General features: G+C 36.1%; 1 protein-coding gene and 2 long non-coding RNA genes across 6 annotated transcripts in view; 2 read left to right on the forward strand and 1 right to left on the reverse strand.

The window, feature by feature from the left end:
- LOC129926184 (uncharacterized) overlaps window positions 1–1,032 on the reverse strand; it is a 4,049-nt gene extending 3,017 nt beyond the window's left edge. The window contains exon 1 of the long non-coding RNA XR_008777835.1: window positions 151–1,032. This is a non-coding gene — a long non-coding RNA (uncharacterized LOC129926184). The remainder of the gene's footprint in view (window positions 1–150) is intronic.
- A 46,135-nt stretch (window positions 1,033–47,167) lies between these two features.
- On the forward strand, window positions 47,168–107,960 carry LOC106077948 (platelet endothelial aggregation receptor 1-like). Of its 4 annotated transcripts, none has more exons than XM_056028547.1 (13): window positions 47,168–47,220; window positions 49,686–49,751; window positions 51,983–52,123; window positions 56,196–56,348; window positions 56,834–57,019; window positions 58,776–58,994; window positions 59,226–59,450; window positions 62,968–63,102; window positions 67,551–67,688; window positions 68,551–68,688; window positions 69,371–69,508; window positions 71,670–71,909; window positions 72,416–73,221. In XM_056028547.1, the coding sequence occupies exons 7-13, from the start codon at window positions 59,306–59,308 to the stop codon at window positions 72,499–72,501; spliced, it is 1,020 nt and encodes a 339-aa protein (XP_055884522.1). In that variant the 5' UTR covers window positions 47,168–47,220; window positions 49,686–49,751; window positions 51,983–52,123; window positions 56,196–56,348; window positions 56,834–57,019; window positions 58,776–58,994; window positions 59,226–59,305; the 3' UTR covers window positions 72,502–73,221. The 4 variants fall into 4 exon arrangements, with proteins under 4 accessions (XP_055884522.1, XP_055884523.1, XP_055884521.1 ...); XM_056028548.1 differs by lacking the exon at window positions 72,416–73,221 and adding an exon at window positions 107,331–107,960 and having other exon boundaries at window positions 47,183–47,238; XM_056028546.1 differs by having other exon boundaries at window positions 47,187–47,238.
- On the forward strand, window positions 82,802–90,537 carry LOC106050837 (uncharacterized). The gene is made up of 3 exons (XR_008777838.1): window positions 82,802–83,002; window positions 85,528–85,656; window positions 90,391–90,537. It is a non-coding gene; the product is annotated as an uncharacterized LOC106050837 (long non-coding RNA).
- Window positions 107,961–134,367: the final 26,407 nt, after the last annotated feature.

Genomic DNA, 134,367 nt, shown 5'->3' on the forward strand with positions numbered 1-134,367 from the left:
TTTGACTAGATCTCATCTAGATCTATAAATATTCATATTGACAATTATTGATCTCATGTATGGTCTAGATCTAGATAAAATAGAGTGGATCTCATGACTGTCTATATTAGATCTATTGATTTTTTTTTAAAACGTTAAATAAATCTAGACCTTAGTCTTTAACTTTAGTCTAGGCCTAGGTGTTGTAGATCTATATTATTCTAGATATTATACAAGAGATCTAGATCAATATAAGTTCGGTTTTTTAAAAATTCGCATTCGAAATTTTAAATACCCAGATTTAAGTATTTATATACCCATATTGGTAGGTCCGAGTTAATCATTTATTAGATCTATTAAAGCATGTCTATATAAAAGATTATTATTTTAAAAATATATTATTATATAAAAGATATAGTTATGAATATTTACTTTAAAAAATTAAAGAAAATGAATTTTTCACTTTTGCCAATTAACACTCTGGCTAGCAAAAAGGATGACTCCTCAATACTGTGAAAAGACGATAACTGCATGAGTTGGTTTGGAATTGTATTTTGTAAGACTAATTTTCAAAACATATCCTTCATGAGAGAGAACGAAAAAAGGTTGTAAAAAAAAAAAGCTGGCTGGACTACGCAAATAATGGACCAGCCTCTCTCTCTTGATATCTTGTTAAGAACATTGGTGACCGGGAAAAGTGGATGGTTTGGTTGCGCGGGACAGATGATAAAAATGACATGTACATAAAAAAATCCAGATTTTGTGTAAAATACCCAAATGAGGAAGTACTGGAAACACCTATTTTAATGAAGTGGCCTTAAAAAAAAATCTTTTGTGACGATCCATTATTCAGGGAAATTGTATCTATTTTATCAGATAGTCAGAAAATGGATAAAGTTTTTACAGATCTAATAAAATATAGTGTGGGGAAGTTTTACTCTCAATGAAGGTCAATCCAAGTGGCTCTCGGAGTAAATTTCTTCTTTGGCATCCTCATCGATTTTTCAAATTGGTATGGTGCGCGAAAAAAGATGCGCGACGGCACTCTGATCATAAAATATCGAAGCTTGTGTTCCATTAGTATAGTTCCATGGGTCAACTAGCTGCTAAAATTAAAAGAAAACATTTTTGTTTGTTTATAAAGGCTAATAATGCATTTTGTATGTAAATATCACGCACATTTTTTTTAATGGACTTTTTATGCAGTGATTTCCGTGCAGTAGCGTAACGTCGCTACATGACCAGGTGCTAAACCAATTCCTTAAACTTTTTTAAAAAATCAGATTTTATTTATTTTTTCTTTAGTGCCCCCATCCGAATAAAAGAAGATTATTTTTGTGCGTTTTGTCTGTTGGTCGGTCTGTCCATCACGATTTGATTAAAAAAAACTAGAACTCTAAAAGCTATTTAAAATCTGATTTACACTTTAATGTTCCTCCCGTAACATCTCAATAGTTTTAAGTATCTAAAAATTGATTGTTCCGGATTTTATTGTGCAAAACTAATCAACCCCAACAAATGTTTGTTTGCTCTTCTAATTTATATTACATTCAATTTCCATGCTTAAACGTTGCAAAAACACATTATCAATAATATGTTGTTCCGTTTTTTATGTAAATAGCATATTAATGCTAAATCAAAATCTCTATACTGACTTATATTTCATTAAGTGTATAAATGTTACGGATATTGTTTTATAAAACATGAATTATGCCTAATGATTGTTTGAAATCGCATGATTTACTAATATTATACTTATATTATTTGACAATGCGTCACTATAATTTGGTTATCAATATCAAATTGTTCCGTATTTTCATCTTTAAACAAATTTTAAAAATATCGACAATAGGTTGTTCAGGGCTTTAAAAAAAAAGTAATTTACTAGAATTGATTACTGAAAATTACTTTTTAGACATTTAATTTTTTTGCTAAAACATAACATAGAAGTTTTGTAATCGATTAAGAAAGTTCCGGATTTTGTTTCTTATAAATCATCGCCAGAAATTTCCGAATTTATTTAAAAATCTACTAACGCCAAATAATTGTTTGAACTCCCTCTTCTAATTAATAAACAAATAATCTTCTCATTTACGAAATAATGTTTTTACGGATTTTTATGAAAAATATTTTAACTCACTACTCTCTTACAGTACATTTAACTTTCGACCTAAAAGATTAAAAAATCTAATTATCGTTAATATTATGTTCCGATTTTAAGGAAAACAGAATCCAAACACCAAAGTAAGGTATGAAAATCTCTCCACATGGCTGTAGTACATCTAATTTTTATACGAGACCATCCAAAAAATTTAATTAACGGTATTTCATTTATCTGAAATTCTCTTTTTCTTTTACTATTTATACAAACATCCGGAACAATCTATTATATAAACTTTTCAATTGTGTTCATACCTAAAAATTATTGCGATGTTTTGAAACGTAGAATAAAGGTTAATCAATTTTTAATAACTTTTAGTTGTTTTTTTTATATTAAGATGACGGACAGACCGACTGACAGACAAAACGCAAAAACAATGCGGCTTTGATCCTTTTTAAATAAATTCTATTAGAACTCAGTGCACCAATGTCTATAAACCCTCGTTAAATATCTCGTGTAAATAAAGACATTTTTTTTATGGTACCGGTACTAGCCTATTGTGAGGTAATGGAATTTTTTTTCTTTGACGTCATATGAATGGACTCTTTAAATGTAATGTTAAAAGAACGCACTCGGTGCACCAATGTCTATTAACCCTCGAAAAATTGCTTGTATTAATAAAAACATATTTTAGTCTAACTAAGCCGTGTGACGTAGTGTTTTTTTTTCCTTTAACGTCATATGGAATGAATTCTTTAAAAGAAATGCTAAAAGAACGCACTCGGTGCACCAATGTCTATGAACACTCGATAAATGGCTCGTAATGATGAAGGCGATTTTTATTCTAGCTAGGCCATGTGACGTAGTGGTTTTTTTTTCCTTTGACGTCATATGGAATGAATTCTTTAAATGAAATGCTTAAAGAACGCACTCGGTGCACCAAAGTCAATGAACACTCGGATAAATGGCTCGTATCGATGAAGACGATTTTTAGTCTAGCTAGGCCGTGTGACGTAGTGTTTTTTTTTCCTCTGACGTTATATGGAATTAATTCTTCAAATGAAATGAAAAAAGAACTCGGTATAGTAATGTTTATTAAGCCTCGTTATGTGACTCGCGTTTAAAAAAGGAATGATATCTTGATTTAGATCTAATCTAGATTTTTTAAACTAGATCTAGATTTTTATTACAGTATTTCTAGATCTGGATTTATATTCTAATTAAAATTATTTTAGAGTCTATATCTAGAATTTGTAGATCTAGTTTAGACTAAAATAGACTAGATTAAGATGTAGAATTTCAATTTCTAAACTTAAAGTGTAAAAAAAAGTGTAGATTTTCATTTCCAAACGTTTTGATCAATATTGTAATGTTTTAATATACTAAAACTAATCTACTATTTTTTTATTTAATTTAAATTTAAATTTACGGCAAATGAATCTTTGAAACATTATTACTTTTGACCATCGGATGGCTGCCTGGTCGTGCGGTTTTCGCGCTAGACTGTCGTTCAGATTTATGGATGGTCCAGGGTTCAAACCCTGCCCGCTCCCATCCCCCGTCGTCCTGCGGGAGGTTTGGACTAGGAAGTAATTATCTTCAACTCTGAAGGAACATCCGAAACATGTAAAACATTTTACATCAAAATTAAATCACTTCTTGAATATTATTTGCGAATATGCAGATCCGACAGGGATCCGACTTCGACGGGGGCCGCCTCTGAGTTTGTGTAACACAAACTCTCTTTGTAATCTTGTTTTTTTTTTTTTGGCTTGCATCTACTTTTCTCGGCAAGTCATTGAATATCTTCTATGACATGAGTAAACTTGCTTGGGTTAAAGGGTGCTTAATAGATAATGAACCTTACCCACACATATACACACAGGAAGAGACGTTCCGGCGCATTAATTAAGCTGAGTTTTGTTGATACAGTATGTGCCAAGGCGATGAATTCTGGGAAATAATTCCAATTAAGGCAGTTTCTGTTCGTAAGTTTAATATTTTTAATCGAATTAAAACTATAAAATTTTTAAATGTTAGAATTAGGTAGAAATGCATTATGTTGTCCAACTTAGATTGGCGTCACTAGGGAATGAGGTCTGCATCGGATGAAACCCATCAGAGTAGTGACACCCGAATGGAAAAACTGATTATTGACAAAAACTAGAAAAGTCCGAATGGAAAAAAAAGGAATATCGTAATGCCCCGAACAGAACGAACTACACCGCTGAACCACACTGAACTTTGCTGTAGTCTACCGAACTGTATTGAACCGTGCTGTAGTGGACCGTCTTGAACTTTGCTGTAGTCGACCGAACTGTATTGAACCGTGCTGTAGTGGACCGTCTTGACTATTACACCTTCGCTCTTTATATAGGGTCCCTAATAGCTTATAGAACCATTCATCATGACGCTCCTGCGCTCTACTCACAACACAGATCCTTTCCGAACTGTTTTGGCTGACCGTCATAACTCGTCACAGTTGACCGCTCGTCTAGCGCTGGCCTCGGGCGATTTGTGTCGGCTGTCTACACACACCACTACTACCACCTGTGTCACCACCAGGTTTATAACAAAAATAAATATCAAGATATATACCCAAATATATCTGGGCATATCTACTGTATTATTTTATTTTAGGCCTTACTTTATTTTCTTTGAAAAAAATTGTCCAAAAAGTTATGTGACTACAGGGACGACGCAATGGTTTTTTTTTTTTTTAAAGAAAAAAAAATGTTTGTATTTGCATTGTAGTTATTTTATATTTTAGTATTGATTAGGCGAAAGAAACTTTATTACTAAATTTTAAGAAAAAATAAATTTTCAATTATGTGACGTCGTTTTATTGTCGAAGTCTAAATTTTCTACGTTAGCAGCAAGATCGATTCAACAGGTTCTTCATGATTACAGAGTCTTCCCTGTTTTTACTGCAGTATCTTATCTTATATTATATAGACGTTACTTCAAAAATGAAGATGATTACGTCCTACGCGTCATGCATTTGGTCATGCATATTAACCAATTAACCAAAATTAACCTCTTCTGCCAGTCACTGGTTTTCCTGGCTAGCTCAGGCAACCCATTCCATGCTCTAATAGCACTAGGGAAGAAGGAGTATTTGTACAAATTTGTCCTAGCATATGGGATGAGGAATGTGTCTTTATTTTTGTGTCTTTCAGAGTATTTTATTAAATTTTGTTTTTGTATTTGAATATTATGTTTCAGTGTTTTATGTATAATTGGTGCTTTACTTTTGCGTCTTCTGTCATGAAGGCGTTTTAAATTTAGTGATTTAACTAAAGGTGTTACTCTAGTCAAATGTGAATATTCATTTATTAATATAATAAATCTCACTGCTATATTTTGTGTCTGTTCCAGTTTCTTAATGTTTTCTTGAGTTGAGGGGTCCCAAACAGAGAATGCATATTCTATTATTGGCCTAACCAAGGTTAAATAACATTTTTGTTTTATGTTCTTATTTGATTTATAGCAATTTCTTTAATGAACCCCAATTCTTTGTTTGATTGTTTGATAGTTTCATCAATATGTGGATTCCATGACAGTTTTTCATTTATTACAACACCTTGTCACCTAGGTATTTTGCGTTTTTAGTTTGTGTTGCTGGTTTACCATGAATAAGATTATTATTATTATTATTATTATAGCTTTTATATAGCGCTACTTTCATGCTTATAGCATGCTCAGAGCGCTTTTGGTCCAATCTGATTTGTGGATCTAGGTGTTGGTTTTCCGTGCTGCCTTCAGGCGCACAGTAAACGCAACTCTGCCCGAGTCGGGTGTCGAACCTCGAGCCCCCTTCTAGGTAGCCAAGCCAAGCCAAGCGCACTTGGCCTCTCGACCACGCTTCCCACTTTCATTTAATTTCTAGAGCGTTATTAAAAAACAAAAGTCTCAAGGCGCTGTGATAACATTACAAACATAAACATGAGAGCTAAAGTGACAAACTCTAGAAAATATTTAAAAAGATAGGTCTTAATGTTTTTCTAAAAATTAGTGTAGCATGTTGTCTGTCTAGATCAATGTGGATTGAGTTCCAAACCTTTGGTCCGTGCACTGAAAATGCCCGCAGACCGTAGCTTTTGAGGGAGAAACGTGGCACCACTAGAAGCGCTGAGTCCATTGAGCGCAGGGCTCTCTGAGGGACATATGGAGTGATCAGTTCGGTAAGGTACAAGGGCATTTCTTTATTGTAGATACACTGATGACAAAGTTTGGCCACATTATAGTTGATTCTCGCTTTCACAGGAAGCCAATGGAACGTTGGCAAGAGAGTAGAAAAAACTATTCTTGCAGCGTTGTTCTGAATACGTTGCAGTTTGGCTATTTTGTCATCGGGTATACCTGCTGGCATAGCGTTGCAGTAGTCAAGGCGGGGGAGTATGAATGCTACAAAAAGCCTTTGTTTTTAAATCTGTTGTTAATTATGGTCGGATCTGGCTAATCTGCGCAGCTGAGTTAAAGACCCTTGCAGAATTTACACTGCTGAGTGGGTATGTATACATAGTAAACAATACAGGGATCGATGGCGTAAAAAGTTCTTTATCTGCTCCCCTAATATTTCAGCGGTGATCTTAAATAGCTCCTTTGAAGAATCAGAAGTTTCTATTTTGTCAAAATGTAAGTAGCTTTTGCGTCTTTAATCATGCGGTTCACCTTGTTTTTTTACTAGGATATATATTTGTCGATGTATCGTCAGACCTGTCTTTTGGAATGTACGTTCGGAACGTCAGCGAATAAGTTTGGCAGTCTTTATGTCTTCCGTCATCCAGGGTGCAGATGGCCTGAGACAAGACAAGAGGTGCATGGCTGTCCAGCAACTTTTTCAAGCAAGAATTGTAATTGCTGAGAACGTCTGTGTTGCTCTGTTGCAACAGCAAAGAGGTCATGTCCATTTTGAAGGAGGCAATATCTATGGCTTTAAGTTTACAACGGGAAGTCACAATTTTCTTGGGCCCTTTTGCTTTTGATAGGCGCATTTCAAAGTTAACAAGAAAATGATCTGACAAGCCACGGTCTAAGACATTGAGTTTGGCTATAAGCTCACTTGCATTTGTAACAATCCAGTCAAGAGTATAGCCTTTGACATGTGTCGGAACATTTATCAGTAGGTCTAAGTTTCGATCCTTTAGTGTATTTTTCAGAGACACCGCAAATGTCTCATTTTCACTGTCAAAATGCAAGTTCACTTCGCATATGACAAATAGATCTTTTGTTGCTATTTGACTGTCAAGGAAGTCTTGAAATTCTTGGCTGAAAACTTTTGTTGTCAATTTATTTCTCTTGCTTGGCGTTGGGCGGTACAAGAAGATAAAAGTCAGTGTTCTACTGTGGTGGGAGAGGCGAAAGTCGCACATATCAAAGGTTGAGCTGCCAGGTCTTATTGTTACATACTTGGTTACACTATATTTGTACAGTATTGCTAAACCTCCTCCGCTGCCTGTTTTTCGAGGTGGACTCTTTAAAATAAAGCCTGGTGGCGTTGGCTCAATGGTTCTTGACTCATCACCGACTTCTTTAAACCATGTCTCACTAAGGAAAGCGATGTCATAGCTATCGTCAGTGATGGTGTCTGCAAGCTCAAGAGCTTTATTACTGCATGACTAGGCGTTTAGGTGCAATATTTGAAGCAAACTGGAGGATGTAGTCACCAGAGGCGTAGCGCATTTTGAAGACACCGGAGGAGTAATATCTATGTCTGTCATACCATGAATTGTAGGCTTCTGATAGGGACATCTGACCTCTGACCGTGTGAGGAGTACTAGAGGTAGGGTTGTTAACAATACAGTTTTGTAGTGAACTTCTGAACTCTGTCTTAGAACAAATGACACGGGTGGAGTTGTTAACAACACATATAAAAGTTCCTGAAACTGTGTGACATGTATACGTTGAGTTGAATTGCAGTAGGTTATACCATAGTGAGAGGCAAATAAGACGCCCAGCCGTAGACACACGCACTGTGGGCAGTTAACGGCCAGTTCCAAATCGACGAATATTTCGGGAAAAAACTCGCTATCTAGACTTCAGATAAGTAACACACATGTGCGTCCTATGCGACGTAGTAGCAATGATGAAACACAGGTTTCCGTTGCAACTGCTATGTAGTGCCCCAGGTACACGGTTTTACCAAGCACATCAATCCCTCGGGCTATGAGTATCACTTTGTCACTGTTTATCTAGATACTTGTAAAACAAAAGGATAGTAAATTAATACAAAAATTAATTAAATTTAATAAACGTGACTTACACTTATCAAACTAAATACACCGATCTCTAAAAGGATTCTACACAAAACTAATAGTATAAGAATGATCACTTAGCTTTAGAAAATAGCAACACAAAATCCTCCAAAACAAAAGACAAAAAAATCACGTATGCTTCCTGCTGTTGATTACCGAGTTCTTCATAGTTGATAAATATATATATATATATATATAACACGTTTTGTAAATACATATGAAAGATAATGTTATAAATAAAAAAAAATTTTACATTAAAGACTAAAAGAAAAATTACTTTAAAAAATTATCAAATCCTCTTTCTAGAAGAGAATATTCATGTTTCATTACATAAATAATTAAAAAACGACTTCTGTACGGGAGCTGTGTGCAGGAAATTGCTCCCAGGGGGTACAATTCAAGCGCTATAAAGACACCCTTAAGAGCTCCTTCAAGGAGTCTGATATTGACATTCAAGGCTGGGAAGCACTAGCTTTCGATCGCTCCTGATGGCGTGAAGCTGTGAGTCTCGGAGTCTCAAGATTTGAAGCAAGAAGGGTGAAAGAGCGCCGAACCAACAAAAAGTCGAGAGAAGAAGCAGGTCTATTTGCAACTGACCAAACCCACCCATGCCACATATGCGGCCGGCTTTTTAAAACGAGAATTGGACTTTACAGCCATCTTCAATTCTATAGGAAATGAGAAATGTGCTAATCTTCGACCACGAAGAAGAAGCTATATATATATATAGTAGAAATTGTACATGATAGACTTAATAAAAATGAGATTTTGAAGCTCAGAAATCCTGAAAAATGCATGGTTCCCGGGCCTCGCTCCGGACCTTGACAGGTGATTCTTAAGCTCTCCCCGAGAACAATAGATGACTAAGGTAGCGGCAAACTTACATTTTCCCCTTTATATGATAGTAAAAGTTTGAATGAATAAGAAGCTTAATGTTATAAATAATGGTATTTTCAGAAAGAATTGACCAATTTTATATTTGTGCAAAAATCGATGAAAATATGTGATCAGCTTAATGTATTGATTCAACAAAATGAATTTCTATTGGGAAAACTGGATAAAAGTGGATACGGAGGGTGGTGACACCCTGAGATAACCGCACCGGTGACACCGACCCCAGTGACGCCACTGCCAACTTATATAGACTTTCCCCGATATCTCAAAAAGTATTTTATTTATTGTTGAGAACGATTCTGTGTTTCGTCAGTCTTTCATTTACACGACTCTTATTCCATATGCTAGGACAAATTCTTACAATAGCTCCCGCCTATTAGAGCACGGAAAGCTGTTTTAATCCGCCAGGAAAACTACTAACATAAGAGTTGCAATCTGTAATTAACAATCACTTGATTTTTACATGGATACGATTGAGACGTAATTATCTTCTCTTTAGAAGGAGCGTTTGTAATGTATAAGAAAAGAAGATAAGATATCTGCATTAATTGTATTGCGTAATATCACTTTGTTGGGTTGGACACTTATCCCGCAAAGGAGGACGGCGAAAGAGGTGCACCATTATGCATTTAATGGGATAGAGGAACGTATGCTGGCAGCAGATGGACCCTGTCCAGGCTCGGCCCTACCAATTGCCGGGCCCTATGCGAAACAGATTACGCAGGTCCCAGTCTGGGTATTTTTAAATTTAAATAAATGGAATAGCATCCTAAGTTCTCTTAGCTGCTTTATATGTAAATCGGTAAGGGTCTATGCTGTTATTGACTTTTGTTCAAGTTTTTTATGTACATATTTTTTTTTAAATATCTCATGGCTATAGGTGTTAGTGCTACAAGACGGAATCATTTAAGCTTTTTCTTTTTGGTTTCTTGGATACTGGTACGATTTCTGAAGTTTTTCCAGATAAGTGGATTTAGGTTCGTTTTAAGCGAGTAGTTAAAGATCTGTTCCCCCACTGACCACCTTTCTGTCACGGCCTGGTGGTGTTGTTAAAGGCGTGATGACGCGAATGTCGTGTACGTTGTAGGTACCTCTTCTGGTACGGCTGTAATGCTCTTCTTAACTAGACACATTATTAGACGCACTAGATTTTGCAAGTGCGTAACAGCACAGTTGTATACTAAAGTCTCCAACGACAACATTTAGAATTACTAATAAACACACTGGTAGCAGACGTGAATTTATTACATATCAAATGAATCACAAAAGATATTGGCATCATAAGCCATCACAAATGTAATCAATAATAATCCAATGAGAAGAACAGCATACTACATAATAATTACTCAGTGCTCATACAAGATACCTAAGGAGATAATAACGCTCCTCCATCTACAAGAGACATAAAACAACTGAGGTGTCCACCTCATGGTCAGTTACTTGACCAAGCAATATCTCGTGCTGAAACCGCAAGGAATCGTTAAGTGACTACTAGTCACCAGATATTACAGGGGTTCTAAAACTGATACATGACACTTTCCACTTATTTTATCCGATCCAGAATCTTTCACTACATTTATTCTTCTAAATAGTTAGGTCACCTCAGCATCGATTTAGGGTTCCTTGGTTAGAATGTCACAATTTTTTTCTAAGTCAGCATAATCTTCTTTGTCGAAAAGGAAATAAAGGTTATTTAGTTCGATGGCGAATTTCTTCTCATCGTTCACTGATAGTTTTTCTCGTTTTGAGGCAGATGATTTTTGTTCTTTTTTATCGCCTTATATCAACTCAATCGGTCCATCTCTCTGTCTGTCAGGTAAAAAGTTTGAACACGTTATTTCTCCCACACTCATTCTTGTATCGAGTTGAAACTTTTACATACTTAATCAATGGCGTACATAATACAGAGTTTAATAATAAAAATCCACAATTTGTCAATTAATTACTGGTTATTATTTATTTTGTTAGGTACTAACATGAAAACGTAATGTTTCAGTATTCACATATATGATTAAATATGTTGTTTTTGTTTTTTTTTCCGCTTAAATAATTGTACTCGTTATTTCTCCCGCAACCATTCTGGGATTAAGTAGAAATATTTAAAAATTAAGTCTTGTTCCTAACAAAAAAATGAAACAATTAAAATTATTAACCAATTTGGCAATTATTTAATGGTAATTAATCATTTTGTTTGATATGAAAAAGGGGTAATAACTTCTACAGTCTTGAATATTATTGCTTGCTATTTTAATCCTAGGCAGGGTGCAATGGGCTTGCGACAAGTGATAAAACATGAATGTCTTTCGATCTGTCTGTCTGGTAAAATTTTTGTACACGTTATTTCCACTAGCGGATCCAGAACTTTGGTGTGGTGGGGGGGGGGACGATTTTTTCCAAACCCTTACCCTTACGCCCAGTAAACCATAACCCTATGCATAAACGTGCGTACAGCCTAAATATATATAGGAAGTGGGGTCGGCCGAGTGGAGGGGGGGGGGGGGCGATCGCCCCTTTCGCCCCCCGCCCCCCGGATCCGCCAGTGGTTATTTCTCCCACTCCCAATCTCGGATCAAATTGTTATTTCTCTAAATTGTTATCTCTCTAAATTGTTATTTCTCTAAATTGTTATTTCTCTAAATTGTTATTTCTCTAAATTGTTATTTCTCTAAATTGTTATTTCTCTAAATTGTTATTTCTCTAAATTGTTATTTCTCTAAATTATTTCTTCTACCTGACAAGAATGAATAAAAATAATTAACCAATTAGTTATTTAATTATAGGCAGTTAATTGTTTTGTTTGGTATCGAACAAGGGCATTAAATTGTACTTGACAGATGCGGCGGTATAAGTTAAATTAGTCCCTTTTATTGAAGACAGGCGAAGAAGACAAGAAGAAAACTTATATAGACCGCCAGTGGACAACGGCATTGTCTGCGCAAAATGTGGAAAATTATTAAGTCGCAACTGGGCTCGCAACCACACTGATTTATTGTTGTTAGTCTTGATCACTTACACATTTATTTACATGTTTGATCTTAACTAGTTTACACACTTACAAATTAATATAAACTTTGTCTTTTTTTTTTAAATTTTCTTTTTCCTTTTTTTAAATATTTAAATTCTAAACAAATGTTCCCTTATTTTGGGAAAAATCTAATGCGCAAAAGTTAAAACTAAGTGCTAAGAGTACTTAGAGGTAGGCGCAGACAAATACAGTGAATTAAAAAAAAAAAAAAAAAAAAAAAAAAAAAGGGAGAATGATTTTTAATTTTTTGGGTGGGTTTAGGAGTGAATCCGGAATATGGGGGGTGGTGAATCCGTGGATGGAGTCGGGTGCATACCTGTTCATGGGATAGACTGTATGAAAGATTGCGAATGAGGAACAATTAGCATAGGGATAGTGACAAAAGTGTATGAATGAGGGAGAATGATTTTTATTTTTTTGGGTGGGTTTAGGAGTGAATCCGGAATATGGGGATGGGGGGTGGTGAATCCGTGGATGGAGTCGGGTGCATACCTGTTCATGGGATAGACTGTATGAAAGATTGCGAATGAGGAACAATTAGCATAGGCATAGTGACAAAAGTGTATGAATGAGGGAGAATGATTTTTATTTTTTTTGGGTGGGTTTAGGAGTGAATCCGGAATATGGGGGGTGGTGAATCCGTGGATGGAGTCGGGTGCATACCTGTTCATGGGATAGACTGTATGAAAGATTGCGAATGAGGAACAATTAGCATAGGGATAGTGACAAAAGTGTATGAATGAGGGAGAATGATTTTTATTTTTTTTGGGTGGGTTTAGGAGTGAATCCGGAATATGGGGGGTGGTGAATCCGTGGATGGAGTCGGGTGCATACCTGTTCATGGGATAGACTGTATGAAAGATTGCGAATGAGGAACAATTAGCATAGGCATAGTGAGAAAAGTGTATGAATGAGGGAGAATGATTTTTATTTTTTTTGGGTGGGTTTAGGAGTGAATCCGGAATATGGGGGGTGGTGAATCCGTGGATGGAGTCGGGTGCATACCTGTTCATGGGATAGACTGTATGAAAGATTGCGAATGAGGAACAATTAGCATAGGCATAGTGAGAAAAGTGTATGAATGAGGGAGAATGATTTTTATTTTTTTTTGGGTGGGTTTAGGAGTGAATCCGGAATATGGGGATGGGGGGTGGTGAATCCGTGGATGGAGTTGGGTGCATACCTGTTCATGGGATAGACTGTATGAAAGATTGCGAATGAGGAACAATTAGCATAGGGATAGTGAGAAAAGTGTATGAATGAGGGAGAATGATTTTTTTTTTGGGTGGGCTTAGGAGTGAATCCGGAATATGGGGGGTGGTGAATCCGTGGATGGAGTCGGGTGCATACCTGTTCATGGGATAGACTTTATGAAAGATTGCGAATGAGGAACAATTAGCATAGGGATAGTGAGAAAAGTGTATGAATGAGGGAGAATGATTTTTATTTTTTTGGGTGGGTTTAGGAGTGAATCCGGAATATGGGGATGGGGGGTGGTGAATCCGTGGATGGAGTTGGGTGCATACCTGTTCATGGGATAGACTGTATGAAAGATTGCGAATGAGGAACAATTAGCATAGGGATAGTGAGAAAAGTGTATGAATGAGGGAGAATGATTTTTATTTTTTTTGGGTGGGTTTAGGAGTGAATCCGGAATATGGGGGGTGGTGAATCCGTGGATGGAGTTGGGTGCATACCTGTTCATGGGATAGACTTTATGAAAGATTGCGAATGAGGAACAATTAGCATAGGGATAGTGAGAAAAGTGTATGAATGAGGGAGAATGATTTTTATTTTTTTTGGGTGGGTTTAGGAGTGAATCCGGAATGTGGGGATGGGGGTTGGTGAATCCGTGGATGGAGTTGGGTGCATACCTGTTCATGGGATAGACTGTATGAAAGATTGCGAATGAGGAACAATTAGCATAGGGATAGTGAGAAAAGTGTATGAATGAGGGAGAATGATTTTTATTTTTTTTGGGTGGGTTTAGGAGTGAATCCGGAATATGGGGGTTGGTGAATCCGTGGATGGAGTCGGGTGCATACCTGTTCATGGGATAGACTGTATGAAAGATTGCGAATGAGGAACAATTAGCATAGGCATAGTGACAAAATGGTATGAATGAGGGAGAATGATTTTTATTTTTTTTGGGTGGGTTTAGGAGTGAATCCGGAATATGGGGGGTGGTGAATCCGTGGATGGAGTCGGGTGCATACCTGTTCATGGGATAGACTGTATGAAAGATTGCGAATGAGGAACAATTAGCATAGGCATAGTGAGAAAAGTGTATGAATGAGGGAGAATGATTTTTATTTTTTTTTGGGTGGGTTTAGGAGTGAATCCGGAATATGGGGATGGGGGGTGGTGAATCCGTGGATGGAGTTGGGTGCATACCTGTTCATGGGATAGACTGTATGAAAGATTGCGAATGAGGAACAATTAGCATAGGGATAGTGAGAAAAGTGTATGAATGAGGGAGAATGATTTTTTTTTTGGGTGGGCTTAGGAGTGAATCCGGAATATGGGGGGTGGTGAATCCGTGGATGGAGTCGGGTGCATACCTGTTCATGGGATAGACTGTATGAAAGATTGCGAATGAGGAACAATTAGCATAGGGATAGTGAGAAAAGTGTATGAATGAGGGAGAATGATTTTTATTTTTTTGGGTGGGTTTAGGAGTGAATCCGGAATATGGGGATGGGGGGTGGTGAATCCGTGGATGGAGTTGGGTGCATACCTGTTCATGGGATAGACTGTATGAAAGATTGCGAATGAGGAACAATTAGCATAGGGATAGTGAGAAAAGTGTATGAATGAGGGAGAATGATTTTTATTTTTTTTGGGTGGGTTTAGGAGTGAATCCGGAATATGGGGGGTGGTGAATCCGTGGATGGAGTTGGGTGCATACCTGTTCATGGGATAGACTTTATGAAAGATTGCGAATGAGGAACAATTAGCATAGGGATAGTGAGAAAAGTGTATGAATGAGGGAGAATGATTTTTATTTTTTTTGGGTGGGTTTAGGAGTGAATCCGGAATATGGGGATGGGGGGTGGTGAATCCGTGGATGGAGTTGGGTGCATACCTGTTCATGGGATAGACTGTATGAAAGATTGCGAATGAGGAACAATTAGCATAGGGATAGTGAGAAAAGTGTATGAATGAGGGAGAATGATTTTTATTTTTTTTGGGTGGGTTTAGGAGTGAATCCGGAATATGGGGGTTGGTGAATCCGTGAATGGAGTCGGGTGCATACCTGTTCATGGGATAGACTGTATGAAAGATTGCGAATGAGGAACAATTAGCATAGGCATAGTGACAAAAGTGTATGAATGAGGGAGAATGATTTTTATTTTTTTTGGGTGGGTTTAGGAGTGAATCCGGAATATGGGGGGTGGTGAATCCGTGGATGGAGTCGGGTGCATACCTGTTCATGGGATAGACTGTATGAAAGATTGCGAATGAGGAACAATTAGCATAGGCATAGTGAGAAAAGTGTATGAATGAGGGAGAATGATTTTTATTTTTTTTTGGGTGGGTTTAGGAGTGAATCCGGAATACGGGGATGGGGGGTGGTGAATCCGTGGATGGAGTTGGGTGCATACCTGTTCATGGGATAGACTGTATGAAAGATTGCGAATGAGGAACAATTAGCATAGGGATAGTGAGAAAAGTGTATGAATGAGGGAGAATGATTTTTTTTTTGGGTGGGCTTAGGAGTGAATCCGGAATATGGGGGGTGGTGAATCCGTGGATGGAGTCGGGTGCATACCTGTTCATGGGATAGACTGTATGAAAGATTGCGAATGAGGAACAATTAGCATAGGCATAGTGACAAAAGTGTATGAATGAGGGAGAATGATTTTTATTTTTTTTGGGTGGGTTTAGGAGTGAATCCGGAATATGGGGATGGAGGGTGGTGAATCCGTGGATGGAGTTGGGTGCATACCTGTTCATGGGATAGACTGTATGAAAGATTGCGAATGAGGAACAATTAGCATAGGGATAGTGACAAAAGTGTATGAATGAGGGAGAATGATTTTTATTTTTTTGGGGTGGGTTTAGGAGTGAATCCGGAATATGGGGGGTGGTGAATCCGTGGATGGAGTCGGGTGCATACCTGTTCATGGGATAGACTGTATGAAAGATTGCGAATGAGGAACAATTAGCATAGGCATAGTGAGAAAAGTGTATGAATGAGGGAGAATGATTTTTATTTTTTTTGGGTGGGTTTAGGAGTGAATCCGGAATATGGGGATGGAGGGTGGTGAATCCGTGGATGGAGTTGGGTGCATACCTGTTCATGGGATAGACTGTATGAAAGATTGCGAATGAGGAACAATTAGCATAGGGATAGTGAGAAAAGTGTATGAATGAGGGAGAATGATTTTTTTTTTTGGGTGGGCTTAGGAGTGAATCCGGAATATGGGGGGTGGTGAATCCGTGGATGGAGTCGGGTGCATACCTGTTCATGGGATAGACTGTATGAAAGATTGCGAATGAGGAACAATTAGCATAGGCATAGTGACAAAAGTGTATGAATGAGGGAGAATGATTTTTATTTTTTTTGGGTGGGTTTAGGAGTGAATCCGGAATATGGGGGGTGGTGAATCCGTGGATGGAGTCGGGTGCATACCTGTTCATGGGATAGACTGTATGAAAGATTGCGAATGAGGAAAAAATAGCATAGGGATAGTGACAAAAGTGTATGAATGAGGGAGAATGATTTTTATTTTTTTGGGTGGGTTTAGGAGTGAATCCTGAATATGGGGATGGGGGGTGGTGAATCCGTGGATGGAGTCGGGTGCATACCTGTTCATGGGATAGACTGTATGAAAGATTGCGAATGAGGAACAATAAGATTAGCATAGGGATAGTGACAAAAGTGTATGAATGAGGGAGAATGATTTTTATTTTTGGGTGGGCTTAGGAGTGAATCCGGAATATGGGGGGTGGTGAATCCGTGGATGGAGTCGGGTGCATACCTGTTCATGGGATAGACTGTATGAAAGATTGCGAATGAGGAACAATTAGCATAGGCATAGTGACAAAAGTGTATGAATGAGGGAGAATGATTTTTATTTTTTTTGGGTGGGTTTAGGAGTGAATCCGGAATATGGGGGGTGGTGAATCCGTGGATGGAGTCGGGTGCATACCTGTTCATGGGATAGACTGTATGAAAGATTGCGAATGAGGAACAATTAGCATAGGGATAGTGACAAAAGTGTATGAATGAGGGAGAATGATTTTTATTTTTTTGGGTGGGTTTAGGAGTGAATCCGGAATATGGGGATGGGGGGTGGTGAATCCGTGGATGGAGTCGGGTGCATACCTGTTCATGGGATAGACTGTATGAAAGATTGCGAATGAGGAACAATAAGATTAGCATAGGGATAGTGACAAAAGTGTATGAATGAGGGAGAATGATTTTTATTTTTTTTGGGGTGGGTTTAGGAGTGAATCCGGAATATGGGGGGTGGTGAATCCGTGAATGGAGTCGGGTGCATACCTGTTCATGGGATAGACTGTATGAAAGATTGCGAATGAGGAACAAATAGCATAGGGATAATGAGAAAAGTGGTGAATCCGTGGATGGTGGGTTTAGGAGTAAATCTGGAATATACGGGTTGGTGAATCGGTGTGGGGACTTGGGATTTCTTTCCCTTGTTAGAGATACCAAAAAAAAAACAACTAACAATAGTTTATAGACGTATTGGTTACATTTTATTGATTCTTGTTTTCTCGTGTAAAAGAAATAATTGAGCAAAATTTCAGATTGATCTCTAGATATGTCGGAGAAATAACGTGTATACACCATTTACCAGACAGACAGATTGAATGAGTGAAATGAACTTTGTAAAAAAAAGTGTCATTTATAGCTACCATCTATCCATTATAAAAATCTAGACTTCGCCCCAATAGGTTTAAATGTATTTAAATATCTATCTAGATATGATTGATAGCATGACTACAAAACTTGCCCATCTTTCTATACGACTTAAACTCTTCTTCCTCTGCTGTTGAGCCTATTTTTAATGTCGTCTGCCACAGTCTTAGTCAAAGTTGCACCAATAAAATCAGGCACGCAGATCACATAACAAAAATACATAAGAAATGAAAATTGATCAGTTAACTATAAGTTACTACTTGCGCCTATCAGTCAACACGATAATGCTGTCCAACTACTTGTGCCTATCAGTCAAGATGAACGACACTATAGTCCAAATTCTACAGTCCTACTACTTTCGCGTATCAGATAAGATATACGTTACTGTAGTCTTTGGTTACTGTAGTCCAAAGACTACAGTCTTATTACTTGCCATGTCATGATACACTAGACTTTAGTTAAACTACTTTCGCCTATCAGTAAAGATACACGATACTGTAGTCCAACTTCATGCGCCTATCAGTCATGATACACGATACTGTAGTTCAACTATTTACGCCTATCAGTCAAGATACACGATACTGTAGTCTGACTACCTGCGCCTATCAGTCAAGATGAACGACACTATAGTCAAAATCCTACAGTTCTACTACTTGCGCTTATCAGACAACATATACAATACTGTAGTCCAAAGACTACAGTCATACTACTTGCGCCTGTCATGATACATGAGACTAGTAAAACTACTTGTACCTATCAGTCAAGATACACGAGACGGTAGTCCAAATACTTCCGCCTATCTGTCAAGATACACGATACTGTAGTCCAACTACTTGCAATATCAGTCCATTTACACGATATTGTAGTCCAAATATTTGCACCTATCAGTCACGATACAGGATACTGAAGTCGAACTTCTTGCGTCTATCAGTCAAGATAAACGATACTGTACTCCAAAAACTACAATCATACTAATTGCGCCTGTCATGATACACGATCCTGTAGTCCAAGTACTTGCGCCTATCAGTCAAGATACACGATACTGTAGTCCAACTACTTGCGCTTATCAGTCAAGATACACGATACTGTAGTCCAACTACTTGCGCCTATCAGTCGAGATACATGATACTGTAGTCCAAAGACTACAGTTCTACTACTGGTAACTATCAGTCATTGTATCAGATACTATAGCTTTGTAAAAATATCATCGGTTTAAATCAATTTTAAATCGCGATAAAGTCTAAAAATGACTTCCAAATTATAATTTCCACCATTCATTATAATAATGCCATTATTTTTAGCGGCCCCCGAAGGGGGAAAAGATACTATTAGTTTTGTGTGGCCTGTCTGTCCATCTGTCCGTCCGTCCGTCCCGTTTAGATCTCAGAAACTAGAAAAGAAAAAAAAGGGACATCATGATAATTTAGATCATTTAGAGTTCTGATGCAACGCCTACTTTTTTCTTTTCCAAAAGTGAACCATCTAATTGTTTAAATTAGATATGCACAATGGTAAAAATGTCAATGGATCATTATAAAATATATTTTCCATTAATTAACTCACTGAATAGAATACTGATTTAAATATTATTTATTTAAAAAAGAATATTGAAACGAACTTCGTTTCAATTGTAAGTTTAAAAAAACGACAAAAAAAAAAAACAAGGTTACTAAGACAGTTTGTGTGGAAACACAAACTTAAAATCGGCCCCCGAAGTGGTCCACCCAGGCAGGCTTCAATATTTTCAGAAAGAACATCCAAATGAAATTATATAAAAGACAAATGAGCGATAAGAATGGAGAAAGAAGGTTGACAGATCTTGTGTAGTGCCCCAATGGTGCTGCAGATCAAAGGATAGGTGCAAGTGAATGCAAGGTTAGATGTGAACCTGGCCTAATTAGTTGCCGCTTCAGACCTTGTGGTCTATAGGGCAGATGATGTAAAGTTCATCTGTTTTTGTGGCCTACGATTAACGAGGATGTCATGTAGCCAGCACAACGACCAACGGTCTTTACTTTTCCCTAACTAATGTCAGGTACCCATTAGAGCTGGGTAGACTCAGGGGCGCCCAAGGATTCCGAAGTTGAAAATCCCAGTCTTCGAACCCGGGACTCTCGGTTCGGAAGCTAAGCGCATTGCCGAGCCTCTCCTGGTCTTTACTTGATGTAATTGTTTTGAACATGCTCAATCATTTCTTGCGATTATGACCATAAAATTAAAAACCAAGAAAATTAAGCTTATAAGATTACTATTCGTTTTAAATTAGGTCTAACTTAAAATGCATACTAATTAGCTTTTTCTCTTTAAAAAACTGCTTGCATAACTGATTTTAAAAATTAGATTTTTCGCTTTTAGGAATAAAAAAAAGTAGCCGTTGCATCAGAACTTTGAATGGTCTAAAATATTGTGATGCCGGATTTTCAATATCTTTTCAAGTTTACGAGATCTAAACGGGACGGACGGAGCGTCTTTTCCCCTTTCGGGGGCCGCTATTACGCTTAACGAGGGTGTCATGTAGCCAGCACAACGACCTAGGTAGACTCAGAGGCGCCCAAGGATTCCGAAGTTGAAAATCCCAGTCTTCACCAGGATTTGAACCCGGGACCCTCGGTTCGGAAGCTTTACCGAGCCTCTCCTGGTCTTTACATAATGTTAGGTCTAACTTAAAATGCATACTAATTAGCTTTTTCTCTTTTAAAAAAATTGCTTGGATAACTGATTTTAAAAATTAGATTTTTCACTTTCAGGAAAAAAAAAGTAGCCGTTGCATCAGAACTTTGAATGGTCTAAAATATTGTGATGTCGGATTTTCAATATCTTTTCTAGTTTACGAGATCTAAACGGGACGGACGGACAGACGGACAGAAATTTCGCACAAAACTAATAGCGTCTTTTCCCCTTTCGGGGGCCGCTAAAAAACAACTAATTTTTACCGCGCATGTTTCACACATCCTCACTTGACAACATCTGAATCTAAAATACAATATATACGAGTTCTAGTCTAGATGTAGTAGATTATATATCAGGATGCTAGATCTAGACTTAGATATAGATTAGGCTTAGTCTTAGATCTATCTCTATACTTAGACTTAGATGTAAAATGACTTAGACTTATATCTAGACTTTAATCTTAGATCTTGAATCTTGTCTAGTTTGTATAAAACTGAAAGCATAAGGAAAGATTTCAAACATATTGTAGGCCACATTTAAATATGTGATTCCGTAGTGTAGTGGTTATCACATCTGCCCAACACGCAGAAGGTTCTGGGCTCAAAACCCAGTTGAAATTTTTTTCTTTAGTTAATAAATATTTATACATTTTTTTTTTGTGAGTCACATCCTGTAAAATAGATATGCATTTTTTGCGGCCCCAGAAAGGGAAAAAGACGCTATTAGTTTTGTGTGGCCTGTTCGTCCGCATGTCCCGTTTAGATCTCAGAAACTAGAAGAGAAAATGAAAATCGGACATCATGATATTTTAAATTTTAAGATCATTCAAAGTTCTGATGCAACGGCTACGTCTTTCTTTTCCAAAAGTGAACCATCTAATTTTTAAAATGATATATGCAAGCAGTTGTTTCAAAACATTACACCTTTTTTCAATGGAAAACAACAAGGCAAGTAAGTCTTTTTGAAGAGTTCACAATCTTCTTCATTATTAAGGATTAAATAAATCAAGCTTCATTCATAGATTTGCTTATTGGTAAAAAAAAACAATTCATCTAAGGTCACGATGGAAAAAGTATCAATGGATCGTTATCAAAAAAAGAGCTTCCATTTATTAACTAACTCATGGAATAGAATACTGATTTGAATGTTGTTTTTAAAAAAGAATTTTAATACGAATTTTGTTTTAATTGTAAATTTAAAAAAAAAACACAAAATGACTACTTTCTACCGGGCAGTTTTCACACATCCTCATTATGCTATGCACTTGACAACAATCTGAATCTAAATTACAATAAATACTGTTATGACTTTGCCATGCGCACCACCGTCCAGGCTGGTGCAGAGATGCGCACTTCTAGTAACCAGACTAGAACAGGATGTTGACATGCAGAGACTAACGATTTCCGCCCAAGTAGAGAGCCAATATGGAGATGCTGTACTCAAGGCAGATGCCCTTTGTGTTTGTCATGTCTCCATGTAAATAAACGTCTATGTCCACGTTGAGTTGCCTCACTTAAGTTATAACAATTGGTCTCAGAAGTGGGATTATAGGCAACTCAACGAGAGGAGGTAGGCTTTGATTACAATGACATATTTGAAGCTATTACATCAGCTCTCAATTAAAGAGCTACGACAAGAGCTTCGGGACCGAGGTTTAAAACCCGTCGGTAGCAGGGAAACGCTCACGGATCGTCTGCGGCAAGCCCTGATCGATGAAGAAGAAGATCCTGAGACCTACACATTTGAAATTGAACTTGGGATTGTTGAGTTCTTTAGCAGGATACAGGAAGAAATTGATGCAATGCGTGCACAAATCAATAGGATGGGGAGTAAAGTAGATGAAAGTGTATTGCAAGTAGAAGGCCGAATAGACCAAAGTGATAAAATTGTGTCGCAGGCAAAAGGAGGAATAAATTCGTTAGGGAAGGAGCAGTTGCCTGGTCAGGACTGTGGCTGCACAAACAGTGGTGATGGAGGCGCTGGAGATTGGAGCACTGTCTGTGACTGTGTTGTGGGCAAGTCTGGCGGGGATGACTTTCATGGCGAGAAACGTGACAACGATTGCTGCGGCGATAGCAATGGGATATACAGAATTGAAAGAAAAGAAACAAATGAAGAAACTAGAGAAGTCTGCTATGTGCCTGAAACTGTTGTTCCTGGTATACCTGCAACTAGCCGGACAGATCAAGACAACGTTGGGTCTGCGTCAAAGCTGGCTGCTGTGGACCTTAAAGACCTCTGCTTATCTGTCAGTACCTTTGATAAGAACTCAAATCATGAAAGCCTCAAGACCGTTTCTGATTCCTTGCTTTGGATGTCGTCGAGTAAAATTGCGAATACGGGCCCCAACAATGGCCGAGGCAGAAACAACGAATTTGACTTTGACAGCGGCATAAGGGAGAACTCCATGCTTGGCAATTGCATCCAGGCGAATGACATGAACTGTATATGCTAATAAAGAGGCAAAACAACTCGCTAGAAAATGTGCTAACAACTTTTGGAGGGATACCTGCAACAGAATCCAAGACAGTCTCCACTCAGGAAATAGCAAAGCTCTATTTGATGTCATTAAAGCGGCCCTGGGTCCAGCAGTGTCTAAGCTTGCCCTCCTTCTATCCAAATCAGGAGAAAAAATTACAGATCAAACCAAACAGCTAGAACGATGGACAGAACACTACCTCGAAGTCTATGTCACACAGAATACAGTAGACGATGTCGCCCTGGCTTCTCTACCAGATCTTCCAGTACTGGAATGCCTAGATGAGCTTCCGAGCCTTAGTGACCTCAAAAAAGCAATTAACTGCTTAAAAAATAGAAAATCTCCTGGGTGTGATGGTATCCCAGTGGAAGTAGTGAAAGTCAACGAATCACTCCTGCTCCCTGAACTCTATATTCTCCTCTGCCGCTGTTGGGAAACAGGTCATGTCCCACAGGACATGCGTGACGCAACTATAGTCACAATATACAAGAACAAAGGGGATCGGAGTGATTGCAACAACTATAGGGGTATCTCTCTCCTAAGTATAGTGGACAAAATCTTTGCTAGAGTGGCACTATCCAGGCTGCAAGTGATAGCTTCTAGAGTCTACCCAGAGTCTCAATGTGGATTCAGGAGTGGTAGGTCCACTATAGATATGATATCTTCTCTACGACTACTGCAGGAGAAATTTAGAGAGAGAGACAGACCCCTTTACATTGTTTTTGCCGATCTGACTAAAGCTTTTGACATGGTCAGCAGAAGTGGCCTTTTCAAACTCCTGAGGAAAATAGGTTGCCCTCCCAAACTACTGAAGTTAATTGAGTGTTTTCACGAGGAAACTAAATGTACTGTCAAATTCAATGGAGCCCAATCAGCACCTTTTGGGGTTTGCAGTGGTGTCAAGCAGGGATGTGTGCTCGCACCTACTCTGTTTGGCATATTCTTCTCCTGTCTACTGCATTATGCGTACAGCGACATAAACGAAGGTGTGTTTCTCCATACAAGATCCTCTGGAAAACTATTTAATGTATCAAGGCTGCGGGCAAAAACCAAGGTTAGGAAACTACTCGTCAGGGAAATCCTGTATGCTGATGATGCAGCTATTGTGGCTGATTCTGATATTCAGCTACAGTCCATGGTTGACAAACTATCTGCTGCTTGCCAGAAGTTCGGCTTAAACATCAGTCAAAGGAAGACTAAGATACTTGTCCAAAACACAAACACTGCACCTCAAGTAAGCATTAATGGCCAACCACTAGAAATTGTTGATCACTTTTGCTACCTTGGCTCCATCATATCCAACAACACTCTACTGGATAAAGACATAAACAACAGGATAGCCAAGGCAATGGCCACCATGTCACGGTTGCAGAAAAGAGTCTGGGACAACATATTGCTGACTAGCAGTACTAAAGCCCTAGTCTACCGGACCTGTGTGTTGAGCACCTTGCTGTACGGAAGTGAAACATGGTCAACCTACTCATGGCAGGAAAAAAAGCTAAATGTCTTCTACCTCCGATGCCTAAGGCGGATCTTTAAAATAAGGTGGCAAGATAAGATAACAAATGAGGAAGTGCTACATAGAGCAGGATGCCAGGACATCCGCTCTGTTATCAGCAGCAGACGCCTTGGCTGGCTTGGCCATGTTCGTAGAATGCCAGTAGGTCGACTTCCACAGGACATCCTGTATGGCGATCTAATTGAAGGCAGGAGAGCCGCTGGTCGCCCACTTTTACGTTATACGGATGTATGCAAACGCGACATGAAGCTCTTCAAAATCGACACTGGCAACTGGGAAGAGGTGGCACTGGACAGATCCACATGGAGAGAGAGCAGAAAGGAAGGGTCACAGATTGCAGATGTCATACACAACAGAAGCAGAAAGAAGGGTGAAAATGCAATGGCGCCTGGTGATTTTATATGCCCAACCTGTGATCGCAGCTGTGTATCAAGGATTGGCCTCTTTAGTCACACAAGAAGTTACAAAGGGAAAAGATAGTCTCACGAGACGTAAAATGCCACAGGGTATATGCTGCGTCCTGTGGGGAAAGTGCCCATGCCAAGAAACCCAGCTTCAAGACATGAACTTGACAGAAATGTGTTTTTCTGCCCACATCAGTGAAAGTGACTTGAACGGTGGTGAATTAATCCCAGCGAAACCTGATGTAGTGGTGGATGAACATTACAAGGATGCTTCATGGGCATACCTTACAGATGAAGCTGAGAAAGACTATGTGCTTGAAACCATGGCTAGCTCTGGGCCTACAACTGTGTCACAACACGTCCATGGAAAAGGTCCGGTGACTTAGAACAACAAACCTGGAATCTACGGTGATCACCACAACATCAATTTGTGTTACGTGGCTGTCAACCCTGACCTCCACTAACTCTCCATGTGTCAACTGGCTGGCATCAGCGACTATCGTCATGAGGTCGCAGCAGCGACCACGATATCGCCTCAAGCGTAGACTTGCCATCTGGAAGAAGAGGAAGCGACGACCACGGGAAACTGTGCAGATGGCTTTGTGGGCAACAGACACCCTAACGTCTGTGGTTCCCACCGATCGACCTCCACCTGAACTGTCAAAGCTTCACTGCAGTGTTTTTTTTCGGGACGAAAAGTGCTAAGACAGGGGCAATGTTATGACTTTGCCATGCGCACCACTGTCCAGGCTAGTGCAGAGATGCGCACTTCTAGTAACCAGACTAGAACAGGATGTTGACATGCAGAGACCAACGATTTCCGCCCAAGTAGAGAGCCAATATGGAGATGCTGTACTCAAGGCAGATGCCCTTTGTGTTTGTCATGTCTCTATGTAAATAAACGTATATGTCCTCGTTGAGTTGCCTCACTTAAGTTATTACAATACTATAGAGGCCAGATCTATATAGATTTATATACGAGTTCTAGTCTAGATAGAGTAAATTATATATCAACATTCTATCTAGATCTAGCTCTAGATATAGATCTAGACTTAGACACATAAACTATAAAGTATAATAGACTTAGACTTGATAAACTATAAGGTATAATAGACAGACTTAGACTAAGAATGACTTAGAATTAGTCTTAGACGACTTAGATCTAACTGTAGATCTAGACGTACAGACTTAGATCTAGATCTGGGCTTAGACTTGGGTCTTGAATCTAGATTTAGATCTAAAACTAGGTCTAGATCTAGCTAGATCGATGCCTAGTTTGTATCAAACTAAAAGTATTAGGAAAGATTTTAAATATATTGTTTATTACATATGTGTTTCCGTAGTGTAGTTGTTATCACCTTTGCCCATCATGCAGAAGGTTCTGGGTTCAAAACCCAGTTGAAATTTTAAATTGAAATTATAGAATGAATTGAAATTATTTTTTAGTTAATACATTTTTCTACATTTTTTGTTAGTCACATCCTGTAAAATAGATAAGCATTTTTAGCGGCCCCCGAAAGGGGAAAAGACGCTATTAGTTTTGTGCGAAATATCTGTCCGTCTTTCCGTCCGTCCCGTTTAGATCTCGTAAACTAGAAAAGATATTGAAAATCCGACATCACAATATTTTAGACCATTCAAAGTTCTGATGCAACGGCAACTTTTTTTTTCTGAAAGTGAAAAATCTAATTTTTAAAATCAGTTATGCCAGCAGTTTTTTAAAGAGAAAAAGCTAATTAGTATGCATTATAAGTTAGACCTAAATTTAAACGAATACTAATACTAAACTTTATTTTCTTTAAAAAAAATTTAAATGCAGACACTCATTCCTTTCTTTTTTGAGCATTCGAATAAGAGATTGAGCCTTTTCAAAACAATTACATCAATTATAAGACTTCAGTTAGGCCAGGAGAGGCGCGGTAGTTGAGCGGTAACACCCTTGGCTTCCAAACCAGGGGTCCCGGGTTCGAATCCTGGTGAAGACTGTAATTTTCAATATTGGAATCTTTGGGTGCATCTGAGTCCACCCAGCTCTAATGGGTACAAAACATTGGTTGGGGAAAAGTAAAGGCGGTTGGTAGTTGTGCTGGCTACATGACACCCTCGTTAACCGTAGGCCAAAAAAATAAACAGATGAACTTTACATCATCTGCCCTATAGACCACAAGTTCTGAAAGGGAAACTAGTTAGGCCAGGTTCACATCTAACTTTGCATTCACTTGCACCTATCCTTTCATCTACCGGACCGTTGGGGCACTACACAAGATCTGTCAACCTTCATTCTCCATTCTTATCTCTCAATTGTCTTTGATATAATTTCATTTTTATGTTCTTTCTGAAAATACTGAAGCCTGCCTGGGTGGACCACTTTGGGGGCCGATTTAGAGTTTTTGTTTCCACACAAACTGTCTTTATAACCTTGTTTGATTATTTTTTAAGTAAATGTTTTACAGCCTAATATGTTCTATCCTCTACCAATGTCTAGATCTGTCCGTCTGTATCTAGGTGGACCACTTCGGGGGCCGATTTTAAGTTTTTGGTGTTCACACAAACTGTCTTTGTAACCTTGTTGTTTATTATTAATCTACTATATATTTTAAAATTACAACCACTGAGTGACTGGACTGACTGACTGATCAAGATATCTCACCAACTGTCGTACGGATTTGTATACCATTTCTTAAAAAAGTTTCCTTTTACCTTCTAGGAGCTTATAAGAACCGGTTTTGACAGAATCGCTATCATTTGTAAGTCTCCGTGCACTAAGGCTCCGAACTGGGATTAATCCCTTACAGCACGGTCCAGGTATCTAGCAGTGTTCTGTAGGGTCTGCCTGTCTCCGTACAGATCAAGACCCTCGCGTCACCAGTTCTGTTTCAATACTATCTTTATAAGTGTTTCTGAGCACCATGCATTCATAGAGGTTGTGCTACACGGTCTCGTCTTCAGCGTGGCAGTGTCGACATCTCGGATCCTGATTCTCCTGGATCCTAGCAAAGTAGGCTCTTATCGGACAAAGTCCAGTGCGGAATCGTGCCAAGATTTGCTTGCTCCTTTCTGTCTAGTTGCCGCCATTTGTCTTTTCTCTTTGGGCGTTTGAGAACTTTCCAGACTTCTCCTCCCGTGCTACAAAGATCCCAGCTGTTGTACCATTTGAACTTGATCCATTCACAAATCCTTGCTTTTGCACTCTAGTATGTTTGCGGCTCCTCCGGTGGGTCTAAAAGCGTTCATAGCTTCGTCAAACTGTCTGCTCTCTCGTTTCCTCTGATTCCACAGGGTGATGGTTCGTCCACCGTAGTTCGATGATGACCTATTTGTCATTCAGGGGGCTGAGGGCTTTGCACTGGGGTTTTATGCCTCCTTATGTGGCTGGTGAGAACTATGTGAGCCCAGAATGTTAGGCGGCACACTGGACAGGTTATTCCTGCTGGAGTTAGTGTCGTGGGCCTTGCTTTTCTTCTCTGGCGTTTTTTTTCTGCCAGCGTGGTTCTCTTTTCCTCAGCAACTTGTGCGCCAGTTTTCACAGCTCGACGCCAAGATGCTCTGTCATGTGCATCTGTCTCCCATGTGGCTGGGTCTACGCTGATCGCCTTCAGAGAAGCTTTGAAGGTGTCCCTGAAGCGCTTTCTTTGACCACCTTGCGAGCGCTTTCCTTCGCTTAGTTGGCCATGCAAGAGTTGTTGAGAGATGAGGTGGAAACCGCCCAATCTCCGACAACCACAGAGGAATATCTCTTCTCTCTATTGTTGGGAAAATCCTTTCACGCATCCTACTAAATCGGGTCAAGAAACACATAGAACATGGTCTACTACCAGAAAGCCAGTGCGGCTTCAGAAAAGAGTGTGGTACCATTGACATGATCTTTGCATCACCATACGTACCTGATGTTTTCTTTCGAGGCGCTCCACGCACGCCATTGGTTTTGGCCAGTTGTGTAGGCCATGTCTCTGGGCTCTCGAGAACTTGCAGGCAGGAAAGTGAGTCTGTAAAGAGAGTTACATTGGCCGGTGCCGCAGTTCCTTCCTCAATACGTCTTTCAATATGCTCCAGGACATTTTTTATTCCTTCCATTTCCGCAATGTAATTACCTTCTCCTGCATATGGGCCTAATTGTTCGTCATTTTCTGTTGCACGGGTAAAACTGACTACCGCTCCATAGCTCGAGTTTGTTCTGCCTTGGACTTCTTTCGTTGATCCATCCGTATAAACCCTAATGGTATCTTTCTGGAATTGGGCTATGCTCTCTCTCGCATTGACATTTAATATTTTTTTGTGTACATTTCTTGTTTACGTTTGGGTCAATAAATGTTTTTCGCACCTCCGGCTGCTCAGAAACAGTTACCGGGTGGAAAGCTCCCGTAAAAGAGAGCGTAGCTTATTCCAGGGAAGGGGGCAAGCTCTTAGGACAGCCCTAGTGCTGTCTGCATAAAGTATGTTCTTTGGAGTCGACCCCTACCCACCCAGTCATCGACTAGGCGTCTGAGTGGGCTGCTGTCCTCCAGCCGTTTGTATTTTTTGTATGCCAAAAAAACAACTCTTTCACTTCGCAGAGCCAATTGGTGTTGTCCGAAATGTACCACAGATTAGCCGCATTGCTTGATTCTGCACTGAGTCTTAGCCCGCTAGAGGCGTTTGCGTGGTGTAAACTTGTGCTAGGAAACAGTATTTAATTTGTGACCTTACCGCACCGATGTAGAGTGTTCGCAGCACGCTTGCCTTGGCGCCCCACTTTGTCGTAGCCATTCGCTTTATGACGTTCAATGTTGTTGAGGCTTTTTGTCGTACTTCTTGCACATGGTCAGACATAACCAGCTTAAGGTCCAGGGTAACTCCCAAATACATGGGTTGTGGGTCCAATTCAAGCGTAGTCCCATCAATTTTTAGATTTATGGCTGCTTGGTGGATGTCTTTTCCCAATGTGAATAGGGTCTGAACCGTTTTTGTTTTTTTTGTACAATTTATTTCCATTTTCCACATACGGGTGTAGAATGAAATCGTGACGAGGTCACGTTGGATTTCCGCCGTGAGAGCTGCAGCGGATCTCCCGGTCTGCCAGAATAGCAGGTCGTCAGCGAAGAGATCGACACTTCAATCGTTCTGTTAGATCGTTTATATAGACTAAGAAAAGCGTACATGATAATGATGAGCCCTGCGGTAAACCTTGCTCAAGTATTCTTTTGCGAGACACGCTAGATCCGTAGCGCGACTGGACTGTCCTGTCTGTTAGGAAGTTTTTTAGTCACTGATACATATTTGAGCATACTCCGAGGGGAAAGGGGAACTTGGTGCGTTCTTTAATGAGACAACATCATAGACCAAACCCACATAACAGGTAATTAGTGTTATTTAACATTAAGTCAGGTTTTAGATAGCCAGTTTTATGAAAGTACTGTAGCATAAAGTTGTTGTTTCCCAACGCAGATCCGTGTTTCTATTTTATACTTGAGTTGTTACTTCGGTTTTTTCTTATTTAACTAAAAAAAAACTTGATACTAACACAGCAGCTATCATGCTGTAGCTTGCTTTACAAATATGTGTGATATTATGTGAAGGAAGTTAAGACAAATGGTATTCTTTATAAAATCATCACATAATTTACAATAAATTACGTTTGCAAAACGCTGCTCTATCTGTTTTTCTAACACACATGTTCAGTATTGATTCTTGTTTCTATTCTTGTTACATCAATTCGCTGACTATTTCTAACTATTCCCATATTCTCTGTGGCATTTTACGTCTCGAGAGACGATCTTTTCCCTTTGCAACTTCTTGTGTGACTAAAGAGGCCAATCCTTGATACACAGCCGCCATCGCAGATTGGGCATATGTAATCACCGGGCGCCGTTGCATTTTCACCCTTCTTTCTGCTTCTGTTGTGTATGACATCTGCAATCCGTGACCCTTCCTTTATGCTCTCTCTCCATGAAGATCTATCCAGTTCCACCTCTTCCCAGCTGCTAGTGTCGATTTTCGCCAGGGCGAAATCATTTACTGCAGTGATGCCCAAAATACGGCCCGCGGGCCACATCCGGCCCGCGACGTGGTTCCATCCGGCCCGCCGAAACGTTGGCACAAAGTGTAGAAAAACCATTGTCCAAATAATAAATTTAAAGAATATATTTCCCTACGTAGAGTAAATCGATTGGTATCGATAGTAAGCCAATATATTTGTTTTATAAAGAAAGAGTGGCTCTTTTTAAAGAACGTAACATTAAACAGTTTTAGAAAATCAAACAATTAAGGCAACATTCTTGGTTTGAGACGCGATAGTTCGATTACACCTAGAGTGGAGGATGGATGAGAATATTGACCTAAAATAGAAGAAAATAAGTAGGATGAATGTCTATTTTCTGTTGCCGCTGACGAGTCTACCGACATATCTGATACCGCTCAAAATTTTGGTATTTATTTGCAATAAAAACAAGTTTGAAAAAAAAAATGTAGCTATTTGAAGCATGCATGAATCGCCTGTGGCGAAGTACTGACAAAAAGGTTTCAACCATCACAGAGAATCTTTTTTCTTTGGAGAAATTAGTGGGAGTGACTACTGATGGCGCCATAACTATGGCTGACAGCAATAGTTTTTAGAAGTCAAATGGAACCGAGCCTCTGTGGTCTCGTTAAATTATTCACCAACAAAATCTTCGGACCATGTGATGATGATCGTGTTTAGATTGAACAATATTCGCTGTTTCTAAAATCCATTAGCGGCCAATGTGTCTATTGCCCAGACAGAACTACATTGGAACTGATAGACTTACAAACTAGACATCCTTGCTTGATAAAGTTCAAGTGATGCAGACTATTGATTTCTACTCTGTTTCTTGCATAAACTTTTCGAAATCTCCGAAAACAAGTGTTATGGATGATCACAATAATTGACTTACTGACTTAATCCTGTGCACTCCCAGCGGAGCATAGGGCCGCAACCTCTCCACCGAACTCGGTTCTGCTCCCAATAATTACAAGGACTTATTACTGAGACAAACTTGTTCAGTGATGAATCGTGCGACACCAATACTACGTAATCGTATCGTCTCTTAGACAAACATCTAGGAAGCATGGTCGAGAGGCCACGTGCGCTTGAACTTGAAGGGGGCCCGAGGTTCGACGCCCGACTCGGGCAGAGTTGTGTTTAAAGAGCGCCTAAAGGCAGCACGGACAACCAACTCTTAGATACCCCCTCCCCCCAACTGGTCCACAAATGAAATTGGACCAAAAGCATGCTGCAAGCATGAAAGTAGCGCTATATAAAAGCTATAATAAAAATTCTATGATTTAGGATAAACTTCTCATCAATGTAAATACTAGATTCACGGGTTTCTAATAAAAATTGGTTTATTGTATAATTCCCTTTTTTTCCCTTTTTCTTCATATGGCCCGCGAGTCGAGTGTCGGATATTAAAGTGAGGTGGAGCATCACTGATTTACTGTATTCTGCGTGGCAAAGCCATCGAGGTATTGTTCTCTCCATCGTTTTATAATTTCCATATTACAGTTCAGTCAAATGGCAGATAAAGTTCAACCATAGCCAATGGACCTCATTCACCAATTGTAAACAAACAAAATTTAGTCACGAGATCTTATTGATAAAACAATTTTAAAAAAAACTGTCACGTGACAACCATCATGAATTAAACATGAGATCGTAAATTATATAGAAGAGATAAAGCACCACGTGGCTAAATGTTGTTTGTTTACGATTGGTGAATGAAGTCCATTCCAGGAAGTCTCTAAGACTACTTTAGTGATCCTTACTGGAAAATGGTTTATGATTACAAGGACTTTTTCTCAACTAAAAATAAAATAACAAAAACATTCACATACATAGCAGAACGTCATGGGTTCGTTGTGTGACTACATTCAGTCACTTTGATTCTTTTCACTTTCCCTAGTCAACGAATAGCACTGATACCAGTGGCGTAGTTAGGCTGGGGGTAGTGGGTCATAATTCGAAAGTCCATCCGGATCCCCACGTGAGGGTGAGGGGCCCAAATGAATGTTCTTATTTTTAGCGGCCCCCGAAAAGGGAAAAGACGCTATTAGTTTTGTGTGGCCTGTCCGTATGTCCCGTTTAGATCTCAGAAACTAGAAGAGAAAATCAAAATCGGACATCATACTATTTTAGATCATTCAAAGTTCTGATGCAACGGCTACTTTTTAGCGGCCCCCGAAAGGGGAAAAGACGCTATTAGTTTTGTGCGAAATGCCTGTCCGTCTGTCCGTCTGTCCGTCTGACCGTCTGTCCGTCTGTCCGTCGGTCCCGTTTAGATCTCATAAACTAGAAAAGATATTGAAAATCCGACATCACAATATTTTAGACCATTCAAAGTTCTGATGCAACGGCTACTTTTTTTTTTTTCTGAAAGCGAAAAATCTAATTTTTAAAATCAGCTATGCAAGCAGTTTTTTAAAGAGAAAAAGCTAATTAGTATGCATTATAAGTTAGACCTAATTTAAAATGAATAATAATCTTAAAAACTTCATTTTTATGAACATTTTTTTTATTGCGGAATTTTTTTTTTTTTTTTTTTTTTTTTTTTAGGATTCGAATAAGAGATTGAGCCTTTTCAAAACAATTGGATCAATTATAAGACATCAGTTAGGCCAAGGGAGGTGCGGTGGCTGAACGGTAAAGCGCTTGGCTTCCGAACTGGGGGTCCGGGTTCAAATCCTCGTGAAGACTGGGATTTTCAACTTTGGAATCTTTGGGCGCCTCTGAGTCCACTCAGCTCTAATGGGTACCTGTCATTAGTTGGGGAAAAGTATAGGCGGTTGGTCGTTGTGCTGGCTACATGACACCCTCGCTAATCGTAGGCCACAAAAACAGATGAACTTTACATCATCTGTCCTATAGACCACAAGGTCTAAAAGGGGAACTAGTTAGGCCAGGTTCACATCTAACTTTACATTCACTTTCACCTATCCTTTGATCTGCGGGACCGTTGGGGCACTACACAAGATCTGTTAACCTTCTTTCTCCATTTTTATCTCTCATTTGTCTTTGATATAATTTCATTTGCATGTTCTTTCTGAAAATATTGAAGCCTGCCTGGATGGACCTTTTCGGGGGCCGACTTTGAGTTTGTGTTTCCACACAAACTGTTTTTTGTAACCTTGTTTCTTTTACGAAAGTGAACCATCTAATTTGTAAAATTATCTATGCAAGCAGATTTAAAAAAAAATACACCACTTTTCAATGAAGAACTTCAGGGAAAGTAAGTTTTTTTTTTAAAAAGGTCACAGACTTTTTCATAAATAAATCAACCTTAATTCATAGATTCGCTCTTTGGAACAAAAAAATTGCATCTATAGTCACAATAGAAAAAGTATCAATGAATCATTATAAGATATATTTTCCATTTAATAATAATAATAATAATAATAATAATAATAATCTTTATTATCCGTAAGGAAATTTGTCTTACAATTTGTGCATTACACCAAACAAAAAACATTATAACTATAAGAAACCAAAGTGTACATTCACACCAGACGCACTCATAATTTACATGTGACAAAGTTTATACCAGATTGTTCTTATTTAATGATTTGATTTATTTACCAACTCATGGGAAAAAATACTGACTTAAATGTTGTTTTAAAAAAATAATATTAATACGAACATCGTTTTAGTTGAAAGTTTAAAAAGACGGCCTACTTTTATAGCGCGTAGTTTTGACATATCCTCATTATATGCTTACGCTTGACAACAATCTAATTAGACTAAATAGAGGCCAAATGTATTAAATGTATTAAACAATTTGAACAAAATTTACATCTATAAATTATGAAGGAAAAAGTTTATCTTCTTACAGCTTACGGGTGCATATTTGTTCATTATGTAAACAGTAGTATCACATTAAGAAGTGAATGAGATGCGAACAGCGTAGTGCATAATTATCCAGTAGAAGGCCTACTAATCCTAATCATAATATTGGCTTAATTTTAAGATTAGGCCTAAATGTGTAAAGTCATACGAATTCTATTCTAGGTCTAGAGTATATATTTAGATTCTAGGTCTTGTCATTGTCTAGATTCTAGATCTAATCTGGATTTAGTTCTAGATCTTGATTTAAACCAAGTCCAGTTTCATTATCAAGACCAGGAACAATAAGTCTTACAAAAGTACACAGTACATGAATATATTAGTAACGCAATCACTCAAGTAGAAATTTCTTCTCCTAAAGGTACTGAAGTGGCTCTAAATCTTTGCGAAGTAGAGATATATGGAGGTATGTATTTTCGGTTTATTTATAGAGCAGAATAAATTGCCCAAATTTATATAAAACTAAAGTACCTGCATCACACCTGACACTCACTTGCCTTGTATACACGGTTCAAGGTTGGTCTTAAATTTAGGACAATTAGGTTATAAGAATGTGTAGCTATTGTTACTAAATGGAACGATTGATAAACTATGTACTTTATAAAAACTTGAAAATTAAAGTGGCTCTAATATGTCTTTACATGCTGATAACGCGAATGTTCTCTTCTGGTCTTGTTAGAATATTCTTTCTGCAATTAATAAATATCCTTATTCTAGTCAATTTTGTTGTTGCTTAGTTTTACTATGGTTACTGAGTAATAAGACCACAACATGTCTATTTAGAAACAAACTCTTTACCAGCAGACGAAATATTTATTCTTCATAATATGATACACAACGATTGGCAACTTCAGCCATCACAAAATAGCACAAATTATTTCACATAGAATAAACTTATAATCCTTGGAAAATTATCACATACATATGTCTCAATACTTTTATCTTAAAATACAAGACACGTCCGTCTTCTTACAAATCATGGCGTGGACTCTTGCCCATGTGGTCTGTCAATCATGTGACCATTACCCCTTGAATGCCACTGTGAAGACCCCTATTTCAGGTGGAATAACTTATTCTTTGTAAACTCACATATTTCGTGGTTCTCAACCAAACTATGTCATAGTCAACAAACAATGGTGTGACATACCCCCTTTCCATAGAAAAAGATTTTGAAAAAAATCTTTGACAAGATAACATATGTCAATGTTATCAATATACATGTGCATATAGTAGTACAATAGTTTATGGTATCAGATATTTCAGTTCTTTCTATTTGCTCTTATCATCTTATATCTCTTATATGTGTTAAACAATACTAATAAATTAGTCATTACTGAGTACTAATAACATGTGATTTCAAAATTCATTTCAAACATCTATTTATAATTGTACCAGAGACATAATATTAACATCAGTATGTTCGATTACTGTGTACTAATTCTTTATAATATACTGATATGTTAATCAAAAGAGAAAAAAATGTAAGTTAAAATTACACCCACTGATTCCATTAATAGCATAACATAGCATTTAAATGCTTTAATATGTAGTGTAAGGAAAATCATCTTTACAAGTAACCACATAAATATTGTGCATATTGATACACTAGTTTACAATGTAATCTGAAATAGAAGTTAACTCCTTATAATATTGGATATATAAAAAATCTAAGTCAATAGCTGAATAAAATTTTGCTATTTTGTTTACATAAGTTTAATACACTAATGTTCAATATGTATGTATCTATATTAAAATCAAATAGAAAATACATTGTGATCACATTAGTTAATGTGAAAATGATCCTAAGAAAATGATAATACAAAAATTCTCATTACATTTGTTTACAAGTCAATATTACAGAAAAAAATGTCATGCTGACCCATTTAAATAATACAAAGAAAAAATGTCATGATGACACAGTTGAATAATAAAAAGTATATACTTAAGTCCATTTTTTTACTTATTTATTCAGTTAAAATATCTTGGCTAATGTGTTTTTTATCATTATTCTCATATGTTTCTCATGTATGTACGACATATCTTGATAGAAAATCAGGTAAAACATAAAAGAAACAAAATAAGTGGCCATCTGTTTATTCTATCGTTTTTTCATTCCTTCTTTTTCAATGCTAATAGTGGCTTGTGGTCACATTTAATTGTGAAACATCTTCCTAATAAATAGTTCTTCAATTTGACTACTGACCAAACAATAGCTAAAACGTTTCTTCTCAATCACTGAATATTTTCTTTCTGTATCTGATAATGTCCTACTAATATATACTATAGGCTTAAAGTATGATTCTTTTTGTTGTAAAAGACATGCACCAATACCATTGTTGGATGCATCTGTATATAATGAAACAGCTGAAGTAGGATCAATACTAGATAATTCTAGTTTCTCATTGAAATTGTCTTTTAAATTATTTAATGTTTCCCTACTTTTTTTCATCCATACTGATTACATTTGCAAGTTTCTTTTTAGTAAACTCAACCAAGGGTTGAATCATCTGAGCATAATTTGGAATAAAATTCCTGTAAAAATTACATGGTCCTAATAATGATCTAAAATCTTTCTTTGTTCTAGGTTCTTTAATGTTCTTGATTTTGGTAATGTTTGCTTTAGTAGGTGTTATTGTATCATGTTATACAGTATCCTAGAAATTGAATTTCATTCTTTGCCAAGTTTAGATTCTTAGGAGCTAATGTCATGTTGTGATTTCTTAATCTAGAAAATATCTGTTTAGTGTATGAAGGTGTTCCTCTTCTGAAGAAGTAAAAATGCAAATATCATCTACATAGGAAATTACAATGTTAAGACCTTTTAATAATTTGGACAAATATTTTTGAAAAGTGGCAGTACTATTAATTAAGCCAAATGGCATTTCATTCCACACATATATTCCCTCTAAGCCTGGCAAGGTACAGTATATTCTTTAGATGCATTTTCCATTTTAATCTGCCCAAACCCTCTATTCAAGTACATTGTGGTAGATATAGAAACTTTGCTTAGAGTAGTGAGTATACTATCTGTATCAGGAAGTGGCTCAGGGTCAATAATAGTGCATTTCTTTAATTCCCTGTAGTCACAAATTCTGATTCCTCTATCTTTTTTCTTTACTATCACCATAGGTGAAGCATATGTGCAAGTTTCTGATTTTTATATTTTACCTTCTCTAATTAAATTACTCATTTCTTCTTTTATTAGTTCTTCATATGCTTTTGGAATACTGTAAGCTTTTGTCTTAGCTGGGTAAGGTTTTATTTAATTTTATTGTGTTCAATTAAATCAGTACATCCTAATTTCTGAGTGATGACATCACTATATTTTGTTATTAATTTCATTGTTTGAGTTATTACTGGTAGTGGTAGTTATAATGTTTACAAGGTGTTCTTGTATATTATCTTTACTTTCTGAATCTACCTTAATTACTTGTGTGTCAGTTACTTTCCTATTTTCAAATTTAATTATGTTAACAAAATGTTTTTTTTTCTTGAGGATTCGAATAAGAGATTGAGCCTTTTCAAAAAATTAGATCAATTATAAGACATCAGTTAGACCAGGGGCGGCGAGGTGGCTGAGCGGTAAAGCGCTTGGCTTCCGGACCAGGGTCTCGGGTTCGAATCCTGGTGAAGACTGGGATTTTCAACTTCGCAATCATTTTGCACCTCTGAATCCACCCAGCTCTAATGGGTACCTGACATTAGTAGGGGAAAACTAAAGGTGGTTGGTCGTTGTGCTGGCTACAAGATACCCTCGTTAACCGTAGGCCACAAAAACAGATGAACTTTACATCATCTGCCCTATAGACCACAAAGTCTTAAAGGGCAACTAGTTAGGCCAGGTTCACACCTAACTTTACATTCACTTTTACCTATCCTAGAACTGCTGTACCGTTGGGGCACTACACCAGATTTGTTAACCTTCTTTCTCCATTCTTATCTGTAATTTGTCTTTGATATAATTTCATTCGGATGTTCTATCTGAAAATATTGAAGCCTGCCTGGGTGAACCACTTCGGGGGCCAATTTTGAGTTTGTGTTTCCACACAAACTGTCTTTGTAATCTTGTTATTTTTTAAATTTCTGTGTCTTTGTAAGTTTTTATCCATGTTGATTTCTGCTGTCTTCATCCCATGCGTTAGTTGCTGTTTAATATGGGTTATCCAGGGATGACAATCCTCAAAGTTTTCTAAGTTTAACATGTTATCTGCCCACAGTTCTAAAGGTCCTTTGGGTTTTCTGATAAAAATTAGTTCATATGGGCTAAATTTGGTAGTCTCATGCATGCTAGTTTTGTATGCAAAAATAGCATAGCTTAAAGTTTGATCCCAGTTACTCATTGATTCTTTTTCTAATTTATAGATAATTTGTTTAATAGTTTTGTTCCATCTTTCAATGACCCTCTTAGATTGTGGCGAGTAAACCTTGCTGTGAACTAGATGTATATTGATCATTCAAACTCAAACAACTACCAGAACAGAAATAGAAATAATAGAGTCAATAATAATAATGGCAACATCGCCAATGTCAACAGAGAAGAAAATGTGGCATACATTCATTCAGACAAGTCCAAATTTAATGTATTCCTGTAATGAAATGATAACGACTAGAATACCAATAACATGGCTTTATTCGACATAATTAGACTACAGTAAACAGTGAATGAAACCAGCACGTCTAGCATACCACTGATGCAGTCTATACACACACACACACTGGACATGAAACACAACAATGGCCATGACCTTCAGACACGCTGGACGCACGCAGAAAATCAACTCAGTTACACTACAATTCCCTTCCTATGTAAATTCAAAAGAGGTCAAATTAGTTAATATCAGAGATAAAAAAAAAGAAATTCAATGTCTTTTAAAAATTGAAATACAACATCCCATCAGTCCATATTCATTATTATTGTATTAAATGTTAAACTCTATCCAAGTATCTACAGAAAAAATATAACACTGTCAAACTTGATCAATATTTACACTATAAGTATTCCATTTATTAGGGCCTCGCTGGGGCAACACTCCTTTCGTTTACTAGATCTAGATTTATCTAAATATAGATCTATTTCACTATCAGACTCGCTTAAATCTAAAGACAGAAAATCACTTTCAGAACTTTCAGGAAAATCTTCACTCATATCACCATTATTCCTATCTAAAAAATATTTATATCAGCAGTAAAACAACTAGAAGGCCTAGAGCCTGACGAAGAACAAGAAGTCTTTTCTCAGCCACGATGAAAACAAACAAAAAAAGTTACTAGTCACTTACGCTAAAAAAGTATTTAGAATAATAAAAACAACTTAGATCCGCATTGTTACAGAATTAAAAAAATTCAAAATGGCCGCTCTAGAATTCCCATAAACCATTAAAGGGATTAAGAACGTGGATTAAAAAAGAAAAACGAGTAAACAGGAAAAAGATGATCCGACGGTGGTAGCCTCATTTTGGCATCGCGGCTTGAGGGACTGGACGCTGACAGCGTCGTTGCGGCCTCGAAGAGTTTCTATTATTTTAACTGAAGACTATAGACTAAACATAACACTATATTGTATAGTCTAGAGAAAAGTTGGCAATTACTGCAAAAATAAAATGAAGAAAACTGTTTAGTGCTTGTCCCTAAGAAATAAAATGGCATATTTTCAATAACAATATATGGTATCGCTGTATTAAATTAAAAAAAAAATTGAACATTATTGTCTCCAGATAAAACAAATTACATATTTGTGATCTGTATTTTAATAAGTATTCTTAAAATTATATATACATTTAATTTCAGGTTTTAATTCTTTTTTACCAATACAAATTATTCAAAGCTGAAACGGGAGTATGTTAATGAAATTATAATTGTGTAACCGTAGATACCAATAACCCTATTTCTACCCTTCCATTCCCCCTCTACCCCCAATAATATTTACTGATCATATTTAAAATATATTAGATGTGAACTTTGTGTTGTAATTATAGCATATTTTATACGTTTCTAAAATGTACAATGATACAGTTTTATCAGTGCCGTTAATCAGATAGTTTCTTAACGGAGCAAAGTTGTTATTCGTTTTTTTTTTTTAAATCAATGTACCACTATCATAACCACGGAAAAAATTGACGATGCAATTCATAACTAAAAATGACACAAGACACTCTTAGGATCCAAGTAGTCAGTGATAACATGTTAGATATTTATTGTACTGTAAAATACAAAATATTTAAATCACAGGAGACTGTATGGTATGTTCGTGCTCAGTCTATTTCAGTTGAGGTATATACACTTAAATATGTTACATACATTGAGTTTGAAGCTTTATTTATAAAAATAAAAAGAGGAAAAATTTTGAATAAAAAGAAAATTAAAATATGGATAACATAACATTAATATTATAATATAGATAGATAGATAGATAATAATAATAATAATAATAATAATAATCTTTATTATCCGTAAGGAAATTTGTCTTACACTTTGTGCATTACAACAAACAAAAAACATTATAACTATAAGAAACCAAAGTGTACATTCACACCAGACTCACTCATAATTTACATGTGACAAAGTTTATACCAGATTGTTCTTATTTAATGATTTGATTGCCAGGGGAACAAAAGAGTGTTTGTGTCTGTTTGTCTTTGCTATCGGTGTCTTGTATCTCTTTTGTGATGGTAAAATCACGAAATCCTGACACAAAGGGTGATTTTTTATTTCGAGGATCTTGTTAGCTTTTTTATAGATGTTTGTCTCAAACAACTGCCCAAATGGGGTTTGTTTTTTGCCAATGATTTTGCCAGCAGCATTGAGGATTCTATTAAGTTTATTCCTATTTTTAATGCTCAGATTGCTATACCAGGCAGTGATATTGAAACTGAAAATATTGCAGATGTGAGAATGATAAAACATAGCCAAGGCCTTTTCGCTAACATTAAACGAGGACAGTTTTCTTAGTAGTCGTAATCTTTGCTGCCCTTTTTTGCTGATATAATCAGTATTTGCTTGTTGCTCCTTCACAAAATTCGCTGATGATGCGGCTCTTCTTGCCCTGCTCTCAAAGAGCTCAGGCGTAAATGAGTATTTCAAAGAATTAGAACACATTGAGGAATACTGTAAAGATAATTTTTTATTATTAAATGTAAAAAAAACCAAAGAAATGATAATCGATTTTCGCCGGGACAAGAAGGACAATGATATTGTGTCTGTAGCTGGAGAGACTATTGAAATTGTGCAAACCTTTAAATACCTTCATCTTTTCAATGAGTAAATGAAGTTGTATAGTGTTAAAAGCTGATGAGAAATCAATAAAGAACAATCTTACATAAGTGTTCGGTAAGTCCAGATGTTTGTAGACACAGTTTAAAATATTTAGGATGGCATCGTCTACCCCTTTACCCTTTTGGTAAGCAAATTGTAAAGGGTCTAACTTATTACAAAGATCATTCAGAAGAAACATTTTAACCAATTTTTCTAAACATTTAGACACAATGGAAGTAAGTGAAACAGGTCTATAGTCATTCATTTCCTTCGGTTTGGAAACCTTTGGCACAGGTACAATTATAGATGACTTCCACACAGGTGGTATCTCATGGTTTAGTAAAGAAGTAGATAGATAGATAGATAGATAGATAGATAGATAGATAGATAGATAGATAGATAGATAGATAGATAGATAGATAGATAGATAGATAGATAGATAGATAAAAGATAGATAAATAGATAGAACCATCAGCACAACATCAATTTAAAAAAAACAACTTCCCATTAATTCTATTGCTTGGTATCTCGAACAAGGCAAATAAGCTTTACTTGACTGAGGTAGTAGTATAAGCTAAGTAACCCCTCTCTACAGGACGCCGCTCTAACTTGTAATGAGCAATATATCTAAACAATCTTCTATAGTCATAAGAATCTCACTAGCAGAGTGGTTAGCTCGTTTGCCCGATGCGTGAGCGAGGAGTTCAAATTCAGTTTTTTTTTTGTTTGTTTGTTTGTTTTTATAAAACGCTTTTAAAAACCAATTATGGTTAAATTCACCCAGATATCTCTTTCTTTCTCACCCACCCCTCTACTTTTTCCCAACTGTTCCAGGTAAGTGATAGGATCATAGTGTAATGTAAAAGCTAAAAGCATGAAATAGCGCTAAACAAAAACAATAAGTAAAAGTATTTCTAATCGCAGATTTATTGTTGTTGGTCTAGATCAGGAGTGGGCAACCTTTTTCTACCGAGGGCCGCATTAAAAAAATTTGGGGACTGGCGGGCAGCATACATTTTTTTTTACTCCCAATTGAGGAATTATAACAACAGTTAGCAATTTCTTGAACTAATTTTACGATTAACTTTTTTAAATTTTGTTATAGTCTTTTTACATCACAACATTTCACCACAAATGTACAATTGTACTTAATGTGAAACATTTAACTGTTTACACCCGTGCATAATGTTCTATAACTGTAGAACTAGCTTAATAGTTGTTTTGCTATCAAATTACATTCAGTGAGCATCGACCTGTTCTAAGACTTGATAATTTTTAATCAAACGAAATAAAGCGTGTTCACAGATGCATCAGGTTCCGAATAATGTGAAAGCTTCGGAGCAAAGTTTTCTTAAGTATAGGAATACAGCTTCAGGCAGTCATGAAATTTCTGTGGAAGAGCTCACTGAAATTTCTCTTTCAGGTCATATTTTGCTTGGAGGTATGTCATCTGGAGCTGAATCAGCTTCTGCATTAAATGGTGAGCTGAATGTATTGAAAACTAGTTCCAAGATCTTGACGCCTTAAAATTTGCTTTCAAATTCCACAATCAAGGAATTCAAATAGGTCTTCTAAGCTCATCCATTTCACTAGAAATAGTTTTACCTTTCAGCTAAGGAAAATGATAAGACCTAATTTCACTCGCTGGCTCGAGAAGTGGAATAACTTTGTTTGAAAAGATTTAAGATGCACATACATTTCATTTGCAAACAAAACATTTCAATGTCTCTAACTCTTCATTAGAAATATTAGTAGCAAGGTCACAACCAATGTCTTTCAATGAACCTAACTATTTCTTCCTTGAGATTCCATATTCTGCTAGGCCAGCGGATACTACTGGTAACCGAACATCGGAATGTTTTGTTCCAAATCTTCAAGTACTTCTCGGAAGTGCCAGTCATGGCCGGTAGATAATTGGAGGCCCCTTGGCAAAGTGAATTTGGTGGCCTTAAATGAAAAAAAAAAAGCGACAACAGTAAAACTATTCAATAACCTATTGTACTTCAACAATAACATTGAGGACAAGTTTCGATATTTCTTCTCTAAAATAATACAACATGAGTTAGTGCAAGGCTGGCCCTCTGCCAATAATAAGATCATTGATAAACCAATTCCAACAATATATTTGATATTCAATGCATAATTTTTTTAAAATGGTAACTTATATATTATGAGAGCTGGTTCCAATAGATATACCTTATACAACATGCTTTTTGTGGGCAGGTTCTTATGGCAATGCCAGGGTCAACTTTCGATAACCCCTAGGCTACTAGCAGTATACAAATCTACACCTCAGCCTAATCTTATCTTATCTTATCTTATATAATACAGACGTTACTTCAAAAAAGAAGATGATTACGTCCTACGCGTCATGCATTTAGTCATGCATATTAACCAATGACTTAAATTCTGCCAAGTCACTGGTTTTCCTGGCTAGCTCAGGCAACCCATTCCATGCTCTAATAGCACTAGGGAAGAAGGAGTATTTGTACAAATTTGTCCTAGCATATGGGACGAGGAATGTGCCTTTATCTTTGTGTCTTTCAGAGTATTTTATTAAATTTTGTTTTTGTATTTGAAGATTATGGTTCAGTGTTTTATGTATTATTGCTACTTTACTTTTGAACCTTCTGTCCTGAAGGCTTTCTAAATTTAGTGATTTTACTAAAGGTGTTACTCTAGTCAAATGTGAATATTCGTTGTACTTAATGTGAAACATTTAACTTCAATCTTCTACCTTACTGATCCCAAACTGTATCGGCACCCTTGGACACACCAGCTGCGTGAAAGAAACAAAAAAGGTTTCTGTGTGGAAGGTATCTTCGGAAACGTAGCTAATGACCAGACCTTCATCTCATTATTTCTATAGAAGATTGAGCTTCACACGTAAAAAAAAAACAAGACGTCCTCTTTGTATCGGTACACTTAAACAAGCCATAGAAAAAAAGAATACTTTAAAAAAAAAAAAAAGCTATCTAAGGGAAGGAACCTGCAAGTACTGCCATTTATCTGAAAATACAAGATTTTTTCTCCCGTTCTATAAATTAAATTATAAATAGTGAATTATAAACTGGGAGTGGCCGAGCGGTAAAGCTCTTGGCTTCCGAAATGGGGTCCGGGGTTAGAATCCTGGTGAGGACTGGGATTTTAAATTCGGAATTATTGGGCGCCTCTGAGTCCACCCAGCTCTAATGGGTACCTGACATTAGTTGGGGAAAAGTAAAGGCGGTTGGTCGTTGTGCTGGCCACGTGACACCCTCGTTAACCGTTGGCCACAGAAACAGATGACCCTTACATCATTTGCCCTATAGGGGAATTTATATATATATATATCCATATCTCTCATTTATTTGCATTTATTCCCCTTATTTCGAAAACAAAGTAATTAATTATCAACAGTTAATTAATTGTTTACATTTTGATTGATTCATGTCTTGTCAGGTTTAATGAATAATTGTGCAAAGTTTTGATTCCAGTATGGAAAATGGGAGAAAAAGCATGTTCAAACTTTTTACTAGATAGACACACAGACAGACAGAGTGAATTGATATAAGCTTGTAAAAAGGGGTTTTTTAAAAATGTGTTCCATTTTCTAGAAGTACATGTCTAGACTCTCAATATGTCAATTAAGTATTTATTGTTAGAAACATCAATCACAAGGGGATTTATTTTTGCTTAATTAAATTCCTAGTCTACATACATGTATAAAAGAATGGGTACAGTTTTAGAAGAACGTATGGGCGTTTTAATTAATCTTATTATAATTATTACTTTATCTTATTTTCAAAGATGCATTTAAAGATGCATTTTAAAAAAAGTGATAATAGCAAAAAAATAAGATAACATGAAAAGAATAATAAAATAAATTACAGCTAAATATGCTGCATAAGTATAGAAAAAAAGTTTATTTTATATTTCTAATTCACATGGCATAAATTAATGAAAGGTCATATGTTTTTATCGATGACAATAATTGAAATTACCAAGTGACAGCTCAATAATCAAATATTTTCAATTATCCTATTCTCAGATGCAGCCAACTACAAATGTGGGATAGGAAGACCTACCAACGTTTTGTAATGTTCAGAAGTTTAAGACTCAATTCTTTAAGGCAGTGATGCTCAACATTACTCATCCTGCGGGCCATTTTAACTTCCAACATTCGTGTCGCGGGCCACACCAACAAAAAGATACAGCAAGATACAGAAATCAAATGTAATTCACCTGAAACTATTAGAAAGTAGAAACGTGCGTAGCTAGTTGCCGTAGTTTAACACTAGTTTAGTCGCTGCTCAAATCATGAATGCCGTTTAAATGCTGTTCAGCCACACTTTTAAGGAACAATTACTTGTTGGCTTTGTATAATGTTTCGCAAACAAGTAAAAGACGGTAGGACCTCTCACTTTTCCTTGTAGATTCTACATTCAGAGTCCCATCTCATACACGCACAAATGTTAAAGGTCAAGGTACAAACCCATTAGATAAAACATTAGAGCATTAACGTAGGTAAAAATACATTTTTCAACCACTTAATTTTATACACCGACGTTTTGGCGGGCCGGATAAAACCATCCCGCGGGCCGTATTTTGGGCATCACTGCTCTAAGGTATTTCAACTTGTTATGCCACAGTCTATGTTTAAAACAAGTGATATTCTGTTGTTTTTTTTCATAAATTTTATTAAAGTCAAATAATAAAATTTTTCGTAACTAAAAGAACATATTTAATCATTTCATTCATATACACATTATCTGATTATCATACTATCTATCCGCTTTGATAAGTACTAATAATTCTATTTTTAGAACGTTAGGAAACGTAACTTTGGGAAAATTTGTGTTGTTAAAACCCTCCAACAAGGAAGTAATTCTAGTCAGTCTTCACCTCAACGCTTGAAAAAATTAATTTCAAATGGATAAAAGGTAAGCGCTGTTCAACAGGTAAGTTTAATGTCTGAGATAAAAGATAGAAAAAATATATGGTGGATATACTGTCAACAAAAGTTTTAACTAATAATCTTTTTATAAAACTTTTTGTTAGAATGACTTAAATAAACAGGCACAAACGTTATACAGTACTACTTCTGTTAAAGTGATTATTGTACTTCACATGGCTATATTATATTAAATGCTAGTCAGAGCATATTTCATAAGAAATACAAATACTTTATAATACATTAATTTCTAGCTGGTTAGGGCAATATAAGGTGGGGTGACGGCTTAGTTATTAAAGCGCTTCTCTTCCAAACTGGAGGTTTTCCTGCTCAAATCCTGTCGATTTTAAATTTCGGGATCTTCAAGGCGCCTCTGAGTCCAACCAGCTTTAATGGGTACTGTAATTATTTGGGGAAAAGTAACAGCGGTTGGTAGTTGTGCTGGCCATATAACACCCTTGTTAACTGAGGGCCACAGAAACAGATGACCCATCTTCTGCCCTATAGATTGCTAGGTCTGAAGAGGGATTTTTTTTATAACGATATAATATAAATAATGTTTAATTTTTATATCTAAGTAAATTTATTTTTACATCACACTCAACAAAGTATTAGAACGCGAATATCTCAAACATGAAGCAATGTTGAGTTTACATCGGAAAGTTGGATTAGATTCACACATTAAAATCTGATGTTTCAAACATCTTCCTATATCCTACATTTAGTTTAACATGTTTACCTAATGTCAATACGGAACTATATTATGATATTGATTTGTACAAGTGACGAGATACTTTTTTGTGTGTGTATGCAATACTCTCCCTCCCTCTCTCTCAGAGCATATCTTTTTTAGCGGTTCCCTTAAGGGGAAAAGCCGCTATTAGGTTTGTGCGAAATGTCCGTCTGTCCGTCTGTCACATTCATATCTCTTTCTTTCCCTTTCAGTCTTTGTTCTTCGTTTTTTTATATTTTCTCCCTCTTGAGTCTTTGTCTTCTATACAATGTTTCTTTTGCTCTGCTTTTTTTTTCTTTTCTTTTTTTTCATTCTCTTTTTATAACCAAGAGCTGCGGTGGCTGGAAAAGGGGGGGGGGAATAAGCGCTTGAGGTTTTTATTTCGGGATCTTTAGGGTCCAGACAGCTGTAATGGATACCTTTACCAGAAATTAGTAGGAGAAAAGTAAAGGCTGTTGGTCGTTGTGCTGGCCACATGACACTCGTTCACCGTGAAAGAAACAGATGACCTTTACTTCATCTGCTCTGTAGACAGCACGGTCTGAAAGGAGAACTTACTTTTTATAACATATAATTGTATAAAGAAATAATGGTTAAGTTACAGAGTATGTCTTGTTTTAAGATTAACTTAAATAATCAGAATACGTCAGAGTAATTGATACTAAGAAATGGCCACCTGGTCGTGCGCATTGCGCGCTGGACTGTCGTTCAGATTTATCGATGGTCCAGGGTTCAAACCCTGCCCGCTCCCATCCCCCGTCGTCCTGCGGGAGGTTTGGACTAGGAAGTAATTATCTTCAACTCTGAAGGAACATCCGAAACATGTAAAACATTTTACAAACATTTTAAAAGAAATAAAGTATCCATTTTGCGTTCTCTCGGCCAGATTATGTAAAACTCATCAATTTTGATGGCCAAAGGTGTCATGTGGCCAGCACAACGACCAACCGCTTCACTTTCCCTAACTACTGCCCGGTACCTATGAGAGTATTTACAGGAATTCAAACCCCGGACCACTCGTTTCGGAAGTGAAGCGCTTTACCACTCAGCCACCAAGTCCTACGACGAAGAGGAAGACGATGCGATAGGCCAAGACAGAGTGAGGAACAGATTGAGAAACAGAGTGAGAAACAAAGTGAGAAACAGAGTGAGAAACAAAGTGAGAAACAGAGCGAGAAACAAAGTGAGAAACAGAGCGAGAAACAAAGTGAGAAACAGAGTGAGAAACAGAGCGAGAAACAAAGTGAGAAACAGAGTGAGAAACAGAGCAAGAAAAAAAGTGAGAAACAGAGTAAGAAACAAAGTGAGAAACAGAGCGAGAAACAAAGTGAGAAATAGAGCGAGAAACAAAGTGAGAAACAGAGTGAGAAACAAAGTGAGAAACAGAGTGAGAACCAAAGTGAGAAACAAAGTGAGAAACAGAGCGAGAAACAAAGTGAGAAACAGAGCGAGAAACAGAATGAGAAACAGAGCGAGAAACAAAGTGAGAAACAAAGTGAGAAACAGAGCGAGAAACAAAGTGAGAAACAAAGTGAGAAACAGAGTGAGAAACAAAGTGAGAAACAGAGTGAGAAACAGAGTGAGAAATAGAGTGAGAAACAGAGTGAGACAGCCCTATAGAAAGAGAACAAGAGAGAGATTATATTTTATTCTTAATATTCTTAACTTTTTAGTTTGACTTTTCTGACAATACTGTAAGGCATATCATTTTGTTTTATCAGCGATGTTGACAGGAGCCATCGTTACATGGTCTTGGGTTTGTTTCTTCTTTGGCAATGCCGGAGCCGGTGAGTTTTTAGTGAAATAAAAAAATCATCTTTTAAAATTTAACAACTTTTTATGCTCTGAAAGTATTTGACACAACTTTTCTATACATCTGTTTGGCAGTCATTGACATTTAGTTCAGTGCCAGAGTTGAGTAAGTGGAAGCCCTAAGAAGGGTTTGTTTCTTGTGACTCCTAAGCTCTTGAAGCCTCACTGTAAACCACTTAGTAATACTAATATATCTTTTAAAAATGTTCCATATGTGACGAATGGCATTTTAAATGTATTTATTTATTTTTATTTTCTTTTAATTTTTGTACTCATAATTTCTTAAAATGTGTTAGTTTAAAATATGGATGTTCAATTTAACAGTGACGGTGATGACCAAAGAGGCTGTCTTGTTTTGCACTGTTTTAAGTCCGGCTCTGCGTCAATTTTACATTGCGACACTCACAAAATCAAACCAAAATAAAATGAACAATCTAAACTCACAAAATAAAATTCAAATAACATACTTTCCCACGTGACACACACATCGACCAAAATGAGACCATTGTTATTATCAACTGACATCTATTTTTAGAATTTAGAATAAATTATCAGGAGGTCTTACTTGGATGTTCCTAGTCACCGTAAACACTGCGAAAATCCTTAATCTTCGGGATCTAAAATATTTTCATTGTATGTAATATCGGTTTACATTTTTTCTTAAAACAGAACGCACTTTGTAAACTATTCATAGCAATGGATAGTCAACACGACGAGAGTAATACATTGATTTTACCTTTAAGAATGATAGGAAATTAATGTACTTTTTTTATCATTTATCATTTTGTACAGAACTGTGGGCACCTTTAGCGTAGCAAGGTTGGGGAATCGAAATTCGAAAGTTCCCCCAGGTCCCCACTTGAAGCGGGCCCTCAAATGAATGTCCTATTTTTTTGCATTAAATATTAAATATTACGCCACAGCCATGTAATCTTGCTATTAACGTGGAGTCAACAATACTAGACAGCATTCATCTAGAATTCTAGATGATGTTATAGATTCCTTTTAATGCAAAGAAAGCACGACGTGAGGCGATACGAATTAAAATATGTAACTTTATGTATCATTCCGCCAATAAAGGACAGTATCATTCATTAAAAGAGTCTTAATGATTATTTTTTGTTACGTTTACTGACATACTGTACACATTTAAATTTGGGCATATATTTATCAAGTACATTATCTCATGTCATGATGTCAAAACGCAAAAGCATCTAAAAAATTCAAGCCCTTAAGGCCCCAACCTAGCTTCGCCACCTCACTATATGCTTTGCACTATATGGTCACTATATGCTTCATTTTTTAAAAATGTAATTCGCCTTTTTATCTCCGTTGCTGATATCTTTGCCCCATTTCTAGATAATGAATGCCGCCTCTGGGTTTTTGTGAGAACGAAAACTCTCTTTGCGATGTTCTAAATACGCATACACTTTCAAAATGCTCAATTTAAATTTTGTGACCTATACAATTAAAATGATTTAGAATTAAAATTGAATTAATTTTTTGTTATCTTGAAATCTTAACTTGACTAACATCCAGAAAGTCAGACAGACAACAAAATACACATACAGTGTTTTTGTTTGTTTGTTATGGCTAATTATGTGGTCGATTTAAATTAAAAACAAAAGAAATGATTTTAAAATGTAAATAAAAATTTGTCTTTACAGAAGACAAAACATGAATTCGCAATTGATCTATTCTTAAAGTCTTATTGTATGTAAAATTTTCATTCCTCTCTTAATATTGGTATATCATTATTTATGAATTATTCATGGCCCTAAGTACGTAATTACGTAACAGAGGTGCCCCAACGAAACACTTTAAAACCAGCTCAGGCGTCAATTTACTGTAATAGACATAGAAGAGAGCCCATAGCTGCAGGGGGGGCTTTAGAAAGAGACAGCTGGAGATCAGTTACAAACACCAAGGGAAACATATTTGAGACCAAAAGAAAATCCCCTGCCGAGGAATGATGTAGATGGTAAAAAGAGAATCTAAATCGACCACTGTGGACAATTGTTATGCCTACTGCTAAAGGGACAAAATATGTATGTCGCAGTTGGCTCTACGTAGCCACATGACATACGGCACTCCTCATTTATCTTCGGAATCGAAGACGATACTTATTAATTACCCTCCACGGCCCAAACAAATAACACTTTTTTATCAGAATATCTAACTTTCTAATATTTTACTATTACAACAGATAACAGCTGCAGTGCTGGATGGTTCGGTAACTATTGTCAGTACAAATGCCGTTGTAAGAACTCGACCTGTGACACTAATGGTGACTGTGTGGGTACCACGCCTTGTGAGAGAGGATGGTTCGGTTACAAATGTCAGTATCGTAAGTAAAATTGATAAATTAATTAATTCTGTAATAATGAACTGTTTTCTTTTTACAAACTTATATCAACCCACTTTGTCTGTATGTATGTTTGTACACGTGATTTTTCCCACACCAATTCTCGGAACTAAATGAAATTTCGCACAATTATTTCTTTCACCTGACAACGCAAGAATCAATAAAAGAAGTGTAACCAATTATTTAATACCTATTGGTAATTTATTATTTTGTTTGATATCTTGAACAAGGGAAAGAAATAGTACTTGAAAGACGTGGTGGTATAAGTTGAATTAGTCCCCTTGAGCCCTGAGTGAACATTTTTTTAGCATCTAAAAAACGATCATGTAAACATTCACCAAGATACCTCCTTCTTCCCTCCTCCCTTTCCCAACTAGTCCAGAGAATTAATAGTATCACAGAACATTGAGAAAGCTAAAAAGCTAAACAAAAAAATTGGTAAAAATATAAAATTAAATTAAATGTTTCTAAACGCGCACATCGCCCATGCCATAACTTTCTATGTATATCTTGCTGAATTTATTTTTGTTTTTGTCTCGCAAAAGCAGCCAACAGAAAATGTACGTTAGAGTTGGTCAATGTCAGTCGATTATATTTGTATATTCAAAAGGCCCAACACAAATGGCCGTTAGGCATGTATTGGACTAGCAATTGCTCTTTGTTACATAAATATTGCTCAATAATTGTCGAATCGCATGGTCCAAGGCTCGGTTCTTCGCTAGAGTTATCCTAAAATTTCATTTTATTTTAATTCACATTTCTCTCATCAATAATATAGTCCCTAGTGCCAGTCGCGTAGCTAGGGTAAGGATTGGGGGGGGGGTCAAATTCGAGAATCCGGACAGGCCCCCATTTGAGGGGCGGCAAACGAGTGTCCGAAATGTGTTTTAACATTAAATATGAAATATTACGCCATTATCCCATGTCAAGAGATCAAGCTCCCCCCCCCTCTGGGGGCACCAAATCCCTAGCCACGACAATGCCTGGTGCTGCCTACTTTATAAATGAAATATTTATGGATCATTCATTGTTTTAACACTTAAGATCCTGTTATCTTATGTACACTTCTGATATCTTTTCCTCACCCTGTCTTTTTTTGTCATCAAAACTGAAAGTTTAGTTCCCTTTGCAATTTCTGGAGTTAAAAAGGCCAATCCTTGATACACAGCTGCGATCACAGGCTGGGCATCTGTAATCACCAAGGGCTGTTGCACTTTCTCCCTTCGTTCAACTACTGTTGTGTATGGCATCTTCGATCCAGGACCCTTCCTTTATGCTTGCTTTCCTTTTGTATCTATCCAGTGTCGATTTTGAAAAGGTTTATGTCGTGTTTGCATACATCAGTATACCATAAAGGTAGGTGACCAGCTGCTCTATGACATTCCTAACTTGACTATCACCAATAGACAGGGCCAGTCCTAACAATTGTGACAGGTGGGGAAATGTGACGTGTGTTTGGCGCGTTGATTGTCTAGGGGATGATTATTTTTGAAAGCAATCACACCCCCACTTATCAGCATATGAATCGGGAGCAGGCACGCAACGAGACAAAGCAATGAAAGATAGATACAAAAGTTAAAATAAAGGATATTTATTTACATAAATATACATATAATAATAAAAAGGGGGAGGGTTTGCATCTATCTCTAGTATATTCTATGTTTAATCATCACTCTTGCACATAATAAGAGAGTATGTCACTTTGTCCTCTGACTTAGCTGGTTGTCCAGTTGATGTCGCAGCTGGCTGTGTCCTGGCTTGAGGTTCTGCAGCTGGAGGTGGCGCTCTAGCGGATAGAGGGACGCCGGCGATATAGTTCTTGTGGAGTCTCAGTCCCAAGTTCTAGTATCTGTAGTGGGCACAGTATGGCGGGTGGCCGGATACCGTGGGCACAAGGTTACTGCGGGCAGAGCTGATCTACCGTGGGCAGCGTGGTTGACAGGATATGTCCAGTGAGTTGCAGAGGGTTGGCGTAGCTATGACGTCTCACACAGATCTGGTCTATAGGGACGTCGCACCTAATAGCTTGACAGGTGGGCTGTCGAATAGGCGGGCAATGCCGATAGCGCCAAGTAGTAGAGTTGATTAGATCTCCGTAGGCGGTAGATGATGCTCAATAGGAAAGTGCAGTGCTGAATAGTACTAAACACATAGATAGGCCAGTAGGCAAATAGGCAATATGTGATTCTTGATAGCAACTAGGCAAGTGCAGCGCTGATTAGCACTAAGCACAACTGCCGGTAAATAGATCGTTGATCCAATAACTAGGCAATAGGTGATAGGCAAATAGGCAGGTAAGTAATCCGATAAATAGGCAGACACCTGAGGGAGGCTGCGGATAAATAAAGACAAGTTAGGACATATCTCTCATACATCTTATCGATGCCCTCGACTGAGGTGCATTCGTCAGATTGGTAAAATTGCTTTAGAGCATAAAGGGGAGATGATGACAAATGGGATTTGGAAAATAGATGGCTGATAGTAGCAATATAAAAATGTACATGAAAGGGGAAATAATAATATGAGAATGTACATAGAAGGGGAAGTAATAATCTCAAATAAACAACACAGGTGGATAGAGAAAGAAAAGGGGGGGGGGAGTGAAATGGGCGGTGGTCAGCGATCCTGACGGTATGTTTACATATGACCGTCGATCGAGAACAATGGAGCGCACTTGAATGGTGAGGGTGTCCATTGAAGGGGCGCAACTCTCGTTAGAGTAAAATGAGTACAGGGGAGACAATTCACTACAGGGGAGACAATTCATATCTCTTTTCTAGACGCAGGGTCAGTGCGCTAGTAAAATTATCAAGGCGTTTAACCGAGATACAGGAAATAAAATAAGATGTACAAATATATACATGGTTGCATCAACGATCAATTGAGCAACGTAGCATTAATAGATTAATGCAATCCATAATTAAATATATAGGACATGTTTATGTTTTCTACTTACGCCAGTGAGAAATACACAATGCACTAATTAAATATAAATGAACTAAGCAAAATACACATGATAAACTCTAATGGAAATATACACAGAGTAATTAAGATGGAACTTGTGATTAAGTTCGGCTTACCACCAGGTATTCCTCTAGGAGAAAGAATGTGCGAAGTAGTCCAGACTCGATAGCTCAGCTCGTATGAGAATGAAAGAGGGTCCGACTCGATTTAATTCACTTTATATATGCCTGGGAAATGTGGGCGGACACAGGAAATGTCCTAGGCTAAGAATTAGCTTACACGTGGGTGAAGTCCGACAAGAGTCACACCTTGGAGTACCACGCGGTGTATTGACCCGTGTAATCTCTTAGATCAAAGAGAGACGTGGGGGGAAGAGTGACCTACATTCCACCCATGGGGGGGGGGGTGTCAACTGCGGCGGACATCCGCGGATAAGACTAAAGAGAACGTGTCTATCTTTGCCCCGGTCAAGGGCAGATAAATGAAAGGACTGGCCTAATTTTCTCCAAGGTGGTGGACTAAGTCTAGCCTGGTAGAGAGGAAAGGTGGGGCGGGTGAAGAAATTGGAGGTAGGATGGGGAAATAATTAAAATAAAATAGATAAATGATGAAAAATACTAATTAATGCTGTGATAAATTTGAGTGACTCTGACAGCGAGTTTTTGACTTGTCACAACAATTGCGGGGCCCTATGCGAAAGTGATAACGCGGGGCCTAGTCTGGGTGGGAATAAGGATAGTATGTGAAAATTAAGATTTTGTATTAGAAAATAAATTCGACTTTCAATTTTATTCATTCTTTACTTAGTGTTGGCGTTTTCCGCAATGAATGACACCCACAAATGAAAATTGTGTATATTTTTTAGGAAATTTGCCTAAGTTCTCAGGAGATTTTAATAAATTTTAATAAATTCAGGAGATTTCCAGTAATTTTTCGTAAATATTTTGTAATTTAATAATTACACCTAGAATTAGCGCGGGGCCTATGAAAGCGCGGGGCCCACTGCGACCGCATAGGTTGCAGTGGCCTAAAACCGGCCCTGACAATAGACCTAGATATAATGCAGTTGATTATGCTCTTTTGTTCATAGAGGATCTAAGTTCTTTAGCAGACACATCCCAACAAAGACTTATTGATGGTAATGACTCAACATGTAATGAGGACCTCAATGTGACGAGCGTCTCCTTCAATCTGAAAACACCTTTCCTTTTCAGTTGGATGAGATTAGTTTTTCGTTTAAAAGGTACATCGAGTTTATCATTTAGATTTCTTTTCTGCTGAATTATGAAAATGTGTGTGTTAATTGAAACAATTTTTAAAAAAAGGTTAAATCCAAATTGTAATTTTAACTATTATGAGTGTATTAAATTGTATCTAGTTGAATGCTATACTAGCAGTATTTTTCACTGACATTCTCTTGATATGAAATCATTTGCAATAATTCATTTACTGTTTACAACTAACTAAACTTTGTACTTCGATGTATCAACCATATGCGTATAGATAGATAGCACATCTAAATATTTATGTAATTCTTTACTAACCTTAAAGGCTACCTTTTTTTCTCGACCTTGCTAACTTTTGACTCGATCATTCAAAGTTCAAAGGGGAGTTTAGTAAGTTAAAAGTAATAGAATTAACTTTATGTGAATAGTAGATAGCTATAAGTCTATTCCTATACATCTCCTCTTAATTTTCAAATGATGCTAATTAATTCACCACTATCAGAGCCACTGAAAAAATTGACGATAGAATTCAAAACGATGAATGACACCAGAAAATAACAAGATCCAAGAATTTTGCAAGGCAGCGATACCACATTTGATATTTATTGCACTATAAGTGTGAAGATACAAGTAATTAATATCACAGGAGACAGTACGAAATATTTGTGCTCTGTCTATCTCAGTGGAGGTAGGTACACGTAATAATTTAAAACTTAAATTGAGTTTGAAGCTTTACTAATGAAATAAAATAATCATTACATATATCAGAACGTTAACATAGCATATTATACCATTATCTCTCTCTCCTCTCTCTCTCTCTCTATCGGGGTGTATTGGGTTCTGTGGGAGGACCTTTGTCAACTGGGCAGTCGGGCTCTCTGAGCAGCTTATTGACCTTGGTCTCCACTCAGAGCCCAGCTCTCACCTGTGGCTCCAAGCAGTTGTCTGCATGCGGCAACGGCCACACCCCGGCAAACCGTCTCGACTGACAGGCCAAACCAGGTGAGGGTCAGCCAGAGCTAGTATCTGGTGAAACAATGGTCTCTGTCCACCACCAGCATGTGAAGTCTAGTTGCGGCTGCATGGCGCTCAAGTCGAATTGGACTACCAGGGCCATTAGGCGTCACCTAGAAAACGTTTTGGAGCACTGTGGGACATGTAGAGTACACTGGTCATCTACTGCACCCCAAACCTGCTCCAGTAGTCTGGACTCTGTTCTGCCACTGGATTCAGCTGGTAAGGGAAGAGAGAATGAGGCTGATGCAGCGCTAATCTCCCTCACTTGAATCAATGTTCATCGCGCAAGCCTCATTCTCATCTCCAATGTTCCTAAATCAAAAAGCCCTGCAGCAATAGGCAAGTGGCGAAGTTGCAGGTGTGGATACACTGGCAGCCATAGCTACAAACCTACACGTAAGCAGCCCAGGCCACGTGTGCGGCCGACCTTTTAAAGCGAGGATTGAACTTTACAAGTCATCTTCGAGTCCCTAGGAAATGAGAAATGTGCTCATCTTGGATTTATGAAGGAGGAGCTATTTATAAGATATCAAACCAGAGCAACACTAGAGTAGAATAGTCATTTAGAGAAGGCCATGAAGAAACAATGTCAAAACACTTAAATTATCTTATCCCCAATATTACTCGAAGCAGGACCTTTTGAACTCACCTACATTCTCCCCCTTATTACTACAAATTTTAACTTTTCTTTTCTTTTTTTTTTTTTTTTTTGTTTAGGGGGGGGAGGAGGTCTGGATGATGGATTAAGTTGTGCCTAATAGGTGTTAAACTATTTCCGAGACCATTTTGAGTTTCCTTTGGAGCTAATCCATGTTTAACTTTTTTTTTTCTTGAAATAACTATTAATATAATATGTACAGATTTTTGATAATGTTTGCCCATTCTTCAAGTAATAATGTACATCTTGATTTCAGTTTAATAATAATAATAATAATAATAATCTTTATTGTCCGTATGGAAATTTGTCTTAAAATTTGTGCATTACACCAAACAAAAAACATTATAACTATAAGAAACCAAAGTGTACATTCACACCAGACTCACTCATAATTTACATGTGACAAAGTTTATACCAGCTTGTTCTTATTTAATGATTTGATTGCCATGGGAACAAAAGAGTGTTTGTGTCTGTTTGTCTTTGCTATCGGTGTCTTGTATCTCTTTTGTGATGGTAAAATGTTTGTGCATAATGTATTTCACCTGAGTTGACGCATTATCAGGGCCAAAAAAAAAAAGGTTTTAAAAAATCGATAGAATGCAAGAGGATCTAAAAGTGTGACACCTAACTAAAACAGCCAAGTTTCTATTACATTTACAGCGAGCTTCCCCTTGTGGAGGTTGTTAGTGCTCCAACAAGTAAACGACTGACGAATCTGCTGAATCTGAATTTTACAAGTTTCGTAAAATCTTTGTTGTTGTTTCTTCAGGACGTAATGTTGCAATTAGACAACCGACACAACAATCGTCAAACTATAAAGATATTCACGGAGTTCCAACTGGATCAGAGAATGCGGTAGATGGAAATGCAGATCGTAATTACGACGATGGCAGTTGTGCTCACACCGACGCTGGCGATATATACCAAACATGGAGTGTTAGATTTAATACATCGTTTGTAGTCAATAAATTTGTCTTATACAACAGAGGTAATATTAGTTATAGACTTGATCTCTCTCTCTCTCTCTCTCTCTCTCATTCTCTCTCTCTCTCTCTCTCTCTATTTATATGTTCTAGTGATTACAAAATCTGTAAAAAAAATTGCATCTATTACATTTCCAAATGTAGTTTAAGGGCTTTAACATTCTAAGGCTTGTACATTGTTTTTTACTGTTAAAAATTATTAGAGATTGAAATTCTAGTCTCTACTTTTTTATTAGATTTTCCAACAGCTTCTGATGTTCCTCGACGGCTTCAACATTTTATACTTTTGGCTCTTAGCGAAATTAAGCATCTCGAGATGCAATACCAAGACCAGGAGGCCCAAGTCTTACAAGTCTACACAGTGAATGAATATATAACAAATCCAATCTCTCAAGTGAATATTTCTACCGGCAATAAAACAGACAACTATCTCACTCTGTGTGAGGTGGAGATATATGGAGGTACGTAGTGTTTGACTTCATTCGTATTTCTTGGATGGTATAACTGTATTCTTCTGTCAGCATGGAATTAATTTTTTTTTTACAAAGCTTAATTTTACAAAACTGACTTGCCAAAAGTTTGTACACGTTAATCCCCCGACACCCAATCTCGGATCAATCTGAAATTTAGCACAATTATTTCTTTTACCTAACAACACAAGAAGAAAAAAAAGAGTTAATTAACTCTAGGTAATATTTTTTTTTTTGGTATCTCAAACAAGGAAAAGAAGTTGTACTTGACTGAAATGGTGGTATAAGCTGAATTAATCCCTTGCACATTAACTTGTCGTCTGAGGCTTAAAGAATACAAACATGAAATAGAAAGTACAGATAACTATACAATTCTCCGTTTCCATAAACTCTACGCTAGCAGAGTGGTTATTGTGTTGCCTTGAGAAGCCAGAAAAGGGTTAAGCCCACAACTTGAAATTTAGGTCCTTCCCTTTAAAAAAAAAAAAAACAGAAAGCGATCACTCATTTACCCCGTTCTTTCTCCCCCTTCCCTTTTCAAACTGGTCCAGATAAGTGATAAGGATTATGATCATAGCGTAGTGAGTTCGCTAAAAGCAGCTGAACAAAAACAATTGGTAACAAAATATTTCTAATCGCACAGATTTATTATTGTCAGTATAGATCTATATAAAAATGTAATTATATGACGGATCAAAAATAATGAATACACTTAATATACGCGTTTTTTTTTTTGGCTTGTTTGTTTTGTTTGTATTTTGCTTGTTTAGTTCTCGCTTCACTTAAATCAAGGATGTCATTTGTAACCCATGACTTCATTTCGCTTCGCTTTTCTATTGGACCTCAGAGGCTGACTGGTGTATTACTGTTCTGGTAGTACCCGTGAGTGAGTCTCATGTACATGGTTGAGAGTGTCACAAACCGCTGTGTGCAGACACCCGTTTGTGTGTGTGTAGCAGAACAACGACAGTCCACTACGGGCCTGGCTATGGAATGTTGAACCCAACTGACCCCTTACCCGACATCATTTTGGAATGTTTTTTTTTTTTTTCTGTTATTTCTATTTCTAATCTAATTTAATTATTTGTATTTCTAATCTATTTTATTAAATTAAATTAGACTTATTTTGTTATTGGGAAGGAAAAAAAAGTACCTGTAAATTCTTCCCTTTTATTTTACTGTCACGTGACAAAGTGACCTGGTCTTGGACGAGGCAGGATGACCTGGGTACTTTGGGAACAAAGCGGCAGTCGGCGTGGGTTTTTTACAGCGGAGAGTCGTATTCCCACCTCTTGTTCCCACCGCCTGGTCGTGCGGTTTGCGCGCTGGACTGTCGATCAGATTTATCGATGGTCCAGGGTTCAAACCCTGCCCGCTCCCATCCCCCGTCGTCCTGCTGGAGGTTTGGACTAGGAAGTAATTATCTTCAACTCTGAAGGAACATCCGAAACATGTAAAACAAAGCAAATAAAACAATATTTTCAACCAAACTTCTACATTTAAGAATACTCTATTTTAATCTAAAGTTTAAAGTCATTGGGATATCTTAGTTTTGCCTGTCAGTTTCATTGATGTATCTATATATATATATATATATATATATATATATATATATATATATATAACGTTGTGGATGATACTACATTAAAAAATGTATACGCTGTTTTAATTATCATTCTGGAGTTCTGTGTTATATGTTTACGTAAGGTATATACACAAACATAAATATCACTAAGTAGAGTTAAATCGCGACAGAGCTAAAGCCACGAAATACACAGTTCCAGCGTCAACAGTCGGGCCTCCAGAACCGCCCTGGACAACGACCAGTTGAAGCAGGCGCCAGCACACTGCTCGCGTCTTGTGACTGAGACCTACACATTTACCTCCCATGACGGCCTCAAATAATTATACAATGTTTGTTTCTTCGAAGTTTTCAATGTATCTAATGAGTGGGTTCTTAGGCTTGCGATTATTTTTTTAATTTCACAGACATTCCTGTCATGGTCACCGCTTATGTCAGCTTATGTCATATTGTTAGCCATGACTCACTATTAAAAATCATTCTTCAAGTTTAAGGGGAGGAAGCACGTGGGTCATCCCTATAAATAGCTGGCTGGATAAAGTAAACAAGAACAATACAAATAATACTTTTTTAAAAAAAAAAGCTTATATTAATGTGTATCAATTAGTTAGGGTCTAAGGCAGAAGACAGAGTAGAATGGAGAAAGACGGTCGACAAATCTTGCTCGGTGCCCCAACGGTCAACAGACTAAAGGATAGTTAAAGATAAAAGGTAACAATACTAAATCTGAGCGATTAGAAATAATTTTTTACCAATTGTTTTAGTTTAGCGCAATTTCATGCTTTTAGCGTTCTCAGTACGCTAGGATCATATCACTTGTCTGGACCAGATGGAGAAAGAACGGGGTATCTGGGTGATCGCTTTTTTAAATTATTTTTTTTTTAAAAAGGGAACTCCATGAATTTGAACTTGTCGGCTAAAGCCTTCTTAAGCTTCTTAAGCCAGCGCGGTAACCACGCAGCTAGCGAAGAGTCTATGAACATGTAAGATTGTAAAGTTCTCTATTGTTTCTATTTCATGTTTGTGTTCACTAAGCCTGAGACGGCGGCCTAATATAAAGGGACTAATTCAGCTTAAACCACCACTTCAGTCAAGTACAATTTCTTTCCCTTCTTTGATATAGTAAACAAAGTAATTCATTACTAATAGTTAATAAACTATTTGTTTTTTTAAATTGATTCTTGTGTTTCCAGGTAAAAGAAATATTTTTAGGATCCTTAGGGCGCCTCTGAGTTTACCCAGCTCTAATGGGTACCATCTGAAATTGTCTAGTAGTGTTGTGTTGGAACACGAAGGCCAGCTCCCTTTCACCAGTCTGAAGTGGGAGGAGAGATCCTCCTTCCCGCTACCCTGTCTGACGGGGGGGGGGTGAGACTCGGGGTTAAACTTAGAGTTTACTCCCAATGGGCACGGATACTTCAGACGCGCGGGCTAGAGACGTGGCCGAAGGACGCCCCACTGGTACCCCCATAGTATTCCTATACTATATAAGGCTGACCGTGCGGGACACGCCATTTATGTAACGGCCCCTTCAGGGACGGCGCCTGGACGTTGACATATCGCTGCGGGAGCTTTTTTACATCCCCGCACAGTGCAATGGCAATGCTCTCGCACCCCCTCGATATTTCATCCTCTAAGTCTTCTTTTCGATTCCATATATTACGAAATATTTCACGTGACCTTCTAAACCTGGTTACGACCTACATATTTTGCTACAATCGATGCTGAAAAAAACGTAATATGGTGTGGGAATAACTTTTTTTTGCGCCTCTATTCGGAAAGGCCTTCAAATGTTGGCCCAAGTGAGAGCTCTTCAGCTGTCTTTCTCACATGCCATCTTTTACCAGCCTTGATAAGTACCCAAGCAAGTTAGTCTTTACCATATATGTTTATCATGAATTAAAACAATTTATTATTTTTGTTTAGATTGCCCAGAAGGTAAACATGATTTAGATTGTAATCAAACTTGTGACGCCAAATGTGGACACCACTGTAGCACATATGATGGTTCTTGCAATTATATATGCCTAGGTTTCAGCAACCCACCTGAGTGTAATAAAAGTGAGTAGAACTAAATGACTATCATCATTAGGACACGCATATAGTTTGTAAAATGTTTTGTAAAATGTTTTACATGTTTCGGATGTTCCTTCAGAGTTGAAGATAATTACTTCCTAGTCCAAACCTCCAGCAGGACCACGGGGGATGGGAGCGGGCAGGGTTTGAACCCTGGACCATCGATAAATCTGAACGACAGTCTAGCGCGCAAACCGCACGACCAGGCAGCCATACTGTTTGTGTTCACTAAGCTTGAGACGGCGGCCTAATATAAAGGGACTAATTCATCTTATACCACCACTTCAGTCTCAACAGATAAGATCGCAGTTTTCTGTGAGTAGAACTAATAGTCAGGGCCGGTCTTAGGCCACTGCAACCTAAGCGGCCGGAGTGGACCCCGCACTTTCATAGGCCCCGCGCGATGGGAATTCGATTTTTAAAAAACATCAAAAGCGATATTTTACTAGTCGATAGTAAATGTAAAAGGCAGAACTGAATGTTTATCGCCTTTTGTTTGAAAACTACTATCTACTGTAGATGTCTCGTATGATTAATTTGACAGTGATTTTGAACTTAGTAAAATATAATTAAAATGCAAAGACGAATTTATTTCCTTATTTTCCCTTATCACAACCCAAATTAGACCCCGCGCTAGCAGTTTCGCATAGGGCCCTGCAATCTGTAGGACTGGCCCTGATCCTAGTTTGTACACGCATACATAAGGACTATATCTTTTAAGAAATGTTGGTCTCAACAGATGAGGTCATTGTTATTTGTCAAAAAATATTTCTGTTTCTTTTGTTAAAGAGTAATGAACTAAAATAGAATGCTCCAATAGCGCGGCCAATTTAGTTGTTTTTTTAAATTATTAATTGCAGGACGTTTTAGTGTTTCTGTGCTAAAATTTATGAAGAGATATTTATGTTGTAGAATCAACTCTTATTCTTATTTACGTTGAAGTAAGTATTTTAGACATTTCCAGGCACTTATTTGAGTGGATTGGAATATTCAATAACTCTTAACCTTTAGCTGTCTTTAAAGATCTTTGGCCCTGGAGCTTTTTCAACAAGCAAACACACCACTTAGCCATAAATAGAAACAAAATAAGAAAAAAGTTGAGAAGTGATTATCAGCTATACAAATAAGGCTTGTATTCAACACCAAAGAATTAGTAGTGTAGTTATACAGCAGACAAAGCACACACGTGACCTACAACTAATCCATACAAAGCCTTTGTTCGCTTTGGGTCAAATTTACATTTTATTTTCTCCGTGTCTGCCTTCCTTCTGCCAGATTGTTTCGAAGATTCTCAAATTAAAGATAAAGATAAATTTGTAATTTCTTATAGTGTAATTATTTTTTTTTCCCGAAGAAACTACAGTAGTTGAGCATATTGCACAGGGCGCGGCATTAAGATCGTTCACATTTTGAATGAATCTACCATACCAACCCAATTTAAAAAAAAATTCTGAAAAGTACATAAAAAACAGCTCTATTTTAATGGGTTTTATTTTTTTTTTATTCGATCTTATACAGTTGCATTTTGATCTAGTATAATAAGTCGCTGTTACAGATTGTTTTCATTATACGCTACAACGAAGCCACTATGTTCATATGTCCGATTAGGCAGACCCTACTTCCACTCCAGCCCAACATAACCAACACCCTGTACGGCAGTGCTGAACAACTGAAGAAAACAGCACACTTTTTTTTCCTTGGCACAGTCTGCAAAAGAGCTCACAGCTCAGTATCAATAAAGCTGGCTAGAAGAAGAAGAATGTCCGATTCATGATGGGGTGGGAAAAAAGAAAAATTCTTAATAAAAATGGTAGAGCCTAGCCTACTGAATTAAACGTGTTCCACCTATCTACTGTCTCTTCAGCCACTCCAAATGTGAGAGATATTTATACCTGACCCTGTGCCAAGGAAAAAAGTGTACTTTTTTCTTCAGTTCACAATTTAAACTAGTTGAGAAACAATTCTCAACTAGTTTAAAATGTGAAAGTTATTGGTTCATCTCCTGTGTTTCATTCTCTTTGATTCCAAACCTAAAAGTGACAATAGAAATGAAAGAAAATTTCAGATAAGTTCTAAAGGAGTAACAATTGTAGTTAAAATAGTTCATTGGCGATTGTAATAAATGGCGGGAAAATTTGAAAGAGCTAGTTTTTGGTGCATCCGGTGTCCACAGTAATGGAAATGTTCATAAGTTATTTTGTTCAAGACGTGTATTGTTCACTTTCTAGCACTGTAAAATTAAATCATTTAATCATTTTTTTGTTGCACAAAACAATGTCATTGAAGAGAAGGTATAAGACTTTCAGTTACGATGCGATTGTGTTGATCACACAATGCGTTTCTGATGATTTAATTTTTTCTTTTATATTTAAAATGTTCTCCTATTAGAAATTTTCAGAAGTCTCAAACGATATCGTGATGTCGTAGATACTACTTAAACTCAAAAATGAAATCTTCTTTAAATAAACACAAAGTCTGGAACTAGAAATCACTTTAATAATACACACACTACCCAAATGTACGTTACAATTTAATTTAAATTCAGCCACTATAGTAGCAGTTTTCTCTCAAAATTGAATCTGCCAGTCTTACAATACTACCTCTTGCTACCCTTCTAGAAACGTCGAAACTGTTTTTAAAGCTTATGAAAAACCCTCATCGTTGTCAACGACATACAACCTTAACCTTGCGCTGCAAATATACATCTAAAAATAAACTTAGTGCTGTAGCTCCCATTTTGTACGTGACATGAGTAGTTATATTCAATGATTGTTAAAGTAAAGCTCAGTTTTTTCGTATTAGTTGGCAACAGTGACGTTCAATTTAGTGTCCTTGACATTGATTAGTTCATCGAGAGAACATCCAATAGCTAGAACAAATGCACTAAGTCAGAGTCTACACTCTTTGAGATGTATAAATAAGATACACTGTATTACGCTGTCTAACATTGTTGCACTCTGTATCATATTGTATCACACTGTATCACAGTGTATCATACTATAGCACATTGCATCTCATTGTATCACACTGTATCACACTGTATCACACTGAATTACATTGCATAACATTTATCACACTGTATCACACTCTGTTGCACTCATATATTCAAAGCGTATGCCCACATCTAAGACTAAATTACACTAATAACACTTGAAGTTTTTGATAAACTTCAAATTTGAACTAAAAATAAAATGATAATCTTTCAGTTTTGATCCATAGTGTTTAATTGCAAGCTCATTTTCCATTAGTTGTAATAAAACAGGAGAACGTTTCTTTATTTCTAGATGAAGCATTCAAGTTTACCTCTCAAGAACGCTTTTTTTTAACCCTATCTTTAATATCCTCTCTTGTTTTCTTTACCCAAAGACTAATCTTTTACATATTAAAAAAACATATGTTACCTTATATAAGTCCAATTTGGGTTTGTATTTGTCTAACACTAGGCCACAGGAATGGATAACTCCCAATAGAATAGTTATTCTTTGTCTTTTCCATGACTGAAAGATACACAAGTTTAAATAGATTTTAATGATATTATGGATAAGAATTATATAAACTGAAATAATAATCAGAATCTTAAATTTAAATTTCTCATTTCAAAGAACAACAGAACGTGTTTTTTTTATGACTGCTAACCTTCCAACTAAGACGTACCAGTTCTGTTTTTCAAGAGTACTAAAACACACATTCATGCAACTAGTTTTATTCTGGTGTGCAATATAATTATCTGTATTAATGTGCCTTTTCCCACTTTACTTTGAGATTCTTAATTTGTTTTAAAAACATTTTTTAAATTCTTTTTCTGTATTTTAAAAATAAGCTTGTGACCGAGGCAAGTGGGGCATAAACTGCAACATGAATTGTTCCCAAAACTGTCTTGACTCCAACTGTGATAGAGAAACTGGACTTTGTGTATCTGGTTGTAAAGGTTTTTCAGATCCACCAAGTTGTACGAAAAGTAAGTACATGTCTCATTTAAAACATTTGGCCAACAGTTTTATTTTTAGTAACATGATAAAATGCAAAGATTACTTTAAGATTCAGGTGATGTTTATATCTTTTTAATTTCACATCTTTTGTCCTTCTAGTTACTATACGAGACTAAGCTTGAAATATGTTTGATTACAAAATGTTACTTATTAAAATACAATTTAATAAAATTGTATAATACTCAGAAAAAATAAAATAATAAATTGTATAGTGAAATGTAGGCCTATTCAGGTAAATAATACCCAATAAATTTTACAAAAAGAATTAGAAAAATTGCACAATTGGGAATCAAAGTTGATTCCACCCACAAAAATGCCAGTTATTAAAAGTAACAAAAAATTAAAATTAGAACAACTAAACACTACATACATTTTTCATTTAAATTTTGCATGCACATTCAAAGACACACCGAGTGATTTTATTGCTTTCAAAATTATTATCAGGTTGTCCTAGTGCCGTGTGGGGAGTAAATTGTACACTAGCATGTAACACGCTTTGTAAAAACTCAAGCTGTAACAAAGTTACTGGACAATGTAACAATGGATGTTCAGCTGGTTATCGAGGTCTGTGGTGCAACGAAGGTAAATTAATTATTTAAACATAAACATGAGCAAATCCTTTTATTTCTATGTGTCAGGAGTACCGGATTGGTCCCTTTGCTATACGTAATGTTAGATTTGATCGTTTGTATTAAAACTACCAATACTGAGCTATGGACTACATATTTTGCCCTAGTCAACACAGACGGGCATCGGTTTAAGCTCACTTTTAGAAGTCTTCGCCTATCTTTATTAGTAACTTTCGTTTTGGACTTAAATATGCTCCTAAGCCTTTGAACGAATTCTCCAATTGCCTCTTTAAGAAATCGTTTGCAATTTTGAGTTCTCTCAATTCCAGTTAGGCAATTAGGCTTATGAGCTGGTATCTAAATCTGACTTATTAGGATATCTTTCCTAAGTATTTTGTGACTGATAAAGGCCAATTGCTTGTTCCATATGCTAGGGAAATTAGAGCATGGAGTGGTTTGCCTAAATCAGCCAGAAAAACCGACGACTTGGCAGAATTTAAGTCTTTGATTAACATGCATGACTACATTGACCTGGAAATACGCAAAGGAAGTAATCATCTTTTTTTTTGGAAGTAACATCTGCATTTTAGAAGATAATATAAGATAAAATAAGCGGTTTCATTACATATCAAGGTTGGTATTGCATCTCAGTCTAGCCCAAACCTTACGATAAACTGAAACGATGGTAGGGTATAGAGATCGATCACGTGACCATCTAAGCGACAATACAAAGCGCTTGCCACACTACCGATCAGCATTCAAAAAAGTATCGTGTGTTCTAGATCAAATCATTGCTGATTTTGGAAAAAAGGTGGTAAAGATATATTTGTTATATGTAGTGGCGTTATCATGTGACACAATGTGTTCACTTTCAGAATGTCCAGAAGGTCAATGGGGAGATGACTGTAGCAACAACTGTTCGTCAAACTGCTGGACTCAAGTATGTAATAAACAGTCTGGACTTTGTGAGTCTGGATGTCATGGATTCAGCAATCCGCCTGATTGTACACAAGGTTAGTATTTCTTTTTTATAATCACTATGTCACGTTCGACTGCATATATGTGCTACCCGGCTGGTTTTAATTGGCCCGGCTTGAGGTTGACTAATGTAATTTTTCATCGGTCCTTACGCTTTTTTATTTACCGATATTTCTTTTTGCCTGTCAATCAATGCTGCAACTAATATGATTTATCTACCTGATTTCTGTTGTATGTTAATTTTGTTTATTACTGTAGTAGTTTATAATTGAGTTATTCATTAAACTCAAGGAAAATTTTACTTAAGCCGTGAATCAACACTTCGTATAACTATAGAGGCAGATGTTACTTTACTTTGAGAGACATACAAAAAATTGAACAATAAAACTCTGAAACAAAAATCGTGACAATACTAATAACATATAGAAATTTGACAACACTTATATTCAGCAGCGAGGGTCCCGGGTTTGAATCCTGGTGAAGACTGGGATTTTAAATTACGGGATCTTTTGGCGCCTCTGAGTCCACCCAGCTCTAATTCGTCGGAAAAAGTAAAGGCGGTTGGTCGTTGTGCTGGCCAGAAGACACCCTCGTTAACCGTGGGCCACAGAAACAGATAACTTTTACATCATCTGACCCATAGATCGTAAGGTCGGAAGCGTGGACTTTACTTATTATATCCAGCAGAAGTGCCAAATTTCCTTTCCATTTTTTCAGACTGTCCTGATGGTTCTTGGGGTCTGAATTGTCACTCCAAATGTAGTACTCAGTGTATCAATCAAATCTGTCAAAGTGTTACTGGTCACTGTATGTTTAATTGTACAGAAGGATGTAATTATCTAACGTATAGTGAAGGTTTGTTTCTTAAAATTAATTTAACTCATGATATTGTTACGTATTTCTGAATCTTCTGGCTAGATGTATTAGTTGGCACACAAATAAAAACACTGTAAAGAACTTGACGACTAAACTTTCAGTTTCATATAACTTTAATGACTATTAATTCTAACAATTCGTTACTGTAACATGTAGCGTAGAAGACTGTACAATATCTGTCAGTTTACAGTTAGCTATACCTCGTTGCAATTCATCTCTTCACTTCGTTGCAATTCATCTCTTCTCAACTTGTATCGAGCTGTATTTAACAGAACAGACCAACGACACACTTCCCAGTGTCGCTCCAGGTCTCCCAAAGCTAAACCAAGTCGTACTCAAGTCTACCGAATCAGAGCCGTACACGTCTTTCATCGACTGTATCGACTGTAACGGCTCAAGCCCACTGTAGTACACTGTATAGACTTTAACGACAGTAGTCCACTCCAGTTAACTCTACCCTAGTTAACTTGCATCGAGTCGTACACATCTCTCTTCTACTGTCTCGTACAGTAGACAACAGTACCGACGACTCACTCACGACTGACTTTCACATTAACTCTCTGGCTTATATAGAGTCCCTAATCGTTGCACAAACACGGCTAGTATCCTCTGGAATAACACGTCCTGTCTTTGTTGATGCATGTACATTCCAGAGAACACCCGCTGCTGTGTTATCTCGCCGGGGTCATACGTTGATCTCTACCTATCACTGTCATTTGTAACAATATTTTATTACTGTGAAAATGTTTTTAATTGTACAATTTTCATAGTATATTAAGCTTTTGTAAATAATCTATTGCAGTGTTTTCTAAACTTGTTCTCCGTAACGGAACACTTCGCAAATTTTCAGTATTTATCGGAACACTGCAAATTTTTTTTATAATGAGATATTAATTCACGTGGTGGGTTACTACTTAATTAATCCAATTATTCGAGAAACACTTATCTAGTTATCGCGGAACACTAGGGTTCCGCGGAACAGTTTGGGAAACTCTGATCTATTATATATTTACATAAGCCTAATTGATTCACTTAGCACTAAGTCTACCACTTGCGCGGATCCAAAAATTTGAATATTTAACCTTTTATCTATTACTGTGGATCTAGGATAACTTTGTTATTTTCATTTAAAAAAATTAATTTACCAACAACGAAATTTTATTTGCAATTTCGAATCAATATTTTTTTTTTAAAGCCGACATATTGAAAATACGAGATTGTACTACAGTTTTTAGCACTTAAAGTTTTCTTAGATGTTTTTTTCTGTTGACTTTTTGTACTTTATATGGATATGTGTGATATTAAACGATAGTGAACTCCATGTTTGACTCATATACTTCCTCTTTTTATTTGTCATATTGGTTGAAAAGCGTGAGAATAATTTAGATTCTTGAAATGAATCGTCTTCCTTCAATCACTATGTTTGTAGTTCTGTTGTACAGTCTATTGACCTAGACTTGGTTTATAAACTTTAGGTTGTTTCCATAAAGCTTACAAAATTTAAATCTAATTTCTGACCTGGGTAATTCAATTTCATGTACGCAAATTAAATCTATTTCTTCTTAAAAAAGGACCAAGTTTTTCTTGATCCTCTGTGAACTTATACAGAGTTATTTGTCTTTAATGCTGAGATGAAATCGGCATTTGAAATGGTCTTAGCTTAAAATTTTTTGCTTCGGATTAAGTCTTTTTTATTTTTAATAAATGACATCACATAAACCAACCTGCAATAAGTTAAAAAAAAACTTTTTAACAATCTCTTTCACCTATCCGTTAGTGTTAAGATCCATTGGAGCACCACGAAACATCTGTCAACCGTCTTTCTCCTTTTCTCTCTGTCCTTTGCCTTCGATATAATTTCACCAAATGACAGGCCTGTCCATTCTTTGATGTTGTCTTCCCGTCGCTTTGTCTGTCTTCCTCTTCTTCTTGTTTCTGGTACTGATCACTGATTGAAGGTTTATGCGAGTGCAGAGGATATTGCGAGGTAGCCTTAGAATTTAAGTTAATGTTTTTGAACAGTAGTTAGAAGTCATGACCTTTAATACTTTAAATCTGATAATTTATTTTTGGGTTAGGGTTGTCATGTAACTTAATTTAAGCCTTCATTTCAAGTAATTCGTTGTTTTTAATGCCACAGTAAAAGAAACTGGAAAAAATGAAATGACATTTGGAGCTGGAATGGGAATTGGATTTGTATTAGGTGTCGTTGTCATAGCAACACTAGAGGTTATCATGTTGATCATTTATAGAGTCCGAAAGAAAAGTGCAGCAACAAGTCACGAAAACAAAGATTTAAGCAATGATAAACTGCAAGCTTATGACGGCGTGAATGAAATGAATGTGTATACACATTCGTATGAGACCACGTGTTCACCAGGTGAGTTTGGGTTTTATTTACTTTACTTAACAGTAAGCTTCAAATTAGTTTTTCAATAAAAGCTTTCGGCCGGAATTCCGGAAATTTCAGTCCTCTAAATATAATTTTTATAGCTGTACTAGAGAAACAAAGTATTTCATTCGGAGAGAAAAATGTTATCCCTAGTGTGAAGTATGTCAGGGCATGTTCTATACTTGAGCACAAAGTACATGCTGCACAAACATACAAAGATTGAAGAAGATGGAATATTAAAGTTAATTACTGTAGCGAGGTCTCCACAGTCATCATCAACTTTGACGTTAGTCTAGCTTTACGAATGCACGCTTATTTACAAAGGCAACATTTTGTTTTATTTATAAATGCTTATGTACTTTTACTTACGATGTACATAGACTATGTACATTAATTTTCAAATATTACAGATATAAATTGTATGAATTTAATAAATGAATTATTTTACGATACATTTTATTAACTTACTTTGTATTCCTTTTTTTTTTGTCAAGAATTGAAGGGAGATAATAGGAATGACTCTTCACAGCAGACGTCAGAGTACAGTAACCTCCAATCACCTGTTTATGAGACTTTTTAGTATATAAAGAGATTTGTTTCGTTATCACGTCTTGTTCTAAATACTGTGAATCATATTTTTAAAAGCAATATAAATACAATATAAAATTGTTGATCCATGCCACTCATTTATTCATTCACTCATAGTATGTAATGACTAAATCTCCCCAAAAAATATGATATGGAAAATGTAGAAACATAGACATATCTTCTATTCTATATTAAAAACTCGAAGTCTAAAAAAATAATCTTACAGTAAATATAAGTGTGTACACTAGGCACCAGGATGTGTACGTAATTTGGGTGTGGGAGATATGTTATTCTAAATATGGGACCGCCCTAAATCTAGAAAGGGGGCGCTCGGCTTCTAAACCTGAGGACCTGGGCTCGAATCTCGATGAAGACTGTGATTTTGAATGTCGGATTATTAGAGCGTCCCTGAGTCCACCCAACTTAAATGGATACCTGACTTTAGTATGGGAAAGTAAAGGTGGTTGGTCGTTATTCTGGCCACATGACACCCTGCTTGTTAACTGTTGGTCATAGAAAACAGATGAACCCATCATCTGCCCCATAGATCGCAGGGTCTGAAAAGGGAAACCTTACTTTGTATTAGATCTAGATAGATGACTGATAAAATCAAAATATATATGTAACTTATTTGTGTATGCAATATATGTACTTATTGTCCTTATGTTTTCATCAACGTCTGATAACACATGTAAATATATACATTTATAAATGTGTTTGCATCTTAAAAATATTTATTTGTTTCGCATTGCTTTTAAATTAGTAGGCTAAATTGAAAAAGGCAAAATAATGTAGCTAAAATAAGGCATGTTGTATTGTACGTGTGTGTGTGTGTGTACAATCTTAATGGCAGGATTCAAAGGAATTTATTTCTAATTGGACGTAATCAAAATAGGATTCTAAAGTATACATAAATTTTAAATTAAATATTTTGACACAAAATTGAGCCCCCATATTTTTAATTTTCGTGTTAATCATTCTGTTTGTTTGTCTTCGAAAGAAGTATTTGGTGTGAAAGATTATACAATTTTGTTTTCTTTTAACTTTATCTGTATAATCTTGGCTGATACATGCAAATTATTATTAAAATACTTTGAAGTATTCCAAAAGCATTAGCTTTGATTTTTAACACTCTGAACAATTTACTTACAATTATAAAATTCTATTAATTTAAGTTTACTTTAAATGGGGCCGTCAAGTGTTAATGTATAACAAATTCCATTACCAAACAAATCAGTTTTTATTTCGTCCTTTAAACAACTTATAGAGTAATTATTTTGCTCTTAATAACTAATGAAGTTAGATTTTTTAAAAATTCCTCCGCCCCCTCCCACCCCCCTTCCAACTTAGAATTAGGTCATCCCGCGCCGTTCCGCGCATTGGGTGGCAAACTGTCTCCATAAAGATCTGTCACTGGCAATGTCTGAAGCCTCCTCCCACCTGGTGTCCACTGTTCTGAGGTCCTCCATGAAGGTGTGGCGCAAAGTTATACAAGGACGTCCCTGTTTGCGCTTTCCTCGTATTGACCTCCATGTCATCGCAACTCTTGGTATGCTTGTCAGAGAACATGTCCCGCAAGCCTCATGCGACACTCTGTCACAACCTCACTAAGTGTTCGACTCTCAGTTCGGCATAGAACTTTCTTTTTTGAGACCCGATCTGTGTTACTGACTCCTAAAATCCGTCTCAGCCTTTTTTGTTGAGCCATATTTAGTCTTTTCTCAATTTCGGCAGATGACTTCCATGTCTCACATGCATATGTTGCAGTTGGAATGACGATTGTGTTAAGAAGGTGTATTTTCCCATTGAGTCTAGTGGCTTGGCTAGTCCAAATACGCTGCAGCCTTTGGAAAATGCTCCCTGCCTTTCCTATTCGGCACGCTGCATCATGGTAGGCATCTCAATCATAAAAAGGGGGCACCCTTTGCCTTATATCCCACTCAAAAAATTTAAGTCTTATCAAAGTTTATGCGGAGACCAATTTTGGGTGCCTCTCTGTATAGGCTCTCCGTCATTTCTTGTATGCCTTTATTTGTAGCCCCGAGTAGTGCAACGTCATCAGCAAAGTCCAAGTCCGTCATTCGGCTTTGTTCATGCCATGGAATACCAAAGGCAGTCTGGTTCATTGCTCTCCTCATTATGTAGTTGATTGCTAGGAGGAAAAGGAAGGGAGATAAGATGCCCCCCTGTCTCACACCTGTCTCAATGCTAAAAAACTCGGTTATTCTTTCACTATTTTAATGCAGCAACTAGATTGACTGTATAGGTGTCGTAGGATCTGAACTAAATTTTTTCTGGGATGCCGTATTCTCTAACTATTTGCTATAGTAATTCTCGGTGGACACTATCATACGCTTTCTTAAAGTCTACGAAACTGATCGTTAGCCATTGTTGGTACTCAAGACTTTGTTTTATGATATTTCGTAGAACGACGAAGATCTGTTCTGTACATGATCTGCCTCTTCGGAAGCCTCCTTGCTCTTCTCTGAGCCTCTCATCTACAGACTGTTGAAGCCTCCTCAACAAAGAATAAAGAATAAAAATCCTTGTTTAACGATGTATAAAACTACTAGACTTTATAATACTCAAGACTTTTAGAAGATATTTTGGCTTGGAGCACAAAATATTTTTTAAATTTATTTGGGAGAAAAAATCTTTCAAAAAGACGTCATTAACTTTTGCGCAATCTAAGTCTAGATATAAAGGCCGATCTTTGGAATATTATAAAACTTGCCGGACATTAGCCGCGGCCTGCGGGTGTTGCTCTGCGTATTGCTGATGTAGTCACTGATATAGTGAATTAGAAACGATTAAAGACAATAATAAGGTTATAAGTGAATGAAAAAATATTATGAATGGAGCTAAAAATAGCTAATTGACATGAATTCAATTTTTTAATGAAAACAATGAATGTTAATTTGATTAAAATATGAAATGAATGAACTGTAATTAGTATGTTCATGTGTTTAATTATAAAACTATCTTTGCTAAATGAAATTCTATCACCTTAGAGCTGAAATAGTTTTTTAGAGCTAGGAATAGAGAGTTTCGTAACATTTTGGTCTGCGCATGCGTGACCTTTTGTATTAGATTACGCGAATGAATGAAAGTGTAACCTTTCGGTAATGTCTAATGAAAGAATGTACGTCAGGCATGGGCGTAGCCAGGATTTTTTTTCGGGGGGGGGGGGTTTGGGGGGGGGATTTTTTTCTACCACCCCCCTCGACCCCCCCCCTCCCCGCGAATTTTTTTTTTGTATATGTATTTATGTGTGTGTGTGTGTATGTGTACATAATCTTTATTGCATTCTGACCATTCATTCTTCTTTCGGAAGACGTTTATTGTGCCCTAGAATAGGTTCTTCCATGAGTTAGTGGAAAAATTGTAGATTCCAGCCAATACTAGCAAGGGTGTCTGGGGGTGCGCTAGGAGCTCCCCCAGCGCGGAGCGAAGCCTCACCGCCAAGCACTATTTTTGATATTGAAAGCCAACAAAATGCATATTTTGAGGTATCTAAAGTGCATTTTCCTTCTATGTGCTATTCTTACTGACTTAGACCCTCCCGCGCCGTTTGGCGCATTTGACGTCAAGCTGTTTTCATAAAATTGTAGATTCCCTGCTATTACTAGCAATGGGGTCTGGGGGAGCGCTAGGAGCTCCCACAGCGCGGGGCGAAGCCCCGCTGCCAAGCACTATTTCTTTTATTGAAAGCCAACAGAATGCATATTCTGAGGTATCTACAGTGCATTTTCCTGCTATTAAAAAGTTTTATTTCAAAAACCTAATGTGCTATTCTTACTGACTTAGACCCTTCCGCGCCGTTCGGAGCATTTGACGTCAAGCTGTTTCCATAAAAATCTGTCACTGGTAATGTCTGAAGCCTCTTCCCACCTGCCATGAGGACCTCAATGAATGAGTGGCGTCAAGTTGTACTAGGATATCATTGCAACTCTTCTTATGCGTAATTCATTTTGTCGGAGAACATGTCCCGCAAACCTCATGCGTCGCTCTCTCACAATCTTACTAAAGGGTCGACTCCCAGTTCGGCATAGGATTTCCTTGATTTAAACCCGATCTCTATAACTGACTACTAAAATCTGTCTTAGCCATCTTTGTTGAGCCACATTTAGTGGCAGATGACTATTCACTGCAGTTTATTAAGGGAGCCCTGCCACTGGTAAAAATGTGTAACCTCTCTTGAATACGCTCTTGGAATTAAGTGACTGTAGTTTGCTTTAGATTTTATATCGAAAAGAGAGTTATCGTCAAAATCATCTGTTTGGAGTTTTCCATCTCAAAATGCTCTGTAAGGGGGATCTTAAACTCAAAACCATCTGAAGGGGTTTTAAACTTTTAAAAAACGTCATCTGTAGAAGAGGGGTTTAAACTCAAAACTCCCGATTGGATTGGCTACGCTCAAATAATTTTAGTGTGTCATTTGCTTTTTTTTAAATAATGAAGATGTATTTTTTAGCATCAAATCCATCTGAATGGGGGTTTAAACCCAAACCCCCTTTTGGCAACGCTCATAGCATTTTGAGTGCGTACTTTGCTTTTTTTCTTCAACTGATGATGTATTTTTTAGCCTCAAACCTCCCTGGCGGGGGGTTTAAACTCAAAACCCCTTTGGCTACGCTTATAGATTTTAGAGTGAGTAAATTTGCTTTTATTTATATTAAAGAGTTACTTTTTTGCTTCAAACTCCTATGGAGGGGAGTTTAAACTCAAAACCCCTTTGACTACACTCATAACATTTTGAGTGTATAATTTGTTTTTGTTTTTATTATTAAAGAAGTGGGGTTTAAACTCAAAACTAAGTGAAAACCCATTTAGCTACTCTCATAACATTTTGAGTGCGTAATTAGCTTTTTTTTATACTGGTAGGGAGTTTATCGTAAATTTTGGAGGGGGATTTAAAATCAAAATCTCCCTTAACTGTGCTCTTGGAATTAGGGGATTTTCGTTTGCATTTTTTTTGGTTTTGTTTTATAGAAGTTAACTGCAAAAACCCTAAGTAGGGGGGTTAAAACTCAAAACCCCTGGTAGGGGGTTTTAAACTCAAAACCCCTGGTAGGGGTTTTTAAACTCGAACCCGCCTGGTAGGGGGTTTTAAACTCAAAACACCCTGGTAGGGGGTTTTAAACTAAAAACCCCATTGGTTGTGCTGGGGCAAGTGATGGTTTAGTATTAAAATATCACCTAAAACAAACAAAATCAAAGCAAAAAATCATTCACTAAATTCCGACACTCCCCCCACCCACCAAGGGGGGGGGGGGATTTCATTTCGGGGGGGGGGGTTGAACCCCAACCCCCCCCCCCCTGGCTACGCCCATGAGACGTCAGGAGTTCTAAATTGGCAGATATAAAGAACGAATTTATGTAAAAGTGTTTTTGAAACACAAATTTGAAGGTTGATTTGATTAAATAATGAAATCAATATACTGTATATTGTATTTTCATGTTTCAAAGTAAAAAACTATATGTGCAAAGTGTACTTCTTAAAAGTAGATCTAGATCTAAATCCTTTCGATCTTTTCTCATGTCAACATTGTAAACAAAGCCTAGATCCATAAAATACTCTAGCTTTAATAGAGTCGGTCAACTTTTTTTTTGAGGGTCTTAAGTTTGTTTTAGGACTACAATACATGCACTACGGTCTAGGTCTAAGTTAGTACCCAAGGAACATTCCTGCCAAGTTTTACCAAGATTGGTCAAGCGGTTTTGATGTCTATAACGGCTCTAACCATTTTCCTACATATTTGACAGTTGATGTATATATTTTGGGTAAAAAAAAATACTCTATTGTCACAAAAATGGGATAGTTTGACCATTAAAAATTCTCCTAGCATATAAATAAATTTCAATTCGGCAAGAGGACAATACACTATCTTGAACGTCTTCAGTAATGCTTGGAAATAATGAGGGAATGGGGCTGGGTTTTTTTTTCCCTTTTTTTTTAAATTGAACATATAGTAGTTTTTTTTTTTTAAATATGTGAGACTAAGAGAGAGAGGGGGGAGAGGGAGAGAGAGAGAGAGAGAGAGGATAGAGACCGAGGGAGACAGACAGAGAGAGGGAGAGGGAGACAGAAACAGAGAGAGGGAGAAAGAGACAGACAGGGAGAGGGGAGAGGGAGGAGAGAGAGTGTGTGTGTAAGCGAAATAGAGAGAAAAAAGGGAGAGATGAAAAGAGGCAAAGAAAAAATAGAGCGATGGAGAGAGACGCAAATAAAGACAAGTAGAAAGAAAAAGAGATAAAGAAACAGAGAGAAAAAAAAAAGGAAAGAAAAAAAAATATTTGTATTGGAAAAACCTCTCTTGGCTGCGGTCAGGGAACTTGTTGACTGTATTTATCCTTCAGTTGTTGTTTTTTTATTGTAGAAGTTTTAACTTCAGAACTCTCTTGGCTACGCTCATGCAATATTTCCGGTATTTAAAAAAATAAAAAAAAAGCTTATTCTGAGGTTTCTACAGTTTATTATCCTGCCACTCTTCTAAAAAGTCAAAAACCAAATTGTCAATAATGAATGTGTGTATATATGTATAATCTATTTTTTACCATTGCGCGAATGACCGGAAGTGTGTTAGTTGTCAGAGAGAGTCCAGCTTGTGTGTAATATGCGGTAAAGCTGATTAAAGTTTATGTGTTTGATCTAGTGGTTTCATTGTTTTATTTCGTAAACTAGAACTGAACCAGGGACACCTGAAGACGTAGCGAGACCTAAGGTAGATTCTATCGAGTTATAAGTATAAATAGAATTGGAAAGCTGTAAGACAAATATGAACTTTATTTATGGAACCCAGCGACTAGTATAAATTGATAACTATAGTTTTACTTTAGTTTTATTATTTGATGGGGAAGAGTAAACCCTTTTGACTACAATCTTGAAATTTGCTTTTCGTTTAGTTGGAAAGGGAGCTAACCTCAAACCCCCTCTTTGCTACGCTCGTAATATTCGGTGATTGGAGTTTGGAAAGTCTTTGATTGTTTTGTTGAAATCAAGATATTTGTATAAGACTCTACGTCGATTAAACGTTTAAGTTTAGCTAAAAATCGAAATATATCTTAAATTGGATTAAATTTAATTTTAAACAAGGTTACAAAGACAATTTGTGTGGAAACACAAACTTAAAATCGGCCCCGAAGTGGTTCACCCAGACGGGCTTCAATATTTTCAGAAAGAACATCCAAATGAAATTATATCAAAGACAAATGAGAGATAAGAATGGAGAAAGAAGGTTGACAGATCTTGTGTAGTGCCCCAATGGTGCTGCAGATCAAAGGATAGGTGCAAGTGAATGCAAAGTTAGATGTGAACCTGGCCTAATTAGTTCCCCTTTCAGACCTTGTGGTCTATAGGGCAGATGATGTAAAGTTCATCAGTTTTCCTGGCCTACGGTTAACGAGGGTGTTATGTAGCCAGCACAACGACCAACCGCCTTTACTTTTCCCCAACTAGTGTCAGCTACCCATTAGAGCTGGGTAGACTCAGTGGCGCCCAAGGATTCCGAAGTTGAAAATCCCAGTCTTCACCAGGATTCGAACCCGGGACCCTCGGTTCGGAAGCCAATGTACATAATGTAATTGTTTTGAAAAAGCTCTATCTTCTTGTATCTGGCTCTCGCACTTTGGAATAATTCAAGAAAAGGAAGTTTATAAGATTACTATTCGTTTTAAATTAGGTATAACTTATAATGCATACTAATTAGCTTTTTCTCTTTAAAAGACTGCTTGCATAACTGATTTTAAAAATTAGATTTTTCGCTTTCAGGAAAAAAAAAAGTAGCCGTTGCATCAGAACTTTGAATGGTCTAAAATATTGTGATGTCGGATTTTCAATATCTTTTCTAGTTTACGAGATCTAAACGGGACGGACGGACAGACGGACAGACATTTCGCACAAAACTAATAACGTCTTTTCCCCTTTCGGGGACCACAAAAAATACTATAATAAAAACACCATGTGTGAATATTTAATTACTTAGCTAAACGTCTATGTTAAATTACCACACAAATAACACAAAGTTTCGTGTGTGTGTAAAGATAGAACAAATCCGTATCAAAACCACGTGTTAGCACAGACTGTGGACTGGTTTAGAAAAAAAAAAGGATTGAGTTTAACTAAAAACATTTTTGAATGTACCATTCATACCTGCAAAATTCCGCGAACTTTCCGCTCTGATGAATACTTATAAAGCTATTTATAGAACTGCTGGAAATACTTACAGTGGGGAAATTTGAGTTTTAAAAACCTAAAACAGGGAAGTAATTCTTATTGTAAACTTATCATCATTTCAACATTTATAGTTTTTACATTTTAGGCATTTTATGACAGGTAAGTTTTATATCTGGGATAAAGAAATAAATGTTGAATATCTAAAGGTAATAATTTTTGTAGAATGACATAAATATATAAATAGTATTAATAGCATGACTTTACACTACTAAACAATTTTTACTTCACATAACTATAGTCATTGCATAAATGTTATCCTTCCCCACCCCCCCATCCCCAAACCCCAGTATTGAGAGATATAATAATAAAGATACTTACATATTGATCAAACATAACATGTGACGTTTACATCAGAAAATTAAAATGTATTTAAAAAGATTTGTTTAATAGTTAGGTTTCGTTTTTGTTTTGCACAAAGGATGAGTCTGTGTTAAATATTTGATATGTTGAATGAAATATTAAATTAACAAAAATATGCCTACCTCAGTATGAACTGATAAGAAATTATATTAAAATTTCGTTTGCTATTAATGTTTGACATGCTAAGGATGTTTCTGCAGAACTGAAGATGCTCTGTATCCTAGCCCAGCGGGCAAGGTATGAAGCAGGGACCATTAAAGCGACAGAGCATGAGTCTAACGCGCATACCGCACGACCAGATGCTTGAATATATTTATGTGTAAATATCTTTTTCTCTCTATACATCTCTTTGTTCTCTTTTTCATTCTTAATTCTTTTCTATTATTTGTTCTTTTTCTTTGTTTTTCTTCTTTTTTTTTTCTTTTGTTTCTTTCTTTCTTAATTTCTCTAGATCTTTTTCTTTGATTTTCTTTCCTTAATAATTATCATTCTTCTTTCTCTCTCTCTCTCTCTCTCTCTATTTCTCTGTCTTTCTCTCTCTGTCTGTCTCTCTTTATCTCTGTCTCTCTCTCTGTCTTTCTGTCTCTATCTCTCTGTCTCTTTATTTGTCTGTCTCTCTCTCTCTCTGTATCTCTCTCTGTTTCTTTCTCTGTCTCTGTATGTCTCTCTCTGTCTCTCTCTCTCTCTGTGTTTCTCTCTATGTCTCTCTCTCTCTCTCTCTGTCTCTCTCTTTCTCTGTTTTTAATTTTAAAGAGCTTTCTGACTTATAGAAAGATACAGATATAAAAGACACAGAAAATTAGTCAATAACATAGGCCTACACACGTACTGATTGAACTAGATCAAGAGAAAGTAAGTGTACGTTTGTTAAAAAGGATTTAGGATTAGAGGCAATGTCTGTTTCGGACTCCTCAACTCAATAAATTATAAGAAAATGGAACAGACACAAAATAGAGCAGTAAGATTCATAACAAACGAATATTCACATTTGAGTAGAGTAGCACCTTTAGTATAATCACTAAATTTAGAAAGCCTGGAATGGGTTGCTTGAGCCAGCCAGGAAAACCGATGACTTGGCAGAATTTAAGCTATTGGTTAACAAGCATGACTAGAAGTATGACGCATAGGACTTAATCCTCTTCTGTATTATATAAGATAAGGTAAGATAAGTTTAAGGATGAGTGCAGACATGACTACATAAGCCCTATGAACTATATAGATACATCGAATTTTAAACTGAATTTTAAAATTTAATAGGCTCTCATTTTAAATATGTTCAACAATCAAATAACATAGGTCTTTATAAACTAAATTTATTACAGTTTAACAATCAAACGAAAAAAAAAAACAGGATTTTTTAAAAAGGGGTTGGGGGGGGGGGGCTGACTCCCTGAGCTGACCGCATCGGGTGACACCCACCCTAGTCACGCCTCTGATAATAACCTAATTTAGTGGAAAGTAAAGAATATGAATCATTATAAAATTTAGACAGCATGCAATGAAACTTATTTACGAATACAAGTAAAAAAAGAAATATGGTTCAGTCTGAAGTATTTACCTTCACTTATTTGTATTTGTATAAATATTTATTGGTCTATCTCGAAGATCTGTATTTTAATGTTTGTACTTTACGACACTATACTTTTAGATTTTCGTTATACGATGAACTAGAATAATCAGAGAAAGAGATTGAGGGAGAGAGAAAGAGAGAGAGAGAGGTCGATACAAAAAATAAATAAGTGAGAGAAAAAGAGATACAATATTTTATTATTAAGATTCTTTTCTTTTATTTTTTTATCTTTCTGTCCGTATATAACTTTCATTTTTCCAGCGATGTTGATTGCAGTCACTTTGAGATTGTCTTGGATTTATTTCTTCATCAGCATTGCCAGAGCAGGTACGTTTTTATCTAAATAATGGAGATATTATTTTTAAAAAATAGCAACTGTACATTTTACATTTAAAGTTTTAACAACTACATTTTTTTTCAAAAAGTATTTTAAAACAACATTTGACTTGTCTACACACATTTTATTATTATTGAAATTTAGTGTAGTGCCGGCTCTTTATAAGTGGAGACCCATTACGTGATTTTCTTTTTTTTTTTTGTGTGTGGCTTCTACCATCTTTCGTTTTTGAAAAAAAAATGCACAGCATAATATTGATAAATCTAAAAGCATGTCATAGTTGTACAGAAAAAAATATTGTCTTTGTAAATTTAATTTCATTTATCTTTTATATTTTCTAATAGTTAATTAAAACACTTTTTTGTTAAAATAATGTTACGAATCTCACTATCCAGGCTGCACCATACACCACCAACTTAAAGAACTTGACAAGTCAGGGCTCCAAAATAACGTAAAGGTTTAATGTCCATAAATAACAGCCAATACTGTACAATTGGCAGCACGTAGAACAGTACAAATAGCTCTGCGATAACAAATATCTGTCCGATAACACCGTTCCGCCGTATCAAGTCTTGCACTGGCCTCTCCGTCTCGTTCCGGGCTTGCACTGGGTTCAACAGTTCGGGACTGACTTCACACACTTGGGCTCGTTGTGTCGGACTCGATCACAGACCAAGATCAAGACGCCGTTCGTCTCAACTGTACTTGACAGTACTCCGCACTGAACCGTCGTAATGCTCCGTACAGAACCACACCGTTGAACTGTGCTGTAGTCGACCGTGTTCTGAACTCCTGTCGTGAACCCGCTTTCTGAACCGTCTTGACTGCGTCGCCTCCGCTCTTATATAGGGTCCCTACTGGCCTTCTCGAACCGGACAGAACGCCGGTCGACGTTTCTAGGTGGTCAAATGACTACAACTCTCTTGACGCTACTGAGCTCTGTTCACGACGGCGATTCTTCCCGAACCCTCTTGTTGACACTCGTCTCGGCCGATCGTCGTAACTCGTCACGGTTGACCGCTCGTCTAGCGCTGGCCTGGGGCGATTTGCTTCGGCTGACTACACTCACACCACTACCCCTCTCTGTGCCACCACCAAGTTTATAACAATAATATATTTCTGAAATGTGGAGGGTGATGACTCTTGTGGTTGCACAGTCTTGCACTGTCGTAAACCCGGTCCTAGATCCACAAAATCACACCTAAGTGAAATACACAATTGTGGCATAATATACTGAGAATAGTTTGTCAATTTAATTATATCGGAAAAGGGAAACGCCTTTTGGTAAAACATAAGTAGTACAAAGATAGAAATAGTATCTTCAATATTTAAAATGTATTGTAATGACTCTAAGGCAGGCACTCAACGTCAGGCGGTAATAATAGACGCTGTATTTATTTACAGTTATAAATACACAGCTAGACACGGACTTCAAACTATCAAGTCACCGGGAGTCTTGTCTTAAGTTCTACAAGCCCTTTTCTACCTACACATTAGTACAGACCAGCGACACACTTCCCAGTGTCGCTCCAGGTCCTCAGTACAGGTGCACGAAGGACAGTTCTAAGTCCCAGACAGCTCAGACTCCCATAACTTGCTGATCACTTCAGACGGATCTATAACAGTCCTTGCTAGTCTAGTGCGACGCACCTTTTGCACTAGATTGGATGGCGGTGGGTATGGGAGGATTATTTACAGTAATAAGAAAATCGTGTGCACATTTTTTTTAGTTAAGTAAATACAAAAAGCATACTTAAAATAGCACCACTTTCCAAAAGCTGAAACTAAAAAGTACATTTATTTCAATGGTCTTTACGACTTTGAAGTCGACATTACATTACATTCGGACCAGACATGCACTTGTTAAAGCCTTAATTTGTTTGAGATGTGACGGCTCTTTCTATGTCCAAGTATTTTATGGCAGTGTTATAGCCTATGTAATCTAAATATAAATTCTGCAATGAATAGATAGACTCAAAACCAAGTGTATGTTTGTGTATGGTTCAATTAATGTGCTCAAATAATAACGAGAAAAATAAAAAAGCGATTTGAAAAGGTTAACAAACAGTCTTCCCTTACAAAAATCAAAACATCATTTCACTACTAGTGTGTGTCTCATTTTGTTTTCATTAAAAATTGTGCTTTGAAGTTTAATTTTTTTTAATCTTTACATAATGCTGAAAAAGTAAGACAAATTTCCTCATATATAATTAAGATTATTAACTCTTTCTCTCCTAATTGATGATACCATCGTGGATCTGACCTCATTCAATTAAATTGATGTTTGATTGTATAAAAAGAGCATGCAATCCCCTTTAATTCTTTACCAAATAAAACACTTTCTGATAACAAACGAGAAAGCTATTCAAGCTTAACCATAACATGGAAAAAATATTAATGAGCTAAATGAAGAATTGTGCCGGAACATGGAAAATAATTACGGAGAGAAAGAGTTAATATTCTAACCAAAAACCCACATTATACGTTTAAATTTAATCTAACATCTTGACAACAGAAGGCGGCTGCGGTACTGGATGGTTCGGCAACTATTGTCAGTACAAATGTCACTGCAAGAGCTCGGCCTGTGACACCAACGGTGACTGTGTCAATGTGACCTGTGAGAGAGGATGGTTTGGCTACAAATGTCAGTATCGTAAGTAAGATTGACACTTTATTTCTGTTATAATGAACTCTTAGTTAAATTGGTTTCATTTGGGAGTTTTTCTCTTGCTGAATCAAGAACAGAAAAAAAAATTCGATAGTAGAAGGAAATGTAAGCATTTCAAGATTAACAACTTTTTTTGTGTGAAAAAGTTTTGAAATGTACTCTAAAAAAAAAACAATCTTGAGTTAATCTTAGTTTTCTCTCGCAACGCTGTACCAAATCTACAAGAGACCAGTTCTAAGATGTAAAGAAGCCTCTTACAAAATGAATTAATTTTTTGAAGCATTTAAAATTTTGTATTCGAAAATACATTCGCCTTAGCAATAAATTTTTATTGAATGAAAGCTCATAATGCCGTTTTTATTTAATGGCATCTCAAATGACAATTTTGTCTATTTTTCAGTAGATTTTTATGAGTTTTCAGGAGATTTTTATTATTTCAGGAGATAAAAAAATCCCTGAAAAATCCGGAGGCCTCAGAACCCCTGTTATTATATATAAAGTGGTTCAGCTCGTCACTATTTCTGTCGGGGTTGCTGCAGTGTTGGTCATGTCCAACCAGATTAGAGGATTAGAGGTAGGAAAATCATTTTTGTCAGCAGCTTGTAGTCTGTGGGAGATCGGTCTGAGGTCACTAGGTGTGGTGGTGTCTTCGGGTTTGTTTGTTTTTCGGTAATAAAATAATGTATGCGAGATTAAAATCTTTGGGCGTCTGTCCTGCTTCTAGCATGTCCTTAAAAAGTATTAGTAGTAGGGGCCCTATTTGGTGGAAAAAGGTTTTGTAAAATTCGTACATCAAACCGTCAGGATCTGGGGCTTTATCGTTATGTGTAATGTCTAGGGTAACCCTTGATTCTTCTAAAGTAAAGGGACTGTCTGTAATTGATTTTTCTATCGTCGTTAGTGTCCTATAGTTTTCTATGAATTTGTTTTATATATTGTGATGTTGCTTGTTCAGGCTGTCTTGAGGTCAACTATAGATGACTGTTGATTTCAACCAATTACTCTGCAAGCGTTTGAGTTTTATTGTTCGGGTGTATTCAGTGTAGTTGATCAACAATACAGAATAAACAAGACATCGGTTTTAACAAGTAAAGAGATGTAGTCAACGCTGATGAACAATTTATCCTATGTTTATTCTAAGAAAAGGCCACAGTAAAAGTCTCTGTCAACTAAACAGAAGATTCTATCGTTAACTTATTTTTCCGGTCTCTAACCCAACATATCCCAAACGTCACTAGTCACGTTCAATATGCGTCTTCTATGGTGCGTCGCTAAATAACTAATCTATAAATAAGGTGTCTAACAGTATCTATGTCTGTCTTTTTTTTAATAAATGATTTTGAAGCTTCCCGTCTTTATTTTGGATTTTTTTTAACCATTTAGCGTTTCTGTTCCGTCTGAGTCTTTTATGGTTTTTATTCTCTTGTCTTTTTGTATCGCCAGAACACTTTACTAGGCTCTTCCGCCATTCTAGGAACGGGGAGGGGGTCGGACGAGTGGAGGGGGCGATCGCCCCTGCTGCCCCCCCCCCCTGGATCCGCCAGCGGCTTAACTATGTTTCAGGGTAGTTTCCCTTCCCTCTGGCTGTAACGCTCTATATGCGTCCACCAAGCGAAAGGTTCCTTTGATTTCTTTTAAAAAATCATACGTTTCCACCGTTGACCTCGGGTGTGGACACTGTGTGCTTGTGAATTGCTTGTCTAATTGTGTTTCTGTGTAATTTAAGTCTTCCCCCAATAATTTTTGTTCTCCAATGTGTCAGCTGTGTATTTGCTTCGCTCAGAGTATCGAAAAAGATACTCAGAGTCGGAGCGGAGCGTATATGTTAATAAATAAGTGTGTATGCTTGTTTTTCGGCTTCTAATCTGACTATGACCACCCTTTCACTTTTATCGTTATGTGTGTATGTTACTTTGAATCTATCTGATGTTTGTAAAACGGCTACTCCCTTTCTTTCTTCCCTAGACTGAAATAACCTCTTGAAATTTATGTCTGACGTAGATTTACATTTTGAATTTATATCTATCTCTTACAGAAAAACGAATTCAAGTCTGAGTGCGTTAGCTAATTGGAAAATGTGTGCAAAATCACTTTTTTTTAAAGTGTATTTCTTAAAACATTTTAAAAAGATTTCTCGATAAACAGGAAAAAAAAATTCTAAAAAATATTTTTTATTAATTCTTGTTTTAAAAATTGTGTGAAAATATGTGCATAAAATATACAATTTTCGTTTTTTAAAAAAAAAACAATAAGAAATGACTTAATTTAAAAAAAAAGAAAATCTCCCTTTTTTAAAGCTTATAACACTTTGTAACAGCGACCATTTCGTTTTTAATAACTAATGTACTATTGATTTAAAAAAAAATATTTACCCCCCACCCCGCCCCAACTACCGGGAAAAAAATTCATGTATACAATTTTCGTCTGGTTATACAAATCAAAACATTGGCAATATTGCAGTGTAATAGTGTAGAGTAGTGATGTTCAACCTTATTAGGCAGTCGGCCCATTATAATTTCCGACACTCGTGTCACAGGCAAACATCAACAAAAAGATTTTTAAAATATAAAAAGATAATTAACCATTTTTATTAGAAGCTAGTCATTACATTAATTTGTGACAGTTGATTATAAACCAACTTTTAAATATTCTACTATATAGAAGTGAGCAAGTCGAATCACTGAATCTAGAGTTTAGATGTTAGCCCGCGAGACGATTACGTAACATGGGTTTCTCACGATTCATCACTGAAAAGGTTTTCCCTAACAATTGATTGCTTGTCATTATTGTCATTATCGTTATCGCTTGTTTTCAGAGATTTATAGAAGTCTCTGCAAGCAACACAGAGTAAAAATCAGTTGTCTGAATTACTATAGTCAGTCGTTTCAAATACCTCGGAGCTATTGTCTCAGATGAGGGAACAAAACCTGTACTAATGGCCCGAATAACACAGTCCACTGCAGCCCTTTCAAAAAATGGAAGGACAAAGACATAGCCCTCGGCACCAAAATCAGACTGATGCGCTCCCTGGTCATGGCCACATTTTTATATACTTGTGAGTCTTGGACGCTGACTGCAGAGCTAGAGAGGAGGATCCTAGCAATGGAATTGAGATGCTACAGACGGTTCCTAAGCATCACATTTAAAGACCGCATCACAAACCAAGAGATTAGAGACAGGGTTACTGCAGCGATTGGACCGCTATCGTAAAAAGACGCAATCTATAAAAAATCTAGGGCCATATTACAAGGTCTTCGGGGCTTGCAAAGACTTTCCTTCAGGGAACAGTTCCATATAAAAAGAAGAAGAGGCAAACAAAGAAAGCGATGAGAAGACAACATAAAAGAATGGACGGGCCTGCCATCGAAAGAGCAAAAGACAGAACAAAATGGAGGAAGACTGTCGACAAATCTTGCATGAAACACAAACGGTCCGACAGACTAAGGGATAGGTAAAGGTAGATAAAGAATCGCATAGTTGGATATCTGGATTTGTAAGGGAATTAGTTCCAATTGCAGATCTGTCTGGGCACATAACATATTGGAAGCAGATGGATTCTTGAAAAAACTGACCTTGGTCAATCAGAACACGATCATCATCCCATGGTCCAGACTAAACAGCTTCCCACATAGACTTTGTTTGTGAAATAAGCAACAGACGATCGACTCCATTAAACTAAACGAATTTTCTAATAACCTTGTTGTCAACCTTACTTCTTGCATCAGTAGACACTCCCACTAACTGCTTCTCCCTATGAAGAAAAAATCCTCTGGTTGAATTTTTTTTTGACTGGACATTTCCAGTGGTGCATTGACATAGCATTTGGCACATGCTACTCTTAGCTGCTAACTTCTCTGATTTCAAAAATTCTGTTTTTTCTACGAATGAATATCAAGATTTTGAGTGGTATCAGATATGTAGGTGGACTCGTCAGCGGCAAGATAAAACATCTCGAAATTTGCTTAGTCTGTTAGTTTTGAAGATATTTACCCATATCTTTTACTTGTCATGTAATTGTAATGAGAAAGGTTGACAACTTTGATCGAGTTCTTCTTTTGAGCACTAGTTATTGCTAGAAAGCACTTTCGTTAATGCATTCGCCGTGGGAATATGGTTTCATGTCTCTATTTTTAATGTGAACAGCTCTAGAGTTAGCTTTACTCATTTTCTTGTCTTTTTGATAAATATACATATCTATCCTCCACTCTAGGTGTAATCTAACAATCTCAAACCAAGAATGTCGCTTTATTTATTTATATATTTGGTTTGATAAAGCTGTTGAATATTATGTTCTTTAAAAAGAGCCACTCTCTCTTTATAAAACAAATTATGATGTTGTTGTTTTTAAGTTGGTACCAATCCATACAAACAAAAAGGGAAAGCCTTAAAGTAGAGAAAGATAATTATTTTGAATTTCTTTTTTTAAAAGAGGATTCTCTACATTTTTTGCGTAGGTTCGGATCGACCCATGTCTTGGGCCGGATATGGCCCACGGGCCATATTTTGAGCTTCAATGTTTCAATAAATCTTTATTTTATGTTTACATTTCTGATACCTGGTATTGGGCGACATCATTTAATTATGTGTGCATATTTCTGAGAACTAGTCCAAACCACCCTCCCTCTTTTTGCCAAAGCTAACTATAATTTGATATATTACAAAATTTACCTATATGTATTGTTAGAAATAAAGTTTATTCTTTTTTCCCAGAGGATCTAAGTTCTCTAGCAGACACATCACATCCAAGTCTGGTAGATGGGGACGACACAACATGTAACGAGGACGTGTATAGCTCAAGTGTCTCCTTAAATCTGAATACATCTTTCATTTTTACATGGATGAGATTAGTTTTTAAATTAAAAGGTAATTAACTAAACTATCTGATATTTCATCTTCTTGCTTAATTTTAAAGAGTTTTAAAATTTCTTTTTACTGTTTCAATGTTCTAAAGATATAAACATATATATATAATTTTGAAACAAAAATTTCAGTTATATATACATATATATATATATATATACCTTAGCCTGTAGCACTGTCGGGGCACCACACAAGATTTGTTGACTGTCGTTCTCCAATCCTCTCTCTCTTTTGACCTTGATAAATCCTGGTTGGCCAGTCTATTCTTTTATGATGTCAGCATATCATTTTCATTGTCTGCCTCCTATTCTCTTTATATCATTATCTCTATCTATCTATCTATCTATCTATCTATCTATCTATCTATCTATCTATCTATCTATCTATCTATCTATCTATCTATCTATTTATCTATCAATCTATCTATCTATCTATCTATCTATCTATCTATCTATCTGTCTACCTATCTATCTATCTATCTATCTATCTATCTATCTATCTATCTATCTATCTATCTATCTATCTATCTATCTATCTATCTATCTCTCTCTCTATATCTATCTATCTATCTATCTATCTATCTATCTATCTATCTATCTATCTATCTATCTATCTATCTATCTATCTATCTATCTATCTATCTATCTATCTATCTATCTATCTATATGTCTACCTATCTATCTATCTATCTATCTATCTATCTATCTATCTATCTATCTATCTATCTATCTGTCTACCTATCTGTCTATCTATCTATCTATCTATCTATCTATCTATCTATCTATCTATCTATCTATCTATCTATCTATCTATCTATCTATCTACCTATCTATCTGTCTGTCTATCTATCTATCTATCTATCTATCTGTCTACCTATCTATCTATCTATCTATCTATCTAACATATATATATATATATATATATATATATATATATATATATATATATATATATATATATATATATATACTTTTTTTTAGAAATATAACATTGTTCATAATAAACTACGAGGTATTTTTATAACATTAATTACAAAAGCAAAAAAAAATAAAAAATCCAGATATTATAAAAGTTTCTAATCCTATTAAAATTCTGTAATTCAAGCTCGCCTCACTGGTTAACTTTATTCTTAACAATCTCAATCTAGGCTTTATCATTATATGTTTAAAGTGAATTAGGTAAATATAAGTAAAGATATGGATTTAACAGCATCCCACAATTCTCGAAGTAAAATCTACAAACCATATTTTAAACACCGTGTACAAAGAATATTGGTCAAAATAATACCATCTATTTTAAAAGTTCTAAAATATAAACTAAAAATATAAGTTTGAAAAAAAAAACGCTGGTTAAAGAGAGTATTGAAGATGTTTCATTTTATTATTACTGTCCACAGATCCTGTTTTAAACGCCACAGTGGTATTTCAAGAGAAGGAAACACAACAATGTCATGGTCAAAGAATTCTGCAAGTCAGTGAAAACACATTGGATATTTATTGTACTATGAATATGAAGATACAACAGATTAATATCACAGGACATAGTATCAAATATTTGTGCTCTGTTTATCTTAGTGGAGGTATGCACACTTAATAATGCATATGTTGTCTCTATTTTGCTTTAAAATTATTAAATGCTTAAGATAAAATAAAGTTTTAAAACTATTTACGGATTGCTAAGTGGTTTACAAGTAGAAAATGAACAATTTATTTGGAGTTCAAACTAAGGGTAGAATATTTCTATTGATTTTAAAGTTTTAAGACGAAATTGCTATTTGTATTTATCGATAACTAAACTAGCTATCAATGCAAAGTGCAGAACAAGCCATTACCCTATCAATTAAAGTTAAACCTTTGACATGCAGTGTGCCCCTTATGAGTGGAGAAAGGAAACTGTTTTTGTATGCCAGTTGAAGAGATCCAGTTGTACAGATCTATCAAATTTGTAATCATCGAGGGATTACGTTTCCAGTCTTAGACTAGTAGAAGTTAAATAATTTCTTTTTCTTACAGTGTAATGGTTATAATTATGATAATGTTAATTTTGAAGATTAACCTGTTCAATTCTAGTTTAATACTGTGAATACACCTTATTTTTTTTTTATAAATGTATTTTTCGTAAAAAAAAAATTGAGATAATTAACAAGTCTTTATCTTCACGACTTTATAAAAAGTAAATAGATGCAGTCATTGTTTAGTTCTTATAAATAAGTCAATAGCATCAACTTTTGTTTCTTATAATAAATAGGTATATACCAGCAATCTTTGTCGTGAACTAAAAAAAAAATTAAAAGCAGCAAAATAATAAAGAATAGAATAGATGTAGCTTTTGTCGGGACCAAATAAAGAAGAAAAGAGATGTAATCTTTGTCAGGACCAAATAAAGAAGTAAATAAATATAACATTTTACAGGACCTAATAAAGAAGTACTAAGATATAGCCTTAGTCAGGACCTGATAAAGAAGTACATATATATAGGCCTAACATACATATAAATTTGGTCAGGCCCTAATACAAAAAGTACATACATATAAATTTGGTCAGGCCCTAATACAAAAAGTACATAGATATAACCTTGTTCAGGAACTAATAAAGAAATACATAGATAAAGCCTTGGTCAGGACCTAATAAAGAAGTACATAGATATAACCTTGTTCAGGACCTAATAAAGAAGTACATAGATATAACCTTGTTCAGGACCTAATAAAGAAGTACTTAGATATAACTTGGTCAGGACCTAATAAAGAAGTACATAGATATAGCCTTGGTCAGGACCTAATAAAGAAGTACTTAGATATAACCTTGTTCAGGACCTAATAAAGAAGTATTTAGATATAACTTGTTCAGGACCTAATAAAGGAGTACATAAATATAGCCTTGGTCAGGACCTAAGAAAGAAGTAGATAGATATAGCCTTGGTCAGGACCTAATAAAGAAGTACATAGATATAGCCTTTGTCAGGACCTAATAAAGAAGTAGATAGATATAGCCTTGGTCAGGACCTAATAAAGAAGTACATAGATATAGCCTTGGTCAGGACCTAATAAAGAAGTAGATAGATATAGCCTTGGTCAGGATTTTATACAGAAGTACTTAGATATAGCTTGGTCAGGACCTAATAAAGAAGAAGATAGATATAGCCTTGGTCAGGACCTAATACAGAAGTACTTAGATATAACTTGGTCAGGACCTACTAATAAAGAAGTACATAGATATAACCTTGGTCAGGACCTACTAATAAAGAAGTACATAGATATAACCTTGGTCAGGAACTAATAAAGAAGTACATAGATATAACCTTGGTCAGGACCTAATAAAGAAGTACATAGATATAACCTTTCGTCACGTCTCAATGTAGGAGTAAAAAGCAGTTATTTTTCCAGGACGCAATGTCGCCATCAAGCAGCCCACCATTCAAACAACAACTTATATTGACTCTAAGGGAACTCAAACAGGATCAGAAAAGGCTGTCGATGGCAATGCTGACAGTTATTATCAGAATGGCAGTTGTTCCCACACATTAAGTGGCACTCCTCCCCCTACATGGAGTGTTAGGTTTAATACATCATTTGTGGTCAATAGATTTGTTTTATACAATAGAGGTAAATATTTGATGTTTACTTTTTATCTTCTTTGAATATGTATATATGTTTGAATGTATGTATGTATGTATGTATGTATGTATGTATGTATGTATGTATGTATATATATGTGTGTATGTATTTATGTATGTATTTGTGTATATTTTCAGCAGACGGAAAGAAAACTTAAATAGACCACCATTGGACAACGCCATAGTTGGTTTGCGAAGTTTTGCGAAACACACACTCATCCTTTATCCCCAGAATTAAAAACATTGCCATTATATATATGTATTGTCACGGGTGAATGTGTGTACGTATGTATAATCTATTTTTACAAATGAGCGAATCACCGGAAGTGTGTTAGTTGTCAAAAGTAGTGAGTATGGTGTGTGATATATGCCGTGGAGTTCATTAAAGTTTCAGTGTATTGATCTAGTTGTTTAATTGTTTTAGTCTATAATTAAAGCGGAACATCATAGCACCTAGACGCATCGAGAAGGTATTTGTCAGATAGTTATAAGTTCAGACTCTCTGCAAACTGCACCACACGACACCACCCACTCGACAACTCAGGGCTCCAAAATAACGTAATGGTTTAATATCCAATAAATCACAGCCAATACTGTACAATTGGCAACACGTAACACAGGCTGTACAAATAGTTCTTCGTTAATAACCGACGTATCAACTCTTGCAGTGGCTTCTCCGTCACTTCCCGGGCTTGCACTGGGTTCAACAGTTCACGACTGACTCCTAACACTAGGCTTGTTGTGTCGGACTCGATGGCAGACCAATATCAAGACGCCGTCTTGTACTAGCGAGGTGTCTGACTGTACTTGACAGTACTCCGCACTGAACCGTCGTAATGCGCGGTACAGAACCACACCGCTAAACCACACTGAACTGTGCTGTAGTCGATAGGAATGTATTGAACCGGGCGTTCAGCATAGACCCTGGCACCTGGGAGACAGAGGCACATGACAGAGCATCATGGCGTCGCGCTGTGAAAACTGGCGCACAGGTTGCTGAGGAAAGAAGAACAACGCTGGCAGAAGAAAAACGCCAGAAAAGAAAAGCAAGACTAGCTCCAGCTGGAATAACCTGCCCAGTGTGCGGCCGAACATTCCGGGCTCACATAGGTCTCACCAGCCACATGAAGAGGCATAAAACCCCAGTGCAAAGCCCTCAGCCCCCTGGATGACAAAGTGGTCATCATCGAATCACGATGGACGAACTATATATATATTGAACCGGCTGTAGTGAACCATCTTTATATAGGGTCCCTAATGGCCTTCTAGAACCGGACAGAGTGTCGCTCGACCATTCTGGTTGATCACATGACTACATCCCTCGTAACACTCCAGAGCTCTATTCACAACATCGATCCTTCTTGAACTGTCTTGGCTGACCGTCGTAACTCGTCACGGTTGACCACTCGTCTAGCGCTGGCCTGGGACGCTTTGCGTAGGCTGACTACACACACCACCACTAGCCCCATCTGTGACACCAGCAGATTTATTGTAATATATACACAAGGAATGCAAATCAATGCTGAAAAACACACATAACCAACAAGGCTTTGAAAATGACGTCAGTCTTGTAAGCAAAGAGCTGTCAAGTGTTAGTATATTTAAATAGCTAGAAGATCTCTTTTCAGACGTTGGAACTAAATCTGAAATTCTGGCCTGATTCGCACAGTTCACAGCAACACTTGCAAAAGACAAAGGCATAGCCTCCGACATTGAAATCCGACTGATTCGTTCCTTGCTCATTATTATATTTAACTTCGAGATATTTTAGACGTCCCCAAATCTAACAAAAGTTTAAGGAAGAAGTCTCATTTGGTTGGTGTGTTGGGCATAGAAATGTTATAAGTGCAGTTGAACAATTGAACGTTTTACATATTTTTTATGTATTATATAACTATATTTTGTGATGTCCTAACAGGTATTCCAGCACCTTCATTGGTCCCACAAAGGCTGCAAAATTTTACTCTTTTAGCTCTAAATGATTTTGAGCAAATCGAGTTACTTTACCAAGACCAAGAGCCACAAGTCTTACAAGTCTACACGGTGAATGAATATATAAGAAATCCAATCTCTCAAGTGAATATTTCTACTGCTATTAAAAGTAGCAACCATCTTACGCTTTGTGAGGTGGAGATATACGGAGGTATGCAGTGTCTAGTGTATTATAGTAAATCTTAGACAGGCGACTCAACGAAGTGTGTTTATTTACATGGATAAACACATAACAGCTTTCTAGATTCAATGAGTCTTGTAACTAGTTCTACCAGTCCTCCACCAAACATGAATACAGACTAACGACAGCCTTCCCCGCTTCGCTCCAGGTTCCGACTACAGTCAACCGGCAGCACAAATGACGGCTCCTTAGTTTCCAACTATTGCGACTCTTCCTAATCTCTAGATACTAATTTAAACACTATTCTTTCACTGTCCCAGCGTCTTGCTGTCCTTGTACAATAGTGTGCTTGTACGTACTACAATCACTGGTGCAAGGCAGGGTTACAGCAGTAATATTGTTGTTAGACAAGAATATGTGTTTAAAATCTGAAAAAAAAACTTTTATTAAGCCTAGTTGTATTAATTAGTTTGGATCAGTCATGTAATTAAATTTGTAATATATCTACATTAACAATAATAAATCCCTTTCTATTAGAAATATTTTTACCAATTGTTTCTGTTTAGCCATGCTACGGATGTAGCCGGCTTCTTTATAAAGTTAATATTATTCACCATATCTATGTTCGAGTTCATAGTAAATGAAATAGATGCTTATCTTTGACTAACAATGATGATATATATATATAAATATATTTCTAAAATATATTTCTATATTCATTTTTTGACGGGGAAGGGGACTCTCCGTCGTTTTGAGTGAATAGCCTACTTTTAGAATATAAATTTAATTAACTTACAATGTGTATACATTTTGTTTAGATTGCCCAGAAGGTAAATTTGGTTTAGACTGTAATCAAACTTTTGACGCCAGATGTGGACACCACTGCAGTATGGATAATGGTTCATGCAATTATATATGCATATGTTTCAGCAACCCACCTGAGTGTAATATAGGTATGTACAAATAATAGATTTTGTAAGCTGTGTCCCGCGGAAAAAAATATATACATATGTGTGTGTGTGCGTGTACATAATTAATCTTTATTACATTCTGACCCTTACGGAAGACGTTTATTGTGCCCTAGAAGAGGTTCTTCCTAGAATTAGTGGAAATCTTGTAGACTCCCCGCCCTTGCTAGCAAGGGGGTCTGGGGGAGCTCGTAGTGCTCCCCCAGCGCGGGGGATATATATGTATATATTAGGAGTGCACCGGATAGTACTTTTTGATATTCGACCGGAGCCGGATATGACCGGATAGTAAAATTTGATATTCGGCCAGAGCCGGAGCCGGATGCCTAAATGACGCGAACAGTTCGTTTTACTGAAGTTTTTGCAAATCTTCTATATAACATACCTATATTCGAATTTTTTTTTCTTTTATTTACTTTCTTGCTTTATACTCTTTCACTGATTGATAAATTAAAATTAACAGCATTTTTTAACAGATATGCTTATCAGAAACTAATCTTTGTAACATGAGATGGTGTGTATGTATGTGTGAGGCCACCAATTGTAAAGTAGTATGTGGGATACCTCATGCAGAATATATAAACTTATGTGTAACTAATGTCAATCATTCGAAGGTAAAGGGCAATCTTGGTTTTATAGCGTAAATCTCTCTTAAGTACAATCTAAGTTGTATAGTGGGTGGATGTTTGTGTTCATGTATTTGACACCATCAACTTGTTATTATGCTCGTGTTTTAAAGGCCACAAACCGCTTCTGGTTTGTACCTAATACAGATAGTGGCTACGTAAATGTCTTAAGTAATACCAGTGATAACGAGGAGTTACTTGACACTCTTAAATTATTATTAACAATATTGTTATTCAATCTAGACACACATAACACAAGAGTAAGATTTGCCTAGTTTACCACATGACAGTACTATTTTACAAGCATTGCAAACTGCTTTAGAGTTGTCCATTGTTTTGACATTAAAGTAATGCCATATAAGTGATGACTTTTTATCAGCCATTATTATTATTATCCAATTTACTAAAGGCCCTTACACGCCATTTTTATACCCGTGGATTGTGTAACAAAATACTTGTTGGGGTGTGTCTTGTAGTTCAGCGCCCTAATTGACATTTCTCTCCAAGTAAACAAAATTAGTGTCATTATCTAGTGACCTCTAGACAGTGTCAATAACAATAACAATTTGCGTCAATCCATTCTGTATTAAGAATGGTCATTGTCTATCAATACATTAAGCGTCACGGATTAAACAAGTAAGAAGTTGGGGATGTTGAGTCTCTTGAGCCCTCCCTTTAAAGATACTTCTGGTCAGTGTCTTCTATGCTAATATACACAGATCCTTTCTATTTGTATCTACATTAAAATTAGTTCCTAGCTAACTAAGTTATTAAATATAATAATTATTAATGATACACACTTGGTTTTAAGGTTGAAAAAAAATCACTCTTGTAGGTGTGTGTTTTATGTCCAACTTCATAATTGACATTTATCTCCAAGTTAGCAATCTTGGTAACAGTGTAGATGTTTGGCTTGTAGTCCAGCCCACTAATTAAGACTTAACTCAAAGTAAACAAATTTTTTACCTGGTCAACAGTGTAAAAGATTTGGCTTGTGGTCCAGACCCTTGATTGACAACCTATCTCAAAATAAACAAACTCATACCACATTAACCTTACAGAGGTTTGGCTTGTAGTCCAGCCCCCTAATAAAAATTCTTCTCCAAGTAAACAAACTCAGTTCCCTCATAAGATGTGACCTCTGGACAGTGTCGACAGGTTGACATCTGGCTTAATGTGGTCAGCTGTCTATATATAATGTAAAGTTTTATTTCTATTTAGAATAACACGTCTTGTCTTATAGTTTTAAAAGCACATACTTTTATTTGAAACAAAAATTTTAATGTATTTCAGAACTGACATTATTGAATCATGTCCACTTTATGAATATTGGTTTATTTTTTATTGACATGGAGATTTAGTTTAAACTTCTTGTTCCACATCGTTTTTCAGCGTCGACTACCTTTATATTGTTTGCCTTTCGCCTGTGTTGTTTCGATATTTAAGTGTTATTTCCACAACTTATGTGGGAAATATGGCTGAAAAATGGTAAATGAGCGTCTAGTTTAGTACCTTGAGATTGCCCGTCTTATAGCTCCAGAACAGGCTGGTTTCAGGACTGGAATGTCCGCTATAGACCAAGTCAACATCTTTATGCAGAGCGTAGCAGATGGATTTCAAAGGACCGAAAGCACACACGCAGTCTTCATTGACTTAAAACAGGCATATGATAAAGTATGGCGGTCTGGTTTGCTTCATAAGATAAGAGCCGCGGGGATGCGGGGACGGATATTTTACTGGATTAGAGACTTCCTTTAAGAGGGTACAATAAGATTAAGGATGTACGAAGAAGTCTCAAAGGAAATGACCCTCGAGCACGGCCTCGCCCAGGGCTCCGTCTTGTCATGCGCCCTTTTCACGGCCTTCATAAATGACCTACCGGCTCAGCTACAATGCCCAAAGCTGCTATATGCTGATGATATTGTCCTTTGGAAATCCGGAAGGAGCGCAACTTCTATACAAAAAAAAGTTAAAAGAAGATCTCCAAACGCTCTGCTCATACTCACAAAAATGGAGGCTAGAAATAAACACCTTCAAGACGGTCTATTCTCTGTTCACGCTCGGGCTGGCATTCTCGGGCAACTTTTCCAACTCTCCCTCAACGGAGTGGCTCTCACCTTGGCGGCTTTTCACTTATCTTCCCTTGACCGGGGTAAAGATAAACACACAATCTCTTTGATCTTACCTGCCGGATGTCTGACGGCAGTAACCTTGTGCCCACGGTAGCCGGCCACCCGCCCTACTGTGCCCACTACAGATATCAGAACTACTTTGGATTGAGACTACACAAGAACTATATCACCGGCGTCCCTCTATCCGCTAGAGCGCAACCTCCAGCTGCAGAACCTCAAGCCAGGACACAGCCAGCTGCGACCCAAGCAGGACAACCAGCTAAGTTCAGAAGACAAAGTGACATACTCTCTTATTAAGTACAAGAGTGATGACTATTATTGGTTAGAGATAGATGCAAACCCTTCCCCCTTTTTTATTCTTCAATGTATATATTTATGTAAATAAATATTCTTCAATCTATAACTTTGTATCTTTCTTTCATTACTTGTCTCGTTGCGTGCCTGCTCCCGATTTATATGCTACGGGTTGATGTGTGATAGTTTCAAAAATAATCATCCCCTAGACACTAAACGCGCCAAACACACGTCACTTTCCCCAACCTGTCACACCAAGTACCTTGGTGTAACTTTAGATCGCAAACTAAAAATGTGTGAGCACATCCAGGATGTTTTAAAAAAGGCCTCAGGGAAATTTTGCATTGTACGGAAGCTGGCATCCACGAAGATGGGAGCCCGAGCAAACATGCTCCGATCCCTGTATTTAGGAGCAGTCCGATCACAGATAGACTACAGCTTACCTGTGCAAATTTATGGCTCTAGGACTGCTCTTAAACAACTTGATAAAAATACAGTCCCAAGCACTAAGATTTGTCTGTGGAACCTTTAGGACTTTAGGACAAGTCAGGTAAATGCGGCTGAAATAATGGCTAATATAGATCCACTAAACTTTAGGAAAGGTCAATACTGACCTGCTATGAAAGGATGGATGACTACCTCTTAGCTAGAAAACAAGTGGATGGTTGGAGATGCAGAAGACGTATCAAGATGCAGTCTTTTATGCATCATTCCACTAGACTATTTGATGAAGCTGGCCTCTCCACTAACCGACAAAACATTCAACTCTTTCATCCCCTTCCCCCTTGGTGTCGCCCAACGACCCCAGACATACGCTTGAAATTAGAAGACCCTAATGCCACTAAGCAAAGTCGTTCATCTAACAACCTTCAAATCCTAGCTCTGGAGACTATTAATACCTTTAAGCCCAGTGCTATTTTTGCATACACTGATGGGTCGGCATCAATAGATTCTGGAAGAGCAGGCTATAGAGCCTACATCGACTTTCTTGGCTCTTACACAGTCAAAATCTTTGGACCATGTGGTAGTGTTTGCAGTTTTGATGCAGAGACCATGGTAGTTTGTGAAGCTTTAAAAGTCATTGACTCTCAACTCGGCGAGGGACATTTGAGGGCAACACAGATTGTTGTGGTTACTGACTCAACATCTGTACTACAGGCTTTGCAAAGCCCCGGACCATGGCCTCCCAATATCAACACAGTCATCATGGCTTCACATAACATTAAACAACGCTATGGCACCCCTGTAATAATGCAGTGGGTACCGAGTCACATAGGTGTGACTGGCAACACAATTGCATCTGCCAGGCTGTAGCACGGTGTGCCAGTCTGCCTAAGGGTCACCAGCTCCTGATTTTTCCTAAGGGTTTTCTCCCGAAGCTTTTCCCGTAAATGGGTATAGCCGCAGGGCTGCGGAGGTTTGGATTCAGAGTTTTCCTTCTCCTAAACGAGTAGCCAACCAAGGCTAACGAGCCCCTCCTGCACGAAGCTTACTGGTTTAGGCGCCAGTTGCTCGCCTTTGCCCCTTCTCCTGTCTGTGGTAACGGTTTAGCCAGGCCTCAGTAACTGAGCCACACGTGAAGGCCAGGAGTTGGACTGGTTGTCAGAGGCTATTTCAGACGCATGCCATTGGAAGCACTTTGTAGGTAATGATGGGCTTGAGATCATTACCTCTTCCGGCGTTAACAACCTTGCTGAAGCATTACGTCATAGAATGTAACATACCTGTAGTTAAAGACAAATATATAATACAATGAAACATCTACTAATGACCACAATCCATTCTGGAAAGTTGGTCGCTACTAGAAATGTTCAGTATCCGAAACAATTTTCTTCAAAAGAAATAACGGAAATAGATGCAATTGTTTCTTAACCCGTGTTGACTCTAGTACGTGAAAGTTACAGGTTTTAAAAATATGTGTTTGTAATGATGATATAAGTACAAGAAAATATTTAGTAAAAATGGTTAAATAGTATGAATGGTTTAATATACTGTTACGAATCTCACTATCCAGGCTCTCTGCAAACTGCACCATACACCACCAACTTAAAGAACTTGACAACTCAGGGCTCCAAAGTAACGTAACACTTTAATAGTTGAATAAATAACAGCCAATACTGTACAATTGGCAACACGTACACTGTACAAATATCTCTCCGATAACACCGTTCCGCCGTATCAACTCTTGCACTGGCCTCTCCGTCTCGTTCCGGGCTTGCACTGGGTTCAACAGTTCAAGACTGACTTCACACACTAGGCTCGTTGTGTCGGACTCGATCGCAGACCAAGATCAAGACGCCAGTCGTCTCAACTGTACTTGACAGTACTCCGCACTGAACCGTCGTAATGCTCCGTACAGAACCACACCGTTAACTGTGCTGTAGTCGACCGTGTTCTGAGCCCTGTCGTAGACCTTCTGTCGTGCACCGTCTTGACTGGACACCTCCGCTCTTTATATAGGGTCCCTACTGGCCTTCTCGAACCGGACAGAACGCCGCTCGACGTTTCTAGGTGGTCAGATGACTACAACTCTCGTGACGCTCCTGAGCTCTGTTCACGACGGCTATCCTTCCCGAACTGTCCTGCTGACACTCGACTTGGCTGACCGTCGTAGCTCGTCACGGTTGACCGCTCGTCTAGCGCTGGCCTGGGGCGATTTGCGTCGGCTGACTACACACACACCACTACCCCTCTCTGTGCCACCACCAAGTTTATAACAATACTTACTGTTAAACTGTGCTCACAAATTAAAGTATAGATTAAAAAAAAACAACAACTTTTTAACTTGTCTTTATTCTTAACACTGAATACACTAAAATCTAGATATTTATCATCTTTCCACCACTGGTGAAAATCTCTTGATGTTTATTACAAACATTATATTAACATATCTTCAACTCAATCTCTTATTTACGTAGCCACTATGACCGAGGCATGACCTATATTTTAAGTCAAATGCAGCAAAGGAAAACGAATATCAAAAGGGTTTTACCCGATTTTATTTTCGGTTTCACAATTTTCCACAATAAAATTGTAGATGGCTTTAATATGCAGCTATGTGTTCGCACAGCTGATGCCCGCGTTTGTATTTAAAGAGTTTCCAGTTTCATCATTTTGTGTCTAATGCATCTTTTAAAGTTTTTATAAATCTTTACTTTAATACTCCAAAATATGCATTCAAAAACATATATCTATTCCATAGTCTGTAATAATGTATTTCCAAACATTAAGAGAAGATATAGTAATAGAAAGCAGTTTGTATATTTCAATTATATTAAAATGTTCACTTTTAGAATGTTGCGACGGTAAATGGGGAGACAACTGTAACAACAACTGCTCAACGAAATGTTGCGAAGATGTTTGTAATGGTAAGACTGGGCTTATTGAATCTGAATGTCACGGATCTAGCAATCAACCTTCCTGCACTCAAGGTTATTTTAATTATGCATAGGTTTTTCATGACTGTTTTCAGTTGTTTAAACTCTTTGTGTTCTTTTTCTTCATAATTTAAACGTTTTGTTTTATTAGCATTCATTTTTACCCACCAAAGGTAATAAATATTTCCCGGTTGCAACGTTCTGTAGCTTATAATGTAATGCAGTTTACCATATTATTTTTTTTTTATTTTTATTTTCTCATGCGTTTTAATGCAAAATGATTTTTGTTCAAAAAGGTTACTTTGTCGTTGGACAGTTTGAGTGTCTTGGTTCCAATTCTCTATCTTAGCTGTTTTCTATTTCTCTTATAAATATCGTACGTAACATTTTAAGCAAACATATACAATTCTTTTAATAATGGCCCGTCTTTTATTGTTGGTTCATTCAGTTTTGGAGGCGCTGTGGCGGCTGATCGGTAAAGCGCTTGACCCGGGATTGAATCCTGGTGAAGACGGGTCCAGGCCTGGTAGTTGGATAAAAGCCTTTCTAACCACCAACAGAATAATGGCGCCTATGGCGCCGGCGCCCTACTGGACTTCACTGAAGGAGTCCACCCAGCTCTAATGGGTACGTGACATTTGTTGGGGGAAAAGTAAAGTGGGTTTATCGTGCTGGCCACAGGAAACTCCAAAGGCCAAAAAAACAGATGAACTTAACATCATCTGCCCACAAGACCATAAGATATGAAATGTGTCACATCATTGTTCGGTAGTCAGTGCCATTCATTGGTTGCGGATCACGAGTTTCACTTGTTTATGGAGAATAGGATCTGGCACGGGGAAATCAAAGGGCCACAGTTGAATTGTGGGGTGTTAGGGCAGGAATTGCCAGTGAGCTGTTATTTTATTTTATGATGACTAAATCTCGTCTGCTAACCAAGATCTTATTTGATGAATCTTATATGTGTTGTTCTCTATTAATTGGAGCAGACTTGCGCGACATCAAGTAGTACAAGAATTCAGAGTGAAACAAGACATCTTTAATCACACTAACATACTCAAGTAAAATGTCACATAATAGCAGTGACAAAAGGGAACCTTTACTTTACAACTCATTCAGTTTTAGCAGTTGTCTTGGCGTATGGCCCTACCTGGATTTTCGAATTATGATAAAATAAATTGGTCTGAATTACGTTACATTAACTGGCGCTAAGTTTTGAAGATCAATTTTTTAAATTAAAAAAAGATAATTGAATAGTGTGCTGTTAATGTAAATTTTGTTATTTATGTTATTAATTATGTTATTACTCCTCCTTATACTGTTGTAATGAACTTTAGTGTTCTATTATTTTTAATGTCGCAGTAAAAGAAACAGGAGAAAGTGATTTGACTTTCGGAGCTGGGATGGGAATTGGATTTGCATTAGGTGTCGTTGTCATAGCAACACTAGAGATTATCGTGCTGATTATTTATAGAGTCCGAAAGAAAATGATATCAACAGGTCAAGAAAACAAAGATTTCAGCAACGATGTACAGCAAGCTTATGACGGCGTGAATCAAATTAACGTTGATATACATACGTATGAAAAATCGAGTCCATCAGGTGAGTTTGTGTTTAACTCTTTCTCTTCGTAATTATTTACTACATTTTTGTGGAATCAACGTTGATATCGTTAGTTAGGAGAGAAAGGGTCAAGTTTACTTCTACTTCACATTACGTCTCAAATTAGTTTTTCAATAGAAACTTGTATCTTGAATTCTTGCTAATTCAGCTCATAGACCTATATCTAGACTTGACATGGGGATCTTTTAACACTACAAAAAATGTAGAAATTTTATTTTTTTTAAGTTGAAAGAAGGCGTTAAATTGTAACGTAGCTACAAGTAGTAACATTTTTTTCAACATTAACCTATGTAACGAATAATTTTATTTTTAGATCTAAATCTAGTATCAAATGAGTTTTTCAATAAAAACTTTTATCTTGAATTCTTGCTAATTCAGCTCATAGACCTATATCTAGACTTCACATGGGGATCTTTTAGCACTACAAAAAAAAATGTGGAAATTTTATTTTTTTTAAAGTTGAAAGAAGGCGTTGAATTGTAACGTAGCTATAAGAAGTAACGTTTTTTTCAACACTAACCTATGTAACGAATAATTTAATTTTTAGATCTAAATCTATTAATTGAACAACAAAAATAAGAGAACTCTCGTCTCATAACTATTATTTTGCAATTTTTAGATACATAATCTAGAAAGATCTAGGTAATAATCTATTTAAATGACTAAAATCAACAGACATGAATTATTTATATCAAGGATTTTTCAAACATTATCTCAATGGAAACTAACAGGAAATGGCTTTGTTTCATATAATTGCGTGAATATATTGTTCTGTGATTAATAGCCAATTCTAAAGAAAATCAGAAAAATGATTTTGCATTATTTCTAAATTTGAAAACCTAAGATCATTAATTTTCTAAGACAGAAAATATTAATTTTCCTAAATTTGAGGCGACTTCCCTTACAGCTTGAAAAAAAAAATTACGTACACAAAGAATCTCTCTCTATATATAACTATATATAGGTCTGTGAATTGATCAATCGAGGCTAAGAATTCGTTTCCGATTTCCAGACTAGATATAATATATATATATATATATATATATATAGGTATATTATATAGCTCTTAAATATTAATTTAAAAGACAGCACTAGAAAACTTGAGCCATATCTTACCTAATACAGACGTTACTTCAAAAAAGAAGCTGATTACGTCCTACGCGTCATGCATTCAGTCATGCATGTTAACCAATGACTTAAATTCTGCCAAGTAACTGGTTTTCCTTGCTAGCTCAGGCAACCCATTCCATGCTCTAATAGCACTAGGTAAGAAGGAGTATTTGTACAAATTTGTCCTAGCATATGGGACGAGGAATGTGCCTTTATCTTTGTGTCTTTCAGAGTATTTTATTAGATTTTGTTTTTGTATTTGAAGATTATGGTTCAGTGTTTTATGTATAATTGCTACTTTACTTGTGTGTCTTCTGTCCTGAAGGCTTTCTAAATTTAGTGATTTAACTAAAGGTGTTACTCTAGTCAAATGTAAATATTCGTTTGTTATGAATCTCACTGCTCTATTTTGTGTCTGTTCCAGTTTCTTAATGTTTTCTTGAGTTGAGGGGTCCCAAACAGAGGATGCATATTCTATTATTGGCCTAACCAAGGTTAAATAACATTTTAGTTTTTATGTTCTTATTTGATTTATAGAAATTTTCTTTTAATAAACCCTAATGCTTTGTTTGATTTTTTTGTAGTTTCATCAATATGTGGATTCCATGACAGTTTTTCATTTATTATAACACCTAGGTATTTTGCGTTTTTAGTCTGTGTTACTGGTAATTATACCAGTGTATATTTTATTGCTCGTAAATAGAGATAAATGAAGCGTCTTAGCTCCTGACTTTAGTTCTCAGTATCTTTAACATCACTGTAGAGAAATGTTGCTTTGTTTACAAAGGTGACATTCTTTGTCAGTACTGATTTAATTCGTCTACATTCACTGGGTGAATTCAATAAACATTAATTAGACATTTATAAGATACATTTGATGGTTTAATTATTGTTTAGAATAAATATATTTTTAACTTTAGTTTTTTTTTTTTAAGAATTAAAGGGAGATAAGCTGAAGGACACATCACAACAGACATCACAGTACAGTAATGTTCAATCAATGGCTTATGAGAATTTATAACGAGATTTGTTTCGTAAACATAATTTTATATTTCAATTTTGGAATATTAATACAACAAAATTTGAAAATATTGTGATTGTGTGTGTTTGTGTATGTGTGTGTGTTTGTATTACTGTTGTTTTTATACTTTTAGAGCTTGTCATATGTAGATGTATTTGATATTAAAATTTGTGATTTACACTTCTGTACATTTTTGCTATTGAAATATAATTAATATTGACTTGTAATTGCAAATTTACATCTTCATTTATGTGTAATATATCTCTAATGCACACATTCTGAATATCTTAATACATTGCAATATCAAAGTATTTATCAAAGTGCACCTGTTTCAGTATTGGTGTAGATTTGGAATTATTAATTTAGATTTGACTTGAGCTGACTTTGATGAGTGATTACAATAAAAACTGCGTGGAAACATTTTTCCAAAGTCTCCCTTCTGGCGCACTATAGTAGAAACGACTCGCTTAACAAATGCATAGAACGATAATAAGATCATTGTATTTAGGAATAAATTTGCTATTATTAAACTGAATCCAGTCTATTTAATGTCTTTTTTGTTCTTACTTTTTTTGGCTATTTCTGGAAACGATTTGGACCACACTATATTCCACAATGGCTGCCTGGTCGTCCGGTTTGCACGCTGGACTGTCGTTCAGATTTATCGATGGTCCCGGGTTCAAACCCTGCCCGCTCCCATCCCCCGTCGTCCTGCGGGAGGTTTGGACTAAGAAGTAACTATCTTCAACTCTGAAGGTACATCCGAAACATGTAAAAAAAAAGTAAAAAATTTGGTACAAAATATTGTCAATGGAAAAAATAACTTTTATACGTTTATACATTAAAGCTAAAATATATTAACCTCAGTATACCTAGCATGTGCATTTGTAATGCTTGGTCCAATACTTTTGTATGATTAGATCCACATATACTATAAACAATTAAAACTTTTGTTTATGTAATCTTGGCTTGGGTATCAACCCCAATGATGTAATACTGGATAAAAGGGAAAAAAGAAGCCAAGGCAATGGACACACTGCAGAAAAGAGTGTGGGATAATACCATGCTGACTAACAATACCGAAGCTCTGGTCTACCAAACCTGTTTGATGAGCACTCTGCTATGCGGTAGTGAAACATGGTCCACTTTTTTTTTGGCAAGTAAAAAAAGTTGAAAATCTACAACCTGAAATGCTAAAGGCGATTTTGACAATAAGGTGGCAAGTTAAAATAACCAAAGAGGAAGGTCGACCACTGTTGTCTGTTGTCTGGTACTAAAGCATCATGTCAACCACTCATGAACGGCGCGTTTATGTTTTTGTATTTGAAGATTATGGTTCAGTGTTTTATGTATAATTGCTACTTTACTTTTTAGTCTTCTGTCCTGAAGGCTTTCTAAATTGAGTGATTTTATTAATGGTGTTACTCTGGTTAAGTGTGAATATTCGTTTGTTATGAATCTCAACGCTCTATTTTGTGTCTGTTCCAGTTTCTTAATGTTATCTTGAGTTGAGGGGTCCCAAACGGAGGATGCATATTCTATTATTGGCCTAACCTAGGTTAAATAACATTTTAGTTTTATGTTCTTATTTGATTTATAGAAATTTGTTTTTATAAATCCTAATGCTTTGTTTGATTTTTTTATAGTTTCATTCACCTATGGAGATTGACTTCAAAGGATGCAACATAGTCAGTCAGTCATGCAAACTAGTAGCGAAGTTCTATTCTCAATAGTCATCGTAATTTACCCTTGTCTCTAGGGTACTGACATGTATCATTTCCCTTTGTTCCAGGACGATGCCAACAAGCATGGGGGTAAGTGGATTATTCGTTTAAAAAAAGGTCACATGCGACCAAAAATGTTGTTACTTGACTAGTATAACTAACTAATTCTTATCTTCTTCCGGTATTTTCTTGTGGTGTGACAAAATTTCCTTTGCAATTAAAATTGTGCATGTGTCGTACAACCCTTTTGTCACTTGTTCTCTCACGAAGCCTAAAAAGATTTACACTTTGCAGTGTATAGTGTTTTCGGTAGCAATAGCTCGATTTCTCATTCTATTGTTCCAACTTTTATTGCGCCGAAAATGGGAGCATGTCTTCGTAGTGTGTTTTTTTTTCACAAATTTTACATAGGAAGCAAACTTTCTGTTGATTTATTCTTTTTACTTGTTTTTGTTGGGCTTCCTTCCTCTTTTTTATTTGGGGGGGGGGGTTCAATTCCCATTCTGGGATAGTCGGTAGTAGTAAAAGCAACACTCTTATTCTGTGTTATCAATACTTTATTAGGGTGAGCAGTTTTAAACTGTTGCAACTGTGAGATCAAGGGGCTGATGGTCTTTGGCTCTCTTTCCGTGACGCACGTGTCTATTGGTTTGCTTATTCGAGTGTTACCTCCATTTAGACTTATCTACTACGGTACAAAAGACACAGTGCACAGGCGCCTAACAAAGGATAATTATCTTTTGATTACATTTTTAAGGTTGTTTTGAAATGTGTATTTTTTAAAATTAAATTTACAGTTTTCTACGCATAAACCCCGTGGGTTATAAGTTTTTAAAAACCGACTAACAGCTATGTGGGGTATACAAAAATGTGGAATACATAATCTATTTTACTCATAAAGCCGAACGGAAACTATGGACATCCTGGTTGGTCATTATACTTAAAATACTTCTCTAGGTGTGGATGTGAAATGTTCATTGAAAAGCTTTATAAATGTCTCATTTTAAACCTCAAGAAAACAAATAGTACCTATGCAACATAGAATCTTTCATATACCATTAATCATTTTTAACTAGTATTGAAATTAATCAGTTGTGAATAAAATGTAAGCAACAAAACTAATTAACCGTTAATGTCACTATCCTCGCTTTAGATAGAGAAGCCATTAAAACTTGTATCATATTCACTGTCTTCTTCAATAACCGAAGCATGCTGGCAACAGCAGTTGGGTCATAAATCGACTCTTTACATGTTAAGTATATATGGGTGCGGGTTGTACAAATTTGTTTGTACTTATTCTGTAATTTTTGTGGGTGTATATAACGCTTGAATTTGAGTCCGAGGATTAACTCTTTATCTCTGCAATTATTTTTCTTGTTCCGATAGTATTATTCGTTTAGCTCATTGGTATTTCACTATCCTGTTATGATTAAACTTCAATAACTTTTTGTTTGTAATTAGAAAATGTTATATTTGGTATTGAATTATAGAATAATGCATGCTCTTTTTTTTACATAACACAAACTAAAGTTTATAATTCTAAAAATCAATTTAGTTAAATGCGTCCAAATCAACGTTGTCATCGTCAATTAGGAGAGATAGAGTTAATAAAAAGTGCAGTATTTACCTTGGCTACGCAAACCCCTGTTGCAACCTACACATTTTGACACATCCAACGCAGGCATAACCATTGATTTAGATTTTCTTTTGGCCGTCTACGTCTGTCATTTGCAGCGAATTTTTTAAAGTCTCAAATGTGTATCTCACGGCCTATGTAAGTAACCTCAAGCTGTCTCGTTCTGAAGCCGACTGCAACCAGGTGTTCTCTTCTGTGTCACTTAAAGCAAGTTGGCGCCTAGGCTGGTATTTAAGGCGTTTCCGCGGGGCACATCTGTATTGTCAACCATTTTTAAGCTCAACAAAAAAGACTGCTTTTTGCATACGTTCGTACCCCATACTGGATATGTGCCTTGCCCAGCATCTATGTCGGAGCATGGGTATTATTCAGAAAGTAACTAAGACTACTTGAACTTTTTTACCGAAGAAGTATGCGCTTTATCATGCACTTATGGTGGCAAGACCGCACTACAAACAGCGATGTCTTTGCGAACGCCGTTATGGACAGTATATATATATATATAATTGAGTATGTATATATATATATAATTCTCTTCTCGTATTTACACAACACGCACGCACGTTAATTCTTTAACTCTCGATGAAAAAGTCGGGAGAGATAATTCTAGCGTTTCCCCACGCAACTTTCGAGGCGACAGAGAGGAAGGTAGAGAAAAAAAAAGAGGGGGATGGGAAGAGAACAAGTAATCTTCTCTGTATTCAACTGTCACTAAATAGCGCCGTGGCACGACTATTATATACATAAATCGATTCAAAAATAAATATAGATATATAACAAAATTTAAGCAAGCTGATATGTAAAATCAATGAAACTAACTTAAACGAAGTCAGTTGAGTATTTGTAATGTCATTGCCCACTTTCACGTCACCCTTTGCCTGTTAGACCATTGGAGCACCACACACGTTTCGCCGACCGTCTTTCTCCACTCCTCTGTCTTTTGATTGAATAGAAATATTTTCAATGGCTAGTCCAACCATTCTTTGATATTGTATTCCCATCGCTCCCTCTTCTTCTTGTCCCTGGTACTGTTCCCTGAGGGAAGGTCTATATACGTTATTAGGAGAATTAAAACAAGTTAAGATTTTCGCCGCATTGCAATTCAATATGCTTAAAGATTTCAACCCAAAGGATTCATCTTTTGTCTAATTTCCTTTGGCATGCAGTCGACCCTATGCGGGATACGCAGCTGTCGAATGACAATTAGTGGTTCAATACTGTATACTCTCTATAACGGCCTCTAACAGAAGGTAGTCAGTGGTAATGTAATCCTGCCAGCTTTCCATCAAGAAGGAATTCACAATTTTTTTTCACAATTTATTTTCGTTTCGCTACAAACTAACAGTGTTACAAAAAGGTAGTTAAAATTACAAATAATAACAAAAAACAAATGATCAACAAAAGGAAAGTAATAATAATGTAAGTGGTAATAAAGATAAAAAATGATCACGATAACAATAATGAAAAACTACAATACCGATACTATCAAATAACAATATTTACAACATTGAAATAAGAAAATGATACCTAGGTAGCCTACATAAAATTAATATAGGCTACTATTTCTAATAGATTACCATTTAATTCTATATGTATTATTCTTGATATTCTGCGAAACTTTCCTATTTTAGTCTTATTCTTATTTATTCTTTTGGCCTAAATGGTTTTCTTTACAATAGTTATTGTGAATGTGTAGATTTAGCTATTATTCATTTGATAAAATTATAGTATCATCTGCGTATAGTAATGTGAACTGCTTTAGTGTGTTGTCATTAATTTTGGGCTTTATTCCTTTTAAACCACTATTTTCTAAGTATAAATCTAAATCATTTAAAAAGAAAACAGCAAACGACTCAAATATTCTTCATCACTTAATCAATTGTCAGAGTTTATTGTGGGTGATATGGTTGCGTTTATTCTTACTAAAGACTTAATATCATTATATAACACCAGTTGTCAGTTAAGTTAAATTTTTTAATGCCTAGTTTAAAGACGTCACAAAAATCTGTTTTCTTTAAAGGACGGAAACGCTTCTCTTAAGTCAACTAACGCGCAAAAAGTTTCCCTCCGTTATTTCATCTTATAAAGAAAGATGATTACGTCCTACGCGTTTTTCCTACTTGTTTCCCTGGCTGACCTAGGCAACCCATTGCACTCTGTAATAGCTTTAGGAAAGAAGCATTTGTACGAATTTTGAACGAGGAATGTGCTTTTATCTTTGTGTCTTTCTGAGTATTTTAACAGGTTTTGTTTTGTATTTGAAGATTATGGTTCAGTGTTTTATGTATAATTGCTACTTTACTTTTAAGTCTTCTAGCCTTAAAAGTATTTCAATCTAGTAATGTTAGTAAAGGTATGTGAATATTTGTTTGTTATAAATCTGTCTGCTCTATTTTTTTAAATGTTTTCTTGAGTTGAGGAGTCCAAAACTTTTGATGCATATTCTATTATTATTAAGTCTCATAATTTGAGTTCAGGCATAAGGAATAAATGCAGCTTCTACTGTTGAATAACCCTCTCGAAAACCCTTTTTTTTTACAATTCATCCTCTCATCGGCAACGGAGGAGTGTATCATTAAAATAGAAGAACATATTTTTGTTAAACATGATAGTAGTCTGAATGGTCTATAATTTTCTGATTTATTTTTGGTGCATTTTGTTTTAATAAATAGGGGTCTAATTCCAATTGACCAAATCTCAGAAAAAATCCATGAAGTGAATATAGCGTTAAATATTTCATTATAAGTTTGGAATTTTATTGGCGATATTTTGTGGTGAGTCGGTCAGAAACTTGGACATTTTCATATCTACAAAATTAAGGCATTTATTAAATATTTAAAAAAAAATATTATTTATTATTGAAAAAAATAAAACAAAGGTTTTGTTACGAAAAGTTTGAAAATTATATTATATAAAAAATTAGAACACACATTTTATACATACAAAATTAACAAAATTCTTAATTAATACTCCAATACTGAAAAAAAAAGGAAAAGTGCTGGGATAAGTCCCAAAAAGCCCGTAGAGTCTGAAGGCGCATGAGGCACCCAGACACTTCCCAGTGGTAGGGTGTCCAGGCCTGAGCAAGCTATTATAGGACAGTGCAGGACAGGCCACTGTCCTGTTGGCTCATATTTCTCACGGCCAATGCCAAATTTTTATTCACGGTGTCCCCGCTGCGAGGAAGAAGAGGAAACCGTGTCTCATATTCTTTTTGACTGCCCCAGACTTGCTGATCTCCGTCTCGACAGGTCTGGGAAACCAAAACATTCTCGAAATGTATGGTGACATGTATGCACTACGCAAAACAGCGGAGTTTTGGTCCAGGGGTTTTTGCAAGAAAGGATTTAAGCCTAACTCAATGGAGTTTGATGATAATGATGATGAATACTTCAAGCATAAAACTATGTATGAATATTAATAAATCAAGATTCTACTTTCGAAATAAATATAACAGTAATTATGTTAGATCTATTTTATTTTTGTTTTAAATATGCTTTCCAAAATTAAGTGGACATTTTTTCCCCCCACCTTTCCATCAGAATTTATTAGGCTCAAAGCATAAGCCAAAATAGACACTAGGCATTGACAAACGGGCAACAGAATCGGGTATGATTGAATATCACATATAAAAAGTATAAAGTGTCCAGCAATAATCATCAGAATAGAAATGAAGAAAGTCCAACTTAATATAGCACTCCTTGTATTTTTATCTGCGAAAAAAATAAATTGATACATAAATTATAATCAAATTATGCGTAAACAAAATAAAAAATACAAACATATACAAAAGGGTCACAAAACAAAATAAAAACTATTTTAAGTAAACAACCTGAATTGTTCCCCTTCTCCTCTGAAGTTTGCAGAATACCTTGACTGACTAAAACTCATCCTTGACATTTCTCCCCCACTAATTTTTTGGGGTTGGGAATTATTTAAATTTTAGCTAATCTCATCTTATGTAATACAGACGTTACTTCAAAAAAAAAAGATGATTACGTCCTATGCAATATGTGGACGCATAACCTTATTCTAAGCAATTACAGTAATTACATATATCAACTTATAAACAAAAAATAGTCTTTGTGCTAACACATACCTTTTGTAAAAAAAGGGTAAATTACATTTCCCCATCCGAGAAAGGAAGCAAATATTAAGGAAATAATATTAAAAAACAAATAATAAATTTCAGTTATCTGTTATCACTATCATGTTGGTCTTTTCTGTTAATCTAGATAGACAGTCAGCAGTTAATTTATTTTGATTATTAGATGTTCTACATAAAATGAAATGATTGTAATAACAGAGTCAAACGACAAATTGTTTTATTCCGATATGTCGCGCTTTTTAAAAATACCAGTGGTATAAGGTCACATTCAATTGTAGATTAGGCACCATATAAATATCTTGATAAGCATTGGACCGGACCAACTCCCACCCCCCTAAAAAAATGGTCAAGCATTTTCCCACTATCTCCATATAAATATCTTGATCAGAATTGGACCGGACCAACTCCCACCCCCCTAAAAAAATGGTCAAGCATTTTCCCACTATTTCCATATAAATATCTTGATAAGAATTGGACCGGACCAACTCCCACCCCCCTAAAAAAATGGTCAAGCATATTTGTATCATACTTAATTTCATTAAAACAATATTTAGTTCAATGTTACTTGGTCTTAATTTATTATTTTGTAACGTTATAAACAATATAACGTCAATTCCATTACAACAATGATAAAAGAACTTCAAAACTACTTTTTTTGGCTTAGTAATAATTTTCGACGGTATAACTTTTGGGTGTAGGTTTATGAAGACTTTGCGTGTGTGTGTGTACATCTGGTTGTATAAAACCACGTCATTCTCATAAGTTGTAGTTTCCCTAGTGACCTATGCATTCTATAACTTATAAAATATAAAAAGAACATGAGTAAGATGGCCCAAATTCATGTTTCAACAAAGTTACGAAGACAGTTTGTGTGGAAACACAAACTCAAAATCGGCCCTGTGACAAGTCAAAAACTCGCTGTCAGAGTCACTCAAATTTATCAGAGGATTAATTATTATTTATTTATTTTATTTTAATTATTTCCCCATCCTACCCCTAATTTCTTCACCCACACCGCCCTTTCCTCTCCAGGCTAGACTTAGTTGACCACATTGGAGATAGCTAGGCCGCGTCTATCGACTTATCTTCCCTTGACCGGGGTAAAGATAGACAAATTCTCTTTGATCGTACCGGCCGGATGTCTGACGGGCGCAGATGACACCACCTTGTGTGGAATGCAAGTCACTCCTCCCCCCTTCTCCCACGTCTCTCTTTGATCTAGGAGATCACGCGGACCAACACTCCCATTTGATCTGTCCAATGTGCGACTCCCACCTCGAGTCAAATTCACCCACGTGTAAGATAATTCTTAGCCTAGGACATTTCCTGTTTCCGCCCATATTCTCCAGGCCTATATAAAGTAGATCCAAATCAAATCAGACCCTCTTATTTCTCATTCTATCTGAGCAATTGAGTCTGGACTACTTCACACATTCTTACTCCTAGAGGAATACCTGGTGGTAAGCCGAACTTAATCACAAGTTCCATCTTAATTACTTTGTACATATTTTTCACTGGAGACTATTATGTGTATTTTATTATTCCATTTATATTTAATTAGTGCATTGTGTATTTCTCACTGGCGTAAGTAGAAAACATAAACATGTCCTACGTATTTATTTGTTTATTGCATTACTCTATTAATGCTACGTTGCTCAATTGATCGTTGATGCAACCATGTATATATTTGCACATCCATTTTACTTCCTTTATCTCGGCTGATCGCCTTGATAATTTTACTAAGCGCACTAATACTGCACTTAGAAAAGAGATATGAATTATCTCCCCTTTACTCATTTTACTCTAACGAGAGTTGCGCCCATTGAACGGACACCATCTCCATTCAAGCGCGCTCCATTGTTCTCGGCCGACGGTCGTCCGTAAACAAACCGTCATGGTCGCTGTCCACTGCCCATTCCCCCCCCCCTTTTTTTTTCTTACAACTTGTGTTGATTATTTGAGATTATTATTTCCCCTCATATATACATTTTTATATTATTATTTTCCCTTTTATATACATTTTTATATTGCTACTATCTGCCATCTGTTTTCCAAATCCCATTTATCATCATCTCCCATTGTGATCTAAAGCAATTTTACCAATCTGACAAATGCACTTCAGTCGAGGGCATCGATAAGATGCATGAGAGACATGTCCTAACTTGTCTTTATTTATCCGCAGCCTCCCTCAGGTGTCTGCCTATTTGCTATTTGCTGTTTAGTGTCTACTCGACACTACTCAACTATTTGCTATCGAGAATCACCTATTGCCTATGTGCTAAGTGCTATTCAGCACTGCACTTTCCTACTGAGATCTGCCTATTTGTTTGATATCGAGAATCACCTACTACCTTTGTGCTTAGTGCTATTCAGCACTGCACTTGCCTATTTGCTGTTCAGTGTCTACACGACATTACTCAACTCTACTACTTGAAGCTATCGGCATTGCCCGCCTATTCGACAGCCCACCTATCAACTTATTAGGTGTGACGTCCCTATAGACTCAGATCTGTGCGAGACGTCATAGCTACGCCAAACCCTCTGCAACTCACTGGACTAATCCTGTCAAATACACTGCCCACGGCAGATCAGCTCTGCCCGCAGTAACCTTGTGCCCACGGTAGCCGGCCACCCGCCCTACTGTGCCCACTACAGATATCAGGACTTTGGATTGAGACTCCACAAGAACTGAATCACCGATGTCCCTCTATACGCTAGAGCGCCACCTCCAGCTGCAGAACCTCAAGCCAGGACACAGCCAGCTGCGACATCAACAGGACAACCAGCTAAGTCAGAGGACAAAGTGACATACTCTCTTATTAAGTGCAAGAGTGATGATTAAACATAGTATTCACTAGAGATAGATGCAAACCCTCCCCCTTTTCATTCTTATATGTATATATTTATGTAAATAAATATTCTTCATTTTAACTTTGTATCTTTCTTTGATTGCTTGTCTCGTTGCGTGCCAGCTCCCTATTTATAAGCTGACGGGTTGGTGTGAGATAGCTTTAAATATAATCATCCCCTAGACATTAAACGCGCCAAACACACATCACATTTCCCCACGTGTCACAGGCCCCCGAGGTGATCCATCAAGGCAGGAAAAAAGCAGATTTCAATATTTTCAGAAATAATATTATAATGAAATTCTATCTAAGGCAAATGACAGAGAAGAAGGTTGACGGATCCTGTTTGGTGCACCAAAGACCAGCGGATAGGTGAAAGTGAATGTGAAGTTCGATGTGAGCCTGGCCTAACTGATGTCTTATAATTAGTATCTAATTAATATAATTGTTTTGTAAATGGGTCAATCTCTTATTCGAAGCCTCAAGAAAAAAACTTTTCCGTAAAAAAAAATATATAAAAAATTCTTTGGTTTTGAGTAGGTGTGTACTAGTGCGATAATATGAAAAACTAATTATTATTTGTTGTTTTAAATTATGTTCAACTTATTTGCATGGTAAATAGATTTTTTCTCTTGAAAAAAAAGTATAAAAAATTGGTATAAATTTAGTATTATTTGTGACGGAACTTACATAACTTAGCAATACAATTGTAGAAAATAATATTTTTTTATCAACAATCTAAAACCATTTGCATAAATGTGTTTAAAAAATGGTAAATGGTCATCTCCTTTTTTAAAAGGCCTCCAGTGTTTGTTACTATTAACAGGGAATACTTTTAATAAATGGTGTCTTATGAAAAAAATGCTTGCATAAATGATTTAAAAAATTAGATCTTTAGCTTTTAGAAAAGAAATAAGTAGCCGTTGCATCAGAACTTTGAATGATCTAAAATATCATGATGTCCGATTTTCATTTTCTCTTCTAGTTTCTGAGATCTAAACGGGTTGGAGGAACGGACAGACAGGCCACACAAAACAGGGTCTATGCTGAACGCCTTCAGAGAAGCTTTGAGGGTGTCCCTGAAGCGCTTTCTTTGTCCACCTTGCGAGCGCTTTACTTCGCTTAGTTGGCCATACAAGATTCATTTATGGATGCGGCGGTCTTCCATTCTGTAGACGTGACCTGCCCATCGCAGCTGGGACTGCATCAGGATTGTGTGGATGCTTTGCACCGCTCTACACAATTAAAGTTAAACATTTTTTAAGCACTTAAAACACAATAACTAATCATCCATCGGCACATTTAATTTCATTACTTTTCTTTCATAGTTCTTTAATAAATCAGTCTACAATAAGAGGAGATGCAAATGTTTAATCAGGTCTATTGATTCTTTAAAACTTGTTCTTGTTGGCAAAGAAATATTTTAGTGTACTGCCTAGTGACGTAAGCAGCGTTTTTCCCGTTTACGTCATGGACAATTTTCATTCATAAAACATTCTAGCCAAAATTAATTTTTCGATAATGAGGCATTTTCAAACCAATATAACGGTCGACCTCGAGTTTTCCCGATGTGGCCAATGAGTTGAGAATTTTTTTGTCACTAATATGCACGTACCTTGAAATTTTAAAGAAATCGTTAGAGCCGTTTTCGAAATAAAATTTATATATATATATATATATACAAGAATTGCTGGCTTTAGAGTATAGGATATTAACATTTCGGGAATTTCTAATCCTATTCAACTTATATGGATTTAACATGCATGTATGATTTTGACTAGAAGCATTATGCTCATTTACACTTTATAAAACTACAACAGGTGATCTGTTTCCTGATACTTTTCTCAACCCGCTTATATGTTAAATAAACAATAACCTTTATGATTGATTCTAGATCATACTGGAAGCGTTAATAAGTTTACCTTTACCTTCATGAAGTAAGAAATATTTTTTAAAATGATTATTGCGTTGGGTTTCCTTATACACAGTATTAACTTCCTAGCTTAAATTGAATATGTTTTTCCCCTTAACCCTACATGAAAATGACTTATACTTTAATCATTGTTATAGTATTTTACTACTTCATATAATGATGATGATCCGTTATAACCTATACATGCAACCAAAACTAACCTTTGTCATTTTTTGATTCTGCAATTTCTTTCTTTAATGCAGCTGTTACAATGAAAAATGAAAAAAAAAATTTAAATTATTTTAAAAAATTAAAACATAAAACATAATAATAGCTCTGAGTTTATTACAATATCAAATCAATCATATAAAAAGGCTATAAAAAAATTTGCGCATAAATGTCATGGGCGAACGAAATCTATTATGTATTTGTAAGTTACCACTGACACATTCAATGACCACGAGATCTCTTAAATGTCGTACAGATCCGCATGAAATCTCGTACACAGGTTCCTTTTACCTCCGAAGTGCTCACTAAGAACTTTCACGGATACGTAGCCTGGCGACCGCAATTCGCGAAAAAACGCAAGATTTCCTTCAAATATTTGTATTTAAATTTCAGTATTTCCCCGAAAGGCCGCAATATATATTTTTTTAAAAATGTTATAAAAAATAGCGCTTCCAGTATATTATTTTCCCCCTAAGTGAACTTTTAAAGCATGCATTACGTCATTTCCACTTCCTGCTAGATGCGGTCTAAATAATAAAAAAACATCTAGAGTTTTTTTTTTCTTATTTTCGAGAGAGAGATAGTAGAGTGCAAGAAATAGATCTATTGTCGTCTTGTTACTTTCAAAAGGGGTGAGATAAACTATTACAATTAATAAAACCCAATTGATGTTTATTTTATTTAGAGAACAAAATGCCAAAATAAATGTAGAAAGGGGAAAGGTAATGTGGCAATACATTAAGGCCTTCGAAAATGAAAAAAAAAAGCGTGAGGGTACACTGTCAAAACATTATATAGATAGAATTGAAAAGCCGAATAAAAGTCATACGAAGGGTTAACTTTTTGTTTCGTCCGAGAGGGAGAGAGGATAAGTTATACGAAAAAAACAACAACTTATTTTTAAATGTGGGTATCATTAGCTCAATGTGCATGTTTAAACTGTAACCACGTGGAAAGGGGAGAGATGTTTGGTTGTGTAGGCTAAAGAGACTAATGAAACACGAGATATGCTGGTGTAATGTAGGGCAATGCATGCTCTGGTAATACTGGGATCTCTGTTAGTACTTCACTCGGTCACATTATATCAACGCCACTCGTCGATCAGGAAACATGAAAAGTCGCTGAACGAACTCTTTATGTTGTGTCTGTTCTATTTATGTGTATGTTTCTGTTGTGTTGTCTTTATATGAGAAAATCATAACAAATTTCTATAAAAAAATAAAACAGTCTTAATCTTAGTATCAACCTCCACAAGGCGGCCCTGATAACACTGCAAACGTCTCTTGCTGCGGCTAACGTAGATCAACCCCTACTTGTGCTTTTAAAGGCCAGATGAGGGGGTTCGTATAGTCCAGGATGTCTACTAAGTTTACTCGCTCTGACAACAAGTACCCGGGTTCCTTCAGGCAAAGCGACCATAAAATCGTGACGACATATATAAATATAAAATAAAGATTCAGAATGCAGATTAACGGAACGGACATATAACTTGTTTATTGAAATTGTATTTAAAATACATCAAATGTTTTGGCAAATTAAATATCCAATACAAATTAATATTCAATATAACCATATCCCATAGACTGAATAATAGCTGCACAATAACTAAAGTCTACAGTTAAACTCTAAGAAACTTAAGTCCAACTATCCTGGACTAGAAACAAAGACCATTCTGACTAGCTATGAGTTAGTAAAAAAAAATGTCTATATAAGTAAGGCAGCGGATGTTTGGATTCAGAGTTTACTTTCTCCAAAATAGGTAGCCAACCAAGGCTAACGAGGCCCTCCTGCTCTAAGCTTACTGGTTTATGTATCATGTGCTCGCATTTGCCCCTTCTATGGGTAGTAACAGTTAAGCCGGGGGCTCCATAACTGAAGCACACGTAAAGACCAAAAGTTGGACTGCTTGTCAAATTTCTTTTCTCTACATTAAAAAAAAATATTATATACCGTTACTTTTTTTTAGTTGGTAATTTTTTCTATTAATTAATGTATTGTAATTAACTTTTTAAAAAATGTGAAAAATGTTAGCCTAAAGTGGAAGAAAAAAGGGGTAGAAAATTAGTAGCAGAAAAAAGACACTGTCAATAATAGCTTTATAAAAAGAACGAAAGATTCTTTAAATATATGTACAATACTACATTTCAATCAAGCTTTAAGCTTAAATATGACTTGTCGTTGACCATTTTTGGTGGTGGCCGCCACTAAGTTTGTAATAATCAAATTTAATTTAACAAAATTAAACAAACAACAAAAAAAAAAAAAAAAAAAACAAGCAAAAAAACTTACTTATTTGGTCCTTCAATTTGAAATTATCGTCTTTCTCTGTATCTGTTAAATAAAAATACACATGAAAGATTCTTTTTCAAATACATAAATACATTATAAACTTCGTATATATCTATCGTCACTAATACTCCCAATTGAGTTAGATGACAGAACACACAAATTTAGATATATTTCTTTAAAACTGCAGGATTAATTTTACCTTACACAATTTTAATTGTAATTTCGGCCTAAAATATTATTTAAAGACGACATTAGAAAATACAACACTATCCTTTTTTAAGATTTAGTAAAACTCTTTTTGCGTGTGTTTGAAATAGCATTCTAATGTGCGTACCAAGCTTTTCTAGCTTTTTTAGAAAACCAGTCATTTGCCTCTAAAAAAAAAGAACAAGTTTCATGTTCCAAAGCTGAATTTATAGTTACTGGAATAACTAGGTGCTTTTCAAAATTATTTACACACTCTAAATGTCAATTTTTCTAAATCCAATTTAGCGGCCCCCGAAAGAGGAAAATACGCTATTAGTTTTGTGTGAAATGTCTGTCCGTCTGTCCTTCCCGTTTATAACTCGTAAACTAGAAAAGATAGTGAAAATCCATCAACATAATATTTAGACCATTCAAAGTTCTGATGCAACGGCTACTTTTTTCTTTTCTAAAAGCGAAAAATCTAATTTTGTTAAAAATACACCACTTTTACAACTATTCACTATTAGTAGTAACAAACACGGAAGGCTCTTTAGTAAGGGAGGTCACCTCCTTCGATACTTTTAACACATTTATGCCAATGGTTTTAGAATTTTTGTTATGTAAGTTCTGTCCTACTAATTACTATATTCACCCAAAAATAATGTTTATTTTTTTAAGAGAGAAAAATCTATTTAGTATGCATATATGTTAGAAATAATTTTAAACAACAGTTTATAAGTAGGTTTTATATTATCGTGTGAACTTCAGTGCTGGATTTTTTCTTTTTAATTAGGATTTGAATAAGAGATTGACCCTTTACAAAACAATTAGATATTCATTATAAGACATCATTTAGGCCAGATTCGCATATAACTCCACATTCACTTTGACCTATCCTTTGGTCTGCTGGACCGCTGTCAACATTCTTTTTCCATTCGTCTCTGTCATTGGTATTTGATAGAATTAAATTCTGGTGTTCTTTCTAAAAATATTGATACCTGCCTTTTTTCCTACTTGGGTGGACCAATTCGGGAGCCGATTTTGAATTTATGTTTTTACGCAAACTGTCTTTGCATCCTTTTTTTTTTTTTCATCCAAATTTATATTCTTTTTTTTTTAAGTAACAAAATTTTTTTTCCTTCACTAATTGTAAAGCAGTCCAACATGAACAGTATCAATGCGACAGTAAAAAAATTCCAATTTCGATAGGCGCGAAATGTAATCCACATGCTAGTCAATCACTTTCCTGAACGAACGCTGTAGGTGGAGCTGTGTGCAGGAATGCGCTCCCTGAGGGGGTCAAAACAAGCGCTATAAAGAGACCCTTAAGAGCTCCTTGAAAGAGGATGATATTGACATTCACGGCTGAGAAGCACTGTTTCTCAAGCGCTCCTTGTTGCGCGAAGCTGAGAGTTTCGAAGTCACGAGATTTGAAGCAAGAAGAGTGGCCAGCGTAAAAGAACAACAAAAAGCTGAGAGAAGAAGCATGCCTATCTGCAAGAAAACAAAACCAACCCATGCCACGTCTGCGGCCGGCTTTTTAAAGCGAGGATTCGACTTTACAGTCATCTTCAAGTTCATAGGATATGAGAGCTGTGTTGCTGCTAAATCGTTCTTTTTCCTGACTGATTTGGCTATTTGGCAAAAAACAAACCCCATTTGGGCAGTTGTTTGAGACAAACATCTCAAAAAAAGCTAACAAGATCCTCGAAATAAAGAATCACCCTTTGTGACAGGATTTTGTGATTTTACCATCACAAATGAGATACAAGACACCGATAGCAAAGACAAACAGACACAAACACTCTTTTGTTCCCCTGGCAATCAAATCATTAAATAAGAACAATCTGGTATAAACTTTGTCACATGTAAATTATGAGTGAGTCTGGTGTGAATGTACACTTTGGTTTCTTATAGTTATAATGTTTTTTGTTTGATGTAATGCACAAATTGTAAGACAAATTTCCTTACGGATAATAAAGATTATTATTATTATTATTATTATTATTATTATTAAGATGCAGGAAAAGATGGAACTCCTAGGTAAGATGCAGGAAAAGATGATAATAAGTAATAAGGGGGAGAATGTAGGTGAGTTCAAAAGGTCCTGCTACGAGTAATATACGATTGGTGATAAGATAATTTAAGTGTTTTGACATTGTTTCTTCATGGCCTGCTCTAAATGACTATTCTACTCTAGTGTTGCTCTGGTTTGATATGGTGTAATGCACAAATTGTAAGACAAATTTCCTTACGGATAATAAAGATTATTATTATTATTATTAGGCGACCTAATCCTTATCTTCATATTTTTATTTTATAGAAGATGTTACTTCGAATGAATAGATGATTATATCCTACGCGTGTCTCTAGGCCAATCAAGTAGTACATGTAAAGCGTGATCGAAAGGCCAAGTGCGCTTGAACTTGGCTTGGCTACCTAGAAGGGGGCTCGAGGTTCGACACCCGACTCGGGCAGAGTTGTGTTTACTGAGCGCCTAAAGGCAGCACGGAAAACCAACTCCTAGATACCCCCTTCCCCCCCCCCCCCCCACCGGTCCACAAATGAGATTGGACCAAAATCGCTCTGATCATGCTATAAGATGAAAGTAGCGCTATATAAAAGCTTTAAAAAAATTCAATAACTTTACCACTGCTAAGTCATTTATTAATGATCTCATCAATATTGGGATTCTATGATGTTTTTATTTATTATATATAAAACCCGTATGTTCAGAGTATTTAGTCTGTAATATAACCCTTGATATTTGGAGTTTTTAGTTTCTGTAACTGGTTCAGCATAAGTAACATAAGCTTTATTTATATCATTTTAGTTTTTTTTTCGTTACTATGAAATATTTCTGGTGGAAAAGATTTTCTCTAGTTAGACTCCCATTTTTGTTATTTAATTCTCTTTTGTAAGATTTCTGTATCTTGTGTTGTTTTTATTGTTCAATGAATTATGCAATCGTCTGCTAATAATCTAAATTTTGCTCCTAGTAAGTAAATTTCCCCTTTCAAACCTTGCGACCTATAGTGTAGATGATATAAAGAGTCATCTTTTTCTCTGGCAAATGGTTAGCATTGGTGTCGAGTGGCCAGCACAACGATCAAAAGCCTTTATATTTTCCTAACTATTGTCAGGTACTCATTAGATCTAGTGGACTAAGAGATCCCGAAATTAAAAATCTCAGATTTCACCAGGATTAAAATTCGGAAACCCCCGGTTAGGAAACCAAGTACCGGGTACATTACAGCTCAGTCACCGCGCCTTCGAATTTTGTTCCTGAATTGATGTTATTTGGTAAATCATTTATATATTTTAAATAGTATATCTACAATCCATATTGAATATGTTTTCTTGAGTTAGGGAGTTCCTATCAGAAATTGCATATTCTATTTAGAGATGGATGTCTAACATATCTTATAACGTTTCTATTTGGTCAGATCTAAAGTTCGGTCCTGTAGGATGTTATGAAATTAGGTAATAATAAAACTAAGTAAATATAAAAAGGATCAATTAAATTCAATGTTTATATTATAATACAAAGAACTACATATTTCCTGAGTAAAATGTCTTCAATAATCTCGCTGTATAAAATACTATACAGTTATACAGTTTTTAGTTCATTAAAATAACTTTTTCGCTCTGTGGTAGTTCAGATTCACATTAGATATTTTTTTGCGTTACCGTAATGGAAAATGCCGCTAGTAGTTTAATGTAACACTGTCTGTCACACTCATATCTCCAAAACTAAAAGAGAAATGAAAATTCATATTTCACCATTTGATGTGGCTTGTAAAGTTTAGGTGCAAAGGCTACTTATTGTTTTCAAAACTAACCCTTATTACTTGTGCTAAAAAAATGCTGTAAGAAATCGTATGCCAACGTCTAAAAATTTTGTCATGTTGAAAAATAACAATACTATTTAGTCTAACCATGGAACTATACTAATGAAACACCAGCTTCAAGATTTTATGATCGGAGTGCCGTCGCGCATCTTTTTTCGCGCATCGTACCTTTTTGAGAAATCAATGATGATGCCAAAGAAGAAATTTACTCGGCGAGCCACTTGGATTGACCTGCATTGAATGTAAAACTTCTAAAAGCTTCATCCATTTTTTGACTAACTGATATGATAGATAAAAATTGTCTGAATAAGGGATCGTCACTGAGGCGAGGTTTTAATAATTTTTTTAATGATTTTTGGTTCGTTACTCTAGGGGAAGTAATTTTGAGTTTCCCCGTTCACATAAGTAAGTATTGAACAGGCACACTGCGAGCAACAATTAGAAAAAATGAATAGACTATATGTTGAATTAAAAAAAACACATTTATTTAACAACAATATCACTACTAGTTTGGGTAGTGAGTTAACAATGATTCAGATGGATTAATTACATCATTGATTGCATATGACGGAGTGGATAAGTGTTTCTATTTTGTGTTCTTAACTTTCTTTGCTGGTCAGTTGGCCGCTGGGCTAGATGTGGAAAGGACTTGGAGCTGTATTTTCTTGTAGATTGATGAGGCTCGAGTAGAAAAGGAGTATGTCTGTAGCGAAAGGTGGGTAGGGTATTCTCAGGACCGTAGGTAGTAGGCAGTGGATATTGGGCAGTGAACAGCTGGGGCCTGGACTGGGCAGTTTAAGCTGGGCAGTAGGCGCTGAACACTGGGCAAGTATCTGGGCACTGGAGCGTAGGCTATTGATAGTGGGCACTGGGCTTTGGGGCCGTTTGTAGTGGGCACTACTGAGATTCCTTCTCGCTGACAGAAAGGGGGGGGTGAGTTCAGAAGTTGTAGGCTCAGGTTTGGTGACGCTGCTGATCCAGTCGAAGCTGACGATCTAACAGGTGTAGACAGTGCAGATCTTGTGGTGAAAAAACTGCGATTCTAGTGTGCGGGATATTGCACCACTAATAACAACCATGCTGAAAAGAAAGAAGCACTTAGAAACTTCCTCATGGCAATAGGTAGGAACTCTCTTATGCCATGCAATCAATCAGATTGTGCTTGTGAGGCATAGAGCTCATTCCGTTCAATAAATACATTTATCAAATAAAACAGGGGGAAATAACTACATTAAGCTATACGTGAGGCTAGAAGTGAAATAAGCCATGATGTTATGATCATACAAGTAAACAACAGGTTTAAACTTCGAACTTCATTATTATACAAAACAAAACAAAATAAGGGAGATAACCCAAGAAAAATGTTTAAAAGTGAACAATTATATATGCTGATAAAACCAGCATAAAAGAAGAGAGTTGAATACATCTCTAGTGGGCAACGTTATATAAATTATTTATTATTAACGGGGAAAATATGTAGATATACAGGAGGAGGGAATGATATGATCATAGATCAAATCTTATTCACAACATAGCGGGATTGAATAGAAGTAAAATGATAAAGACTGTAAATGCCATAGACAGACATGGTTTATCATAAGCCGTCACTAAAATAAGCTGACATGTTATATAGCAGAACATATACATGGATCTAGTAAGAGAGTACACGATTGAGAATCTTATAAAAGACCCAATCGCTACAGTAGATCTAGATTAGAACTTCACAACACTGGGTTGAGGAAAATAATAAAATAATTAAAATAGACGAGAACATAGCCCATCGATAATAAACAATGTTTTGAAGATAAAATAAAGTTACATACTTACATAGTATTAATAAATGCACAAAATAATACACATATAAAGATATGTATAAATATGATCAACCTATCACGGTTGTTTAAATTGTAGGCGGCTTAATGAGAGAAACTAAGTTCCAGCCTCTCGCCTATTAAATATAGAAATATGTCTGGCGGGTGTAAGTGTGGGTTGGAGGCCGCGTCTCCTCTTATATAGACTGGGACTCGAACTCATTTGCATAGCCAGAGGTGCCGGGCTTAACCGATTGGTGGGATTCTGAATTTTAAAATAGTATTTGTGCTTGATCCAATGGGATTAAAGTTATTAAATTTCTAAAATTACCGCCGTCCCAAACCGATGTGCGCCCCCACCTGTTTGTGTGTGTGTGGGGGTGTAACAGAGCGATCGCAGTCCACGTGGGACAGGTAGAGGAATGCTGACCTGTTGACCCTTAGCCAGCCATCCCGGTATGAGTCATAGTGGAAAGTTTTGTCCCTTCCATATCACGCGATCCGGTGACTCAGCCCATATCAAGGGCGGGGTGACCTGGGGGGGGAGAAATTTCGGACTTGCCTTCTGTCTCCTACTGTTAGCCGTACTATTCTAATTTAATAAGACGAGACACTATAAGTTTTAACTATTATTAGGGTGTTGAGTTTAATATGTCAATCGGATCTAACTTTTCTCTCAAGCCTTAAAGCACAAATGAAACTTTTATATGCAAGCGTTTACGTATCGTCACAGTCACAAACGTTATTTTTTTAAGCCCACTTCGTAAAAATAGATGTTTCCAGTACTTCCTCATTTGGGTATTTTACACAAAATCATGAAACTTTTTTATGTACATTTTATCATTATCATCTGTCCCGCGTAACAAAATCTCCTCTTTACCCGGTCAGCAGTTGTTCTTAACAAGATATCAAGAGAGAGTCCAGTCAATTCTTTTGCGTTGTCCAGCCAGTTTTCTTTGGACAACATTTTTGTTTTCGTGCTTTCTCAATTCTAGATCTAGATTTATATTTTAAAGGATGTTTTTTGACAGCTAGTGTTACAAAATACAATGTGACCGATGCGACTCTCTTCACAGTATTGAGGAGTTCCTCCTTTTTACTAGCCATAATGTTGAGTTGCAAAAGTAAAACCTCGTTTGTCTGATTTTGCTTACAGTGATATATTCATATTTATATATTTTATATAATAATAATATATATTTTTATAGACATGTTTTAATAGATCCAATGAATAATTAACGAAGAACTACCGTCTGGGTATATTAATACTTAAATCTGGGTATTTAAAATTTCGAATGCGCATTTTTAGAAAACCTCCATATTATACTTATTGAGATCTAGAAAATCTAGATCTGGACTTATGTCTATTTCAATTTAAAATAAATTGCCTTATCAGAGACAGATCAGATGTGGTCTACTTGGTCTAAATGTATGTAGATTATATACATCTAGATTGCATATGTGTTGTAATATAGATCTAATGATCAATCATCTAAATCTATGCAGTCATGTAGTGTGTCTGGACCTTATAACTATATTTTACTATATAGAATCTAGATCTAGATCAAGATCTAAATCATCTAATACTACTAATAGAATAGTAATAGTCTATCTATGCATCGTTTAGTATAGACACATGAGTCACAACACGTGACATGAGTAATAATATAGATCTATAGTCTAGTTTGGAAATAGAATCTAGATCTAATCTAGTAGTTATATGGCTCTTTTTGTCTCGAAAAGCAATTGATGCACCCAGATGAGTCACTGGTTTTGGTTTAATCTTGAGTCTGGGCAGAATCTGATGTGGCTAATCAAGCCAATTATAGAGCGGCACACTTTGCCACAATTCTACATGTGTATGCCTCTTATTCAAGGCTAGCGGACAGGGCAGCTTTCTTTTTTTCCCTTTTGATTAAGGCCGCTTCAATTCTTTTGTTCTCAGCAAGGGTTGTCCAAACACGCACAGTCTGCCTCCATTCACTCCGGTCTTTGGCTATGTTTTCCAACATACTTTCGCTGATGCCTGTGGCTCTCATGTCTCGCTTGCAGATATCTCTATATGTTAGTCTTGGGCGCCACTTGGGTCTTCCTCCTTCCACAAGCTCAGCCTATAAGATATCTTTCGGGATTCTACCATCTGGCATGCGTATGACATGTCCGAGCCAGCGTAATCTTCTTTGTGTCAGGAGTGCATATTGGCCAATCTCAAAACTTCCTCATTGGGAACATGGTCCCTGCATTATGCGTCTCAGGCTGCGCAAGTGGAAGCTATTCAATCACGAAAGTGAAAGCTATTCAATCTGTGCTCTTGATAAATGTATGTTGACCAGCTTTCACTGCCATATAGGAGAGTGCTCACAACATAGGCGTTGTAGACTAGGATTTATGTCGCTGTGGTCAATTTACCATTTTCCCCAGACGCACTTGGAGAGTTTTGCCAATGCTTTGGTAGCTTTTCCTATTCTAGATTGAAAATAGAATCTAGATCTAATCTAGTAGTTACTAGTTAGTAATATTAGTAGTAGTCACCTTAGTTTAATGGTACTAGGATCTACTTTACTTTTAGATCTAAAGTCTAGATGATACTGACACTAACAGTGAAATGAGAGTTAGTGATAGATATATTTTAGATCTAGTCACTGATACACAACTCATAGTGTTAGTCACTATACCGTTAGTAACGATTAGTAGATCTATTCTAGGAGATTGCCGCCGTGTGAAATTAATCATAGATCTAGTGCCATTAATAGTTAGTGTAGTGCCAATAGTGGAACATAAACTTGAAGGTTTATTTTGTATAATTGTTAATTTGAACTTGTTTGTCAATGACATAAGTATGATACAGCCTAATTATCATTTTTTAAATTAGACATAATATTATAGATCTAGATCTTATATATATTCTATATATTAAAATATATATTTTAGATTTAGTAGACTATATAAATAACTAAAGTCTATATCTCTATAACTTTTAAAACTTTGGCAATGATTGATTTGAATTGATCTTTATTCTACATTTAAATATTGGAATTGGATTGAAACTCACAGGTTAAAGTTCTAGAATGTCTAAAAAGTCTGAAGCTGATTAGAGAGGCCCAGTGAGGCAAGAGGCTAGTACTCTGTCTCTGATTTAAATCTATCTACTTACTATGCTAGTCTATGTAAATCTTGACAACTTGTCTTCTAGTTTTTAGATAAAGATCCAGTTAAGATTTAGACTCCACAATATAAAAATATTTACTAGCTAAAATACTAGATATACTGATCTACAATTCTAGATATGACAACTATAAAACTTATTATTAAAGATATCAGTATAGAATCTAGACTAGTTATAGAGAAATAATATATATATAAATAATAGATATCAGATATAATTTTATATGCCGTGCATAGTCTTTATAATTTAAAAACAGATACACAAGATATAATTTATAAGATTTAATTTTATTATCTATGGTAGACTATGGCCGTGACTAGACATTATACATACAAGTTCATGCCATTTTAAATGATATGGCGTCAAGTTAGATTTGTCTCATGAAGTTCAGGGTGATAATATTAAACTCATTTAAATCTGGTCAGTTATTTGTTATGATGCTTTGTTAAATATATATATAGTGTTTGTGTGTGTGTGTCCATATCCGACTTTATAAATGAAGATTAGTTGCATTTTATACCTGTAGTAAGGCTGTAAGTATCATCTATGAAAAAGTTTACTCTTCTTTAAAAGCTGCTTGAGATTGACATGTTTTGTATAAATGAATACCTTTTATTGGTTAATGTGGTGGCCACAGAAATATATGCAAATATTTTTTTACTACACTTTGTGTGCTCTAACCATTGGTATTTTTTCCTGGCAACACTTCTGATCTAGTCTGAGATAAAATATTTTTTTAAAAATGCGTAGAACCATGGCAACTAGTTCTGATGACAATCTAGATTGGCTCAAGGATTATAGTTATGCTATATCTACTCTCTGGGCAGACATTAAGAATATTGGTATCCAATCTGTATTTGGTGTAAGTACTACTATGCAATTTTAGTTATAGATATCTTATGAAATGTGTGATTTTCATAGTCAAGCAATGGTATACTGAGCCAAATATTTGTAATGGAATTTAATTGTTTTCTCTCTTTAAGCAAATTCACCATGCATTGATGCCTAATATATCTTGGCTGTCATGCAGGTTAAATGATACTGTTTCTTTATAATAAACTACTGAATCAGGCAAAAGTAGGTCTGATAATTTGTATGTTCGATAAAACAAAGTATTCAATTTATTGTATTTTCTTTTAATGTTTTTGTTTTGAAAAGAAATTTGCCACATTTTATAATTACAGATATGTTTGGAAATGCAAGAAAAAGTCCTGAAAAGTCAATGATTAGTTGCACCTCTTCAAGGTAAGTTACTGCAAATATAATTTTCCTCATGCGCTTTTCTCCAAAGTTAAAGTAGCCTACTTGTATTTGAAAACTAACTTTTCCATGAAAATTTAAATCAACATATGTGAAAGTGCTTTAAGATTAGTGCAACGTAAATCAAATTAATTTGATATATACCTTCACCTAAAGTAATAACTCATAAATAAGGTCCAGGGCCATACCAATGTGTACACATTAACTCAGTAGCTCATTTAAGTTACATATCTTTTTTTAAATTGCAAAATTATAATTATACTTATACTTGTATGATTATGACATATACATTTAACATGATCATTATATTAAACATCAGATATTTAAAAAAATTCTTTTTGCATCCCTATTTTTTCCCTAGATAACTTGCTGTTACAAGAAAATATGAGATTCTTGGACTCCTGCATAGCACCAAAAGGAAAATTCCATCATGTTGCGAAATATGTTTTGAACTAATTTTTTATAAGTTATATTATACTGTAAATGTTTGTTTGATAATTTGATAAAATATATTTAAATTTTGTGTAGTCAATACGAGTATCCTAATGTTTATAGAGATCAAAGGTTTGCTTAGATTTACTTTAGCTTAAATTATAACTATGGTCTTGTGTTCTGATATTACTATAAATAAAAAATAGTTTATGCAAAAGTGAAAATTCTGATCTGATGAAAAATAATAAAACAAAATTATTAAACAAAGGTAGATACTATTTTTTACCAAAATTTATTTTAAATTTTGTGCTGTTTTTCAAAATGATTAATTCATCAAATATTAATTGTTCATTAAAATTTAGTTTAAGTAAAAAGTACACTAAGGATCAAACAGAAAAATTCGATACATGATCAGCTCTCAATTTACACTAATAACAGCCAATCACTTAATGTATTTACCGTCCATTCTCAAAATATTCTTTTCAAAATGTAACTTAAAATTGTTATATGACAAGTACCATTCACTAACTTGTACTGCCATTTATCAGAAATGTTTTAAAAATTATGACCTGCATATGAATAATTAAGCAGAGTGATCAAAAAAATATTTAACAATAATAGTCAACAGAAAAAAATTATTCTTATCCAAAGTTAATCCAATGTTTTAAAACAAGTTAATTTACATAAATCTGTATTATAGCGTATTTTGAGTATTGTATGAATAGGAGTTACTATATACGTGATAACAAAGATAATTTTTTTATCATCAACATATTTAAATAAAAATATCTATTTATTTCGTAAACCTACCTAATTCTTTTTTAGTTGTCTCCAAGACATTCTTTAACTTATTGTATTTCACTGAAATGTATTTTAGACATAAACATAAAAATTAATTATTTTTAAAGTTTAAAATTCATAATCTAAATTAATAATCTAAATTCTTTCAATTTATATATATATATATATATATATATATATATATATATATATATATATATATATATATATATATATATATATATATATATATATATATATATATATATATATATATAAAGAGTCATATAATTAAAAATAAAATTTTAAAAAGAGAATTTTAAAAAAAATTTAATAACCTTTTGTATTTTGCATCCTTTCCTTCTCAGAAGACATCGACTCTGTTTAAAAGTATGAAAAAATCTTTTTTTTTAAATTTTACTTATTGCTTCAACATTTTTAGATTATAATGTGCTACTAATAAATTTTTTGTGATAATATTAAGAAATATTTTTTTGCTATTTTTGTGTAGGGAAAAAAAATTATAGAGCTAACAAATGTACTTAAAATATGCTTTTTATAAAATGTGCTTTTATCGTTACTCAGTAATTGTTTAACTATTATAGACATCCGATTTAAGGAGAGGAAGTCGTAAAGCTTTTGTCTTCCGAATAGAGAGTACCCGTTAAGAACTAGGATTTGTAACTTGGGATCGTTAAGAAGTCCACTGAGCTCTAAAA

The sequence above is a fragment of the Biomphalaria glabrata genome, chromosome 5 (genome assembly GCF_947242115.1).
Source record: "Biomphalaria glabrata chromosome 5, xgBioGlab47.1, whole genome shotgun sequence".
Lineage (NCBI taxonomy): Eukaryota > Metazoa > Mollusca > Gastropoda > Planorbidae > Biomphalaria > Biomphalaria glabrata.

Excerpts from the sequence above, each read along its gene's own strand:
- LOC106077948 (XM_056028547.1), top strand. The coding sequence starts at position 59,306 with ATGCAATACCAAGACCAGGAGGCCCAAGTCTTACAAGTCTACACAGTG. Across the intron at positions 59,451-62,967 it reads TGAGGTGGAGATATATGGAG|ATTGCCCAGAAGGTAAACAT; the intron begins GTACGTAGTGTT and ends ATTTTTGTTTAG. Across the intron at positions 63,103-67,550 it reads CCCACCTGAGTGTAATAAAA|GTTGTCCTAGTGCCGTGTGG; the intron begins GTGAGTAGAACT and ends AATTATTATCAG.